Source organism: Heterodontus francisci, chromosome 24 (assembly GCF_036365525.1).
Source record: "Heterodontus francisci isolate sHetFra1 chromosome 24, sHetFra1.hap1, whole genome shotgun sequence".
Taxonomy (NCBI): domain Eukaryota; kingdom Metazoa; phylum Chordata; class Chondrichthyes; order Heterodontiformes; family Heterodontidae; genus Heterodontus; species Heterodontus francisci.
In genome coordinates, this window is record NC_090394.1 from 28,227,707 (window position 1) to 28,371,885 (window position 144,179).

At 43.8% G+C, this 144,179-nt stretch overlaps 2 protein-coding genes across 3 annotated transcripts in view; both read left to right on the forward strand.

The window, feature by feature from the left end:
• Positions 1-1,227: 1,227 nt before the first annotated feature.
• On the forward strand, positions 1,228-84,809 carry LOC137383269 (cytochrome P450 3A21-like). Of its 2 annotated transcripts, XM_068055809.1 has the most exons (13): positions 1,228-1,398; positions 9,243-9,336; positions 21,497-21,549; positions 22,069-22,168; positions 33,019-33,132; positions 38,285-38,373; positions 59,435-59,583; positions 64,504-64,631; positions 69,994-70,087; positions 70,807-70,967; positions 74,331-74,557; positions 83,858-84,020; positions 84,203-84,809. In XM_068055809.1, the coding sequence occupies exons 1-13, from the start codon at positions 1,301-1,303 to the stop codon at positions 84,296-84,298; spliced, it is 1,566 nt and encodes a 521-aa protein (XP_067911910.1). In that variant the 5' UTR covers positions 1,228-1,300; the 3' UTR covers positions 84,299-84,809. The 2 variants fall into 2 exon arrangements, with proteins under 2 accessions (XP_067911910.1, XP_067911911.1); XM_068055810.1 differs by lacking the exons at positions 1,228-1,398; positions 9,243-9,336 and adding an exon at positions 19,292-19,417.
• Positions 84,810-104,938: 20,129 nt separating this feature from the next.
• LOC137383270 (cytochrome P450 3A21-like) overlaps positions 104,939-144,179 on the forward strand; it is a 59,862-nt gene continuing 20,621 nt past the window's right edge. The window contains exons 1-8 of the mRNA XM_068055812.1: positions 104,939-104,958; positions 112,564-112,657; positions 117,488-117,540; positions 118,060-118,159; positions 127,500-127,613; positions 132,762-132,850; positions 137,622-137,770; positions 143,022-143,149. Coding sequence (XP_067911913.1) covers positions 104,954-104,958; positions 112,564-112,657; positions 117,488-117,540; positions 118,060-118,159; positions 127,500-127,613; positions 132,762-132,850; positions 137,622-137,770; positions 143,022-143,149 — 732 coding nt within the window. The 5' untranslated portion in view covers positions 104,939-104,953. The remainder of the gene's footprint in view (positions 104,959-112,563; positions 112,658-117,487; positions 117,541-118,059; positions 118,160-127,499; positions 127,614-132,761; positions 132,851-137,621; positions 137,771-143,021; positions 143,150-144,179) is intronic.

The following is a 144,179-nucleotide window of genomic DNA, read 5'->3' on the forward strand; positions in this document are numbered from 1 at the left end:
ATAACAGCTAAGATTATTACAGTATGTCCTATTAGTAATGACATTGCTGTTAAATGTTTGAAACCCAATTGAGGTATTTGCTTAGTGTTTAATGCAGCCCTTTCTGCACAATATCTGGGCTAACAATTGCAGTGAGGGAATGCTGCCCAGTCGGAGGTGCCGTCTTTCAAATGAAACATTAAACTGAAGCCATGTCTGCTTTTCAGATGAACACAATGGATCCTTTGGTGTTATTCAAAGAATAGCAAGGAGTTTTCCTGATCAATATTTATCCCTCAACCAACATCACTACAAAACAGATGATTTGGTCATTATCACATTGCTGTTTGTGTGACTTTGCTGTGTACAAACGAGCTGCTGCGTTTTCCTACATTTCAAATGTGACTCCACTTCTAAAATACTTCTTTGCCTGGAAAGTGCTTTGGGATGTCCTGTGGTCATGATAAGGTGCTTTATAAATGTAAGCTTTATCTTTTACTTCATTGTTAAAGCAGTTATGCAATCAGAAGAAACTGGTGATGCAATGAATTATGCATGACTCACGTGAAAAGTGCCCATTTCCTGTTGAAATAAGTTGCTTTAGTTTAGACCCAGCCCAGGGGTGGGAACAATATCTTGAGGACAAATTCTTGATTCGAGTGTATGAGGCGGTTGCACCTTGTCCACTATTTGAAGGGGCTGCTCCTCAATTTCTGGCTGCAATTCAGTCTCGCACATTCCTGATCTTTGGCTATTTGGTGTGGGGTTCTGGGAGGGGTGGGTATGTCAGAGGACCTGCTCGTGGGCCTGACCAAGGTGGCCATCCACAGTCCATGTTGGACATGGCCAGTGGGGAGTGGGCACTCTGTCTGCCTGACTCTCTTCCACAGTCTTGTAGGAACACATCGTGTCCATCAATACGGTTGAGGCCTTCCATGGCCGCTGGGCACCACAGGCACTGAACAGTGCAGTTAACATCGGGAATAGTATTATTATTTAAATTTATTATGTTTCTTTTCTCTTGTGTAATTTGAGTTTTATTACTTGTGCATTTCTAAAAATGGGAAACTTTTGTTTTTTTTAATTTGATAAAAGTGGGGCACAAATAGGTAGATTAAAAGGACCTTGTTCACACACAATGTTTCAATACCTTATTACAAAACGCAGATACCAGATACCAGCCAGTCACTCATTTCCTCTCAAGGTTTTATGTAAGAAGTAAACATCCCGCTCTCTCCCTCCCTGCTTTGTGACTGACACTCCCTTTAAATACACCAAAGGCCCAGGTTAGGCTCCCAGTCGCTCTCTGACTTCTCTCAGGATGACTGTCCTTTTCCCAGAGAGTCTGGGGCTGATCCGGGGCGCTCTGTCCGACCAGACCTGGATCCTTCTCCTCACTTTCCTGCTCCTGCTGTCTTGGTAAGTGTCTGATTGATTTCTTTAATCGCTGTCCTGTTTCCAACCATGTGAGAAATAGTCACAAAGTTTAACTGCATTCACTGTTTGAATGAGGAAGGTTGACAGCATTTGTCACTAGTTTCTGTTTGTTTCTTAGTGTGTGTGTGTGTGGGGTGGGGGCTCCTCAGTCTCCCCCCTCCCCCAATGCCCACAGAGTGGGTGTGGGCTGAGCCGCGGACGGTGCTGGAGAATCGGTGCTGATTCCGGGGCATTTCCCCCTCCTCCTGCTCACTGCCCGCGGCTCACAGCACATCAGCCTTTTGGGGCTGGACCTCCGAGTTAATGCAAGTGATGCCAGGGTGGAGGTGGCATGGAAGCTGATCCCAGTGGGATTTTATGGTGGCACGGGGAGAGGCTGATTTTAATGGGATTTTGCGGGACAGACAGTGTTTGAGGTGGGCGGGGTCTTCAATGATATCAGTGAGTGTCTGTCCCGGAAATCCATGGAAATCTGCAGCGCCGGGAGAAGCAATTTCACCCCCTTTATTATTTTTATTGGAGGGGAAGCTGATCCTGGTGGGATTTTATTTTGGGGGAGGAGGATATCGATTTACATGGGATTTAAATGTAGGTGGGAATTGGTCGCGTTTTACTTGTTTTTCCAGTTTCCACTTTCGGACAAAATGAACCTCAGGACTGGTGAGATTGAAATCCTGCTGCTTTATTGCTATTTGCACCAAGCTGGGAAATCTTGTTATCTCAAGTCTGCTCTGTATAAAAGGGATATATTTCACTTCTGTACAAACAGGGGCAATCACAATAAGAAACACTTCTACTCTGCAGGGATTTATAATACAAGACACTGTGTAAAGTGTGGAAGGACTTCTCTTAACTGGGTTGAAAATTACATAATACACTCCCACACCCCTGCCAAGTTAGTTAATGTTCTGATGAAAGACCTAAAACGTTAACTCTGTTTCTCTCTCCATAGATGCTGCCAGATCTGTGTATTTCCAGCACTTTCTGTTTTAATTTTAGTTTAAAAACTCCCCAATAGCACTAACAAATCACCCTGCAAGGAATTCGTCCCAGATTTGTTCAGGTGCAATCCTTCTGACCTTTACAGGTCCCATCTTCTCCAGAACTGCTCCCAGTGTGCCAGGAATCTAAAGCATTCCCTCCTGAAACATCTTTCCAGCCACACATTCATCTGCTCGATCCTCTTATTTCCATACTCACTGTGCATAATATCGGGAGTAATTTGGACATTATTATTTTTGAGGAGCTGCTTGCTAGTTTCTTTCCCAGCTCCCTAAAATCTGACTGCAGGACCACATCCCTCTTCCTACCTATGTCGTTGGTACCAATGTGGACCACGGCCGCTGGCTGTTCACCGTCCCCCCTCAGGGTGCTCTGCAGCAGTTCAGTGACATCTTTGGCTCTGGCACCAGGGAGGCAACACATTGTCGCCCAACTCATGTTTGTGCCCATAGAAACACCTGCCTATTCCCCTAACTATTGAATCACTGACCATAATTGCTCTTCCAGTCTTCTTTGTGCTCCCCTGTGTAGCTGAGCCAGCCATGGTGCCATGTACTTGACTCTCGCTGCACTCCCCAGATGAACCATCACTTTTCTCAGTATTCAGAACTGAATCCTAGCTGGAGAGTGAGACACAATCAGGGCATTCCTGTACTTCCTGCCTGTTTCTTCATGGCTACCTGGCGATCACCTGTTCCCTCTCTCCCTGCATACTCTCAAGCTCCAGGGTGAGCACATCTATAAAAGTGCTATCCACAAAGCTCTCAACCTAATGGATGTGCCACAGTGCTACCAGCTGTTGCTGAAGTTCCAAAACCCGAAGCTCAAGCTGCTGCAACTGACGACACTTCCTGCGCATATGATTATCCAGGACTCAGGAAGTGTCCTGGAGCTCCCACATAGCACAGTATGTGCACTCCAGAGGTCAAAGCAGTCCTGCCATTCACCTATCTATTAAATAATAAACTTTGCTATGACTAATAATCATTGCTACTACTTATAAACCTTGCTAATACCTGAGTTTCAGGACAGAAAAGAGAGAAAGAAAGTTTAAAAGTAGAAAAAATCCTCACTAACCAATCACTTACCTGCTTCCTAATAATGTCACACTTGATTATCTTTAGAATGCTGTCAGTCAGCTCTGAACCCACACACTATCCGTCACTCCAGTTCTGCTCGCTCACTGGCCTGTTCTTTTCTAATCCACCACTCTAGCTGTAAACTTAATGCAATACTTATACCAGTTAAACTACTGCCTCCATCTAGAAGAAAAAACAACTTAAAACTCACTAAGGACACACCTGCCTTCTCAGCTAATTAATGCTTCCAGCCCCTGCTCTCTCGTCTTGCTGCTGGTCTCCGGCTCCCTTTCTCAGATCGCTCCTGTTTTTGTAGAAGATGACAGCAGCACCTCCTCCCTCACTGTACCGAATTCCCCACAATTACCAAATTCCCAGCTCACTCTCTGTCTCGAGCTGCACTCCGTCACCAGCTACTACCTTTGTGCCTGCTTGGTAAAGGAGTTGAAGCTTGCGATCGGAACGACTTCCCGGAGAATTGTCATTGGTCCAATTGCCACTTTAATCGCTCACTGGTGCTCATTAAGGTGGCTGAATGGAATTTTGGAGGATAGTGCCTGACCTAACGACCTCTCCTAACAGCGACCAGCTGATTGGGAATAAACAAATCATTGCAGTGGATTTAGAACGGTACCTAAAGGCTTTAATTACCTTTTACTGTTCACTCTCTGCTGGAGGATTGAAGAGGACTTTTGAAACACCGAGAAACTTTCTGTTTGTCAAGACTTTACCAACACTCTATCAACATTTATTCCAGAAATTCTCTGAGGCCTTCACCTCAAAGTAGAGTGAGTGCTGTGTTAGTCTACCTTATTGGGCACCTCATAGGAGTCACCAATAGAAATGTCATTGATATCTTGCTAGGGGTCCTCATTGATCTGCAGGATGAATGTGAGGAAGAGATGAGGCCAGGCAGAGCAGCATGAGCTGCTGCAGGGGAGAGGGACAGGAGAGTGAGGTGGGCTCCTCTCCCCACCCCCCCACCTTAATGTCTTGTTGCTTCAAAGTGTGGCACAGACAAGGATTATGACTTATCCTTTCACATTTTCTTGATCTAAACTAACTTCCTCTTCATAATAAGGCAGCAGATCACTACTAACTGAATGATGTTGTTTGCCTCAAATATTACTGCATGCATAGAAAACTGACCAATGAAGAATCAGCAAACAATTACCAATATGCTCCACCTAGCAATACCTGATATTTTCTTGCATGTTTGCAATTACTGTTGTGCTTTGCCAATAAGCAGAGCAGAGTGCTGAAAATAAAGTTTCTAACATAACAAACACAAAAAAACCTTGAACACATACCCTTAAAATTCTGGAAACTACCCCAATAAATCTTGCCCCTCGTGCCTGGAGCTTCAGTGTTACAGAATTCCTATAGCTTACATTTTTGGACTTCGTGCATGCTGAGGCCCCAGGACACATGCTGTAAGACTGAGCATTATTCCTTTTTATGAGTGTGTCTCCTCCGTATTGTGGAGACTAAATGCCAATTGGATAATTTGCTTTGCCAAATCATTCCATCTACTAGTGTGATCTGAACCTCCCTTTTGCCTCATCACCTTACCTCCCTTCTTTCCTCCCCACCCCCAGCCCCCATTCTATGGGATTTCTGCTTTTAGTCTTCTGTACCGTTCCAACCAGTCTCTATGCAATTCAGGAACAGTATCTCTTTTGGGCACTCTGCAGCCTTTCGTCTGAGCATTAAATCAGTTAGTACCAGGACTCTATTCCATATGATTATGATACTCGGTTCACTTTTGTTCATGTCATTGTACTTTGAGTTGCTGCCATCCAGTTTCATATCAGTCATGTACTGCTGGTAGTGATTTGTAGTTTGTTATCCATATTGCATAATCTTATGTTTGTATTGGCTCGGAATTTGCAACAACAGTGATATCGATTACGAATGCAGTAAGTTAGACTGTTGTGCTGCCCTATTCTCCAGTGGCAAATTTATGTCACAATTTTCTGGAGAGGTAATTAGAATATGCCGCAGAGAGTCCAAAGCAGAGCAGCCAGTGATGAATCGATAGGTCCAAGGTGCTGGGCTTTGAGTATATAAATAGTCATTTAGAGGAACTGATATTTGATAAGGAACTACATAAAAGACTTGTTAGCAAAATGCAAGCTCATCAGATTAAAGGTGCAGAAGCTGCATTGATATAAAATTGGCTGAGGGACAGAAAGCAGAGGGTAGTGGTGAACAGTTGTTTTGCAGACAAGAGGGAAGTATACAGCTGTTCCCCAGACGTCAATATTAGGCACGATGGTATAGCTTTTTCATGTAAGGACAATTTCATAATTTCCAATGGAAACATGCCAACTCTCGCCAAGTGACTGTGAGAGTTGTGATTTCTGGTTAAAATATGCCTCTCTCGTGATCTTGTGGGAGGGCTCCAAAATTTTGGGATTTTGCTGTACATCATTGCTGAAAAATCAGGTGAGGCTGGCAGCAGAGATGGGAAGCTGATGCCAGCTGCGTACGAGAGGCTGCACCTGTGGGTAAGATGGAGGCTGAGGAAAGAGAGAGAGCGAGCACATGGACCGACAGCCACTGCCAGCGGTGTGAGAGACCTCAATGGTGGCAGAAGCTCTCTCAGTCAGTGGAGTAGTTGGTGCTCCAAGGCAATGCCATATCTCTCTTGATATTGTCTTCCCCCAGGTTTGCTCTCCTCCTCTTCTGCAGAGTGCCTCATTCGATGATGTGGTTAGATGATGGGTGCTGTCAGCTTTCTGGTAACTTGCCCAAGTGTCCATTCTTCATGTGTCTGCTACATGTTGAGTGTGTCTGGTTACTTGGCATTGCAGTTTATCTATCTGAACGTGGACTTAATTATCAACCGATATATTCTCCGATTTCTGGAGGTGTTCGTGGATAGTAAGCAGGAATATCGTTTTTTTTTTGTCGGTCTCCCTATCCCAGGGATTCGGAGGCCAGTTTTAGTGTTCCAGCTGTTGCCTGACTAAGACGATGTATAGATCTGAGCTTGGGAATGTCTCAGCACTTCATCATGCAAGGCATTTACAACAATGACTATTCGAATTTATATGGGGCCTTTAATGTTAGGAAAAGGTAGAAGAAATGAAGAAGTAGATCATAAGCTATTGTATAGGTTAGGAGAGAGAGAGCCAACTGTTCAGTCGAAAAGATGAGTCAATACCAGGTTGTTAAGGTGAAGGAGTGGAAGGGTTTATGGAGAGAGCTCCAGAAAATAGAACAATCACATTATCAATGATTCATCCAGGTTGTTTGAATCAATGTAGAGGCAATGATATATTGGCACCAGTGGTGGGGAGGTGGGCTGGTGGTGAGTGGTCCAGCGAGGTGGAGGGGAGGTCCAGGTTGTTGAAAAGGCTGGAGTGTTGTGACCAATTTGGGGCACACACTTTAGGAAGGATGTCAAGAGAGTGGAAAGGAGATTTACTAGAATGGTGCCAGGAATGGAAGACTTCAGTTATGTGGAGACTTGAGAAGCTGGGGTTGTTCTCCGAGCAGAGAGGTTTTTGATGGGGATTTGATAGAGATTAAAAATCATGAAAGTTTTTGATAGAGAAAGTCAGGAGAAACTGTTTCCAGTGTCAGAAGGGTCGCTAACCAGAGGGCACAGATTTAAGGTGATTGGCAGAAGAACGGGAGGCAACATGAGGAAACTTTTTTTTTTACACAGCAAGTCGTTATGATCTGGAATGCACTGTCTGAAAGGATGGTGGAAGCAGATTCAATAATAAGTTTTGAAAAGGAATGAGATAATAATTGAAAAAGTAAACTTCGTGAGGCAATGTGGAAAGAACACTGGAGTGGGACTAATTGAATAACTCTTTCAAAAAGCACAATAAACCAAATGGCCTCCTGGTGTGCTGTATCATTCTATCATTCTATGTATTGTCTCTGGTGAAACGTGGCCAGTTGTTGTTATTGACTTTGTTACTCGTATTAAAAGCTAATTTTCAATTCTCTGTATATTGTCATTGTTTAATTGCAATTCCAAGAAGTGCCAAAAACATTCCAAAAAGCGAATGCAGCTAATTTCCTAATTGCATCTGATGTGTTTCCTTTATCTTCTCCACCTGTATAATTTAATTCTTGCTGACATTATTTCGCTTTTTTTATGTGGGATGATTAATTCTAAAATTTTACAGCAACAAACATAGACTTGTGTTTATTCAGCATCCTTATGGAGCCTCCCAGAAGCTGCTTGTAGCAATTTGCATTTGATGTGGAAAAAGTGTGTGAGATGATCTTCAGAGTGCCTTAGTGTGCGCTAAGTACAGATAATGATAAGAAACCATCTTGAACAAACACATAAATCACAGCTGCCAGCTGTCCAGGGTAGGTGAGGATTTGATAATTAGTTCTTCAAGTTTTATGACGAGGGTCCCTGGAGCATTGCAAAAAGTCCCAGCAAATTGTGACTTCGCGTAAATCACTCATATCACTGCCTGGAATTCCTTTACCACAATAAAAGCCTGCACAGTAGGTCATTACCATGGGGAAAGTTTTTAGCAACTTCAGGTTTCATGTATAAACACACACCTGGGCTTTGCTGAGTGAATTCACTGAGCAAATCACGGAGTTGCTGAGCCACACAGATGCTTGGTCTTTGCTGAGATACAGTTGAGATTGAAAGTGCGACAAATGAACTCAGAATCTGGGCAGGGTTCCTGTTCCTAATCTCTCCCTGGCAACCTTTGCTGTGGACAAGATCAGACTCACATGATGGGAGTGGTGGGGGGGTGGGGTGGGGGGGTGATGGTGGGGGTGATGCCTGCCCGGAATGGAATAATCTGCCAACACTCACTGTCTAGGCCCACACACACAGGTCAGTGAATGACTTCATGGAGCTCAATCTCACTAAGTAGTCTATGGTTTCAAGGAGAGTGAGGTAAAACACTCACCCCTTGGAGAACTGGGAAGCTCAGTGAGTAAGTAACATGGTAGGAAGAGATGAAACACCGGGCACTTGGTTTATGAACAACACAGAATATCCATGTGGATCTACAGCCTGATCATCTCTTTTAATGTAGAGGGGACTCTGTATCTGTCTATTTGGCTCGCACTTGTTCTCTTCATAAAAATTCCAGTAGATCAAAGGAGGTGTTAGCTCTACTGTACTTGGATCCTAATTAGTGTGCTGTCTAACCTCATATAATTCGCTAAAGAATCTAGCTTGTTATTGGTTGAATGGACAATTTAACTGCCCTAGTTCATATGGCCACAATTTGTATTGGATGGGGGGGAGGTGGGAGAGCGGGAAGCCAGTACCTGGATACACCTCCTATAGTTGGATTGGGTTTCAGACTGCCACAATATATTCTTGAAATTGCATTGTAATTAATGCTGCCCTTGGAGAGGCCAGCAACCATCAGCTTTAGTAATGTTCACTATCTAGTTCCACTGTACAAGGGTTTTGAGTTTAATGTCATGCTGCTGCCACCAAATTTACAATCTCCATGGGTTCCAATATGATTCTATAACAGACTTGAATGTTGCTGGCTGAAGCAGTGAATAAAGCAATGCACAATCCTGTCCTGAAGTCTCGAAATCCTGAACCTTGTTTTAAGCTTTCAATATTCACATTTAAGTTCAGATATCTGTTAAACAAGAGATTAGTGTTTGAATGAGAGATTATATTGGTAGGGATTTGTGTCTAGGAGGGTATATTTGATGTGGCTCATACTAACCAATTTTATGTTTTGTTGTTGATAAGGATTGTAATCAGTTCAATTCAATTTGCAGGTACAGTGTTTCACCATATGGGTTATTTAAACGGATTGGAGTTCCAGGGCCAAGGCCACTGCCGTTCATTGGAACATATCTACATTACAGAAAGGTATGTTTTATTTCCCTCTCTTAACCATGTCAATAACTCCAGTTAGAACGTCACCTGTTATGAAACTATTCTACCATAGTAGTGCTTCTTCCTTTAACTGAGAGCTGAGAGAGACGTCTTCAAAGCTCCTGCTTACAGTTTTCTATGTTTGGGTGAGAGGAGACTCGGGACAGAGCAGGGATGGCGCTGACAGAGCGACTGGGCTGGATTTTATTTTAGTAATGATGTTCCTGGCAATGGGTCGTAAGGCCTTTTATGGGCCCCCAGCTGAGTCGAACAGCGGGCAGGCAATTAACTGCCCGCTGTCGGAGATGCCATCCCCGTTTTAAGGTACAGGATCCCGCCCAAGAGCTGCCCGCCAATCAGAGGGCTGACAACTCTGCAGTGCCATTGGGAGCCGTGGCCACTTCTGGTTCTGCAGGAGGCCTGAAACAGCAGTCATGGAGGAGGTGCCAGAAGACAGGTGAGTGGGGTCCCGCTCGGCGGGGCCACTCAGGCCGGTCCCAGTAAGGTGGGTGGGTGGGAGTTCATTACAGAGGCTGGTATGGTGGACTTTCGGCAGTGGAGGATGCCTGAACTCACTAGGAGGCTGCCAGCTCTTACCTGGCAATGTCTGCATGTGGCGGTGGGCCCCTCTGACGTTGGCTAAATGCCAGTGGAGGCAGGAGACTGCTCTTAATTGGCCACTTGAGTGCCTAAAGTGGCCTCTCAGTGAACGTCCCGCCGCCATGGTGCCCGCCATGGACAAAATTGCATGGGGGCATGAGAACGTCAGACAGGCTGCCGGTGCCTCCCCAAACCATTTTGTGTGCCCTTTGCCTCTCAGCCCATCTCCAAAGGTCAGATAAGATCCAGCCCACTGTCCGTCTTCATGCTCCAGTTTACTGCTTCATTTAATGAACCAATTAAAATCTGGACATGCTCTGCTGAAGGAAAATCTCACTGAATGTCTGTCAAGTCTGATTTGAACTCATGCCCCTGTGATTGGCAATGCTAGTGTTTTCTCACTGGACTGACTGCAAGAGTACAAAAGAATTCATTTAGTGGCTTGGCTAATGAATACATCGATTTTGCAAAAAAATCCCAGTTAATAAAGCAAATATATTCATTGCCATTAATTTGCGTATCAGATGGAAGAAAATGGGTGAAAAATTAATGTGCCCCATATTTTCGTCACAACTCATGACCTTGATCTGAATGGGCACAGGCAGGTGGCCAATTTTGGTGCAGCAACCTCAGCGTCATAATGGCACAGAAAGAGGCCCTTCAGACCATCGGGTCCATGCCAGCTCTCTCTACAGCAATCCAATCAGTCCCATTCCCTGACTCTATCCCCGTAGCCCTTTATTTCTCTCAAGTGTCCATCAAATTTCCTTTTGAAATCATTCATTGTCCCCACTTCCACCACCCTCGTAGGCAGCAAATTCCATGTACTTATCACTCACTGCAAGAAATGCTCTTCCTCACACTCCTCCTCCTTCATTTCTTTCCCAAAATCTTAAATCTGTGCCCACTCATTCTTGGTCCTTGCACCATCAGCGAATGGGAACAGCTTTTCTTTGTCTACCTATCCAAGCCTGCCATAATCTTGTCCACCTCTATCAAATCTCCCCTCAATCTCATTTGCTCCAAGGAGAACAACCCCAGCTTCTCCAAACTAACCTTGTAACTAAAATCCACCATCTCTGGAACCATTCTATTAAATCTCCTCTGCACTCTCTCAAGGGCCCTCACATCTTTGCTAAAGTGTGGTGACCAGAACCGGATGCAATACTCTAGTTGGGTCCGAACCAGAGTTTTATAAAGGTTCAGTCTAACCTCCCTGTTTTTGTACTCAGTATCTCTATTTCTGAAGCCCAAGATCCCATAGGCTTTGCTAACTACTCTCTCAATATGTATTGCCATCTTCAAAGATCAATGCAGATGAACCCCCAGGTCCCTCTGTTCATGTACACTCTTGAGAATTGTACCATTAAGTCAATATTGCCTCTTTCTATCCCTTCTGCCAAAATGAATCACCTTACATTTCTCTACATTAAATCCCATCTGCCACATGTCTGCCCATTCTGCTAGTCTATCTATGTCCTGTTTCAGTTAATTGGTGTCATCCTCACTGTTTGCCACACCTCCAAGTTTGGTAACAGCTGCAAATTTTGAAATTTTACTCTGTATTCCTTATTTAAGTCATTTATGTATATATAAAAAAAACAGTGGTCCTAGCATTGAACCTTGGGGAACACCATCCTCCAGTGTGGTTCTTTGTCAAAGGCATTCTTAAAATCCATATCGACAACATCTATTGCTTTCCCGTCATCAACCTTCTCTGTTACTTCATCAAAAGCAATTAGATTAGTCAAGCACGATCTGCCATTTATAATTCCATGCTGGTTATCCTGAATTCACTCAAAGCTCCCCAAGTGTCTGTTGATTTTTTTTGCCCTGATTATTGTTTCTAAAGCCTGACCCATCAGATGTTAAACTGATGTCGGAATGTCCTTACACCCTTTCTTGAACAAGGGTGACACATTTGCCACCTTCCAATCCTCTGGTACCTCCCCCGTATCTAGGGAAGATTGGAAGATTATGGCAAGTCCTTCTGCTTTCTCCACTCCCACCTCCTTTAGCAACCTGGGGTGCAAACCACTGGACCAGGTAACTCTAAGCATAGTCAGCCTGTCCAGTATATCCGACCTATCAATTTTTATCTCATCCAATACCTCTACTATCTTTGCTTCTGCTGATGTTTTGTCAGCATCCTCTTCCTTTGTAAACATTGATCACCTGCATAATTGCAGTGTCTAACTAAGAAGATCCTATGCTGCTGTCATTTTAAGACTGCAAGCAGCCTTTGCATCAGCAGGGGGCCAAGCAGTGTTGTTCAGAAAGCGCATGGTGCAATTAGCCTGCTCTTCTTAAAGGCGGGCTGTCCCTCTTAAAGAGCAACTGTACTAAAGAATACTGCTGCAATTTAAATGATGGCAAATTGAACACCAGGGCAGAGAGAGGGTTCCAGGGTGGAAGATGTAGAGGTGGGCAGGAGGAGTGTCATCATGGTTCCATCGGGTGCCAGGAGGCCCTGCAGGACCACTGAGAAAGGAGTGGGAGCAAGTGGATAGGGAGGTCAATTGCCAGAGTCTGGACCCAAGGACCTGGCAGCAGCGCCACAAGAAGTCCAGTGACCTCAAGTGGGTGGTCATGGTCATTGACTGCGTCTTTACATGACATCACCTACCCACCACACCAACCTGTCACACTGCTCAATGCACCACACACCCATCACTCACCCAGCACCTGTGCCTGGCATTCAGGACACATACCTCACATCCAGATATTCCACCTTACCCTCACACTTAGCAATGCTGCCAGTGTCATACCCACCTCTTGCTGTCTCCACATACCTCCAGCTATTCAGCTGTGGCAGGAATATCACCCAAACACTGTGCAAAACAATCACTAATGTTCAGCCCTCTTCTTTCAGGACAAGGTGGCACACAATAGAAGGGATGGAGCAGAACCAATGGGGCAGAAGGACACCTGTATCTCCTGAAGCCTACAGAGGCGATGATTGTCTGTCTGTATCATGGGGCTGGCTGCAGCGGGGCCAGTGGCATCTAGTGTCACTGAGACCTTTGAGGATGATAGTTTCTTCCAGCTTTATGCCCCTTCTTAATTCCCAGCACACTCTCATCCTGCTATCTGGCACGATGAGCATCCATGGACCATGTGTGACCATGGACCTCTTGCTTTCCACCCCACCCCCCTTCCCTCACCCCAACCATCATATGGGGTAGATGGGAGTGTGGAATTTGAGACACAATCAGATCAGTCATGATCTTATTGAATGGCGGAGCAGGCTAGAGGGGCCGAATGGCCTACTTCTTCTGGATGGTTCATTTGCCAGCTCTGCCTGCCCTGTGAAGATGCAGAAGCACTCCCCAGCAACTCCTGGAACTCAACACAAGTCCTCCAGAAACGCTCCAGAGTTCTTCCAGACACTTTGCAGTAGAAAAAGGTTATCAAAAATGACCTTGACTGCAATTTTGGTGCCTGGCTCGTTAAGGAACACCTGTGTAGGACCTGTAATATCACTTGTTCCTTTGATGTGTGAACTATTATAAAATTCACAGGAATATAAATAATATCCAAAGAATACATGGGTTTTTATTGTAATTTGAACTACACACACAGTTACTCTAGGAGCACACCTACACATGTCTTATCTGTCGGGCTACACCCACAACTGTCTGGTCATGTGTGATGCAACATCACTTCCTCCAGTGACTCTCCACTTGCGGCAAGAGGACAGCAGAAACCCAGACAATATTTTTTCAAGATTCAGCATCCATCTCCAGCCAAAATCAAATCATCAGTTCCACCAATATGAAGTTCAAGTCCTCAGACAGGAATTAGGTGAGCCTATTGACAATTTTGTTACTAGATTGAAAAATGCAGCCAGAAAAAGAAAGGCTGATAGATCAGCTCATTTGGGGTTCTACATATCCTGAAGTACAGAAAGTGCTAATTGGAAAGGACAAGCTCACAATCACACAGGCTGTAGACACTGTCAGAGCAGAAAGATGAAAACACTGCCTAACCAAACAGCTAGCCTTCAGTGAAGCCAAGAGAAAGGCAACAGGATTGATGCAATGAAACAACAATGAAAGAATGCACACCAAACAGAGAGGAAGACATGCAGGAGCTGTGGATGTGGAAACTACATCCCAGAATATTGAAGGAGGTGGCTATAGAGATAGTGGATACATCGGTGGTTATCTTTCAAAATTCTATAGATTCTGGAAGGGTTCCTGCAGACTGGAAAGTAGCAAATGTAACCACCACTATTTAAGAAGGAAGTGAGAGAGAAAACAGGGAACTACAGTTCTGTTAGTATGATGTCAGTAGTCGGGAAAATGTTAGAATCTATTATAAAGGATGTGACAACTGGACACTTGGAAAATAATGTAATTGAGCAGAGTCAACATGGAATTATGAAAGGGAAAACATATTTGACAAACTTGTTGGAGTTTTTTGAGGCTGTTCGATAACGAAGAGCCAGTGGATGTGGTGTATTTAGATTTTCAGAAGGCTTTTAATAAAATCCCACACAGGTGGTTAGTAAGCAAAATTAGAGCACATGTGATTGTGTGAAATATACTGCTATGGATTGAGAATTGGTTAACAAACAGAAAATAAAGAGTAGGAATAAGCGGGTCATTCTCTGGATGGCAGGCAGTTACTAGTGGGGTAGCACAAGGATCAGTGCCTGGGCCACAGCTGTTCGCAATCTAGAGAACAATTTGGATGTGGAGACCAAATGTAATTTTACAAATTTGCTGATGACACAAAACTAGATCAGAAGGTAGGTTGTGCGGAGGATGCAAGGAGGCTTCAAAGGGATTTGGACAGGCTAAGTGAATGGGCAAGAACATGAAGTGAATAAGTGTGAAGTGTTCCACTTTGGTAGAAAAAAACAGGCAGAGTATTTCTTAAATGGTGAGAGGGTGGGAAGTGTTAATGCCCAAAGAGTCACTAAAAGCTAGTATGCAGGTGCAGCAAGCAATTAGGAAGGCAAATGTTATGTTAGCTTTCATTGCAAAGGAATTTGACTGCAGCCTTGGTGAGACTGCACCTGGAGTAATGTGTACAGTTTTGGTCTCCTTATCTAAGGAAGGATATACTTGCCACAGATGAAGTGCAGCAGAGGTTCACCAGACTAATCCTTGGGATGGCAGTATTGTCTTATGAGGAGAGATTGCAGAAACTAGGCCGGTATTCTCTCGAGTTTTGAAGAATGAGAGGTGATCTCATTGAAACGTATAAAATTCTTACAGTGTGTGACAGGGTAGATGTGGATCGGATGTTTCCTCTGACTGGTGAGTCGAGAACCAGGGGACACTCTCTCATAAATAAGTGGTAGGCCATTTAACACTGAGATGAAGAGGTATTTCTTTACTCAGAGGGTGGTGAATCTTTGGAATTCTCTACCCCAGAGGGCAGTGGAAGCTCAATCATTGAGCATGTTCAAGACAGAAATCGGTAGATTTCTGGATACTAATGACATCAAGGGATATGGGATAGTGGGGAAAAAACTGGCATGGAGTTAGATGATCAGCCATGATCTAATTGAATGGCGGAGCAGTCTCAATTGGCCAAATGGCCTTCTCCTCCTATTTCCTATGTTCCTTTCTTCTTTTCTAGCAGGTCTTTTTGAAAGGCCTCTAGTGGGGTAGATGTGATTACTAGCTCTCTAACCAATTCCGACAATTCAATATCTGCAAAGTTGCATTCTTGAACTTTGTCTCGGCACCTTGCAACAAACTGGCCAATGGACTCATCTTGTCTTTGCTGATAGGCCATAAGCTCAAGCCAATGTACTCGGAAATTGACTCTTACCTTGAGTTGATCTTCCAGGAATGTCCATAGCTTGCTCGGGTCCTTCTGATCCTCAGTGGACAATCCTGATGTATTGCTCTGTTGCCGGCACTCGTTGTCGGGCTACTGGCGCCGGGCCGAAAAGGCTGGGGGGATCCTTGCCTCAGCCTTTGCCTGTCCCGGAGCAATCCTCCTGTCTTTTTACATCAAAGTTTCACAAGCCGGGGTCCCCATCCCTTTACGTTTAGAGAGATACAGCACTGAAACAGGCCCTTCGGCCCAACGAGTCTGTGCCGACCATCAACCACCCATTTATACTAATCCTACACTAATCCCATATTCCTACCACATCCCCACCTGTCCCTATATTTCCCTACCACCTACCTATACTAGGGGCAATTTATAATGGCCAATTAACCTATCAACCTGCAAGTCTTTGGCATGTGGGAGGAAACCGGAGCACCCAGAAGAAACCCACGCAGACACAGGGAGAACTTGGAAACTCCACACAGGCAGTACCCAGAATTGAACCCGGGTCGCTGGAGCTGTGAGGCTGCGGTGCTAACCACTGCGCCACTGTGCCGATGGGGATCCTGCTTCCATGATTCTTAGATTGGCCGGCAGCTCAGCAGTATCAGCAGCACCACCAGAAGCATTGGCCGGTACTACAGAGGCCGTGGACCCAAGCCCAGCACTGGAACCCCGGATCAGAGGTAGATGAGGCTGGTTCGCCAGGGCCTGGAAAGTGGGGATGAGGAGGTGATCATGCAGTCTATGGGGAGGGGTTTGAAGTGGTCCCCGGTGGGGGTCATCGATCGGCCACAGATTACTCACGGAGGAGGGAGCACCCCCCCCCCCCCCCACCAAGCCCGCAGGGAGGCCATAAGGTCATAAGAACTAGGAGTCGGCAATTCAGCCCCTGCTCCGCCAATCAGTACGATCATGGCTGATCTCATCTCAGCCTCAATGCCACTTTCCAGCCCATTCTCCATGACCCTGCAACCCTTTACGAATTAAAAATCTCTCAATCTCCTCCTTAAATTTACTTAATGTCCCGGCATCCACCGCACTCTGGGGTAGTGAATTCCACAGACTCACGACCCTTTGAGAGAAGTAATTTCTTGTTTTACAAGTTGTCCCCACATGGCAGAGGCACCCCACCACTGCTGGTAAGATCCCAGCAGCGGTGGGAAGAGGCCCTTACTTGATTGGTAATAAGCCACGTAAGGGCCTTAATTGGCGTCTGGGCAGCATGGCCAGCGTCAGCCTATCCTGCCCCTGGTAACATCGCTTGGCGACAGGAAGGCGACGGGCACTCTGCCTTCCCCACCACCCGTTGTGATTCTCCATGCCCCCCACCTCCAGCCCACTATGCTCGATGCCTTCCAATCCGTAATTAGATGTTTGAATGCCATTTTTTTAATCATGCTTCTCTACACAGGTTTTAGTCTCACCAGGCACAATTTCTTTACAGGCTCTCTGCTTTACAGGTCTTCTGTTTCATAGGCACAGCTTTCTGGTTTCTTTTTTAGACAGTACATTTTTGCAGGCCAGCCCCTTTAAGAGTGAGAGGCTGCTTTTTTGTTTACACAGGCTCATTGTTTTAAAACTGAGAGCAGTTTTATTTTCTCTGTGCAGATTGGTGTAGCTTACTGTACTGGCAGCTGCCACAACCAGCCTTTTACTTTGGGTGGAGACCTCCATTGGTACTGTTGAGCTCATCGCGCTCTATTGGCTTCAGCCACGCCCACAAAGCTGTAACCCTGGGAAAAAGTGAAGTAGTAATGGCTGCAGCTATATTTTTTTAATGAATTTTTCAACCCACCGACAGATTAGCTGAAAACTCTGATCCCCTGGCGATTTGCCGTAGCTACTCAGAGTTTCAGCACCTTCTGACGTCCTGTGTGCAGCATTTCAGCAGCTCCTGGGGTCCTGTCCGCAGGCCCAGTTTGCAGCACTGTTGTGGGGTCTTCTGCCAACTGCTCTTCTCCTGAATCTTCAGCCACGCCAGGTAAGCAATCGGCTGTGTTTTGTTCTCTCTTGGTGTTTTTCCGGAAGTTCCAAAACGCTGTTGCCGCACTGTAGTTCTTCAGAAACAAAAACAAACTTTGCCACCATGTAATATTTGGTGTTCTTGAGCAAAATCTCAACGCGGCCATCATGTAACATTACTCATTCCTCTGGTGCATGAACTATCATGTGCTACTACAGGAGCACACCTACACACTCTGTTGGGCTACACCCACAACTCTCTGGTTATGTGTGACACGACATCACTTCCTCAGGTGACTCTTCACCTACAGCCTCTTAAATTGATCCCACAGCAGGGCCCATGTTGCAGTCTCAAGCCTGATCTTTGCAGATTGCTGGATGAATACATTGCCAGGACTAGTGTTGTCTAAATTCAGGATTTTGGCATCGCATCAGTTTGTGCAGCTGTGTGACGTCAGGATAGCGCTGCCTCACAGGCTTCCAGTGCTAGCTGGGGATGCCCACGTTGGTGCCATTTTGAGCAACGTGCACCAGAAACTGCTGCGTGCACCCAGAAAACATTGCTGGGCTTCTGTAATGCCACTGGAACTGAATTTCACACCCATTGTTTTCTCATTGTCCTAAAGCTGTTCAGGAGTTTTTATTTTTAAAAGATTGCTTGTTTTTTTCACATGGTGACAAGAATACATTTTAACTTCCTTTCTCTACAGCCCAAATGTATTAGCAGGTGACCTACTTACAGGCTTCTGAGAGTTTCTTTATCTGGTTGCTAGGAGATGTATGAGAGAGGCCTCAGGTGAGTTAGAGTAACTAACACCCATTCCTGTTCTCTTCCTCTCTAGTCAGTATCTCACCTAGTGACCAGACTGGGATTAACAATACTGTGGAGACGGGGAAAAGATTCTAATGTTGCCTCTTCTTGAAATAGTGCTTTGCTACAATGATTTAGTCTATTACATAGAATATTAAATGAAATTTTGGCATGGCCTATAATTCTGCACTGGGGGATTACAAATCTGCTAAACCAGTGCAAAAGGTCAGGGAATTTTAATCGTAAGTAAGTTACACCCAAAATCGGTTGTGTTTGTGTGTTTTCTATGATATTGTATGCTGGTTCAAGATTCCATTTGTCAGGATCAGGCCACAAAATTGGCCAGAACCCCAGGTCAAAATTGCAGATTCTGTCAATTTGGGTTTGGGAAGCTTTTCAAATTGTTGTCCATTTTCTTAGGTGTTCGGGCACTAGTCGGCAGTTGGCATGTTTCAAAAATATTTATATAAAAAAAATTTAATTTACCAAGAAACTGATTAGTGTATGCCAATGAAACTATTAAATGATTCAGTATCATTTTTAAGTAATTTTCAGTGATGTTTTTAATTGGTTTCTCACCGACTGGGCGCCTTATTAAAAATATTTATTTTTTATTTATTTTATTTTTATTTTTATTTAGAGATATAGCACTGAAACAGGCCCTTCGGCCCACCGAGTCTGTGCCGACCAACTACCACCCATTTATACTAACCCTACAGTAATCCCATATTCCCTATCACCTCCCGACACTAAGGGCAATTTACAACGGCCAATTTACCTATCACCTGCAAATCTTTGGATGTGGGAGGAAACCGGAGCACCCGGCGAAAACCCACGCAGACACAGGGACACAGGGAGAACTTGCCGATAAACCCATCTTCAGCTGCATTAATAAAACGGCACCAGGTTACCACTTTACATCAATACTTTTTAATAGAAAGAAAAATGAAGAAACTATGGTGTCGGTTCATGAAGATTTTATATTTGTAATTGTGCAAATAAATTTAGCGGAAACGTGAACTGTAATCTAACCAGCGCAATTTTGAGAGAATTTTCCTGATTTACTGCCAAAGCTGAAACTCTACCCGATGTTTATTAATTGAAAGTAAAACGGGCAGTGTGGATCTTGATATAAGAGGACTGTCTGCTGAACACTGCAGGCTAAATGGCTTCTCTGTGGAAGGGAATGGAGAGAAATGGTTCTTTGGTACTTCTAGCAGGCAGCTGAGATCCAGCCACCCAATGCCCAGTTAACCACAGTTGATGAATCACCAGCTAGACCAGGGTGAAGGGAAGGAGCAGAAGGTTTAGCACGTGTCTGCCCCACCTCATGCCACCTGCTGCTACAATCCTCATCCATACCTTCCGCACCTCCTGACCTGTCTATTCCAATGATCTCCTGGCTGCCTCCCAACTTCCACCATCCATAAATTGAAGCTCATCCAAAATTCAACTATGACTTGTGTCCAAATTCCTACTACGTCCAGTTAACCCATCACCCTGTGGCTCCCAACCCTTGAAAGCCTGAACTTTAAAACTCATATCCTTGTGTTTAAGTTCCTCCAAGGCCTCACCCTTCCCTATCTGTGAAATCTATCAACACTCTGAGAGCTCTGTGTTCCTCGATCCTTGGACTCCTTTGCACCATTACTTTCACCTCACCATTGGCAGAAGTGTCGCCAGCCATTTAGGCTCTGAGCTCTAGAAATACCCCTAAACCTCTCAGCTTAGACCTTTAAGACCCCCTTAATGCCTCTCTCTGGACCAAGTTTTTGATCCGAATGTCTCTTTCAGCTTATTGCCAACTTTCTCTGTCTGATTTATGCTGCTAATGGATGTCGGCATTGAACGATGTTAATGGAGTGGCCTTAAAGAAAGATCTTGCATTTACATAGCGCCTTTCACAAGCTCAGGATATCGCAAAACACTTTACGGCCATTGAAGCACTTTTGAAGTGTAATCACTGTTGATTGTAGGAAATGTGGCAGCCAATTTGCAAACGGCAAACAGCAATATAATAATGACCAGAGAATCTGTTTTAGTGATGTTGGTTTGAGGGATAAATCTTGTCCAGGACAGCAGGGAGAGCCCTCCTGCTTTTTGAGATAATGCTGTGGGATATTTTACCTCCACCTGAGAGGGTAGACGGGGCCTCGATGCAGCGTCTCATCCATTTACTCAGTCAGGCCACACCTCCCTCCGAACACCTGTAATGATATATGGGATGGGGGTCCTGCATCTCCATGTCCTTATCTCACCTGCTGGCTGGGCGAGCAGGGCTCTTTCGAAGATGGACAAGGATGCATACCTGTGATCTTGTCCACATCGTGTGTGTGGGGGATGAGGATCGGGAAGGTAGCAGGGTGGCACAGGTAGTGTAGTGGGAGAAGTTGTGGGTTTACAGTGCCCTCCATTCTCTGCTGGTTGAGTTGTTTCCATTTGCTACTGCAGAATCCAGTGGGAGAATTGTACATCTAACAGCAGCTGCCCTCCTCCAGCGTGTGGGATGCACTACCACAAGGAGTGGTTGAGGCGAATCACATTAATGTATTTAAGGGGAAGTGAGATAAACACACAAAGGAGAAAGGAGCAGAAAGTCCTGCTGATAGGATGGGAGGAGGCTCGTGTGGAGCATAAACACTGGCATTGACCAGTTGGCCAAATGGCCTGTTTCCATCTTTGAAAATGTTTTCAAACTGTCTCCTGTGATTGGTTCTTTTGAGATCACATGATTGCACACATGTAAGAGGTGGTTCATCTTGAAATATGATTGTTGGGGCAGGGGAAGGGAACCAAACTTCCTTTTTTAAAGCAATAAAACAGGTTAAGTATTTATGACCCTTGTTCCGTACCTTCACAAAAATACAAGCTAATATCTTCTTCCCCCAACCACCCACCCTCCCACACCCAGATTAAGTAATTATTGATCCACTTTTTGTATTATGTGAACATCTTTGCTGATGATTTTGTTTTCTTCCTGGTCAGGGTATGTTTCAGTTTGATACAGAATGCTACAAGAAGTATGGAAAGATGTGGGGGTGAGTTCATTTCATCAGCCATAATGTATATGAAGATATGGACTTTTATCCTTTTCAAAATTGCATTTTACTCCAGTAATGTAAAATGTAGTCCAAGAAGTGCTGTACAGGTCATAATCACAGTTTAAAGGCACAGATCATTCCAAGTAGTCTTGGTACTGATGCATTCAATTCTAGCATTTCAAAGGATGTTGTATTTACATTGATGTACACGGTTGGCAGGAGTACCTTCACTTTTATCATTGCACTGAAGACTGTTTCCCATTGATCTGGTTGTGGTGTAACTGCAGCCTGGATTAAATACTGCAATTTGAGACATTGGCCGTTATTATAGTAAGGATATATCTGCAAATGGTCATGTGATGTCATTATAGTGATGGAGACCTGGCTGTCAAGAGCTCCCAAAGTTGCTGCAGTAAGTCTGGATTAGTGGGGTTTGCCCAGGCCACTCCCCCAGTCAGACAATACACTTTTCCAATGCCCAGATTCACTTTGTCACACTTCTGCCTTTTTCTTTAGGATTTATGATGGGCGGCAGCCCGTTCTCTATCTCATGGATCCTGACTTGATTAAAACCATCTTCATAAAAGAGTTTTACACAGCTTTTACCAACAGACAGGTAAGTACTGGCCTGCACTGAGGGATATTTGCTCTTTATTGCTTTTTCTCACGACTACAATAAGCCCTTGTTTTCTTTATCCATTTAGACTTAGTTTGGTGGTTCAGCTAGAATGTAACTTGGTTCCCATGTCTTCCCCATCGATGATCCGATCTCATGACACGCAGGGCAAAGGTCAAGCTTATCAAACAAAAAACTGCATTCCTCCAACCTCAGTCATAACATGTAATTGTCTTGAATTCGGACATAATTTTCACACCCTGATTTGTGTTGTACAGGAGAGGGAGTTATTAACAATAAACAAAAAAGGTACAATATCCTGCATGGTATATGAATAATCTTGATCACTGGTGTTTTTAGGGAGCCCTGGGGCTAGACCTTTCCTCTTTCGGGGAGGAAAACAGAGTGAAATGCCCATTCATAATTTACAACCCACTGGGTGTTGTGGGAACATTTGGGTTTGAAAAGTATAATTTCATTCATGGAAATGAAAATATAGCACCAGTCGGAAGTGATAAATCCGATGATGTGAAACAACCGGATGCATATGAAAATTCAACGGTTGATTTATTTTTATTGTGGAGATTGGTGGGATGTGTGCAACTCATGAGATATAGCATACTTACAATCCATGGTTTATATTTGTACTTTGTCTATGGTGCATACAATGGCAATAATCTATTGGAATGGAATACTTCAGTTTGTTTGTGAATATGTAAACTCTCATCTGTTCTTTGCAAGCAAAGGTAACCCAATAAACTACAAGTCCTAGCAAGAGTTGAACATGTGTGTGTGTTGTACAACTGCCTCCTCCTGGTATCCCAAAGAAAGCATGGATTTTTTTTATTGAAGGGAAAAGCCGGATTTAAAGTATTTTGTGGAAGGTGGGATTATTTGATGTGAAGTTGTGCCCTAGAATCCTTGGTGTCAAAGAACAAAGAACAGTACGGCACAGGAACAGGCCATTCGGCCCTCCAAGCCTGTGCCGATCTTGATACCGGTCTAAACTCAAACCTTCTGCACTTCCGGGGACCGTATCCCTCTATTCCCATCCTATTCATGTATTTGTCAAGATGTCTTTTAAATGTCGCTATCGTACCTGCTTCCACCACCTCCCCCGGCAGCAAGTTTCAGGCACTCACCACCCTCTGTGTAAAGAACTTGCTTCGCACATCCCCTCTAAACTTTGTCCCTCGCACCTTGAACCTAGTAACTGACTCTTCCACCCTGGGAAAAAGCTTCTGACTATCCACTCTGTCCATGCCGCTCATAACTTTGTGAACCTCTATCAGGTCGATCCTCCACCTCCGTCGTTCCAGTGAAAACAATCCGAGTTTATCCAACCTCTCCTCATAGCTAATGCCCTCCAGACCAGGCAACATCCTGGTAAACCTCTTCTGTACCCTCTCCAAAGCCTCCATGTCCTTCTGGTAGTGTGGCGACCAGAATTGCGCGCAATATTCCAAGTGTGGCCTAACTAAGGTTCTGTACAGCTGCAGCATGACTTGCCAATTTTTATACTCTATGCCCCGACTGATGAAGGCAAGCATGCCATATGCCTTCTTGACTACCTTATCCACCTGCGTTGCCCCTTCAGTGACCTGTGGACCTGTACGCCCAGATCTCTCTGCCTGTCAATGCTCCTAAAGGTTCTGCCATTTACTGTATACTTCCCACCTGTATTAGATCTTCCAAAATGCATTACCTCACATTTGTCCGGATTAAACTCCATCTGCCATTTCTTCACCCAAGTCTCCAACCTATCGATATCCTGCTGTATCCTCTGACAATCCTCATCATTATCCGCAACTCCACCAACCTTTGTGTCGTCCGCAAATTTACTGATCAGACCAGCTACATTTTCCTCCAAATCATTTATATCTAATACAAATAGTAAAGGTCCCAGCACTGATCCCCGCGGAACACCACTAGTCACAGCCCTGCATTCAGAAAAGCACCCTTCTACTTCTACCCTCTGTCTTCTATGACTGAGCCAGTTCTGTATCCATCGTGCCAGCTCACCTCTGATCCCGTGTGACTTCACCTTTTGTACCAGTATGCCATGAGGGACCTTGTCAAAGGCTTTACTGAAGTCCATACAGACAACATCCACTGTCCTTCCTTTATCAATCATTTTCGTCACTTCCTCAAACAACTCAATCAAGTTAGTGAGACACGACCTCCCCTTTGCAAAACCATGCTGCCTCTCACTCATAAGTCCATGTGTTTCCAAATGGGAGTAAATCCTGTCCCGAAGAATCCTCTCTAATAATTTCCCTACCGCTGACGTAAGGCTTACCGGCCTAAAATTTCCTGGATTATCCTTGCTACCCTTCTTAAACAAAGGAACAACATTGGCTATTCTCCAGTCCTCTGGGACCTCACCTGTAGCCAATGAGAATACAAAGCGGCAGAGTGGCGCAGTGGTTAGCACTGCAGCCTCACAGCTCCAGCGACCCGGGTTCAATTCTGGGTACTGCCTGTGTGGAGTTTCCAAGTTCTCCCTGTGTCTGCGTGGGTTTCCTCCGGGTGCTCCGGTTTCCTCCCACATGCCAAAGAGTTGCAGGTTGATAGGTAAATTGGCCATTATAAATTACCCCTAGGATAGGTAGGTGGTATGGAAATATAGGGACTGGTGGGGATGTGGTAGGAATATGGAATTAGTATAGGATTAGTATAAATGGGTGGTTGATGGTCGGCACAGGCTCGGTGGGCCGAAGGGCCTGTTTCAGTGCTGTATCTCTAAAAAAAAAAGATTTCTGTCATGGCCCCAGAAATTTCTTCCCTTGACTCCCTCAGTATTGTGGGGTAGATCCCATCAGGCCCTGGGGACCTATCTACCTTAATGCTTTGCAAGACACCCAACACCTCCTCCTTTTTGATAACAACATGACCTAGACTATCTACACTCCCTTCCCTAGACTCATCATCCACCAAGTCCTTCTCTTTGGTGAATACTGATGCAAAGTACTCATTTAGTACCTCGCCCATTTCCTCTGGCTCCACACATAAATTCCCTCCTCTGTCCTTGAGTGGGCCAACCGTTTCCCTGGTTACCCTCTTGCTCTTTATGTACGTATAAAAAGCCTTGGGAATCTCCTTAATCCCGTTTGCCAATGACTTTTCATGACCCATTTTAGCCCTCCTGACTCCTTGCTTAAGTTCCTTCCTACTTTCTTTGTATTCTTCAAGGGCTTCGTCTGTTCCCAGCCTTCTAGCCCTTACGAATGCTTCCTTTTTCTTCTTGACTGGGCTCACAATATCCCTCGTTATCCAAGGTTCCCGAAACTTACCAAACATATCCTTCTTCCTCACAGGAACATGCCGGTCCTGGATTCTAATCAACTGATGTTTGAAAGACTCCCATATGTCAGATGTTGATTTACCCTCAAACAGCCACCCCTAATCTAAATTCTTCAGTTCCTGCCTAATATTGTTATAATTAGACTTCCCCCAATTTAGCACCTTCAACTGAGGAGTACTCTTATCCTTATCCACAAGTACCTTAAAACTTATGGAATTATGGTCACTGTTCCCGAAATGCTCCCCTACTGAGACTTTGACCACTTGGCCGGCCTCATTCCCCAATACCAGGTTCAGTACGGCCCCTTCCCCAGTTGGACTATCTACATATTGTTTCAAGAAGCTCTCCTGGATGCTCCTTACAAATTCTGCCCCATCCAAACCCCTAGCACTAAGTGAGTCCCAGTCAATATAGGGGAAGTTAAAATCACCCACCACTACAACCCTGTTACCTTTACATCTTTCCAAAATCTGTCTACATTTCTGCCCCTCTACCTCCCGCTGGCTATTGGGAGGCCTGTAGTAAACCCCCAACATCGTAGCTGCACCCTTCCTATTCCTGAGCTCTACCCATATTGCCTCGCTGCACGACCCCTCTGAGGTGTCCTCCCACAGTACAGCTGTGATATTCTCCTTAACCAGTAATGCAACTCCCCCACCCCTTTTACATCCCCCTCTATCCTGCCTGAAGCATCTAAATCCCGGAACATTTAGCTACCAATCCTGTCCTTCCTCAACCATGTCTCTGTAATAGCAACAACATCATAGTTCCAAGTACTAATCCAAGCTCTAAGTTCATCGGCCTTACCTGTTATACTTCTCGTATTGAAACAAATGCACTTCAGACCACCAGTCCCGCTGTGCTCTGCAACATCTCCCTGCCTGCTCTTCCTCTTAGTCTTACTGGCCTTATTTCCCAGTTCCCCCTCAGTTATTTCACTTGCTGTCCTACTGTTCTGGTTTCCACCTCCCTGCCACACTAGTTTAAACCCTCCCGAGTGACGCTAGCAAACCTCGCAGCCAGGATATTTGTGCCCCTCCAGTTTAAATGCAACCCGTCCTTCTTGTACAGGTCCCACCTGTCCCTGAAGAGATCCCAATGATCCAGGTATCTGAAACCCTCCCTCCTACACCAGCTGTTCAGCCATGTGTTTAGCTGCTTCCTATTTCTAGCCTCACTGGCACGTGGCACAGGGAGTAATCCCGAGATTACAACCCTGGACATCCTGTCTTCAACTTTCTACCTAACTCTCTAAACTCCCCCTGCAGGACCTCGTCACTCTTCCTGCATGTGTCATTGGTACCGATGTGTACCACAACCTCTGGCTGTTCACTCTCTCCCTTCAGAATGCCCCCTGTCCGTTCAGAGACATCCTTGACCCTGGCACCAGGGAGGCAACATACCATCCTGGAGTCTCTTTCACGTCCACAGAAGCGCCTATTTGTGCCCCTGACTATAGAGTTCCCTATAACTATTGCTCTTCTGTGCTTTGCCCCTCCCTGCTGAACAACAATGCCAGCCGTGGTGCCACTGCTCTGTCTGCTGCTGTTTTCCCCTGATAGGCCATCCCCCCCAACAGTATCCAAAACGGTATACTTGTTAGAAAGAGGGATGGCCACAGGGGATTCCTGCACTGACTGCCTGCCCCTTCTAGCAGTCACCCATATATCAGCCTGCACCTTGGGTGTAATCACTTCTCTAAAACTCCTGTCTTTGTCAAAGGGGAATAATTCACACTGTGAGGAGCAGCTGTCGAATGATCATATTTCTGGCTATTTGTTAAGTTGGCTGTTTTAGAGGAGCAAGAAACGTTCACTTTGATATAGCTAACCAGAGCAAAGTAATTATTAAACCCACATGTTTTATACATTATATGAAATGCTGTAACCAAAGGTATTGAGCTGAAATTTATGCTCCCACGGCCAAAATCGGAGGTGGGCGGAAAAATGGCAGCCCGCCTGTCTGGGCCGCATGTCACGCAGCTGCCGTGATATTAAGTGCAGCGGCTCATTAGCATGCCTGTGTCATGCTGCCGCCCACCCCAGTGACGTGGAGGGGTGAACTTGACGCTGCCGTAAACTGTGTCATCTGACAGATCAGCAGGTACTGGTGCTATATTTAAACAGCAGCCAGCCCTGCACTCATTCGTATTCTCTATTTAAACATCACTGCTGGAGCTGAGCACAGAAGAATCTATTCAAGTGCTTCTTCAAACCAAGACCCCTGCAAGGCAGACAGGATGGCAGAGGAGCGAGGCAGGGTGACCCCATGGTTCAGCAATGCCTCCCAGCTCACTCTTTTCCAGCTGTACAGGCAAGGCGGGAGGTCCTTTTCCCCAGCAATGTTAAGAAGAGGCCCTCCCGCCTGACCAAGCAAGTCTGGATGGGGACAGCAGAGGAGGTTAATAGACGTGGAGCCATCCGCTTGGACTGGGTGCAGTGCCGCAAGAGGGTGAATGATCTCTTGCGCTGCACAAAGCTAAGTGACACTTTGTTGCATGTCTCCGCTTAACCTGGGTGTCCCCACGCAGAATGGCACATGTGTGCCACTGCCATGCCAAAGACAGGGAGGTCAGGCAGGGAGGAATGATGGTACATGAATGGTTGCATGTGTGAAAGAACTCTTCCTTTGCAACTCAGAGCCTGGCACCTACATGACAGGTTCAGTCAGTAGTACAGACCAAGCTACGCCCACCTTTGGGTGTAGCACCCCTGTTGTGACATGTCATGTTGTTGTTTGGCAATGCTCAATATCTGCCTCCTTCTTCCTCCAGCTTAAGAGGGCACACAATGAGTGAGAGGCCTCCAGGATTGGTGGAGGGGTGCCTGGCATGTGTCTGCTTATACAGGCTGAGGAGGAGGCCCTGGAACTAGCAGCCATGCATGTAGAATGTGTCGTTGCAGAATTGGAGCTCGTGGTCCTGGTGAACAGATAGCCATTTGATAAACACAGGTGATCACCGCAAGTGCTTTATGCAAGTCTGTGCCCGCTTTCCAGGCAGCTACTGAGAGCACTGCACATGCGCCCAAACAGCTGACTGAGGCTGAGACAGCCGAGGCCCCTGACAGTTGATGGGCTGTGAGTGTTATTTGTGTGACTAGCTAAGTCCTCCAACTGGGTGTAATTTATCCAAACTGGTACCTGTCCTGCATCAATTTGCCTCCAATTTTCCTTCGTTTGTTCTAACATCCACGGACCATATGTACTTCAAACACTTTCATTATTTGAAATGTCGTGGACCTCCTTTACCTTTTCTATGGTATCATTAATAGTATGAGCATGACCTTCCCGTACTCTCACCAGTCCTGTCACTGTTTTTGTCAGATCCTGTCCTACTTTAGCTACACCACTTTTGTGCCTTTTGTTCCTTTTTCAAAATATCCTTTACTAGCTGACTGAGAGTTCTAACCTTCTGGTCCACATTTTCCAAATCGATAGTATTGACGATTGAAGTTCCCGTATTAAGGACTATGGCTGCGTCATTCACTAAGCTGCGTTTATGTCTCTTTCCCTTTATTATTTTCTCATTACCAAATTCCTGTCTCAGCAATTGTTGCAGTAATACCTTGTACAACTCTCGGGTCTTCTCAGGGCACCAGTCAGGCAGCTGGATATCTGAGATATTCAATATTACCGGTACCAACTCAAGCTTTATATTATCATATACAATTTTATTACTTTTTATTATTGCAAGTCCATTTTCTGGTCCTGTAGTCAAGGCCGGGCAAGGGAGACCAGTCACTTGTGGCTGTTGGGTCGTAACCTTACTCGTTGGTAATTCGGATGTGGTGTTAACCGTGGTGACTGGTGCTTGTTGTCCGTTTAATAAATTTTGAGCGCTGGTTTGATTGCTGGCTCCTTCCCTTGTACACCCCCCAATGATTTTGACACAAAATGTCTCTGGAGGGCCTTTGCTGTCAAAATGTGACACACCTGGTAGATTAAATTGTCCACTAAAGTAAAAGCAAAATACTGCAGATGCTGAAAATCCAAAACAAAAACAAGAAATGCTGGAAATACTCAGCAGCTTAAATTGTCTGCCAGGCATATAGTAGTTCTTTGCAGGATATTATATAAAGGGGCTGACTTTAAGTCAAATCCATCAGTAAGGTTCCTGCAATACCCAACAAGGCCCAAAAATGATCTCAGAACCTTAGTATCTTGTGGTAGGGGGAGTTGGAAGTTTGAGGATTGTCTGTACTCGCATCTGCTCTGTCTCATGCTTTCCCTGTGTTATCACTATTCTCAAATAATAAACCTTTTCTTTCAATATCTGTGTCTTTTCCGGGTTAACTTTCAAAGGAGTTGAAGGAGCTCCTCCAGTAGGTCAATTGTCACATTGATAAAGATGCTGTGATATTTGATGTCTGCAATTAAGTTTTTAAATTCTTAAAGCTGCTGGATCTCTTGCTGTGGCATCAGTTCTCCTGTGGCCTTGGAACCTGCCGTGACCTGTTTAAAAAAAAAACATAAAGAATCCATTGTGGCTCTGCCCCTGAGCCCAATGGGTTAATTTGTCCAATTCTATCTGTCAATTTAGAAATTTAAGGTTTAATAATGTCCATTATATATGGTGGGGGTTCAGGGTTGATGGCAGGGTCGTGGCGGGGGGGAAAGTGGAGATTAAGTTTTTAAAATGAAAAGTGTGCACTTAATTGGTATTCATTTAGGAACAATTGATTTGCACAGCAAATCGATGAAACACACCAAACTTAAACCCACAGTGGGAGGATGACACAGTTCAATGTGTACACCTGACCTCACTACACAGTCAGTGACTCACTCTGGAAATTTACGGCACAGAGGGAGGCCATTTGGCCCATCGTGTCTGTGCCGGCCAAAAAAGAGTTATCCAGCCTAATCCCACTTACTAGCTCTTGGTCTGTAACCTTGTAGGTTACAACACTTCAAATGAATATCCAAGTATTTTTTAAATGTGATGAGGGTTTCTGTCTCTACCACTCTTTTCAGGTAGTGAGTTCCAGATCCCCTACCACGGTCTGGGTGAAAACATTTCTCTTCAACTCCTCTCTATTCCTTCTGCCAATTTCTTTAAATCTATTTCCCCCAGTTATTCACCTCTCTGCTAAAGGAAATAGGTCATTGCTGTATACTTTATCTAGGTCCCTCAATTGTAAAGCCTCAATTAAATCTCGCCTCAGCCTCCTCTGTTCCAAAGAAAACAACTCCAGACTATCCAATCTTTCCTCCTAGCTAAAAGTCTATGGTCCTGACAACATTCTCGTACATTTCCTCCATACCCTCTCTAGTGTGATCACATCCTTCCTGTAATGTCCAATGGCAGCAAGGCACAAAGGGGTAGAAATTAGTTTAGGAAGATGGGAATATAGGAACACTCAGGGATGTGGTCACAGGGGACTTAGAAAATCATGACATGATAAAGAGACAACACAGATTTATGAAAGGGAAATTGTGTTAGTTTTTTGAAGATATAACTAGTAAGATGATAACGGGGAACCAGTCAGTGGATGTAGTGTATTTGGATTTTCAAAACCATTCGATATGTTGCTGTACAATAAATTATCACCCAAAATTAGGACTCATGCCATTGGGGGTAATATGTAAGCATGGATTGAGGATCTGTTAATGGACAGAAAATGACAAATAAGAATAAACAGGGCAGTTTCAGGTTGGCAGGCTGTAACTAATGGAATACCACAAGTATCAGTACTTGGGCCTCGGCTATTTACAATCTATATTAATGATATAGATGAAGAGATTGAGTGTAATGTATCCAAGCTGGTTAATGATACAAAGTTAGGTAGGCGGGAAAGTAAGCAGTGAGGAACATACAAAGAGGCTGCAGTGGGATATAGACAGGTTAGGTGATTAGACAAGAACATGGCAGATGGAATACAATGTGATGAAGTGTGAGGCTATCCAATGTGGTAGGAAAAGTAAAAAAATCAGGATATTTTTTGAATGGTGAAGAGATTGGGAAATGTTTGCATTCAGAGGGACCTGGGTTGTCTTGTACATGAAACACAGAAAGTTAACATGCAGGTACAGCAAGGAAAGCAAATATTACGTTTACTTGCATTACAAAGGGATTAGAGAATAATAATAAAGAAGTCTCAGTCTCATTGTACATGGCATTGGCGAGGCCACACCTGGAGTACTGTGTGCAGTTTTGTTCTCCTTCCCAAAGGAGGGAGTGCAACAAAAGTTCACTAGACAGGTTCCTGGGAAGAGGGTATTGCCTACTGAGGAGAGACCAGGCCTGTATTCCCTGGAGTTTAGAAGAATGAGAGGTGATCTAATTGAAACATAAAAAATTCTTAAGTGGCTGAGAAAATGTTTCCCCTGTCTGGGGAATCTAGAACACGGGGTCACCGTCTCGGAATAAGGGGTCGACCCATTCAGGCCTGAGATGAGGAGAAATTTCTTCATTTAAAGGGTTGGGAATCTTTGGAATTCTCTGCCCCAGAGTGCTGTGGATGTTTTGTTGTTGAATATCTTCAAGACAGAGATGGATAGATTTTTGGGAATTAAGGGATAGAGGGATCGTGCAGGAAGGTGGAATTGAGGTAGAAGATCACTCATGGTCTTGTTGAATGGTGGAACACACTCGAAAGACCAAATGAGCTTCTCCAGCTCCTATTTCTTATGTTCTTGAGCCTGCTCCACCATTCAATCACATCATGGCTCATCTGTATCTCAAATCAATTTATCTGCCTTGGCTCCATGATTCCTTGATACCTTCACTTAAATATTAGTCTCAATCTTGTAATTGTCCCAGCTTCCACAGTATTTTAGGGGAGAGAATTCCAGATTTCTGCTCGACTCCTTTTAGGATCTGAAATAGACTGTGTAATTAGAGGCCAGATACTTGTCCCAAGCTGGGTCTCAGGCTACATTGGAATAATTCCGCCAAGCTGCTGATGCTGGTTTGCCGAATACCGACATGGGTCGCCTGCGATTCCAGCAGTGATTCTTGGGTAGTTTGGAGGGGGGAAGCGGGTGAACAGGGGGAAGGTGGGCAGGCAGTGTTGCTGTGGAGCCAGAAGGTGCACTTCTGCTCCCCCTGGCTCTACATTAATGTAAGTTGCAACAAAGAAAAGGACCTGTTGTTGCCAATCTCTGGACAGTCCAGTTCAGGGTGTCTGCTTCGTCCACATATGGAACCAAAGAACTGAGGTCTAGTAGACGTGAATCAGTACTGGCAACTTTCCAGAATTAGTCCAAAATGAGCATTAGGCCACTGCTAATTTATGCACCGCCTGTTTCAAGTGACCACCAAGGAGGCCTGAGGATCGCCTTGTCCAATATGACATTGGACGCATTTCAGGGGCCCTTGGGGTGTGGGGAACAACACTGAGATCTTGCCACATGTAGCCCTTGTCCTGTGCTCCAAAAAAGGCACAGTGGGATCCAATTGTTCTCTCTCCCCCAAACATACTATCCCTCCCCATGGAGCCTGACTGCACTGTGCATTTTTAACAGAAATCAGTTTATGAATTAATATGTCATTGAACCTGATATGCAATTTATAACTAGATGAGAAATCTTCCTACTTTTTCTGTAGAACATTGGTATAGATGGGCCACTGGAGGAATCTATTCTGATTGTGGAAGATGACCATTGGAAGAGAATCCGAAATGTGCTTTCACCAAACTTCACCAGTGGGAGACTGAAAGAGGTAAAGACCCCCAAACCCACTCCCCAATAGATCAAATCCTTTTTCTGTGTTTGTACTTGTGATGTGTAAGATTAGATATTTAGACAAGTGAGTTGCAAAATCATTCAATAATAATTGACTTCTTATGATGTTGAAGGAGTAGCTGCTGATACACTCGGAGGAACGATAATATAAGAGGTTAAAATACAAAGTGATTAAAATGTTGACATACAACCTGTTCACATCGACAAGGGACCAAGGTGATCAGACTCTGTGTTACCGTCACATGAGCATGTCCAGTATCACTTTGAGAACATTCTGATAATTTCGGCTTTACATTTTACTTGCATACATTAAAAAGACACCTTACTCCTAACTAAGATTGTTCCCTTGAAAGGCCTCCCATTAATCATAGTCTTTGTCTTAGTCTAACAGTCATCTGTTCGCCTAACTCATCAAAGATAACACAGTACCTGACTCTGCTAGCCTCTATAAAACCATTCTATAAAACATATGGTAATATAAATGCCTCCTTACTTAGAATGCTGCAAAGGCAGGCTTGACTGGACACAGTTTCAATTTTTACCTGGCTAATTGTTAAGTTTTTATATATCTATATTTTCATAGTAAGTCTTTTTATAAAATGGAAACCTTCCTCTTGCATGCAGTGTGAATTGGTGGTGAGGTTCAGCTGGGGCAGCTAGTTATTAGATTAAAAGGAAAATACTGCAGATATTGCAAATCTGAAATAAAAACAAAGTGCTGGAAATACTCAGCAGGCCTGGCAGCATCTGTGGAGAGAGAAGCAGAGTTAACGTTTCATGTCAGTGACCTGTCATCAAAACTGGCAAAGGATAGAAAAATAATAGCTTTTAAGCAAATAAAGCGGGGGTGGGGGAAAAGAGAACAAAAGGAAAGGTGTTGGTCGGACAGAGTGTCACAGAGAATAACTGACAAGAAGGTCATGGGGCAAAGGCAAAGAGTGTGCGAATGGTGTGGTGAAAGACAAAGCATTAGTGCAGAGAGGGGTTAAATGGCAGAATAATGAACAGCCCGAGGCAAAAGCACAAACATGAAAAAACAGTGGGCAGGCACATGATAAAAAAAATTGAATAATGAAACAAAATAAAATTAAAATAAAAAAATTAAAAAGGGCCTGCTGTGAAATGATTGAACTCAATGTTCAGTTGGTCGGCTGTAGCTTGCCTATTCGGTAAATGAAGTGTTATTCCTCGAGCTTGCTTAGTTACTGGATTATTGACACAGATTGCCATCAGTCTCAGCTGATCCTATGGTCTGATTACTATTACCGAGACTTGCATTTGTATCGTCCAGTAAAGATGTTTTAGAGAGGGAAAAATTCAAAACAATCAGCTGCCAATCCTTGATGGGAGATGTACCTGAAAAATTGATCAAAAAGATGGTCTTCAAGAAAGCATTTAATGACAGAAACTTCCAGAGTGGAGGATTGAGGTTGATTAAAACTCTTTCCCAATGGATGAGTGAAGGGAAGGAGAGATATAAGGACAGAGTGACCCATTGGCGGGGATGTAAGGTAGGCTGAGGTTGCAAAGTAATGTAGGGTGAGACCATGGAGGGATTTGAAGGCGTGGATAAGATTTTAGGTTCATATGTTGGTTATGTGGCCAGTGTAGATCATCAAGACTGGGTGATGGGTGTGGGATATGCATGGCTGAGTTTTGAAGGAGTGTGCAGATGGACTCGCAGATGAAGTGCATGAGTTCTTCACACTTAGACTGGGAAAGGGGTGTGAGTAAGCAGTTTCTGTTTGGAGATGAAGGAGCCATAGATTGCTTCTGCCTGCCAAGGTAATCCTGAAGTGATGGGAAAACTTTGGCTGAAGAGTCTGAAATAGAGTATAAAATGTTTCACTGCTCCAGAATCATTCTGGAGAACAAAGATAACTCCTGGATTTTATCTGCAATGTCAACCTCCTCCTTAAACCCCTTCCCCTGCCTCTCCACCCTCATCTCCAAGTCTGAGGAGGTCATGGCATTCTTTGTCACTAAGATTCAGACCATCCATTCAACTGCCTCTGCTTTATCTCCACCTCACCCCTCTCCATATACTACACTCAGCCCAGACTGTTTCTAGTTTCCCTCTGTTCTCCCCTCATATCCTCTCCAAGTTCATCTCCTACATGAGACCCACTTCCTTCTCCCTCGACCCATTTCCCACCACTTGCTGACCACCCAACTTCCTCTCCTACCCCCCATGCTCATTGAGATTGTAATTCACTCCTTTTTGAGTAATGCTTTTATCCCCACTCCCCATTTCAAAACTGCTATCATCATGCACTATCCCCTTGCAAACTATCACTCCATGCCCAACATCCCAAGTCCTCCATTATGTATTTTTCTCCCAACTATATTACTCTTTTATCTGCAACTTGATGTTTGCGTCTCCTCAATCAGGTGTAGTCCCCACCTCTCCTCTGTTGTCCAACTGAGTGGTACTACACTCGTGCGGTTCCATTCTTAACCAATCCAATGATAAGCAGAGCACTTGCAGCAATGGCTTGTCTGCTCATCAAATGCAACATTACCTCTGGAGTCCTCTGAACATGAACCATTGAAAAGAATTTTACAAACACCGCCCCCACCCCCCGCCCCTCCCCCCAAACAACCGACGCGGGGGTCGTGGTGGGGAGGGCGGAAATTGTCTCTGGGAGAAGGCTGCCACGTACCCCGATACTGAGAGGGCCCAGCCCGATATTAATGGTGGCAGCGAGGCCTCCTGGCGGCCCACTGCCCACTCCCACTGCTCAGCAACAGGACCGCCATTAATATATTGAAATAAATTTAAATTACAAATTAATTGCTTTTACATTCCCGTCATCAGTCCTGATGACATATTCGTGCTGCTGGTCAGCACTCCCATGTCTTTGGATCCCCGTCCAGGAACCGAGGTGGAACACTGGTGGGGAGGGGGGAGAAGGTAATTGTCTCAGTGCGGGAAGAGGGGAGTGGGGTCAAAGTAATATCATTGGTGTAGGGGATGGTGGGAAGAGTTATAGTTTAAAGCCTTAAAAAATGGTGCAGCGCCTGCGCACAGGCAGCTGATGCCATTGTTGGCGATGGACAGCCTGCTCCCTTCATGTTAGCGGCAGGATCCGTCCTCCCCGGATATTTAAATGAGCCGCCGCACTGAATATCACAGCGGCTCCGTGATGTGCGGCTCGCACGGGCGGGCCGACGTTGTTTTCACATCCCGCCGATTTCAGCAGCGGTAGTATAAATCTCAGCCCATCATCTTCAGAACCCTGCCGCGCTCTGTAAACTTCAGCTCATCCAGAATTCCGCCACCCATATACTGCATCACATACCACTCCTCTTCCCATCTCTCCCAATGCCTTCAATGCAGATTTTTGCCCTGCATTTTTGCCCTTGTGCTTAAATCTCCCGCGGCCTCATTCCTCCCCATCTCTGAAAAGTCCTTACCCCGACCCCTACCAAACTCTCTGTTTCTCTGACTCTGGCCTTTTGCGCCCCTTCCCCATTTCATCCCCCTCACCTCACCATTGGCGGCCATGTTTTCAGCTGCCTTGGCTCCACACTGGAATTCACTGCCTTAGCTTCACTGCCTCTCCACATCCCCCTCCTCCTTTTAAATCCCATCTGTTTGACTGAGCCTTTGGCCGCCCCTCCAAATATTTCCTCCTTTGGTTTGGCATCCATTTATTTTTGATTCCACCTTGGGACTTTTCCTACATTTAAAGACACAATATAAATGCAAGTTATTTGCTCTTTTTTTTCTTGTAGATCTACTGAAAGAAGGCTTAAAAAAAACTCAATATGTCCATTCATCCACATTCCTTTAGCCATCGTGCTCTCACAAATGATTTGTATCCTGTGACTATCAGCATGTTGACCTCTATTCTGCAACACAAGGTTATGCAGGTGTAAAATATCTAATAATCTGACTGATTTTGACATAATTGATGTCAGATTAAGTTGATACAGGGTGTGGCTTCCATTTTCCTTTCCTGCTTTAAAAAAAAATGTTTTCTATTGATGAGGAGAGCAGGTTCTGTGAGTTAACAACAACAATTTGCATCTATATAGCATCTTTAACTATGAAAAATGTCCCAAGGTGCTTCAAAGTAGCATTAGATAAAATTTGACACTGATCCTGATGACATAATATTAGGACAGGTGACCAAAAGCTTGGTCACAATAGGTTGTAAGGAGCCTTTTGAAGGAGGAGAGAGGAAGGTGGAGAGGTTTAGGGAAGGAATTCCAGCGCTTGGTTTGCGTGCTCACCAATGATGAGGCAACGAAAATCAAGGATGAACTAGAGGCCAGAATTGAAGAACGCAGAGATGTCAGAGGGTTGTAACACCGGAGGAGGTTGCAGAGTTAGACAGGGGAGAGGTCATGGATGGATTTGAACAGGAGGATGAAAATTTTAAATTTGAGACATGAGATTGTGAGCTCATGCAGGTTGCGAGTGCAGTGATGATGTATTCTAACCTGTGTAGCAGCTGAGATAAAGTGATTCCCATTTTGTGCCCTGGTCGCCTGCTCTCCATATTATTATAGGTCTGGTCTGCCTGCTTCTGATTTCAGAGTGAAGTCGGCCATTTTCTAAGGGAGAAGACCAAGAATTCATTGAGGTGGCTGATATGGATACAAACCTCAGTACAAGCAAGAGTTTTAAGAAAGAGTTCACTAAATTTCAGTGATTCCAGATCATTTGTGTCTCGAGTTGTCATTTCCCCCAGGATTACCCTGGAGTCTCCAGGAATTTGGGATAAATCTCCAGGAGCAGTGAGCAACCCAAGAGAAAAAATCAGAGGGGCTTTTTTTTTAAGGAATTCTTTGAGCACTTTGTTTACTCGTTGTAAATATTGGACATGGGATAATATGCTGATTGGCGGTCAAAAATCATCCAATCTGGGAATGAAGGGTCTGTTCATTTTCTTATTGGATAGGAAGGTGGTGTATCAAGAGATGGACATGACAAGTGACCAATGGCCAGAGTGTGGCTGAGGCGATTGTGGGGGTGCGGGGGGCAGGAGGTGCGAGGGGGTCAGGGGTGTTGGAGACAGGTGGTCATGTAATAAAATCTCCAGTAATACAGATGACCATATTTGGATCCAGTCCAGCTTTGTGTCCATCCCTTACTTTAGTTGCCCTTTTTTCCTCCCCAGATGTGTTCAATAATCAAACACTATGCAGAAAATCTTGTGAAAGTTGCAGAAAAGAAAGCAAAGCTGAATGAACCGGCCAACATGACGAAGTGAGTAATTTGTGTGTCTGATTACAGATCTGCAATCCTCCACAACAAACCTTTCCGAGCCCATCAAATCATTTTCACTTTGCTCCAAGGATCTGCTAATTTACACTGTTCTAGGAGTGAAATTAACAAGACATTCACTGACTCTTCCGTGAACTGATTGATTGTTCTGTGTTAACCAGTTTTACCTGCGAATCAGCTGGTTGTGATGGGACATAATAACTTCTCATTGCAGCTCATAAAAATACAGCTTCCATACTGGAGAACCTCATGTACACTTATATTTTATCCTCATAAGGAATTTAAATCCTTCTATTTATCCCGCTTCTTCAGGTGATGCATGGAGATTGATCAAACGTGGGAGTGAGTGGCTGGGAGGAGGGAAGCAGTGTGGCCTGGAGCGAGTGTCTTGGGGGGATCGAGCAGCCGGAGAGCAGGGTGGTGCAAGCGGGCAAAAATCGGGCAGGGGAGTGAGGGGGAGCAGCTGGTAGGGAAGAGAAAGTGAATTGCGGAGGTGGTGGGGGTGGGGGGGCGGTGCGAAGATCGGCCAGCGGGGCGGGAGCTAGTAGCTGCGTTCGAGTGAAATCAGTCCTGGTCAGTCATACAAACTAATCACAATAACTAATTGGCAGCACATTTTATACTCTGCCTGATTTTCTTTTCCATCGATCGGGGTGCCAATTCGAACGGAAGTTCAATCATAAAATTCCTTTTGTATTTAATAGGATTACTGGAATATTAAATGAATCTGAGGATTACAGTTAGTATCCTATAACTACATAGAATATTACTGGGCTTCCACCGAACCTCTTGTAAGGTTAGTTTCCTGGAAAGATCTAGCCATAAGCATTTCCTCTGATAAATTGAGCAGCACCATCGTTAATCCTGGCAGCTGCCTGAACTTCACAGAAATGGATGTTCCAGTTGAAGAGCCTGCATTTGTGCATGTGCAAGTACTGTGCCACCTAGTGGTTGCATTGTCAGCAAATGCAGACTAAAACCACAAATGTATGCGTAGTTGGGAAACTGCTGTTGCCACTGTCAGCACCTGTCAGCTGTGAAACTGACTTGCGACCTTTTTCAAAGCCTTTCCGGAAGAAGAAGACAGTGGGAAATTTCTCATCTCCAGTCACAGACCCCTGGCGAGGATGAGGAACGGCCAGTACAGTTTACTCTGTGGGCCAGATGGAAACCTTTGGCGGGCTGGAACCTGGCTGGCAGTCCGAATGTTGGACAACCCTGGTGTAGAGGCAAAGGCAAAAGAAGAAGAGCTCAGTCTCATGCTGAGCTCCAAATTCATTGCTGTGGGGCGTAAAGGGCTAAAGCTGAGGCTTTTGCTGAGGACAGAATCATTCAGAGACAGAGGGGAAGGTCAGAGGGTATTGTGGATACACAGCAAGAGGTAAAATGAGAAGAAGAGATGGGGTCAGATGGAAGTGAAGGGGAAGGAAGACCTGGAGGGGTATTGGTACCCATGAGTTGGAGCCTGTGATCCTTTGCACCTGAAAGGAAGAAATAAGTTTTTGTTACTTTGTCTGATGAGATAAAGGATGAAATGAAACTGGACTGGAACAGTTTTGAGATAAAGTGAGTCAGTGCAGCTGAAAACAGAGGTCACGACTGTGCATGTGGCAGTGCACGGCGTTGAGTGTGGATCTCAGAACATAGTGAGAACAGCAGTTTGAGGAATTCTGAATGTCTAGGAGATAATCCTGGGTGGATCCAAAACATGAAGGATGGAATTTTAGTTGGAAACCATGTGGAATAAGCCCGAGCCGGAGACAGTAGCTGCAGAAGGAGTTGTGGTTGTGAAAGCGAGTTTTAGTAGTTACCTGATCAAATATGAGAAGGGAAATAGCAATGAAGGTGAACAAAGTGAAAGAAACAAATGGAAATCCCGTCAGAGAGAAGAGCAGAACTTCTTCAAGGTGGGCATTCCTGGAAGAGAAGTGGCAGTGAATTAAACACTAATCCAAGAGCAAAATACTGTAGATTCTGGAAATCAAAACAAAAGCAGAAAATGCTGGAAATACTCAGCAGGTCAGGCAGCATCTGTGCAGAGACAAACAGAGTTAATGTTTCAGGTCAATGGCCTTTCGTCAGAACTGGGAGAAGTTAGAGATGTAATAAATTTTAAGCAGGTGAAATGGGGGAGGGTGGGAAAAAGAACAAAAGGAAAAGTCTGTGATAGAGTGGAAGATAGAAGAGATTAAATCCTCGGGCCCTCGACTGTGTCCATTCCATTTCCTACATTACTGCTGTCACTCCTTCCCTTCCCTCCCAGAACCATGATCAGGTTCCCCTTGACCTTGCCTTCCTCCCACCAGCCTCTGTATTCAATGGATCATCCTCCGCCATTTTGCCACCTCCCGCGTGATGCCATCACCAAACACATCTTCCCCTCCCCTTTCAGCATTTCAAAGGGATTGTTCCCTCTGATACCCAGGTCCACTCCTCAGTTACCCCCAATACCCTCTCCCCTTCCCACGGCACCTGTCCATGCAAGCACAGAAGATGCAACATCTGCCCTTTTACCTCCTCACCTCTCACCATCCAAGGCTCCAAATACTCCTTCCAGTTGAACAGTGATTTACGTGTACTTTTTTTCCATTTAGGATACTGTTTTCGCTGCTTACCGTGCAATTGGCTGTACACTGGGGAGTTCAAGTGCAGATTGGTTAACCGCTTTGCGGATCGTCTCCCGATCTATGAGTCGTCTGTCATTATCAATGTCCACCTTGCTCTCATGCTGACCTCACTGTCTTTGGCTTACTGCAATGTTCCAATGAAGCTCAATGGAAGCTTCAGGAACAGCACCTTTATCAGCACGTTAACTCTGTTTCTCTCTCCACAGATGCTCCCAGACCTGCTGAGTATTTCCAGCCTTTACTGTCTTTATTTCAGAGGACAGGGTTTTATATGATCTCCCCTCCTTTAAGACTCATCAGTTGATTCTCACTGTCTGGGCCTTGTTGCCGGCCTTTTTGCAGTCCGTGTATTCTGATTTCAATCCAAATAATGTCAGCATATATAAAAAGGATATTGTAGTATGAAGGTTTGAAAGGGTTCATGTCTGGGACACCTCCCCCTATGATGATGTAAGAGATCCCATGAGAGAGAGACTTGAAGAAGAAGCAGCAGCATGGCATCAGTGGAGTTAGACACACTTACGTAAATGTGTATATAGTTCTTTCATATGTAATAAGCTAGTTATTGTTAAAACTTACCAAAAACTCCGTCATTTCTCCTGGCTAGACCAAACATACAATATGGTGAACAGCAGTGGTTCTTACCATGCAAAACCTAGAAAATTTGAAAAGCTACTTTGAAGAAGTTTGGAAAGTCAGACCTGGAAAAAGTGCCACCGAAACTGCAGAACTCGCGAAAAAGCTGTGAGGAGCTGCAGAGCTGCTCTATGGACAAAGTGCAGGCATGGGGAGAGTCAGGGAGTCGGTTTGCAGAGGCATTCAGGCTGCACAACAGAGGCATGGTAGTCTGTGAAAAAAGAAATTCTGGTGCAGCCATCGCAGGTTTCGAGTCAGAGAACCAAGCAATGGACCAGGATCTAGTGAGCAACCCTTAAATCGGGTAGAAAATTATTTTTAGTGGTGCACGAGGCAGGCAGCACGGGGAAAGCCAAATCGCTAGCAAGGGTGGATCTGAGGTCAGCGCCATTACACGTGGCAATACACGCGAGGCAGCACAAGAGAAAAAAAAAGCGGCTGCAAATACTCGATACTTCAGGGAAAGAGAGTGAGGAGATTATTGAAATAATGCTGCAAAGTTACGTCAAGAGATAAATACCGAGTCTAGCAGAGAGATTTCCCAGGGAAAGACAGTGACCGCAGCGGGAGTCAGTGCGAGGCTGAGCAGCATGGGAGAACTTCCAACACTGGAAGGAAAATTTAAAACAGCAAGTAAACTACCTGGAAAGTAAACTACTTAGAAAAGTCATGGACCTTAAATTTACACTACCTCAGAAGTTTGGATACATGGAAGGACCAAATCAAACTCAAAACAGGTCACTTTGGAGAAAAATATTTTTGAGGTACAAAATTGCTTCAAAATTAGACTGCAAGTCTGAAGCAGAACAAGTCAACACCTTACTTTATTCCATAGGAGGAATAGCAGATGATATTGCAAGACAACGTATTAATCAGGTAAATTTGAAGAAGTCTGAAAAGCTTTTGATAATTATTCCAATCTGAGGAGCAAAATGATTCTACTTTTGTTATTTGTTCATGGGATGTGGGCATCGCTGGCTTGGCCAGCATTTATTGCCTACCCCTCATTGCCCTTGAGAAGGTGGTGGTAAGCTGCCTTCTTGAACTGCTGCAGTCCTTGGGGTATAGGTACACCAACAGTGCTGTTAGGAAGGGAATTCCAGGATTTTAGCCCAGCAACAGTGAAGGTGTTAATCTGAGTTCTTTTTGCCTTCAGTCTGGTTCAGTAAATATACCGAGTCGGATGTGTCGGTAAAATCAATTACTTTATTTGCGCAGTCGCCAGCGGACTTACTCTGAGAACAGCGGCACTGACTCCACCAGAGTCTGTCGGGTCCCCCCTCCCAGAGTAAGTGAAGTTTGTGATACAGGTACTACTGTTTATACATTAAGATTCATGCTACACCTCCTTGTTTAACCAATCAGTGCGGTACAATTCGACTTCACCCACGTGGTGACATGCAGTACATCTGTTACTGAGGTTACAATACACTCCATTCTCAATACATACTTGTTACTAATAAAATATCGTTTTGTACCAGCAAGATTAAAAGAAAACAGACATTAAGACAATTAGCAAAGGAAGAAGAGTTAGAAACAAGATACTGATTTTGGTTCCCACAATTGTCATAAGTCCTGGGATCCTGTAATCTCTATCAAGTCACATTATGAAGTAACATCAAGCAGCAACAGTATACAGTGATAGTGTGGCCTTTCATTCCTTATCATCACTCACACAGGGATGGCCAGCATGTCTCACAGGAATCCATTTGTTCCAAACCACAAGGAGTTACACAATCAAGTCATGAATGAACAAATGTCCTTGCAATTACCAGTGCCTGTAAGTTTATACGATCTCACACTCTCAGCCTTTACTTTTAACTATTTCATTGCAGTTTCTCAAGCTTTAAATCATTTCATCAGAGCTCAGCAAAGTGACTACTCCTAACTTGGCTATATTTCCCATCTAGCATAGTGCCATGCCTTTCTGCTCACTTCCACATTCCCCCTTTTATCATTCTATGATAACCTTCTCTCTACTGATCAACTTATTATATGATTATATATATATATATATATATATATATATTCACTAGGATTATATGGATCTATTTATTCAAATGATACTTAAACAGTATAATATAAAAGCAAATATAAAAAACTCAGCAACTGCTGAATCAGAAGGGTAGGCTGAGCCACCCTCTAACAAGGGGGCGTGTATTAGCCTGGTCGGTAGGTTTTTCATTCTAGCCTTTCCCTAGGATTGTCATGTCTGGGTGATGAGAAGAGTGCTGTTGAAGTACAATGTCTCGCTCTCTCGCTGTACCAGCTGCAAGGCCAAGTTGCCTCTGCAGCCCTGAAGTTATGAAGTCATTTCTGATAAGCTGTCCCTCCCTACAGCACTGAAGCTAGCTTGTTAGCAATACATGACTGATTAATTGTTTCATCTTAAATGTTCCCATGTAATTCTGTTCTTAAAAATTCTAAAATCTAAATTCTGTTCTCGCAGTCCCCCCTTCGATTCTTCAAAACATTTTTAAAAGTCAATCCCTTGATCCCACCTAGGTGCCTTTAATGGTCTCTATTTGTCTAGAAACAGCCTTCAACACCCAGAGGGGTCGCACTCAATACGTTGCCTGCTTGTGCCATAAGAGGGGCCTGCGGGAACTCTGTAAAGGCATAAGTTTTGCAGGGGCTTCAACTACTTTCTTACAACATAAAAGGTGATACACTTGTACAATTACAATTTCATTTGCAAAGCAAAAGCATAAGCAGTGTAATATTGAAGAAAGCACAATTTAAACATCACTATTACATAATCAATCAATTGTGCGAACATAATACAGTCGCAATTTCATTCTTAGAGTATACTGATCTTTCACTAATTCATTTTAACAATATATGAATAGGTTATACATTTACCCTTGTGTGGCATAACTAATTGCCTATCCATTTATAGAGTAAGTTCGAATACAGATTGCTTTTTCGGGTAGCTGTCCAACCTGTGTTCATACATCCTCTTACATCGCCTAATTAATTTCTAAAGTTGCCAATTTAAGTAGGTCACATATAACACCATGATACCCAAAACCACTATCAGGACATGGGAGATAATTCTAAACCAGGGGTGTATCTGCACGTCTGACCCCCAGTTCCATAAGTCCTCCTGCCATCCTGCCAGGTAGAATCATTTATCTCATCAATCTCATCTTGTTGCATCTTCGACTGTTGTTCCAAATTGTATTACACTACAGCAATGACTTCTAGCTGCTGTCTCTCTTTACCCAAGCGTGTGGGCAATGGCTGAATAGTCAAATCCTCCTTAATACTTTCTGTCACAGTTATTGTTTCTGTCTTTTGCTTATGTATCTGTACCAACTCCATCTTCCCTACTCGGGTTGGTATTTGTGGGTTGAACCAAAATGTACTGTTGCTCACCGGACAAGTCCGTTTATGTCCATACTGGTACTCCTTCACTGTGGTGGTTAAGCAATATTTCCCCTTTCCCATATAGGCCACATGGGTTAGCTCTGACAATGCTTTCCTAGTCTCCATGGTGTAATTTACAGTGGCATTAAACCCACATTTTGATTCTGCCGTTTTATATTTAGGATGAGGATGTATGACCACCTGGTTTTCCAGACTACACTCAGACAATGGACAATATTGTTCTAATTACCTCTTTTCCAATTTCCATAACATAGGGTAAAATATCATTGTATTTTTGGTAATCTTTTCCCCTTATCATTCCTGTATTTTCTACTTTGTATAATTGCATCCCTAGCTTATCTCTCAGAATTACAGGTATTCCCAACACTACTCCAATACTCATAGATCCTGTATTTACACATTCCTGATCTTTCCATACTTTAAGTTTTCTGATTTGGCACCTGGTAATTTTATCATTTGTGTGACTAGCTAAATTCTCCGACTGGGTGTAATTTATCCAAACTGGTACCTGTCCTGCACCAATTTGCCTCCAATTTTCCTTCGTTTGTTCTAACATCCATGGACCATATGTACTACAAACACTTTCATTATTTGAAATGTCACTGTTCATTAATATATGTTACTGGTTATTCAAATAATATTTCTAGATAGACAAATTGTCTCCCTTGCCTTTGCTCTGGTTTTCATCCTCCTTCGCTGCACATAGCGCCTGTATGAACGGCAAGCTAGCATGCCCCATATTATGGCCAGTATTAACTGTATTTTACTATGGAGGCACCGGTATTGAATCTGGTAGCAACGTCATTAACTATCCCACTCTTTGTTCTATAAAGCTGATCCTGGCCTCTAAATCTGGTGGCACCCATGGCATCAGCAGCCTGCTGCATTACAATCTTACTTAATACACTATTATATTTCTTGCCTGTTCCGTACAATATCCCGGCATTTGAGATATTGACCAGGACAGGCACAATCTCATGTTTAACATTATCATACAACGCTTCCCTTGGGCTCGATGTACCCACACACATCCATGTTCCTTTCAACTTTCCTTATGATCTGTTGCCCAATGGGAGGGGCACAAACAATTCTAAAGACACAGCTCTCAGTTACCCCTTCCCCTTTCTGTCTGGTCACGCAGTTAGCATGGTCATCTGTGGAACACCGTACACACTTCCCATCCAACATGTTGTGCAATGCCCCGCAGTTCATATAGTCCATATCAATACTCCTTTCATTAATCCGTTGTGCATCCATTACCGGGTCTTTGTTCTTCCTCTCCGGATATTAGTATCAGGCCCCACAGCCACTGCAGTCCGGTTCTTTCCCATTTGCCACTAGTGTTTATATCTGTAATTTAAACACACTGCCCTGGTGGTCACCAGGTGTTAGTACTTGTCCATGTTGTGAGTATCCCCCGATGAGGGATACATGTCTACCTGTGGGGACCGAACATGTCCTGGGGAATTCAGGAGTTAATTTATATTCTTATCATCTCTACTCTTTTGAAATTATCTATATGGTCCCGTTGTACTCAGGTTTCGTTCCCCACAATCCTTGCCTAGTTAGTAACCCATCTAATAATAGTCCAAATGCCTATTAATACTACCATTATTCCCTTGATTATATTTTTTTTAGTTGGTACCATGTATTTCTATCGGCCCTTCCCTTTACCATTACTTTGCCTTCCACAACAGGCACCTTTGTCTGTTCCTCTATCATGTTTCTATAGAACCTCCTGCCTCACCTTATGCAGAGCTCCTTCACAAATCTTTAACTCTTTCTCTTGCGGGTCCTATTTCCTCACTACCTGCTACGACATACCTTGGCAGTCTCATCACCCTTCCTGTCACCGTATTCATCAAGTCTTTCCTACTTTAGCTACACCACTCAGTCCTTTTTGTTCCTTTTTCAAAATATCCTTTACTAGCTAAGTGTTCTAACATTCTGGTCCACATTTTCCAAATCTATAGTATTGACAATTGAAGTTCCCGTATTAAGGACTATGGCTGCGTTATTCACTAAGCTATGTTTATGTCTCTTTCCCTTTATTATTCCCTCATTACCAAATTCCTGTCTCAGCAATTGTTATAGTAACCTTGTACAACTCTCGGTTCTTAGGGCACCAGCCAGGTAGCTGGATATCTGACATATTCAATATAACCGGTACCAACTCAAGTTTTATGTTATCATATACAATTTTATTAGTTTTTATTATCGCAAGTTCATTTTCTGTAGTCAAGGCTGGGCAAGGGAGACCAGTCACTTGTGGCTGTTGGGTCGTAACCTTACTTGTTAGTAATTAAAATGTGGGGGTAATCGGGGTGATTGGAGCTTGTTGTCCGTTTGATAAATTTTGAATGCTGGTTTGATTGTTGGCTCCTTCCCTTGTACAATGCTGGTTTGATTGTTGGCTCCTTCCCTTGTACACCCCCCCAATGATTTTGACACAAAAGGTCCCTTGAGGGCCTTTGCTGTCAAAAGCTGACACACCTGGTAGATTAAATTGTCTACTAAAATAAAAGCAAAATACTGCAGATGCTGAAAATTGTCTCATTGATAAAGATGCTGTGATATTTGATGTCTGCAATTAAGGTCTTAAATTCTCAAAGCTGCTGGATCTTTTGCCGTGGCATCAATTCTCACATGGCCTGCCGTCACCTGCTTAAAAACAACCCACAAAGAATCCACTGTGGCTCTGCCCCTGAGCCCAGTGGGTTAATTTGTCCAATTCTATCTGTCAATTTAGAAATTTAAAATTTAACAATGTCCAATATGTATAAATTTTACTCTCAGCAATGCAAAATTGTGTGGTGGATTAAATGGAAAAACAGCAGCTGCAGCGGGGGTTTTTTTTTCAAGGGGCGGAGCAAAATCGTCTCAGCTGCGTCACTTTACAAAACCTTTTCCTTCTCTGATCGGAAAAAAACCACACTCCATTTTAATCTATTTTTTTTCAATCCTTTTGGTATCCTTAGGGTTGCTCGCCTTTGAAGTTGAAAATGCCACAAATGCTTCCGCTGCTTTCAAAATAACAAATCACATCTGCACACTTGCACTGGTATCCCACTGTCATGCCACATATTCTGAACTCTCAGGTGATGTTATCAAAAGATCAAATATCAGCGGTGATGAAAAGTGGGGGGGTGGGGGGGTGGTTGCCGGTGGTGTCTATCTGAGATCTTTGCTTACCTCCCCCTGCAGGGTCCTGATGTCTCAGGTTATGGCCAGACTTTCAAATGTAGCTCTCTTTAAAAACTCATATCTCCAAGAGAAAACTATCAATTGCCAGTCTTATCTACACTTTCCTGACTTTCACTGGAAAATTCGAGGCTTCTTGGAAACTATCTGTTTATTTCACTATTTGTTTATCCCCAGAATTCCTTTATTAGCGCTTGCATCAGCCAGATCTGATTGCCAATTCCCATTAATTATAATTCTCTCTCATTTTGAGCCCTGGAGAACCTTTACAATTAATATTAATAATTCCTTAAAACAGAAATCAAACATTTCCATTTGATTCCAGACATTAGTGTATATTGTTTATGTTTTATTTTACCTTCGATGACATTTTAATTCCTAAAATAACTTGCCAAATTAAACTGGATTTTTGACATCTCAGATTATTCCAAATTCAAATAACAGTAAATTTCCCTTTGAATGCTTTAAATAACCACTCATATCAATTTAATTTAGTTTATCGATTCCAATTTCTTATGCCCAGACTTGGTTGTACTTTTTGTACGTTAAAGACAGAAGTGCTTGCAACTATCTCTCCTTCTCAAGCACTTTGTCTCATTGATAAGGATGGTTGCAGCAGGGTTAATTTCTTGCTTGTCTCCAAGGGGGCGGAGCAAAGCATTCTCCGCTGCGTCGCTTTACGTAACCTTTTTTTTAATGGAAAAGAACTAAACTCCTTTTTAAATGTTTTTTTTTATCCTTAGGATTTTCAAACAACAAAATCTTTAGTAACATTATCAACTTCAAAGGAAACCATCTCCATCAGGAAAGACAGCATTTTAGATTAAACTCCAATTGTTTCCAAACTTATTTTTTTGGCATCTTTTATAAGAGGTTTCTAATCCAAGGTTTATTATTTTTTTTTTAACAAAGATGATTCCAAATTCCAATTCACTGCAATAATATTTAAAATCAAAACTGCCAATGTTATATGAGTGAGTCCTCTGTCCGGAACCGAAGACTCCTCCAAAACATGAAATAATGAACTTGAAAGTTCATTGTGGCAACAAATGAAATTTCCAGTTCTTCAACTTAAACAGGTCAATTAACCTTAATAGTATTAATTCAATTCAGACTTATTAACTTATACTACTTATTAACTACACACAGAACAGAATAGCACGTGCTTATTTTAAAAGATCGGTAAATTACGTCATTTTCTTGTTCTTCAGGCGCCTTTTCAAATGACTGTAATAAAACCAAAAACTAAAGTAAAAGTTATTTAACATTCTTAACACAAAATAGTCAACACCTGCTTCTTAAACAAACTTTAAACAGACAGAATCTTTCCTATATCTCCTTTGTTTATCCTTCTCTCCCTTAGACCAATATCCAATTCCTAACATTTGCCACTTAAAACAGTCAGTAAAACATGTCTTTAATTTAAACTCCAAAAAAAAACTAGAACAGATTTTAAACTGGAACGCCAATTAAAGCAGGAGTGGTACACTTCAAATTGGATTTCTGCCAAACATCTTCAGACCTTCAAGGCTGAAGCTTATCTCTTACAAAATTGTTCCTTGCCTTTTCACAGTTGCAAAACCAGCTTTTTAAAAAAAAATTTTAACTTAAAATATAATTCAATTTTATATCCCATGCACAACACTAAATCGAAATGAACACACTCAACAATCACTTTTCACACTCATTCAATTCTAAACAACTTCGAAAATTGATTTCTGTAATGGGTTATGAATTCAAAATACCAAATCTCTTTCAAAATTCCCTTGTCCCGATGTCAAGGAACACACACAGGTTCAACTAATTCACAACCAAAACATGACTCAAGGTTCCCACAAAATATACACTTGTAAAAATAGAAAAAGTAACAGACTCATTCTCTCATCATTAAGGCCAGACAACAAAGAGTTAACGACAGTCAGTTTTACAGAACACAAGTTGTACAGAACAAAGACACAGTAACTTGTTTTTACTCTAAAACATACCTATCTTTAAAACACATATTTACCGTGGCGCTTCTGCGTCTTTCTCAAGGGGGCAAACGGACGTGGGTCGCCTTTCTCCAGAGGACATGATTTACTTGTCCCCGGGGGCAACCCTTCCTCCTTACAAGCCGTCAAGCCCATTCTTCCTCTACTTTCTCAAACCCTAGTTCTTTTCTATGAAGCAAGCAGCATTAAAACGAAAGAAAACAAACGACACAAGAAAACGAATAGACACAGTAACACAAACAAAGGACGAACCACACACAAGGAGACGAACATGGGACAGGGAATTTTTAGAGTCTTTTGGTTTCCCCCTTCACTAATCGGTATTCCTAATTTGAGGGCGATTTCGTGCCAACTTGATAGGAGGATTCTATTTTTTTTCTCCTGACAATATTGTATCCATAATCCAATTAATTCTTTGGCCCTATTGCCTTTATTTTGTTTCCAGATTTTTTCTTGGGTTTTTTTTTTAGTCACTTCCAAATCTTTTGTCCCCCCTAAGGGCCATTGGTCTATTAATTTCTTATTTAAGGCTGCCGATAATTGTCTGAAGTCTTTCCCTTTATCCGGATATTTATCACACAGTACTTGTAATGGGCAGGATCACTTGTATTATCTGAACAGTTTCCCATATTCACAACTATTATCACAAACTATAATTACAACTATTATTACAAACTATTATTACTTACAAATTATCTAAACAGTTACTCACAATAAAAAATAAAACCTTAATCTCAGTCGTTCTCAAACAACCTCGCATAACCTTCAGTCGCGACCTACTTTAACCTTCAATCATAGTCAATACGACCTACTTTAATTCTACCTCAGTCCCCATCAGCCGTCCTCTAAAGAAACAGACTGAACCTGAGTGTCAGCCGTTCTAAAACGACACTGACTTTAATCACCCTTCAGTCGTAGTCAATACAACCTACTTTAACCTTAACCTCAGTCGTACCTACTTCGACTGACCCTTATCTTTTCTAATCCGCCAGACTGATTATTGATCTCGTCCAGACGATCTTACCTGACCATAAGCGAGTGATCAAACTTTTATCGGACTACGAGACAGGGGAAAACCGGCGTGGTCACACATCAACTACTCACTTCGGGGGCCCATTTCCTCTCTCTCCGTCCTCTACTAGTCTGATTCTGATTTCGCTGATGATCGGCGGTCGTCTGTTGAGATCCCACTTCTGACACCAAAATGTTAATCTGAGTTCTTTTTGCCTTCAGTCTGGTTCAGTAAATATACCGAGTCGGATGTGTCGGTAAAATCAATTACTTTATTTGCGCAGTCGCCAGCGGACTTACTCTGAGAACAGCGGCACTGACTCCACCAGAGTCTGTCGGGTCCCCCCCCAGAGTAAGTGAAGTTTGTGATACAGGTACTACTGTTTATACATTAAGATTCATGCTACACCTCCTTGTTTAACCAATCAGTGCGGTACAATTCGACTTCACCCACGTGGTGACATGCAGTACATCTGTTACTGAGGTTACAATACACTCCATTCTCAATACATACTTGTTACTAATAAAATATCGTTTTGTACCAGCAAGATTAAAAGAAAACAGACATTAAGACAATTAGCAAAGGAAGAAGAGTTAGAAACAAGATACTGATTTTGATTCCCACAATTGTCATAAGTCCTGGGATCCTGTAATCTCTATCAAGTCACATCATGAAGTAACACCAAGCAGCAACAGTATACAGTGATAGTGTGGCCTTTCATTCCTTATCATCACTCACACAGGGATGGCCAGCATGTCTCACAGGAATCCATTTGTTCCAAACCACAAGGAGTTACACAATCAAGTCATGAATGAACAAATATCCTTGCAATTACCAGTGCCTGTAAGTTTATACGATCTCACACTCTCAGCCTTTACTTTTAACTATTTCATTGCAGTTTCTCAAGCTTTAAATCATTTCATCAGAGCTCAGCAAAGTGACTACTCCTAACTTGGCTATATTTCCCATCTAGCATAGTGCCATGCCTTTCTGCTCACTTCCACAAAGGAACAGCGATATCATTCCAATTCAGGATGGTGTATGGCTTAGAGGGGAACTTGCAGGTGGTAGTGGTCCCATGCATCTGCTGTACTTGTCCTTTGAGGTGGTAGAGGTCGTGGTTTTGGAAGGTGCTGTTGAAGGTGCCGTTGAAGGTGACTTGGTAAGTTGCAGCAGTGCATCTTGTAGATGGTACACATTGGGGCAACTGTGTCAGTGCTGGTGGGAGTGGATATTGAATGTTGTGGATGGGGTGCTAATCAAGCAAGTTGCTTTGCCCTGGTTGGGGTCGAGCTTATTGAGTGTTGCTGGAGCTGCACCCATCCAGGTAAGTGGAGAGTATTCCATCATATTCCTGACTTGTGCCTTGTAGATGGTGATCAGGCACTGGGGAGATAGGAGGTGAGTTACTTGCTGCAGAATTCCCAGCCTCTCACCTGTTCTTGCAGCCACAGTATTTATATGGCTGGTCCAGTTCAGTTTCTGGTCAATGGTAATCCTCAGGATATTGATAGTGGGGGATTCATTGATATTAATACCATTGAACATCAAGGGGAGATGGAGGTAAGGTCATTGATGAAGCAGCTGAAGATAGTTGGGCCTCGGACGCTACCCTGAGGAACTACTGCAGTAATATCCTGGGACTTCAACAGAATTCAACAGAAGTGTCCAGAAACCAGGTTAACCGGTAGTTGCTTTTATTAATGACCTTTTCAGGCTGATTGAAGGATGTGAATATGGAGATCTAAAATCCGAATTAATCCGAGACTGCATTGTAGTAGGTATTGCTGATGAATCCCTATCAGATTTATTGCAGTCTAAGGCAGACCTCACCCTAGACAAAGCAATACAGCTGATGTGACAAGCAGAGGTCCGTAAACAGAACAGAGCAATCCTGAGAGGTGAAGCAAAAGTTTGATTCCAGAAACCTCCAATGACCAAACAATTCCTTAAGCACAGGACTGTAAATGAAGTGCCAGAAAAGGAGATGCAGTTGGGAGAGAAAGTGCAAGACGCCATGAAACCCTGCCAGTGTGTGGAGCCTAAAAGACCCACAGGCACGAACAGTGTCCTGTAAACAAAGCAGAATGCTTTCACTGCAAGAAAGTTGGCCATTTTGGGAAGAAGTGCCAAAGTAAAACCTCTATTTTTACAGGTTCTAAAAGAAATGTCTTCACACATAGAGCTATTAATGAAGTTGAACAATCTCCATCAGAAGAGAAATCAGAAAAGTTCCCTGGTGAGATCAATAACCCTAATCATGCATTCTGACTGCAGATATATATGTCAATGGACATATCACCAACTTTAAACTAGACACTGGAGCTAGTGTAACAGTTTTATCAAACAACAACCCGTGGTTATCAACGCAGTGCCTGCAACCAACGGAAACTCAGTTACATGTTCAAGGAGGGGTTGAACTGAAAGTCAAGGGAAAGCTACAGGCAACACTCCAGTACAAGGGAAAGCAGATATTGGAAACACTGTATGGGTTATAGGATCAAGAATTTTACTTTTAAGTAGAAAAGTTTGAATAGATCTTAATCTTAATCTGAATCTTAATCTTATCAGGAAAATGGAAGAAGTGAAGCAGCAAGATTAATTCGAAATTATGTTCTGGTCTAGGAAGTCTTAAAATCGAATATAGTATTACTTTGTGAAAAGATGCTAAACCTGTTTGGCTTTTCATGCCTAGGAAGATACCACACCCTCTACTGAAGAAAGTCCCATATCAGTTAGAAGAGATGACCAGGATGGGAGTCATTGCTCCTGTCACTGAACCTACAGAGTGTTGTTCGGGAATGGTTCCAGTTCCTAAACCTAACGGTAATCTTCGCATTTGTGTAAACTTAACTTAATAAGGCTGTCGTAAGAGAAATTCATCTGATATCCTCAGTAGACGAAAGCTTGGCAAAGTTATCCAAAAGTACCATGTTCACAAAGCTGGATGCGCATAGTGGCTTTTGGCAGGTCCCGTTGGACGAGAAGTCAAGGTTACTGACAACCTTCACTACTCCATTCGGAAGATTTTGTTTTAATCGTTTACCATTCAGTATAATATCAGCACCTGAAATATTCCAAAGAACTACGTCGAGCATTCTACAGGACCTTAAAGGAGTAATATGCAATATGAATGATATCTTAGTTCATGGGAAATCCATCGAAGAACATGACCTGAGGGTTCGAGCAGTTTTGAATTGGCTACAAGAAGAAGACCTGACACTTAATGAAAAGTGTAAATTCTCAAAAATGTTTATTCATTTCCGAGGGCACATTGTTAGTAGCAAGGGCATAATGACAGACCCACATAAGATAACAGCCATGAGTGAATTCCTAATTCCGACTTCTGTCCAAGATCTTCAACAATTCCTTGGAATGGTTAATCAGTTGGCAAAATTTCTGCCCAATCTAGTACGTTACTGAACCCTTGAGACAACTACTAAGGAAAGCTCAAACATCAAAGATGTCAACCAGTCATTTGGATGAATCAGATGTTGAACCTGAAATTCAGAAAGCACCTGATACTATAAACCTTAATGAAGGCCGTCCAAGTCAACAAACAAGAGTTCAGAGAAAGACAACTGATCTTCCGAGTCTGACAACACTATCAGGGAGAGTTGTGAAGTCTCCTGACAGATTGTATCTGTGATGTCAGAAAATTGGAAGGAGATGGGGTAGTGTGTAAAAAATAAAAATGAAGGTATAAAAAAAATGAAGAAAGACTTGGGGGGGTGCGGTTGTGGGTTGCAGTGCTGTTGGTATAAAGATTTGAAAGGGTTTATGTCTGGGACAGTGCGAGTAACATCTCTCACTATGATGATGTAAAAGATCACATGAGAGAGAGACTTGAAGAAGCAGCAGCATGGCATCAGTGGAGTGAGACATAATGCTGTAAACCTGTATATAGTTCTCTAATATGTAATAAACTAGTTATGGTTAAAACTTAGTGAAGACTCAATAATCTCTCCTAGCTAGACCAACAACAACAGATGTAAGCTGCGAAATTGGGCTCCATAGTAACTGAAGGTATAAAAAGGCATGAGCCACATTGTTGACTACTTCCAGCACAGCATCCCATTCTGGGCAGGGTGCTGGTGTGGCCATACTATGTGTGTGCTGGTAGTGTGAGGAGAGCTCTGATAGTGACTTCAATCAGCCGTTCCAGTTGATTTGACGCAAGTTCCTGAAACTTGGAGGACACAGGTTCACTGAACACCTGTGCTACTCCCAGGTGAACATGCATTCAGCTGCATGAGGAAGTTCCCACCAGCGCAATTTAAAGGACGAGCCATCTAACTTGCAGGTGAGGTGCTTTTGACTAACTTCTGCTTGCCTGAGTTTGTGGAGGTACTGTGGCTTGTTTTTGGAGGTCTGTTGATGAGCTTGTACATCCATTCAGGGAGGGCATTTGCTCACATGTCGTCTGCAAGAGGAATGGAGGCTGTCATTTCAGTGCCTCTGGGTCTGAAACAGGACCAACAAAAGGAGCAGAGGCTGCAGAGAGGGGAAGCTCTGTGAAGAGGGACGAGGAGGACTCTCCACAGAGGGCCCTACTCACTAAGGGTTTCGGGGATAACTTCTCACATCTCCATCTGAACTAGGAGCAATGTCGAAGATGACTCAGGTTCACCAAGGAGAAGGTTACCAATGGCTGAAGTCTGAGTCTGTGTGGCAGCAAGCATGGATCTCATGACCTCTGTCTGAGTTTCCACTGTAGCACTGAGATATTTGGACGGCTTCCACCTGTGCTGCAATGGAAGCCGAGACAGTGACGACCAGTCGGGAGTGAGTTGCCCTGGGACTACACAACATTGACTCTGGACCCCATGAAGTCTCATGGCATCAGGTCAAACATGGGCAAGGAAACATTCTGCTGGTTACCACCTACCACCCCCTGCACCCCCACCCTCCTTGGCTGATGAATCAGTGCTTCTCCATGTTGAGCACCAATTGGAAGAAGCACTGAGGGTAGCAAGGGCACAAAATGTACTCTGGGTGGGGGACTTCAATGTCCATCACCAAGAGTGGCTGGGTAGCACCACTACTGACCGAGCTGGCTGAGTCCTAACGGTCATAGCTGCTAGACTGAGTCTGCAGCAGGCGGTGAGGGAACCAACAAGAGGGATAAACCTACTTGACCTCATCCTCAGAAATCTACCTGTCACAGATGCATCTGTCTATGACAGTACTGGTAGGAGTGGCCACCGCACAATCCTTGAGAAGAGGAAGTCCGGTCTTCACATCGAGGGTCCCCACTGTCGTGTTGTGTGGCATTACCACTGTGCTAAATGGGATAGATTTCAAACAGATCTAGCAATTCAAAACTAGTCATCTATGAGGTGCTGTGGGCCATTAGCAGCAGCAGAATTGTATTCGACCACAATCTGTAACCTCATGGCCCGGCATATCCCCCACTCTACCATTGCCATCAAGCCAGGGGATCGACCCTGGTTCAATGAAGAGTACAGGAGGGCATGCCAGGAGCAGCACAAGGCATACCTCAAAATGAGGCATCAGCCTGCTGAAGCTACAACCGAGGACGACTTGTGTGCCAAACAGCAGAAACAACATGCAATAGACAGGGCTAGGCGATTTCACATCCAACAAATCAGATCTAAGCTCTGTAATCCTGCCACATCCAGTCTTGACTGGTTGTGGACAATTAAACAACTGACATGAAGAGGAGGCTGCACAAATATCCCCATCCTCAATGATGGGGGAGCCCAGCACATCAGTGCAAAAGACAAGGCTAAATCATTTGTATCCATCTTTAGTCAGAAGTGCTGACTGGATGATCCATCTCAGCCTCCTCCTGAGGTCACCAGTATCAAAGATGCCAATCTTCAGCCAATCCGATTCATTCCACATGATATCAAGAAACAGCTGAAGGCACAGGATACTACAAAGGCTATGGGCCCTGACAAAATTTCAGCAATAGCACTGAAGACGTGTGCTCCAGAACTAGCTGCGCTCCTAGCCAAGCTGTTCCAGTACAGCTACAATACTGGCCTCTACCTGGCAACGTGGAGAATTGCCCAGGTATGTCCTGTGCACAAAAAGTAGGACAAGTCCAACCTGGTCAATTACTGCCCTATCAGCCTACTGTTGATCATGAGCAAAGTGATAGAAAGTGTCATCGACAGTGCTATCAAGCGCCACTTACTCAGCAATAAACAGTTCACTGATGCTCAGTTTGGTTTCCGCAGGGCCACTCAGCTCCTAACCTCACTACAGTCTTGGTTCAAACATGAACAAAAGAGCTGAACTCCAGAGGTGAGGTGAGAGTGACTACCTTTGACATCAAGGCAGCATTTGACCAAGTATGGCATCAAGGAGCCCTAGCAAAACTGAAGTCAATGGGAATCAGGGGGAAAATTCTCTGCTGATTGGAGTCGTACAAAGTGCAAAGGACAGTGGTTGTGGTTGTTGGAGGTCAATCATCTCAGTCCCTGGACATTACTGCAGGAATTCATCAGGGTAGTGTCCTAGGCCCAACCATCTTCAGCTGCTTCATCTTTGACCTTCCCTCCATCATAAGGTCAGAATTGGGGATGTTCCCTGTTTGCACAATGTTCCGCACCATTCGCAACTCCTCAGATACTGAAGCAGCCCATGTCCATATGCAGCAAGATCTGAGCAACATCCAGGCTTGGGCTGATAAGTGGCAAGTAACATTCGCGCCACACAAGTGCCAGGCAATGACTATCTCAAACAAAAGAGAATCTAACCGTCACCCCTCGGTTTTCAATGGCATTACCATCTCTGAATTCCTTACTATCAACATCCTGGGTGTTACCATTGACCAGAACTGAACTGGACCAACCACATAAATGCTGTGGCTATAAGGGCAGGGAAGAGGCTTGGAATTCCGCGGTGAGTAACTCACCTCCTATTTCCCCAATGCCTGTCCACTATCTACAAGGCACAAGTCAAGAGTGTGATGGAATAGTCTCCACTTGCCTGGATGGATGCAGCTCCAACAACACTCAAGAATCTCGAAGCCATCCAAGACAAAGCAGCCTGCTTGATTGGCATCCCATCCATCATCCTCATTATTCACACCCTCCACCACCAATGCACAGTGGCAGCAGTGTGTACCATATATGAGATGCACTACAGCAACTCACCAATGCTCCTTCGACAGTACCTTCCAAACCCAGGACCTCTACCACCTAAAAGGACAAAGGCAGCCGATGCATGGGAACACCACTGCCTGCAAGTTCCCCTCCAAGTCACACACCATCCTGACCTGGAACTATATCACCGTTCCTTCACCATCGCTGGGTCAAAATCCTAGAACTCCCTTTCCTGACACCACTGTCGGTGTACCTACCCCATATGGACTGCAGCGGTTCAAGAAGGTGGCTCAGCGCCACATTCTCAAGGACAATTAGGGATGGGCAATAAATTCTGGCCTAGCCAATGACGCTCACATCCCACGAACAAATGTGGAAAAAAACAGCCAGCAACGTGGGTCACACTGGGCTGCAAGCTGAAATTATTATTCCGATGAGAAGTTGGGATGCTGCCTGCCTCAACTGCAAAGGATACAGGCAGATCGTGAATTGCGACTCCGTGCCTGAAACAAGTGTGAACAAATTTTTAACCAACAGAGTCATTGGAGAAGGTACAAAAACAAAACGATTTACAAGGATGATAGTAGAACTGAGATTTTATACTTATCGGGAAACATCTGGGCTCTTTTTTTAGAAAAGAGAAGGTAACCTAATAGAGGTCTTTCACATTATGAAGGGATTTGATAGGGTAAACATGGAGGCGATGTTTCCACTTGCAGGGGAGAGCAAAGGTAAGGGCTGTAAATATGATAATCACCAATAAATCCAATGGGAAACTCGGGAGAATCGTCAGAGTGCTAAGAATGTGGAATTTGCTACCGCAAAGAGTAGTTGAGGAGACTGGAATGGATACATTCAAGGGAAAGCTAGATAAATACGAGAGGGAGAAAAGAATAGAAGAATATGCTGATAGGGTTAGATGAAGATGAGTAGGAGGTGGTTCATATGCAGCAAAAGCACAGGTATACACCAGCTGGGCTGAATGGCCTGTTTCTGTGCTGTACATTCTATGTTATAGTTTAACTCTGCCTCAGCTGTCAATTTGCAAAAAATGTCTTTCTTTCTTTCAGTTGTTCACCAGTTGTAACAAATACATTTCTCTTCCGCCAGTATGTTCGGAACATACAGCGTGGATGTAGTTACCAGCACTGCATTCAGTGTGGATATCGATGCCATCAACAACCCCGATGATCTGTTTCTCAGCAATGTCAAGAGAATGCTACAATTCAGCATATTTGATCCTCTACTAATCATTTCTTGTAAGTGATTCAAATGTTTATTTTGTTTTAGTTGAGCCAGGGTCGTGATATTGTTTTCCCTTTGGTTAAGGAGATATCCTATTGGTTGTTCTGTTCACTCAGGTCCCAGGTGCCCTGTTTCCCTCACTGCCGTGTTAGCAGCTCACACTTCCAGCAACTTTATGGGCAAATTTATTTGAGCTAAAGGTGGAGGGGAAAGTCTAATGGCAGACCCTGCTACATCTAAATCTGCTTCAATGAGTTTTATCCATGTGAACACATCACTCTATAATTTCACAGTTTGACTGCCAGGGTGGCTTTTCTCCAATTTGTTCAAACTGGTTTCTGAGAATTTTTGAGGCCCGCAGACGTTCAGGATCAGTCTCAGTGGATAGAATGCTTGACCTGAATCAGAAGACTGTGGTTTCAAGTTCCACTCCAGAGACTTGAGCACATAATCCAGGCTGATAGTTGAGTGCAGAACTCAGGGAGCAATGCACTATTGTAGCTTTCCTGCTGCTTTCATGATTTAATTTAATCAATCAAACCACTATGGGTACAGATATATGTTGGTTATAAGCATAGCAGATTTATTAAATAGTTTACATCCAGTACCAGGAAGTAATACTTCACAACGACAATAGTCACAGTCTGTTCCACAGAACCTCTGCGGTAGCCCTCCAAGTAGCTGTGGTACGGTCTCTCTTTTGCTGTGTTCTGTTGACTGAAGAATCTCTTTTTTTTTTTTGTGGGTTTTTCGTGCTGCTTCTCATGTTCACCAGCTGTTCTTTTATACCTTTTTTCTCCTTTGAGCCTGCATGGCAACTGACTATCACCTGGGCTATCTCACTCATTCTGTTTAATCATTTTTAAAAACCTTTTAACATTAAACATTTTAACATTAAATTCTATACTTGATCTTCTGGTATCACTTTGTTCCATCTTCTTGCAACATAGTTATTCCTTATCTTGGAGCTTCATACAAACAGTTGTTACATGAGTTACAGCAATGTCTTTTACTCTAGTGGACAACAGATCTCAGAAACGTTAAACCTTCTGTTTTAATTATAACTTAGATAATGAAAGACGGAACAATTAATTGTTAGTTTCAAACATACCTTTACATTCTTTTCATATTTGCTCAATTTTTTTTTCTCACTGCCAGCTTGTTACTGAACATAACCTTGGCTCTGATTTTTTTTTGCTTTTAACATCAAGATGGCTTCAATTCATCATCATGCTTTGCTACCACCAAACAGTTGTGGTAGTGTAGGGCATGGTATTAATCAGGAGATTAGAGAAGCATGTGGCATGAGTAATACAGTAATCATGGGTGACTGCAATCTGCATATAGACTGGGTAAACCTAATGAGCACTGATGCTGCGGAGGACAGGTTTCTGGAGTGTTAGGGATGGTTTTCTAAAGCAGTATGTTGAGGAACTGACTAGAGAACAGGCCATTTTAGATATAGTATTATGTAATGAGAAAGGGATAATTCATAATCTTGTTGTAAAAGAATCTTTAGGGATGAGTGACCATACTATGAAAGAATTTTACATTATGTTTAAAAGTGAGGTAGTTCAACCTGAGTCAGGTTGTTAAATTTGAACACAGGAAATTATGACGGTATGAGGGGCAAATTGGCTGAGGTAGATTGGGAAAATACATTAAAAGGTATGGCAGCACATAGGGAATGGATAGTCTTTAAAGAAATACTACACAGTCTACAGCAACTATACATTCCTTCAACGCATAAAACCCCAAAAGTAAAACCATGGATAACAAAGGAAGTTAAGGATTGTCTAAAATTAAACAAAAAGGCCTATACAGTTGCCAGAAATAGTAGTAAACCTGAGGATTGGGAGGATTTTAGTATAGAGTAAAGGAGGACAAAGAAACTGATGAAGAAAGGGAGAATAGAATATGAATTTAAGGTAGCAAAAATATAAACATGGACTAAAAGCTTCTTTAGGTATATTAAAAGGAAATGTTTGGCGAAGACAAATGTGGGTCCATTACAGGCAGTGTCAGGAGAATTTTATAGTGGCAAATAGAGAAATGGAAGAGAAGCTAAACGATTAGTTTGCATCTGTCTTCACTGAGGAAGGTTCAAGAAATTTCCCAGAATTAGAGATCCAAGGGATTGGGGGAATGAGGAATTGAAGTAAATTAGTATTAGAATGAAGGTTGTGTTGGAGAAATTAATGGGGCTGAAGGTTGATAAGGCCCCAGGACTTGATATTCTGCATCCCAGAGTGTTGAAAGAGGTGGCTATGGAGATAGTGGATACATTGGTGATCATCTTCCAAAGTCATACAGATTCTGGAGCTGTTCCTACATATTGGAAGGTTACAAGTGTCACCCCACTATTTAAGAAGGGAGGGAGAGAGAAAACAGGGAATTACAGAACTGTTAGCCTGACATCAGTCATTGGGAAAATGCTAGAATCTATTCTAAAGGATGTGATAAATGGACACTTGGATAATAATGATCTGATTGGGCATAGTCAACATGGATTTATGAATGGAAAATCTTGTTTAACAAATCTTTTGGAGTTTTTTGAAGATGTTACTAACAGAATTAATAAAGGAGAGTTGGTGGATATAGTAAACTTGGATTTTCAGACGGCTTTTGATAAAGTCCCCATGGGAGGTTGGTTGGCAGAATTAAAGCACATGGGATAGGAGGTAATAAACTGGCATGGATTAAGGATTGGTTAACAGGCAGGAAGCAGAGGGTAGGAATAAATGCGTCATTCGCGCGTTGGCAGGCTGCGACTAGCTGGGTACCGCAGGGAACAGTGCTTGGGCCCCAGCTGTTCACATTGGATGTGGGGACCATATGTAGTATTTCCAATTTCACGTATGGCACAAAACTAAGTGGGAATGTGTGTTGTGAGGAAGATGAAAAGCTGCTTCAAGGGGATTTGGACAGACTTCGTGAGTGGGCAAGAACGTGGCAGATGGAATTTAATGTGGAAAATGTGAGGTTATCCACTTTGGTAGGAGGAACAGATGTGTAGAGTATTTCTTCAATGATAGGAGATTAGAAAGTGTAGATGTACAAAGGGACCTGGGTGCCCTTGCCAATAAGTCACTGAAAGCTAACATGCAGGAGCAGCAAGCAATTAGGAAGGCTAATGGTATGTTAGCCTTTATTGCAAGAGGCTTTGAGTGCAGAAGTAGTGAAGACTTGCTTCAATCGTGTAAAACTTTGGTTATTCTACACTTGGAGCACAGTGTGCAGTTTTGGTCTACTTACCATAGGAAGGATATTATTGCCATAGAGGGAGTGCAACAAAGGTTCACCAGACTTGTCCCTGGAATGGCAGGACTGTCCTATGAAGAGAGATTGGGGAAACTGGGCCTGTATTCTATAAAGCTTCGAAGAATGAGAGGTGATCTCATTGAAACCTACAAAATACTTAAAGGAATAGACAGGGTAGATGCAGGGAAGACGTTCCCCCTGGTTGGGAAGTCTAGAACCAGAGGACATCATTTCAAAATAAGGGGGAAACCACTTCAGACAGAGATGAGGAGAAATTTCTTTACTCAGAGGGTTGTGAATCTTTGGATTTCTCTACCCCAGAGAGCAGTGGAAGCTCAGTCATTGAGTATGTTTAAAGCAGAGATTGACCAATTTCTAAATACCAATGACATAAGGGGATATGAGGATAGTGTGGGAAAAAGGCATTGACATGGATGATCAGCCATGATCATATTGAATGGCGGGGCGGGCTCGATGGGCTGAATGGCCTACTCCTGTTCCTATGTTTGTATGTTTTCGGCCTCGAACCATGTTTAACTGAGCTTTCACATTATTATCGTTACTTTAACAATATTTTAAAGCATTGTTACCTATCATAATCACTTCTAATTAAGCTTACACATTTTAAGACATTACACCAAACAGTAGCTTACACTATCAGGGTTACTGTCTTTTGGATGAAATGTTAAACCAAGGCCCCATTTGTCCTCTCAGGTGGGTGTAAAAGATCCCATGTTACTATTTTGAAGAACAGTGGAGTTCTCCAAGTTTCTTGGCCGATATTAATTCCTCAACCAGCATCACTGAAACAGTTTTTATTATCAAATTGTTGTATGTGGGGTCTTGCTGTGTGCGGATTGGCTGCTGTTTTCCTACATCATAACAGTGATTCCATTTCAGAAATATTTCATTGTCTGTCAAATGCTTTGGGATGTCCTAAGTTTGTGGAAGCTGGCTTCACAAATGTGTCTCACTTTTGTTCTTATTTTCTCCCTCTCGTTTTGTCTGTTTTCTTCCTTTTTCTCTCTTCCTCTCCTTGTCAGAAACTGTGTGCAGTTTTGGTGTCCTTATTTAAGGAAGAATGTGAATGTGCTGGAGGCAGTTCAGAGGAGGTTTACTGGATTAATACCTGGAATGAATGAGTTGTCTTATGAGGAAAGGTTGGACAGACTGGGCTTGTATTCACTGGAGTTTAGAAGAGTTAGGGGAGATTTGATTGAAGTATATAGGATCCTGAACGGTCTTGACAAGGTGGATGTGGAAAGGATATTTCCTTTTGTGGGTGAGCCCAGAACTAGGGGACACAGTTTTAAAATTAGGGGTTGCCCTTTTAGGACAGAGATGAAGACAAATTATTTCTCCGAGAGGGTTGTGTGACTTTGGAACTCTCTGCTCCAGAAGGTGGTGGAGGCTGACGATTGAATATTTTTAAGGCGGAGGTAGATAGATTCTTGTTAGGCAAGGGATTCACAGGTGTCGAGGGGAAGGTGGAATTCGAGACACAATCAAATCAGCCATGATCTTCTTGAATGGCGGTGCAGGCTCGAGGGGCCGAATGGCCTAATTCTGCGCCTAATTTTGTTTGTATGTTGTCCCTCTTTCTAAAATCTGTATGTACTGGGCTACTGCCGTTGTTCATCTGTATGATTTTTGATTTTTCTCCTTTATTCCAGTTATTTGTCCTGCCCTTATTCCAATCTTGGCAAAATTTGGTTTCACCTTCGTCCCTCGAGATGTGAGTGAATTTTTCATGAACATTTTGTCGAGTTTGAAGGCAAAGAGACAAAAAGGAGTGCACACTGTGAGTGTTAAACTAACCATTGAAATATTTCGGGTTCCTGCACTTGTTCTGCCTCTTTTCCTACCTCAACAATGACCATCCTTCTCTTCCTTCTTTTCATAACTAGAAAGGAAGTGGCTATAACAATATTGGTCTAATTAGAAGAGGTGGGTACTTGGGGAATATTGTGTTCTATTGCAGTTGCTGAAGTTTACCAGCCAGGCGTGCAGTTTAAGTGTTCAAACTGGTTGCAGATAGTTCTACAGTCACGCCTGGGATTGTTGCTGGGGTTCTCCTATCACCCGCTGTAAAGTGGAAATGGCAGATACCATGGCTGCTTTTGCCCTTTCTCTTGGGCTTCTGCTGAGGTTACAGCAGGAGATCAGAAGAACTCTATGGAAATTCTACCCCATGGTGCTTTAGGCTGTGTATTTTCTTCAGAACTAGGAGCCCAGTAGTTAGATAAACACCTGGATGACCTGTGAATAGAAGATGTAATTAAAAAGGGGGAGGGGAAGGGACCAGAAGAGGTCATAGACTCATAGAGTTATACAGCACAGAAACAGGCCCTTTGGCCCAATGTGTCTGTGCCAGCCATCAAGCACCTAACTATTCTACTGCCATTTTACAACACTTGGCCCGTAGCCTTGTATGCTACACTGTTTCAAGTGCTCATCTAAATACTTCTTAAATGTTGTGAGGGTTCCTGCCTCTACCACCTCTTCAGGCAGTGTGTTCCAGATTGCAACCACCCTCTGAGCGAAAAAAAATTTCCTCAAATCCTCTCTAAACCTCCTGCACCTTGCCTTAAGTCTATGCCCCCTGGTTATTGAACCCCCCAACTAAGGGAAAATGTTTCTTCCTTTCTAACCTATCAATGCCCCTCATAATTTTGTATACCTCAATCATGTTCCCTCTCAGCCTCCTCTGCTCTAAGGCAAACAAACCTAGCCTTTCCAGTCTCTCTTCATAACTGAAATGCTCCAGCCCAGGCAACAACCCGGTGAATCTCCTCTGCACCCTCTCTAGGGCAATCACATCCTTCCTATAGTGTGGTGCCCAGAACTGTACACAGTACTCCAGCTGTGGCCTAACTAGCATTTTATACAGCTCCATCATAACCTCCCTGCTGTTATATTCCATGCCTCGGCTAATAAAGGCAAGTATCCCATATGCCTTCCTAACCACCTTGTCTACTTGTGCTGCTGCCTTCAGTGATCTATGGACAAGTACACCAAGGTCCCTCTCTCCCTCTGTACTTCCACATACCATCCATTGTATATTTCCTTGCCTTGTTAGTCCTCCCAAAATGCATTACCTCACACTTCTCAGGATTAAATTCCATTTGCCACTGCTCCGCCCATCTTACCAGCCCATCTATATTGTCCTGTAATCTAAGGCTTTCCTCCTCACTATTTACAACACCACCAATTTTCATGTCATCTGCGAGCTTACTGATCATACCTCCTATATTCACATCTAAATCATTAATGTACTCTACAAACAGTAAGGGTCCCAGCACCGATCCCTGCGGTACACCACTGGTCACAGGCTTCCACTCGCAGAAACAACCCTGGACCATCACCCTCTGCCTCCTGCCACTAAGCCAATTTTGGACCCAATTTGCCAAATTGCCCTGGATCCCATGGGCTCTTACTTTCTTAACCAATTTCCCATGGGGAACCTAATCAAAGGCCTTACTGAAGTCCATGTAAACTACATCAACTGCTTTACCCTCATCTACACATCTAGTCACCGCCTCGAAAAGTTCAATCAAGTTAGTTAGACACGCTCTCCCCCTGACAAAGCCATGCTGACTATCCCTGATTAATCCCTGTCTCTCCAAGTGGAGATTAATCCTGTCCTTCAGAATTTTTTCCAATAGTTTCCCTACCACTGATGTTAGACTCACCGGCCTGTAATTACCTGGTTTATCCTTGCTACCCTTCTTGAATAATGGTACCACATTTGCTGTCTTCCAGTCCTCTGGTACCTCTCCTGTGGCCAGACAGGATTTGAAAATTTGTGTCAGAGCCCCTGCTATCTCCTCCCTTGCCTCACATAACAGCCTGGGATTTATCTCATCTGGGCCTGGGGATTTATCCACTTTCAAACCCGCTAAAACAGCGAATACTTCCTTCCTTTCAATACTAATATGTTCAAGAATAACACAATTCCCCTCCCTGATCTCAATACCTACATCGTCCTCCATGATGAACACAGATGAAAAGTAATCATTTAAAATCTCACCTATGTCCTCTGGCTCTACACACAGATTGCTACTTTGGTCCCTAATGGGCCCTACTCTTTCCCTGGTTATCCTCTTGCCCTTAATATAGTTATAGAACACCTTAGGATTTTCCTTTATCTTGCCCGCCAGTGTTTTTCCATGTCCCCTCTTCGCTCTCCTAATTACTTTTTTGAGTACCCCCCCCTACCCTTTCTGTACTGCTCTAGGGTCTCTGCAGTTTTCAGTGCTCTGAATCTGCCATAAGCCTCCTTTTTTTTCCTGATCCAATCCTCCATATCCCTTGACATCCAGGGTTCCCTCAACTTGTTGGTCCTCCCCTTCACCTTAACTGGTACATGTTGACTTTGAACTCTCACTATCTCCTCTTTGAATGACTACCACTGGTCCGATGTAGACTTTCCTACAAGTAGCTGCTCCCAATCCACTTTGGCCAGATCCTGTTTTATCATATTGAAATCGGCCTTCCCCCAATTCATTACCTTTATTTCTGGTCCATCTTTGTCCTTTTCCATAACTACCTTCAATCATGGTGTGATTGAAAGCAGTCTGATCTTTTCTCTTGGTTGGTGTCAATGTTGATTAGAAATCTTTTATATTTAAGAAGGGCTCTAACTATTCTATCTCTTCCTAATTTGTTTTATGAGTGACAGCTACGGTGCCCTGGTGCTTCACCACCTCTTTGGACTTTGCTCCATTAAATTTGCTCCAGAGCTAAACTGGAATTTATTTAGTTGATGGATAATATTGACTACAATGAGGCAAATATATTGTTGCAGGTAAATTGTATTAGAGCAGTGTTGTCCAACATACAGCCTGCAGGTCAGGATCTGGCCCGCCAAGTGTTTCCATTCGGTCCGTGGAAGCATTTCAGAGATGAGAAATTTTCCATTGCCTTCTTCTTCCAGATCAGCTTTTTCAAAGAAATTGTGCTGTCAGTTTCACAGCTGACACATGCTGACATCGGAAACAGTGGTTTCTGAAATTCAGACAGATTTAGGGTTTTCCGGCAGGCTTTTAAAAAAAGTCAGAACCCACCGGAAAGCCCCAAATCTGTCCAATTTCAGAAACTATTGTTCACGATGTCAGCACCGTGAAACTGACAGCGGATGTTTTAAAAAACTGACCAACCACAAAGCGGCTGTGCTGAGCGCTCCCGCTGCATGTACTATCAGAGAGAGAGAGCTGGGGGGGTGCAGAGAGAGAGAAAGGAGGATGGAGAGAGAGAGAGGGGATAGAGAGAGAGAGAGAGAGAGAAAAAGGGGGATAGAGAGCAAGGGGGATAGAGAGAGCGGGAGGTATATGTATATAGAGAGAGAAGGGGACAGATGGAGGGAGAAAGAGGGGGGACAGAGAGAGAGAGAGAGAGAGAGAGAGAGGGGTGGTCAGACAGAGAGAAAGAGAGGGGGCAGAGAGTGAACAGGGGGGACAGAGAGAGAGAAAACAACACAGAAAAGGGGAAAATAACACAGAGAGGGGGGAACACAGGGAGAGAGAGTCAGAGAGAGAGGGAAAGAGACAGAGCGAGGGGGAGAGAGAGTGATCAAGATCACTCCTGACAGATGGACATCTATTGTGCATCACTACAAGTGTGTGGGCAGACATCGACTACTTGTGGAAGCAAAGAATGCCAGGTATCTCACTAAATCAGTGTCCAACATAATGATGAGAAAGTAAGTCAATAAATTAATCTTCTCATTTAAAGTGTCTTCATAAAAATGCACATTTGTTGTTGTTTTGATAAATAGTAAGATAAATCTTTAATGTCCTTATCCTTCCGAAACTGTCTCACCAGCCTCCAATGTAAGACAAAAATTTTAATGTAGCTCCCCACGCGAAAAGGTTGGACACCCCTGGATTAGAGGATGTTGTCCGACACTGGGGCTGCCTTTACAGCAGAGTTGTAGCTAATTAAAATTTAGGAGAAGTGCCTGTCAATGATTGTGCAGGAGAAACGCTGGAGTTTCTTTTTCAAATTGAACAAATTGCAGGAAAAGTAAATGTAGTTAAATTGATTGAAGACCAAGAGTCTGAATTGATTCCAACCTGCCCAATATGGAGTAAATGTCTCTTTGACGTGTTTAACAAACACTGGCGAGGGTTTGGAGAGCTTCACTCGGATAAATCAGGGATGAGAGGTTTAAGCCATGAGGAGAGGTAAAAGAAAGTGGTGTCTGTTCACTGGAATAGAGACAGTTCAGAGGAGATCAGGTTCAAAATTTTGTCAAGGTAAAGATGAAAAAAAGTTTCAACTGGTTGGGGAGTTGGTCACTAGAGGGCATAAATTTAAAACCATGGAAAGGAGAGGTTTGGCAAAATTGTTTTTATGCAGAGGATTGTTAGGATGTAGAATGTCTGACCAGAAACAGAATCCATTACTGCTTCAAAAAGGGAAGTGGATGAATATTTTTCAAGAATTTTGGAAAGTATTGGGAATGGACAAAGTGGACAGCTCTGAGAGTCAATGTAACTGTGATGAGCTGAGTGATTTTCTGTGAAAAGCTATAGCCTTGGAATTCCATGACTCCTGCTCTGCCACCAGCAGATTGGAGTAGTGGGGATTCCCACTGGTCACCCAAGGCCATCAGTGTTGATCCTGTTCCAATTGTACAGGATGGAGTAATTTAAAGAGATGCTGTGAGTGACCTTGCCTGACTGCAGGATATAAAATTGGAGCTGACCCCTGCTGCTCCAGTCAGGGGAGCAGGGAAACCTTGAAGGCCAAACTTCAAACTTGTTAGATTTTTGTCTTCTCCCCACAGGGATAGAATGATGATCCCTCTGGGATTGATTCCCTTTCTCTCAGGCAGTCTTGGGGGCCCTTCACTAGGCCCATAATCAGCTGACATGAGTTCCATTGGGCTTCGGGGAAATGTAATGGACAGAATACCCAGTGTAGATCAGGAAGTCCCTCCCACACACCCTGGAGGAGTCTTTGGGTATATATGGGTGAGTGGAAGGCTTGACTGCTCTTCTCTGACTAGAATTCAGGGTGGATTCTGATTCCCGTCCCTCTGGAGGCAATATGTTCTACTTCCTACTTTCCAGCCCTCTGGAATTTCAGGATTGATGACTTTAATCCTGTTTCTGTGCCATCATAGCTGAGTTCTCACATTGTTTTTTTTTAACTCTCAGGATCGAGTGGATTTTCTGCAGTTGATGGTTGATTCTCAAATAACTGATACCAGCTCCGGGAAGCAGAATGGTGACGGCAAGTCAACGGACAAAGGTACCATCAGTGGAAAGCTTCTCATTCCCTTCATCCTTGTTTCTTTCTGCTCCTGAAGTTATTGCTCCCTGTTCAGTTATTTTTGTTCCTTTTTTATCACTATGGTCTACCCATACCCAACCTGGCTGGCAGTTCAGGCATGTGACCTGCTCCTAGCCCCTTAAACCCCAGTGAGGGATTATTTGAGAACAGTCTGGGGAAGCATAACTTTGCTGGGATTTGTTACCTCTCTCGCCCGACTGGGAATTGTCTGGTTTCTGGTCGGTGTTTCCACACTGTCATGGGTCTGAGTTTGGAAACTTGAGGTCATGAGGGAAATTGCAGGCACACATTAATCATTGTTACACCCTTGTGTGACTGGGCAGTGGAGTTTCAGTGTGCACTACCTGCACATTAATCCTGTCAATGCTGACTATCCTGCAAAGGCATAAAAGTGGTGACATACCCAAGGATTAGAAAGTAGATTTCAACTGCCAATTGTCTTGTGTCCTCTCAATAAACTCCAGCTCGTAATCTATTCCACCTACGGTGCAGTGTATTTATTCAATGATTTGAGTATTTAATTTAATGTTCCAAGCACAGTTATTGGAAACAGTGCTATTAAGTAGTTGGTAATAAAAGTTTTTAGAGATACCTGCATTGAAAACCCAACATTTTAAGCCTCTGTGTTGCAAGATGAGGTTTGTGGTACAAATTCTAATTTTTCCAATTCTCTGCAGCTCTGACTGACACAGAGATTCTGGCGCAGGCCATGACCTTTATCTTTGCCGGGTATGAGACCACCAGCAATACATTGTCATTTGTCGCATACAATCTGGCTACGCACCCGGACGTACAGAAGAAACTGCAGCAGGAAATAGATGAGGCTTTTCCCAACAATGTGAGTCCATGAGAAAGAATGCAAAATAACTTGCATTTCTATAGTGCCTTTCATGATCTCAGGACATCCTAAAGCCCTTTACAGCTAATTTTTGCAGTATAGTCACTGGTGTAATGTAAAATGTGGCAGCCAGTTTGCACCCAGCAATGTGACAATGACCAGATAAGTATTGGCCCGAGAATTCTGCTCTGGGATTTTTTACATCCACCTGAGAAGGGCCTCGGTTTAATGTCCCATCTGAAAGACAACATTTCTGACAGTTCAGCACTCCTTCAGTACTGCATTGGAGTGTCTGCCTGGATTATTGTGCTCATGGCTGGAATTTTACAGCCCCCGCCCCCCACCCTCGGGAGTGGGCTTGAGATGGGGGAGGGAGGCGTAAAATCAATTGGAAGGCAGGGGGCACTGTCCAATCGCCAGCCACCCATGCTGCCATTTTACCAGCAGTGGGGGAGGTTGAAAATGTCCCGCCGGCCCCAGGCCTGTTGGCCAATTACTTGTCACTTAAAGTCCTCCTCCTGCTGCGGCTTGTATTTTACCACACAATATCACGCGGAGGACACCCACCCCACTCCCCATTGCCCCAGCAGCACAAGCTACCCACGCTGGAGCACCTCCCCCCACCCTCCTCTTGACCCCCAGCCTCCTTATCAGGACCAAGCCGATTATCCCCGGGAAGGCCCAAACCCCACTCCCCTTTATGGAGGCCGACGTCCACGTTCCTATTCTGGCTGGGACTAAAGAGCTGCTGACCCTCTGGTCGGCAGCTCCTAGAGGTGGGACTTCTTGCCTCAGAGGCGGAAGTCCTGCCTGAGGCCATTTAAGGCCTGGGCCACGCAGAATCGCTGCCTGGCTTCCAGGCCCGGTGGAGGCAGGCTCGCCCCCAACGTTTATGAACGGAGTTCATTTCCTATGGTGTTCAATCACCAGCAGCTGCTCTACTTTCCTGTGGCCTTCAAATGTCCACAAGGTGGTGAGTTTAATCTGCTTTGAAGTCAAATCCTTTCCAGGTCTTTGATGAACAACTGTTCAGTAAAATCTTTGTGGGGAGGGAGAGAACAGCCAGGAGAACTCTCTATTGTTTCCATCCTGATGATGATGATGATGATGATGAGCTCACATGAAGTGAATGACCTCATTTACATTGCATTCCGTTCTGGACTCCACTGTCCAACATCCCCGGATAATGTGAGAGTCATAGATTCAGAGTCATTACAGGAGAGAAGGAGGCCAATCTGCCCATCGAGTCCATGCCAGCATTCTGCAGAACAATCCAATCGGTCCCATTCCCCCACTCTATCTCCATAGCCCTGTTAGTCTATTTCCCTCAAGTGCCCATCAAATTTTCTTCTGAAATTATTCATTGTCTCTGCTTCCACCAACCTCGTAGACAGTGGGTTCCAGGTTATTACCACCTGCTGCATAAAAAACTTCTGTCTCACATCCATCCCCCCTGCATCTCTTGCCCAAAACCTTAAATCTGTGTCCCATAGATCTTGTACATCAGCTAATGGGAACAGCTTTTCTTTGTCTACCCTATCCAAACTGGTCATAACCCAGTACACCTCTCTCAAATCTCTCCTCAATTTATTTATTTTTATTTTTTATTTTTATTTAGAGATACAGCACTGAAACAGGCCCTTTAGCCCACCGAGTCTGCGCCGACCATCAACCACCCATTTATACTAATCCTACACTAATTCCATATTCCTACCACATCCCCACCTGTCCCTATATTTCCCTATCACCTACCTATCCTAGGGGCAATTTATAATGGCCAATTTACCTATCAACCTGCAAGTCTTTGGCATGTGGGAGGAAACCGGAGCACCCGGAGGAAACCCACGCAGACACAGGGAGAACTTGCAAACTCCACACAGGCAGTACCCAGAATTGAACCCAGGTCGCTGGAGCTGTGAGGCTGCAGTGCTAACCACTGCGCCACTGTGCCGCCCTAACTTTGCTTCAAGGAAAACAAGCCCAGCTTCTCCAACCTAACGTTGTAGCTAAAATCCCCCATCCCTGGAACTATTCTGGTAAATCTGTTCTACACCTTCTCAAGGGCCCTCACATCCTTCTAAACTGTGGTGACCAGAACTTGATGCAATACATTAGTTGGGCCGAAACAGAGCTTTATAAAGGTTTAGCAAAACCTCCCTGCTTTTTTATACTAATATCTCTATTAATGAAGCCCAAGATCCCATCTTCATTTCCTTCTGCATTCCCATCCCCCCAGCGATTCTTTATTGAGTTATTTTGTTCTTTTCTCCACACCCCCACTCACCTATTTAGATCTTCTTTCATCATTATTTACCCGTAACAGACGGCAAGTAGACAATCTGCTCTCTGGCTTTCTGCGTTACTCTGAAATAGCCAATTGTGAGCTATGGGAGAGTGGCCATTCCTGTTGGAAACCTAGTAGTTTCTTCCATATATTTCTCTCCCTGCATCCCAGACTGTCAGTTTCTGTCACCCATTCCAATTATTGTATTAATCCTGTGTCTTAAAAGTACAATGTAGTTGTCGTTTTAACTACAACTTCGTTTGCCGTCTGGTTCTAACTTACTCCATCCCATCCTCTTGAATAATCTGACGTTCCTGACCCATGATTCCTTAGTGTCCACCTCTTTGGGTAATATTACATCACTGATGGCAATCTGTGAGAAGAGGTAAGTATGGAGAAGCCTGGATTTTATTAGCATGCATACTGTATATTAATCAGCTAGTCTCGGTTCTTGGTGTTTTGTCTGAAATGAATTGAATGTGATTGAGTAACACGCTGGCATCAACATTTCCAACCCAAATAGATGCAGCTGAAGTCCATTTACAGATGTGCTGAGCCTCCTAATCTACACAGTGCCCACAATGTTAAGCTCTGCTCTCTGCCTTTTATTGATTGTCATTATGAATATAAAGCACTTTGTGGTCTTTGCTCTGTTTTGTTCTCATGACGTATTACACAATCTTTACATCACAGAAACAGGCCATTGAGCCCAAATGGTCCATTCCAGTGTTAATGCTCTGCCTGAGTCTCCTCCCATCCTTCATCAAATCTCATTAACATATCTATCTGTGCTATCTGTCTCAACCACTCCTTGTGGTAGCGAGTTCCACATTCTAACCAGTCTCTGTCAAGAAATTTCTCCTGAATTCTCTTTTAGATTTATTAGTGACTATTTTATATTTATGGTCTCCAGTTCTGGTCTTCCCCACAAGTGGAATTATCTTCTCTACCAATACACAATAACAGAGAATGTTTGTTTCTCCTGCCCTGTGACAAAATATTTTAACTTTCTGGATTGCCTCCCACCCACATTTTCACTAATGTCCTGTTCAGTTGTTAAAGTGTTTTTCTGTGTGAAGGCTCCTCCCACATATGATGGGGTGATGCAGTTGGAGTATATGGAAATGGTGATATCTGAAACCCTGCGACTGTACCCTCCTGTACCCCGTATTGACAGAGTGTGCAAGAAAGATGTCCAGCTCAATGGGATATCCGTTCCAAAAGGGACTGTAGTCGTGGTGCCCACCTACGTCCTGCACCATGATCCAGCATACTGGCCAGAACCTGAGGAGTTCAGACCTGAAAGGTAGGTAGTAATGACTTTTGCCGATGTCAAAGCGTCACTAGCACTGGACAGAACAATGTTCTCTTTGAATAGCAACATACACACCTACTTTGCAGCAAGTATAATGATCAGGAGCAGATACCAGCGATGTTTCACGATTGAATTCCACTGACATTGGGCTATCAAACCCTCCCAGGGATGTACAGCACGGTTTAGATATACAGTAAAGCTCCCTGTACACTGTCCTGTCAAACCCTCTCAGGGCAGGTACAGCATAGGGTTAGATACAGATTAAAGCAGCCTCAAAATATAGCAGTGTTCTCACCACTGACTGAGGCCAACTAACTCAGCACTGAACAAACATCAAATTTTGGACTTTACTGTTTAGTGTGTTAACGAACTTAACCATCAATAAACTTTTGTTATTTTTTAACTGAACCTGCACCATTAGTTTTCTTAATTATCAGCACGTGTAAAAGCACTTTGGGGATGTTGGAATTTGTATTGGAAGGACTGCCTAACATTACAGAACTGACCTACGACCGAGAAAGAGCCAGTTGAGATATCTTCAGATATCATCATCTTGTAATGTTAGTATTAATACAAACCATGGCTAAATCTGACTAACCTCTTCCATGTCTAGAAGCCCAGATATATGTTGTAATAAAACCTCCAAAAGGAATCTGGCAAAGGTGCGTGCAAGAGCTTGTTGGCTCACCTGAAAACATTATCAATAAAAAGTTTATTTTACCCCCAGGACCCTCTGCTCCTGCACTCCCTTTAGAATTGTATCCTTTATTCCTACCAAAATGTATTACATTTCTCTGCATTAAATTTTGTCTGCCACATGTTCCCTCATTCCACCAGCCTGCCTATCTCCTCTTGAAGTCCATCACTGACTCCTCACAGTTTTCAGTACTTCCAAATTTTGTGTCATCTGCAAATTTTGAAATTGTGCCCTGCACTCCCAAGTCCACGACATTAATATAAATCAAGAAAAGCTGTGGTCCTAGTTCTGACCCCCAGAAATCACCACTGTGTGCCTTGTTCCAGTCCATTAAACAACCATTCATCACTACTCTTTGTTTCCTTAAACTCAGCCAACTTGTTACCATGCCGCAACCAAGGATAGGCACCGACATGTTGCACCATGGACATTTGACAAAATTTTTGACTCAGCCACGGACATGGGGGCAATTAATCTGGATATAAAGTGTACAGACAGTCTAATGCCGTCAAAACACAGTCCGACTGAAAACACGTTTCTCCCTATAAATAAAGTAGCTAAGCAGACAAACATCAATGGATAGCAGCACAACTGTATTAGCTAGCTAGCACGGATAATAGTATGCAATGCCAATGCGAATTACTTTTGTTGGCAGAATAGAGCTGACTACACCATGTCACAGGGTGGTAGATGGGCCTTATTGGACGACCTCTATGGATTTAGAGGTGTCAGGAGTGCAAATTCATCCAATAAACCATGAAAAATAAGGAGAGGATTGTTATTGTGGTTATTGAGGTGAGGCAGTAGGAAAATCAGCAATAAGAAGATGGCCTATTTCTCACACTGCTGTTGTCAGAAGACAATTTAGCCCATGGTCAATGTTTGTGCAACTTTGCCACCTGTTTGTAATACGTGTTGAAGACAGGGCATCTAAAAAAGGGTAGTGAATGCCAAACCAGGAGAATTTTATAGGATGGATCAGAATGTACTTCAGAAGAGTAATGTAAAACAGAAAGCAGAGTGGGGCAGGAAGGAACAGAGAACTTAATGGGAGGTAGCCTAAACTAAGACTAGTTTATTCACCTTGACAAAACTCTGTCCTGGATTCGAAGATACAGAAACAACAGAATCTCTCATGGACGAAATGTCATTTGCTCACCAAAGCTAGTGGCAAAATTAGATAAATACAATTACAAATACAGTTCCTCCAATATAGCGATTCTCTTAAATTCGCTTGTGTCTATATCTCAGTTCATCACTATCGATTCCATTTCACCTCTGACAGGATAATTATTAACACAAAGCTTTTCTGCAAAATGTTGAGTGGCTGTTACTGCATGTATTATTCAAGTACAAAATGTTTAGTCACTAGCTGTAAGATTGTACTCCAGACTAACCAATTTATGTCCCGTTGCCTGTCAGCAAGGGTGCACTTGTAAGGTAGTGTAATTATATGATACAGACAACTTTCAAATGACATTGGCCACTCAGGTTATCTGCCCTCAAACTGGATAGTAAATGCAGTAACATTGCAGATACTGATCTTTGACATACTTGTAAAACTTGTCCTTTAATCCAATTCACAACAACAAAAATCAGTTAATGACTGTTTTTAACATGGTCATTGAAACATAATAAATTTCTACTATGTCTTCCCGGACAGTTTTTAAAACTGCAAAAACAGAATGGATTTCGTGAAGGAATCACAGACCGTTCATCATAGATTAAGGTTTATTAAAGCTATCTGTTACATTGTATTTACTAACTATGGTATATGGGTCAGCAGTATCCTGTTTTCACCAATATCACCTTACTTTTGTATTCTTGGGGAACATTTTGGTGCTCACTTTTGGAGATTCCTTGAATTTACATGCCTGTTTTCCTCTGTTCTGGGACAATGTGATTCCAAATGGATAGCAGCAAAATTGTGACATTTATTTAAAAATGAAAGTCCAATAACTTTCAACATGTCACTGAACTTGTGTCCCAAGTGATAGTAATGCGTGCCAGAGCATCAAAATCCAGATATTCCTTAATTGATGTTTGCCATTTTAAAATGTGTTTACATAACACAAGCCTTTAAACGTATTTTAAAATAACATAGCTGCTAAGTTATTTTAAAATACAAGGTTAAAGGCTTGGAGCAGCAGTGTCCAACTTTTTTGTGTGGGGAGTCACATTTTTGTCTTACATAGAGGGTGGCGAAACAATTTCGGAAAGATGAAGGCATTAATCATTTATCTTACTGTTAATCAAGACAACAACAAATGTGCATTTTTGTGAAGAAGCTTTAAATGAGAAGATTAAATTATTGACTTACTTTCTCGTCACTATGTTGGACAATGATTTAGTGAGATACCTGGCAGTTTTTTGCTTGCAAAACTAGTCAGTGTTTTCCTGCATACTATGTAGTGATGCAGAGTTTTCCAGATAGATGTCTTGATTGCTTTCTGTCCCTCCTTGCTCTGTCTGTCTGTCTCTCTTTCTCTCCACCCCTCTCTGTGTCCCCCCTCTCTGTGTCACCGCTCTCTGTATTCCTACCTCTGTATTGTCCCCCAAATGTTGTCCTCCCCATGTTGTCCCCTATTGTGTTCCTCCCTCCCCTCTCTGTATTGCTTATCCCAGTATCGTCCCCCCTCTTTGTGTTTCTTCCCTCCATGTCTTCCCCTCTCTTTGTGTTGTCCCCCCTCCATGTCATTCCCCCTCTCTGTGTCATCTATTTATTATGTTTCAATGACCATGCTCTCTGTCCTCTCCCTCTGTCCCCCCAGCTCTCCTGTCCACTCTGTCTCCAGCCCACTCTCTGTCTCTCCAGCCCACTCTCTCTCGCTCCCACCCACTCTCTCCCCCCCCCCACTCACTCACTCACTCTCTCTCTCTCATCCCCAGACTCTCTCTCCTTCACTCTCCCTCTGCCACTCTCTCTCCCCCACTCTATCTCTGTAACCCCCGCCCCCACTCTCTCATTCTCTCTCCCCTTCACCTTCTCTCAGACTATTGCTGAGAGCGGGAACAGCGCTTTTGAACATCGGACAGATTTGTGGTTTTCCGGCGGACTGAAAAAAAAAAAATCGGAACAAATACCATGAATTTGTTTGAAGGTCAGAAGTGCTGTTCTAGTTCAGAACCTGTAAGCTGTTAAACTGATACTTGCAATTTTTTTTAAAAGCCGGTCTGAAGAAGCCAATGGGGAATTTCTCATCTATGAAATTACCAGTCAAGGACCCCAAAATTGTTTACTACCGACACTGGTGCCTGTGTACGGACACGCCACCGACCCCTGGCTGCAACTGTCCCTTTTATTCCATGGGCTGACAAGCCTGTTGTGTGGCATTTTGTCAAATGCCTTTTGGAAGTCCATATTCACCACATCCACCACATTACCCTCATCAAACCTCTCTGTTCACTCACCAAAAAACTCAATCAAGTTCGTTAAACACGATTTGCCTTTAACAAGTCAGTGCTGGCTTTCCTTAATTAATCCACATTTGTCCAAGTCACTGTTAATTTTGTTCCAGATTGTCATTTCTAAAAGCTTTCCCAACAATGAGGTTAAACTGACTGCTTGTAGTTGCTCGGTTTATCCTTGCATCCTTTTTTGAACAATGGTATAACATTTGCAATTCTCCAGTTCTCTGGAACCACCCCTGTATTTAAGGATGGCCAAGTAGCAGTTGTTAGGTATCTGAAAAGAGAAAGGCACAAGGTAATGTTTGCGCTGAGGGAAAGTGTGGAAAACAAGAGGTGCATGGTTATACCATCTGCAGCTTGTAAATCAGAAGAGATTGTGGGATGAGGGGGTGTGGGATGTGAGAAAGTGGATTCAGTAAGAATGTATTGCCATCTGCAATAGTTTCAGCCCCACTGCTGGCCATGGCCTCAGCAATGCCACTCCAAAGATTGCTAGCACTGTTTCCTCCAGCGGGGTAAAGACATGTTGTTCCCTGCCGGTTAGGTGCTGCTGTCTCCGGTTATGTGCCTGTGAGAGAGGGCAATAGGTCAGTGAATGCAGCGCAATGTGTTTGGGTGATGTACCTGTCATGGTTGAATAACTGACAGTATGTGCAAGCTGTGAGATGTGGATGTGAGGCTTGCAGCAGTGTCAGTGTGTGAGAATGAGGTGAAGCTATGAATGTGTGGTATGAGTGGTAGTTGATAGAGATTGTTTCTGGCTGAGTGAAGGGTGGGTGTTGAATGGAGCAGTGTCTGACGCTAGTGGTCCAGTAGTAAGGATGTGGCATCTAAAGATGCATTCACTAACCGTGACCATTCAAGTGAGGTCACTGAACTTCTTGCAACCCTGCATCCAGGTCCTGGGGGCTAGTCTCCGAGCATTGACTTCAATGCTCGATCTGCTCCCATTGCCTTCTTAATGCTTGTCTGGAGGGCCTCCTGGTCCCCTGTGGGTAAAGGACCTCCCTCCTCCTGTCCATCTCCTGCACCAACAAGACAAGTAGGTTGAGCCAGATTTCTGATTGGTCTCCTTGACAAGACACACCCAGCAGTTTGTGAGGAATGTGTAATTTGATCCTGCCTACTGTAGAGCAATTGAAGGTCTCTGCATTGTGTAACATAGGAAGATAGAAAAATTTAGGGCACAGAAGGAGGCCATTCAGCCCATTGTGTCTGTGCCAGGTGAAAAACAGCTATCCAGCCTAATTCCACTTTCCAGCTCTTGGTCCATAGCCCTGTAGGTTACAGCACTTCAAGTGCATATCCAAGTATTTTTTTAAATGCAATGATAATTTCTACCTCTACCAACCTATCAGGCAGTGAGTTCCAGACCCTTACTGGTTGAACCTCTGTGTGAAAAGGTTATTCCTCAATTCCCCTCTAATCCTTCGACTAATCACTTTAAATCTATGCCCCTGGTTATTGGCCACTCTGCTAAAGGAAATAGGTCCTTCCTATCTACTCTATTTAGGTCCCTCTTAATTTTTTACACCTCAAATAAATCTTTCTTCAGCCTCCTCTGTTCTCACAAAAACAACCCCAGCCTATCCAATCTTTCTTCATTGCTAAAGTTCTCCAGCCCTGGCAACATTCATATAAATCTACTCTGTATCCTCTCTAGTGCGATCACATCCTTCCTGTAATGTGCTGACCAGAACTGTACTTAGCTGTGGCCTAACTTGTGTTTTATACAATTTTACCATAACATCCTGGCTCTTATGTTCTATGCCTCAGGATCACAAGTGTTAACATTTGGACAAGGTAAAGCACAATAACGTGTTTGATATCATTAAATTTATTGCGATATTTGTGTTGGGTCGGGTCCGGTGCGAAAAAAAATTAAAGGACACGGTCCCGGATCGGGTTCGGGTTGGCTGTTGTTGGGTCGGGCCCAGGTCGGGTTTCAATTTTATACCCGAGTAGGCTATTAAAATAAAAGACTTTGTACTCTACTTAGTGGGCTAGTTACTTCTTTGGACTTTTATGCTTTTTTTCCCCTTCTGGAAGTGATAAAAATTCATTCATTCATAATGACTGGGGCAAGATCAATGTTACAACTTTAAGGCAGAAACATTAATTAAAATTCAACAACCAGGTGAGTGGAATTCCAGTCCAGCACATGAGGCATGACCTTCCTACAGGGTGTGCCTTTGTCATTTCCAGAGCCTAGGTCGATGCCGGGTGCTCCGTCTGGTTTCAGTCTTACTTGACTTTTCTGTCGCAGTTTGATTCAACGATACAACTGAGTGGCTTGCTAGGCCATTTCAGAGGGTAGTTAAGAGTCAATCAGATTGCTGTGGGTCTAATGTCACATGTAGGCTAGACTGGTGTCACTCAACTGTATTTATTTTCTCCTCGGATTAAAGCAGTGTACCTTTACCACTCTGTTTAAAAACAGGGTGTGCCTTTAAAAACTAAGAGGCACAGTGTTCCAGCTGCACTTGTTACCTAGCCAACTGCAGGAGCGTGAGGAGGTGACATGGTATAATGTTTCAATTTAACTATATGCAAAAAACAGTTAAAACCAGTTTTTGAGAGACACCAGTGAACAAACAAAGAACAAAGAACAGTACAGCACAGGAACAGGCCATTCGACCCTCCAAGCCTGCGCCGATCTTGATGCCTGCCTAAACTAACACCTTCTGCACTTCCGGGGCCCATATCCCTCTATTCCCTTCCTATTCATGTATTTGTCAAGATGTCTCTTAAACGTCGCTATCGTATCTGCTTCCACCACCTCCCCTGGCAGCAACTTCCAGGCACTCACCACCCTCTGTGTAAAAGACTAGCCTCGCACATCCCCTCTAAACTTTGCCCCTCGCACCTTAACCCTATGCCCCCTAGTAACTGACTCTTCCACCCTGGGAAAAAGCTTCTGACTATCCACTCTGTCCATGCCGCTCATAACTTTGTAAACCTCTATCATGTCGCCCCTCCACCTCCATCGTTCCAGTGAAAGCAATCCGAGTTTTTCCAATCTCTCCTCATAGCTAATGCCCTCCAGACCAGGCAACATCCTGTAAGCATGCTTACTGAAGGAAAGAGCTGTCTAATTCTCTCAGCAGAGATTCTGCAATGAGCTACAGGCCATGTTAATTGCTTAAAGAGGGAAAAAACCCTTTGAAGAGACCATTTGTATTGCTGGAGGTAGCAAAATTCCTTTTCTTTACTTCCAATCTAAGAGTCTTTGTTTCAAGATTGTCTCTGTCTTGACTGACTGTGATTGCTGGAATTTGCAGTAAAGTTTCTACTGAGAGACTGTCGGTTTCAAAATCGGAGTGGACCCATTGCTATACTCATTGTTTAAAGAACTGTTTGAGGCCTGCTGCAGCCAAAGTACTTTGAGTGTCCATCTAATGAAGGAATGCTTCATTAAATCCAAGCGACTGACGACCTTTAAAATTCAAGTCGACCTATTGCTGTGCTCATCGTCGAAAGAACTGCGTGATGCCTGCTACAGCTGAATGCCTATCTACTTAGAGACTGCATCATCAAATCTGCATGGAGATTTTGAGTGGCATTTGATTATTTTTACATTTGGATACCTCACCTATCAGGAACGTAACCCACAAAGACTAACAACCAGTTATTTAATAAAAGCAAAACACTGCAAATGTTGAAAATCTGAAATAAAAACAAGAAATGCTAGAAATACTCAGCAGGTCTGGCAGCATCTGTGGAGAGAGAAGCAGAGTTAATGTTTCAGGTCAGTGAGTTCTGATGAAGGACGACTGACCTGAAATGTTAACTCTGCTTCTCTCTCCACAGATGCTGCCAGACCTGTTGAGTATTTCCAGCATTTCTTGTTTTAACCCAGTTATTTATTTATTCTCAATAAACAGCTAATTTTGAAAACATAATTTTTCAAAAAAGAAACCAGTTAACTGTTGATTTTTGATATGTGTATGAATGGGGAGTTAGGTTAAAGTAAGAAGTTATAAGGTTCTTAATAGCGTTTAACATTTAATTTTAAATAAATAGTTAATTTGTTGTTGTCTAACGATACCTGGTTTGCTCTATTTTATTCTGGAGATTACTAGAGGTTCAATTTGGCTGTTTTCTGGTTGGGTGGCAAAACGTTAATAATATGCTGCAATCTGTGGAATGATGCGACTGAATTGACAGTGCATCATTTCTGCTTCGTTCGTAACACTGGGTAGGACGGCAGATTTCCCTCCATATAGGACACTAGTGAACCAGATGGGTTTTTATGACAAAATGGTAGTTTCATGATCATCATTAATGAGGCTAGATTTTTATTCCAGATTTATTAATTAATTGAATTAAAATTCCCCAGCTGCCATGGTGGGATTTAAACACCTGTGTAATTGAGCCTTAGTGCAGGCTCTGGATTACTGGTCCAGTAACATCACCACTGTGCGACCTGTTTAGGATCTGACTGAGCAGATGAATTGTGATGGCCAAATAGCCTTTCGCATCCCTAACTATCTTGTGATCCTGTAAAAACAAATCTCTGATGACCAAAGCATAGATTTGAATTCCTGCAATCTTTCTTCTCGATCCTCTTTTCCGAGCGTTCCATACAATCTTGATTTCACATTAAACTGAATGATGGGAAATTGATACTGTGAACCAGATAGAGACAGAGATATATTTTGATTGTAAATTAACATGAACAGTCATCCTGGAAATCATTGCAATTGTCAAAGGTGAGGATCTCAATTTGGGCTTGTTATCCGAACTCCTCAGCTCCCTGTTTGCAACAACAATCAGGCTGTTGCCAATTTCTGAGGGCCCAGCACTGTTTAGGTAGTCGGCTCATTTCAAATACAAATGTGGGGTCCTATGACATGCGTGGCAACCGAGTTACCATTTTGAAATAGATCTCCACACAGTTGGATGTCAGGTGAGGACAGGATCAACCTTGGCTGTGCTGCTGCTGTTCACAGTTGATTAGTCTACCAACACTCCACAGTCTGGGATCACAGTTCTCAGGATTGGCACCCAATGAGTGTGCAACAGCAACTCAAGAAACATCAGTAAGTGAAGGAGTTACTGGGACAAATCTATAGTTGCAGTTTCAAACTGTGGTATTCTCCAACCATCTCTTTGATAAATGCAAACTATAAGCAAATTTGACTGATCTATTTCACTTGTTTTGCCTTTGCCAATATCACTAGGTTCAGTAAAGCGAATAGGGAGTCTCAGGATCCTTATATCTTCCTGCCATTTGGGGTGGGCCCTCGGAACTGCATTGGAATGCGATTTGCCCAACTTACAATGAAGATGGCTCTGGCTTCAGTCTTGCAACGCATGACCTTTGTGCCGTGCAAGGAGACAGCGGTGAGAATTCTAGAATATAGAAATTATCTGAAGGTGTGAATGAATATTGTGAGGTTGCTTTTATTTTTTTGTTTTTTGAAGTGAATACTGATGACAGGGAATAATGAGATGGAACAGGACCATCTATCACTGTAGTCAAACCTTCTTTTGACTTCCTATCACCATTACTCTTTCTATTCTAGATCACATTAGAACTGGAAATTACAGGAGTGTTGCATTCTAAAGAACCCATAATCCTGAAATTCATGCCACGAGTGAATGCTGATTCAAAGGAATAAAGCACTCGCACCATGTGGAGCTGTGAAAATGTGTAGGAGAATGTACATCTCAAACTCAAGATAATTAGAATCTTGCACTGCTAATGAAATGAAAATACGTTGAAACTTACACACTCAATAAAAATATATAGGATGGGAGAAAACAATAAGGATACACTGATAAGCATCTATAACCTATCCCCAATTGTTAAGACTGAATGTTGGGAGAGTCACTGTTGTTCAACAGAGATACTATAAGAGTGATTATTCAATAGGAAAATATCTGTCAACTATTACTGTCTGATCAATAGAATGTTGCAAAAATGTATTTTAACCTTGGATATTGAAAGGAATTATTGATTGTAAAACTATTTGACTATGGACAGTCAGTCATTCCAATATACTCATTGTTTTCTATAGGAAATTTATCTGTAAAAAAATTTCTTAAATTAGTCACATATATTTTCACTGCTTTTTAAGCAACATTGCATGTCTAACAAACTTCAAATAAATTTAAAGTCGTTGAGTACAATATCATGTTTCGGCTACATTGTATTGAAAGAACGTTGCAGGATTTTTCTTGGAATATCATTATGAAATGGCTCTGTGGCTCACTGGAAAACACTCTTGAAATAGAGAGAGTGTTTCTGAATTTGGATCAACACGCTGGAATCCAAATAGAATGAGATCACAAATTTGAAAAAAGCAAAGCACTGCAAATGTTGGAAACTTGAAGCAAATGGGAAAAAGTCCAAACACACAGCAGGTCAGCCAGCATCAGTGGAGAGAACAGACATTCGGGCTTGTGTCCATCTTCAACACTGAAATTCAAGGGATGAAAAGTATATCAAACAAATCGGAAACAAGGAGGGGAGGAGGTACAAGAGCCCCTCATAACTCTGTAAAGAAATTCTTCCGAAATTCTTACATTCATGCCTCTTTCTTCTGGACTCACCCACAAGGTGAAACACTTTCGGTACATCAATCCTATTAAACTCCTTCATAATTTGCAAGACATCTATGAGGTCTCCTCTTTTCCAGAGAAAAGATCCTGCCTGCTCAATCTTTCCTGATAGGTGCATCCTTTTAATTTTGGTAACATCCTTGTAAATCTTTTCTGCATTTTTCCAGTGCTTCAATATCCTGTTCATAATAAGGAGACCAGAACTTCACACAGTGCTCCAAGTCTGGTCTAAAATGACATTACGTCCCTGCTTTTGTTTTCTATTCCTCCAGACAAAGCTCATTACCTTTGTTTGCACTATTTTGGGCATTGCCAAGTTGAGCTTGTACTTTTAGCTATTTATGCATCTATTCCCAGCTCACTACGCTTCCCTCCGTCATTAGTTTATTACCTTCGAAGGAATTCATGGCCTCCTTATTCCCCTCCCAAAATGAACCACCTCACACTTTACTATAATGAATTTAATTTCCTATTTATCCACCCACACTGCAAGCCTGTTTATGTCTTCCTGTACTTTTGGAGCATGGACCGTATTATTAGCAATCCCTCCCAATTTGGTTTCATCTGCACATTTTGACACCACACCTGCACTTTCTGGGTCCATGCTTTGGAATCCAAATTAAAAGAATATAAGAGCATCTATCCATGCCCTTTAGGCAGAATGAACAACAACAAATTGCATTTATATAATGCACATAACCTATAAAACATCTCAAGGGGCTTCACAGGAGCATAATCAGACAAAAAATAGATGATGAACCAAAGAAGGAAACATGAGGTGACCAAATGCTTGGTCAAAGATGTAGGTTTTAAGCAGCCTCTGAAAGGAGAAGGTTAAGACAGAGAAGTTTGGGGAGGGAATTGAAGAGCTTAGGGGCCCAGGCAGCTAAAGGCCCGGCCGCCAATGGTGGAGCGAACCAGGTTGGGAATGTACACAAGGCCAGAATTGGATGAACGCAGTGATCTTGAAGGGTAAAATAAAAGCAAACTACTGCAGATGCTGGAAATCTGAAATAAAAACAAAAAGTGCTGAAAATACTCAGCGAGTCTGGCAGCATCTGTGGAGAGAGAAGCAGAACATTTCAGGTCAGTTACCCTTCATCAGATCTTGAAGGGTTGTAGGCCTAGAGGATGTTAGATATAGAGAGAGGATAGGTCATGGCGCGATGTGAAAACAAGAATGAGAATTATAAAATTGAGGTGTTGACAGAGCTGGGCACAGTGTGGGTCAGCAAGCACAGGGGTGATGGATGATCAGATTTTGGTGTGAGTTTGGATATGGGTAGTAGAGCAGAGTTTTGGATGTGTTTATAGAAGATGGAGGATGGAAGGCCAGCCAGAAGAGCATTTGAATAGTGAAGTCTAGATGTAGCCAAAGTATGGAGTAGGGGGTTTCAGATGGTCTGAGACAGGCTGGAGACAGGCGATATTAAAATGGTGCAAGAAGGCAGTCTTTGTGATGCAGATGACATGGGATAGGAAGTTCAGTTCATAGGAGCAGGAGTAGGCCATTTAGCCCCTCAAGCCTGTTCTGCCATTCAATGAGATTGTGGCTGATCTGCAACCTAACTACATATACCCACCTTTGCCCCATATCCCTTAATACTTTTGGTTAACAAAAGTCTATCAATCTCAATTTGAAAGTTAACAATTGATCCAGCATCAGTTGCCATTTGTGGAAGAATATCCCAAACTTCTACCACCCTTTGCATGTGGAATTTTTGCCTAATTTCACTCCTGAAAAGTCTGGCTGTAATTTTAGACTATGCCCCCTAGTCCTAGACTCCCCAAAGCTTAGCTAGTTCCTTAACAACAGATATTCGGTTAACTGATCTATAATTCCTCGGTTTCCCTCTTGGACCTTTCTTGAATAGCGGAGTGACCTGCAAATATCCAATCTAAAGGAACAGTTCTCAAATCAAAAGAACTTCAGATGAATATAGTCAGGGCATCTGCAATGTCCTCACTTACTTCCTTTAAAACCATGGGATGGAAACCATCTAGTCCTGGAGATTTGTCACTCTTCTTTGCAATTATTTTCTTCACTACTGTTATTTTGCTTATGTTAATTCTGTTCAGTCTCAAACCCAATTCAATATTAGTTTCTTTGGGAGTCTGACATGCTTACCTCTACCTCTACTGTAAATACTGATGCAAAGTTATTATCCAGCATGTCTGCCATTTGCTAATTTTCATAAACAATTGAAAATATCACCATTATAGGTGTGTACAATAGGCTTGATTAAGTAGAATTTGGAAATAGTGTATTATGCCTTTTAGAGTTAAAGATTGAATAAATGGTTAGTTTTCAGACCTCACTGAAGTTCCCCTTTAAGATGGTAGAGTGAAACATTTCAAGGTCTCTGTTAGAATAGAATTGTTGTTACCAAGGACTTGGAAGATAAACACATACATTGAAATATCCTGTGTGACCTCAGTAAGAGGTAGCAATAATACTTAATTGGTTTATGGGGTTGTTGTTCAGACAGGTTGGCTCCGGAGGTTGCTGTGGGTACCATGGAAAGGGTAATTAACAATAAATGGAATGTACTCACAGAAAGAAGAGGTCAGATAAACACAATTATGAACATTTTGACCAGGTAAAAGCTCGCAAACTGCAAATTCCAGTAAAACATTAACGATATAGATTTTAAAAGGAACACAAAAAAGTCACATTTAATGCAAAAGTCATATGACACCTTAGAAATAGTATAAAATGCAAGGTTATGAGGCAAACACTTAGAAGTGTTGTACCCTCAAGAATGTTTCTCAACTACAGGGCATTTAAGGTATAAGTTTACTCTAAATTTTGGTGGATATTCTGAGATAAGTTTGCTGTAACATTAGCAAATTCTATGTTAGAAATAAGAATATGTGTTACATCTCTCAGTAATATTTGATATTGTGATATACTTATCCACTTAAGAAGTTTATTGCTGTAAGAGGTTCCATTCCCATACCCCCTTACTACATTTCTTGGACTTCAGGAATTACAAAAACAAAATTTCACATGACACAGGGTCTGGCTTAACAATGAATTGTTGTTTTATTGAATCCAATAATATCCCTGATACAGACACCTCGATGGTTAGTTGAAACAGGAATAGAACAAAATTGTCCTCAATACAAAGCCTCCTGCAGTAACTTAAAATTGACACCTCAGTTCCCAGCTGAACCCTTCAGCGATTTGACCACTGTTCCCAGTTACCCAAAACAAAGTCACTACGACTTGGTTCAAACTTACAAATTTCAGGCAAAAACATTACGCTTTGTCCCAAAACCCTCAGACCAGTATCACTACGAACTGGCTGAACACAAATATGGGCAAAAACACAAAGCAGCTCGACGGAGTCTTCCTGATTTCTGCAACTGTCAGAGAAGGGGTGTGAAAGAGAGAGAGAGGGACAGAGATAAAGAGAGGGACAAAGAGAGAGAGAGGGATAGGGAGAATGAGAGGGACAGGCAGAGAAAGAGAAGTGGAGGGACAGAGAGAGAGAGAAAGAGAAAGACAGACAGAGAGAGACAGGGAGAGAGAGAGGGAGAGAGAGTTGATGGGGGTGAGAGATGGTCACAAAGAGGTGATACGGATTGACACAGGGAGGGAGAGATTGAATGAGAGGGGAGAGAATGAGATCAAGATCACACCTGACAGATGGGCATCTATCCGGATTCTCCACATCGCTACATCAAGTGTGCAGGCAGACATTGAAAACTTGTGCAAGCAAAAACAATGCCAGGTACTCACTAAATAGGCAGAAATGTGTTTGAAATTGCACTGTGTTTTGATGGCATTAGGTTGGCGATACATTTTGTACACAAATCAATTGCCCCCATGTCCGTGGCCGAGGCAATAATTTTGTCAAATGTCCATAGTGCAACATGTTGCTGCTATTCCCTGTTCAGGACATGTCAAAGTACTTTACAGCCAATGAAGTACTGTTGAAGTGCAGTCACAGTTGTAATGTCGGTAACATGACAACTAATTTGCACACAGCAAACTCCATGTTCTGGTCTTGTGCACCACAGCATGGCGCTAACAAACAGGAAGGCCCCTGTATTTTGCTGAATGTCCAGTGCAGAGGAGCAGGCATACATAAGGACATAAGAAACAGGAGGAGAAGTGGGCTGATCTGATTCTGGCCTTGTCTCCGCTTTCCTGTCTTCCCCACGCCCCCCCCCCCCACCCTTGACTCCCTTGTAATAAGGGGTCCGTCTGGCTCAGCCTTGAATGTATTCAATGATCCGGCCTCCGCTGCTGTCTGGGAAACAGAATTCTGGGGATTAGCGACCCTCTGAGAGATTGAAATTCCTCTTCGTCTCCGGCTTAAAAGGGAGACACCTTATATTGAAACTGACCCCACTTTCCAAGATCATGGGCTGCTTTGCCCCTCCTCCCCTGGCCACCGAATGCACCACCAACCCTTGAATACTGCTACCGCCTGACCCAATCCCCCATCTTTCCTCACTTACCAAGGACCACCACGGAAACAAGGACCAAGGCGCTATCAGGGGTGCCTGGGCCTCAACATACAGTCAGAGGAATGTAACCCGTCAGGTAATTAACTTAAAGTGTATGTGGATTTAGAAATCACAGAGAAATAGCCAGTGAGAATTAGCTAACAATGAAAGCAGATATTTACCAAACTAATGCCCCTACTTGCACCCCCTCCAGCCCAAAAATGGGCATGCCCAAATTTGTAAACCATTACAGGGTGGCACAGTGGCGCAGTGGTTAGCACCACAACCTCACAACTCCAGTGACCCGGGTTCAGTTCTGGGTACTGCCTGTGCGGAGTTTGCAAGTTCTCCCTGTGATCGCGTGGGTTTCTGCTGGGTGCTCCAGTTTCCTCCCACAGCCAAAGACTTACAGGTTGATAGGTAAATTGGCCATTGTCAAATTGCCCCTAGTGTAGGTAGGTGGGTGGTAGGAGAATGGTGAACATCTGGTAGGGAATATGAGTTTAAGGTAAGATTAGCATAAATGGGTGGTTGTTGGTCAGCACAGACTTGATGGGCTGAAGGGCCTGTTTCAGTGCTGTATCTCTAAATAATAAATTACTTGAACAGTACATTCATCCAGCATGCGGTTCAGATACTAAGGTCACAGAATTAAAACAGAAAGGCACTGATTAGCAGGTCTTGGCAATGATGGCTTCTGCTTACTATTGAAACAGCCACAAATTACAACCAATAAGGACTACTTGTCTTGTTTTGGTCTGTTGAGAAAAGTTGTTATCGATGGGCACAGAGCTGGGTTTGGACACTATGTCTCGAGGGGGTTGGGGGGGGTGGGTGGCTCTTTCCACGAAACGGATAACGATAAGATGCGTCCATTTGCAAGAAGAAAGCTCAAAAATGAATTCAAGATGTCTTTACATTTTTTATTAAATAAAAGTATAAGCTCTGTGGGAAGCAGTCCAATTTAAAGAGTTCAGACTCAAATTTTCTTTTGGATTTTCATCTAGATGTATACATTGTTATGGCCAGGTGAGAAGGGGGTCTCAGGCTCCCCTTTAACCCCTTCTCTGATTTGACCACAACAGGGTTTATCTTTTTTTAACACAGTGATTGAGTTTACCAACTCAGTGAGTGCTTGCTCCTGTTCCTCGAATATCATTGCCAAAGAACCAATCAGATAGGTTTTCTTGAGTTTCAACAAGCAAGATGTAAGTTTATTATCCTTCACACTCTAAACTGGTTAAAATTACAAAAATACGCTCTGCATTCATGCACACATTCACATGAGGGTCTCACACACACACAAATAGATTACAAAGAGAAGGAAAATAGCTTTGGTGGTTGGAGTAGAGTCTGGAATAAATGAAATTTAAATACAGTTTATCAGCCCCAGAGTCCTTAGTTGAAACTGTAGCCCTGAAGTCCTCGCTGGGCCACGTGCACGGTTCGAGCTTACTTCTCAGGCTCCGGAAGGCAGAAGAGGGGATGTTGACTCTAGTCCCCTAGGTGCTGGCTGTGGCAGTCTGACTGGAGAGAGAGAGAGCTGCTCTGTGGATGTCTTCTCAGTTACTCTTCTCTGCTTTTTGAGTGACAAAGCTTAGTTTATCCAGTGCTGCACAAGCAATCACATGACATTCCCAAACTATTTTTGTTTTAATGAGGTCCTTCTGGTAGTTTCTCTGATATTCAAGACTTTACCCCTCAAGCTGTCCAGTCACACTTGATGAGAGTTGGCTCTTTCAAAGTCAGTGGGTGTCAATTGCTGTTGATGATCATGTTAATAAAGCCACTTCAGGTAAATTAATCAGAGAGCATCCCATTGTTCTGGCTAGGTTGAATCAGTCATGTTGTCTCCAGTCTAATCCTTTGGTGTTTCAAGTGTAAATTTCAGTGGCCATCTTGGTTGCCAAGTTACTCTTTTTAAAAGAAGTTATTTGTAAGAATATCCAGCAAATGTCCAAGGTACCATCTGATGAAATTAATATTTCCCATTTGGCAGATAGGGTTTTCATGACAACATGCACTGCCTCATTTGTCCCACTTCACCAGTGTGACATCTTTCTGAACTGAAAGAGATTCCACTTCCTCACCATCCATCTGGTTTCCAACCATTATGCAGGTCTGTGCCCAAATCCCTGGCAGCAGTCATGATGTATTTATCCTATGCCAGTCCTCTTTGCCACCTTTGTTCCAAAGGCCTAGTCGACCCAACCTCTCCTCATACGTCAATCCTGCCATCCCAGGAATCAGCCTAGTAAATCTTCTTTGCACTCCCTCCATGGCAAAAACTGCTTTCCTCAGATAAGGAGACCAAAACTGCAGATAATACTCCAGATGTGGTCTCACCAAGGCCCTGTATAACTGCAGTAGGACATCCTTGCTCCTGCACTCAAATCCTCTTGCAATGAAGGCCAACATACCATTCGCCTTCCTTATTGCTTGCCGCACCTGATTGCTTGCTTTCAGCGACTGGAGTACGAGGACACCCAGGTCTCGTTGCACCTTCCCCTTTCCCAATCTATCACCATTCAGATAAAAAGCTGCCTTTCTATTTTTACAGCCAAAGTGGATATCCTCACATTTATCCATGTTATACTGCATCTGCCATGTATTTGCCCATTCACTCAACCTGTCCAAATCACACTGGAGCCTCTTTGCATCCTCCTCGCAGTTCACATTCCCCCCCAGCTTTATGTCGTCTGCAAACTTGGAAATGTTACATTTAGTTCCCTCACCCAAGTCATTAATATATATTGTGACTAGCTGGGGCCCAAGCGCTGATCCCTGTGGTACACCACTTGTCACTGCCTGCCACCCAGAAAAAGACTTGTTCATTCCGACTCTCTGTTTCCTGTCTGTCAACCAATTCTCAGTCCATGCCAGTATATTACCCCCAATCCCATGTGCTTTAATTTTGCACACTATGTGGGACCTTATTGAAAGCCTTCTGAAAGTCCAAATACACCACATCCACTGGTTCTCCTTTATCTATTCCACTAGTTAAATCCTCAAAAAATTTCAGTAGATTTGTCAAGCATGATTTCCCTTTCGTAAATCCATGTTGATTTTGTCTGATCCCTGTCATTGTTTTCCAAGTGTTCTGCTATTACATCTTTTATAATGGACTCTAGCATTTTCCCCACTACTGACGTCAGGCTAACCGGTCTGTAATTCCCTGTTCTCTTTATTTCCTTTTTTAAATAATGGGGTTACATTAGCTACCCTCCAATCCGTTGGAACTGTTCCAGAGTCTATAGAATTTTGAAAAATGACCAGCAATGCATCTATTATTTCTAGGGCCACTTCCTTAAGTACAGTGGGATGTAGATTATGAGGGCCTGGGGATTTATCGGCCTTCAATCCCATCAATTTCCCTAATACCATTTCCTGACTAATATTGATTTCATACAGTTCCTCCTTCTCACTAGACCCTATGTTCCCCAACATTTCTGGGAGGTAATTTGTGTCCTCCTTTGTGAAGACAGAACCAAAGTATGCATTTAATTGGTCTGCCATTTCTTTGTTCCACAGTATAAATTCCCTCATTTCTGACTGTAAGGGACCCACATTTGTTTCCATTAATCTTTTTCTCATCACATATCGATAGAAGCTTTTACAGTCAGTTTTTATGCACTCTGCAAGCTTACTCTCATAATTTATTTTCCCCTTCTTAATCAATCCCTTTGACCTCCTTTGCTGAATCCTAAACTGCTCCCAATCCTCAGGTTTGCTGCTTGTTCTGGCCATTTTATACTTCTCTTCCTTGGATCTAATACTATCCCTAATTTGTTTTGTAAGCCACGGTTGAGCCACACTTCCTGTTTTATTTTAGCGCCAGACAGGAATGAACAATTGTTGGAATTCATCCATGCGCTCTTTAAATGCTAGCCATTGCCTACCCACAATCAACGCTTTCAGTAACGTTCCCCAATCTATCATAGCCAACTCACGCCTCATACCTTCACAGTTTCCTTTATTTAGATTCAGGACCCAAGTCTCAGAATCAACTCTCCCACTTTCCATCTTAATGAAGAACTCTATCATGTTATGGTCGCTCTTCCCCAAGGGACCCCACACAAGAAGATTGTTAAATTATCCTGTCTCATTACACAATACCCAGTCTAGGATGGCCTGTTCCCTAGTTGGTTCCTCAATGTATTGATCCAATAAACCATCAAACTCTAGGAATTCCTCCTCTGCAGTATTATTGCTAGTTTAATTTAATCTATATGTAGATTAAATTCACCCATAATTACAGTTGCACCCTTATTGCATGAGTCTCTAATTTCCTGTTTAATGCCATGCTCTACATCAACACTGCTGTTTGGGGGTCTTTATACAACCCCCACCAATGTTTTCTGTCCCTTGATGTTTCTTTACTCCACCCATATAGATTCCACATCAGGATTCTCTGAACTAATATCCCTCCTCACTATTGCATTGATTTCCTCTTTTACTAACAACACTACTCCACCTCTTTTCCCTTTTTGCCTGTCCTTCCTAAATATTGAATACCCTTGGATTTCAGTTCCCATCCTTGGTCACCCTGCAGACATGTTTCCGTAATCGCAACTATATTGTATCCATTTATATCTATTTGCGTGGTTAATTCACCTACCTTATTATGAATACTCCGCGCATTGAGCCAAAATGCCTTTAGGTTTGTCTTTTTAATATTCTTAGTCATCTTAGCATCATTTTGCACAATAGCCCTATTTGTTACTTGCCCTTGAGTTCTATGCCTTCCACTTTTGCCTTTTTGTTTGCTGTCTTTCGTTTCTATCCTTGTTTCCTCCTCCTCGGTCTCCCCGCTCAGGTTCCCACCCCCCTGCCATTCTAGTTGAAATCCTCCCCAACAACACTAGCAAACACCCCTATGAGGACATCGGTTCGGGTCCTGCCTGGGTGTAACCTGTCTGGCTTGTACAGGTCCCACCTTCCCGAGAACCGGTCCCAATGTGCCAGGAATCTAAATCCCTCCCTCCTGCACCATTTCTCCAGCCACGCATTCATCTGGTCTTTTCTCCTAGTCCTATACTCACTAACACGCAGCACAGGAAGTAATCCTGAGATTACTACCTTTGAGGTCCTGCTTTTTAATTTAGCTCCTAACTCCTTAAATTCATCTTCCAGGACCTCAACCCTTTTTCCACCGATGTCGTTGGTACCGACAGGTACCACGACCACTGGCTGTTCACCCTTCCCCTTCAGACTGTCCTGCAGCCGCTCCAAGACATCCTTGACCCGAGCACCAGGGAGGCAACATATCATCCTGGAGTCTCATTTGCGGCCACAGGAACGCCTGTCTGTTCCTCTTACAGTTGAATCTCCTATCACTATGACTCTCCCAGTCTTTTTCCGCCCCTGCTGTGCAGCAGAGCCATCTGTGGTGTCACGAACTTGGCTTTTGCTGCTTTCCCTTGGGAGGCCACCCCCCAACAGTATTCAAAGTGATATATCTGTTTGAGAGGGGGAGGATTCCTTCACTACCTGCCTGCGCCTATTACTCCGCCTGGTGGTCACCCATCCCTTTTCTGCCTTGCAGCCATTACCTGCTAAACGTGCTATCCACGATGTCCTTAGCATCGCGAATGCTCCAGTGAATCCACCCGCAACTCCAGCTCCGTAATGCGGGTAGCCAGTAGCTGCAGATGGATACACGTCCTGCACACATGGTCGTCAGGGACACTGGAAGCGTCCCTGATTTCCCACATAGCACAGGAGGAGCATATCATGGGTGCGAGCTCTCCTGCCATGACTTCGCTTTAGATTACATGGTTATTCCATTTAATTTTAAAATACTAATTATGCTAGGGGCCTTGTTCCATGCCAAACACTACCCACTACAATCTAAAGTCCTTAATAAATTACATTAATTTAAAAAAACACACTTTAGTATACTAACCTTATCACTTAAATGGTAGGTTTAGAAAAAGAACTTTCCCCTGATTTTTTTTCAGAAGAATGCGAGGGTATCTCATAGAAACCTATAAAATTCTAACAGGACTAGACAGGCTAGATGCAGGAAGGATGTTCCCGATGGCTGGAGAGTCCAGAACTAGGGGTCACAGTCTCAGGATACGGGGTATGCCATGGTGGTGAACCTATGGAATTCTCTACTGCCGAAGGCAGTGGAGGCCAAGTCACTAAATATATTCAAGAAGGAGATAGATATATTATGTCAAAGGGATCAAGGGATATGGGGAGAAAGTGGGAACAGAGTACTGAATTAGACTATCAGCCACTATCATTTTTGAATGGCGGAGCAGGCCTGAAGGGCCGAATGACCTACTCCTGCTACTATTTTCTATGTTTCTATGTTTCATTCCCCTCACAACTTAGATTCCCTCCTAGTTTTGTGTCATCCGCAAATTTGGTAATATTACAATTGGTCCCCATATCCAAATCATTTATATAGATTGTAAACAGCTGTGGCACAAACACTGATCCTTGCAGTATCCCACTAGTAACAGCCTACCATCCTGAGAATGACCCATTTATTCCTACTTTCTGCTTTCTGTCTGTTAACCAGTTCTCAATCCATTGTGATATATTACCCCAAACCCATGTGCTCTAATTTCGTTTACTAACCTCCTGTGTGGGACCTTATCAAAAGCCTTCTGAAAATCCAATTACTGGACTTGAATCCACAACTAGCTGGGTGGTTTTCCCAGGGTTGAAATAGGCATTTGTGCAACTTGCTGACAAATGTTGTTTGATCCAGTCTACCACCTGTTTGCATGATTTAGTCCATTCCCACTTGGTGGTCTCTTTTGTCAGACCGCATAGGGGAGCAGATAGTGTAGTGAGGTCAGGAATAAAATGACTCCAGTATGTGACCAGTCCTAGCAGACTCTGGACTACTTACACCTATGTAGAATCTGCAGCATTTGCAATGGCTTCAACTTTCCATGGATCTGCTGACACTCCTTCACCACTGAACACATGACCGAAGAATTCAATTCTGCTTTCATTAAACAAGCACTTGTCTTTGTTCAAGGTGAGGTTACATTCTCTGAGACGTTGTCGGCATGTATGTAGGTGTGTTTCGAGTTCACTTTTGGTGCGGCCATAGATGAAAATGTCATCACTGATGTTCAGCGTGCCTTCAAGTCCTTGAAGTGCAAATTGAATCAAGTGCTGAAATACCTCAGCTGCTGAGCTGACTCCAAAGTTGAAACTCTTGTATCAGAAAAGCCCGATGTGAGTGGAAAATACAGTACATTACGGCCAGGTAATGAGGGGGTCTCAGGCTCTCCTCTTACCCCTTCCTCTTATTTGACGGCAACAGGGTTTTTTCCTTTCAAACAGTGATTGTGCCTACCACCCCCATGAGTGTTTTACCTTTTTCTTTTCCTGTGATTACGAAAGAACCAATTGGACAGGTTTTCTTGAGTTTAAACAAGAAAGAGGTAAGTTTGGTATACTTAACACTCTAACCGATTTAAAAATACTAAAAATATGCTGCACATTTACATGAGAATCACACACACACACACACACACAAATAAATTACAGGAGGGAAAACAGATTTGGTGGTTTGATTAAAGTCCAAAATAAATGGAACTTAAATACAGTCTGTAAAGTGGTTGATCCAGTAGTCCTCGGCTGAAGCTGAATTCTTGAAGTTCTTGGTTGATCAAGTGTATTTTGACTGGCTTGCTTTGCTCAGGGTTTTCCTGAAGGCAGAACCTGTAGTTGGCTCTCTTCCCGGTTGCTGGCTGTACCAGTCTGTAGGCTTGGAGGGTCCCCCAGTCGTAGACAGTTTTCAAATTTGATGTTTTTTGGGGAGAGAGAGATAGCAAGAGAGACAGGGGAGCAGCAGCCTTCTATGCTGCCGTACATTCAGTTACTGCCTGTCTGCTTGTTTCTGTGATAAAACCTCCAGTTTCTTCGGAGATGAATGGACAGTCACATGGTTCTCTCACGCCCCTTTGCTTTTAATGAGGTCCAAAGTCTAAAATCCAAAGCTTCTCTTCAGTGGGGTTGACAGTGTTTAGCCCTGGTGGGACATCTCCATTTATCAATGCCTCTAGATGGTTTGGAATGTCCCGCTAATGAGGGTGATCTGGCTAACCTACTCCGTTAGCCAAAGCATTGTTCTGGCTGGGTTTCTTGTTCGACTTCCTGTCTCCATTTCAATCACCTGGTATTTCAGATGGTTGCTGCTAGTTCTTTTAAAAAGTTACTGTAGAGTTTTTTTAATTAAAAGTCTAATGCAAGTTTCTAACTGATGAAATTAATATTTCCCCTTTGGCATATAGGATTTTCCTGACAAGTAAGATATTTTGATTCTTCTGCAAGCTCGATTTGATGGTAGCCTGCATTGAGGTCAAATTTAACGAATGCTTAGCACCGTTCACTTTCTCTATGATGTCATCAATTGTTGGTCACAAGTGTCTTTCTCATTGTATGGCTTGTTTTGATGTTTGCATATCAATGCAGATTCTAATCTGGTTCTCACTCTTGAGTTTCTTGACAACTTGTGTGGGTGAGACCCAAGGGATAGTCTCATCCCCAACTTTCACAATAATGTCGAGGTCAAGTTGTCATTGAGGTTCCTTCTCTGTCTGTTTCCTAACATGAAATGTTATTCATCGCGTTGATGCACAACTGGGGGCACATTAGGGTCGACATGCAGCTTGCATGTAACAACTTTCAGCTTTCCGATACCAGTGAAGAAATCAGCATACAATTTGAGAATGTTTTTGTTATGCGTAGGAATCGCGTATGTGACTGCAATCATGTGCAGATCTGTTGCTGTGCGGAAAGAGATAAGCATGTTGTATTCTCCAGATATGACACAGAATAGAGTATTCGTTCTCGTGTCTTTGAATGAGACTGGCATTTCAAAAGTTTTGAGAATTTTCAGCGGTTTGTCACAGTCGTAAGGGAAAATCTTTGCATTCCCTGGTTTGCAGAGAATGGGGAAATCCTGAAGTTTGTTGAATGTTTTGTGACTCATGACATTGACAGATGCTCCTGTGTCTATGAGAACATCTACGTCTGAGCAGCCAATGGTCACTGTCACATGTGGCTTTCTGCTGTGTCTGAGAGAGAGCTCAAAAGTACATTCAGGTTCATCTGCCTGTACATTAGCTACATTCTTTCGCTTTTTTCCTGTGTTACGCATATGTGGCGCCCTTCTCTTGGTATTAGTCTTAGTAGTTGATTTTACTGATGAGCGACAAACATGAGCAAAGTGGTTTGGTTTTCCACAGGCTTTACACTGTTTACCAGTAGCAGGACACTCTGTCGAGTGTGGGTAAGCACTGCCACAGTGGAAACATTCTTTGGATTCGTTGCAACTCTGTTTATGAGCTGGCTGTTGTTGCTTTGTGGGTGGTTTCCTGGCATGTGAGCAATGAACAGTGTTCACAGGAGTTGAACTTGCAGTGTAGACTCAACTTCAGTAGCTCTGGATTTTGAGAGTGATGGTGATCTTGCTAACTCCAGCAGCTCTGACAGCTTTCTTTCTTTCTCAAGAGCTTTTTCGTGTATTTGGCTGGAGAGACAGGCTTCGATTATCGGTGCTTTGATTTCCTGTTTGATATGTTCAACATCACTGAAGTCACATTTGACTGCTAGTTGCCTCAATCACATGCAATAGTGGTCAATTGTCTCATTTGTTTCCTGCTTAATATGCCAGAAGACAATAGTTTGATGTATTGTAATAATCGTTTGGTAGTACAGAACTTGAGTATTGCTGATAATAGAGACATGTTTTCGAAGCTTTTCATCTTGTACTCATCAGGACAATCCGCAAGAATACCAATATAAGGGAAAACAACAACTTTATACTGTATGAGAAGAGAGTGCTGATTGGTTGCCAAGTTAACTCTCACAGGCATAGGTGTAGCCATGGAGAATGCACCAGTTTACGGTGACTGACAGTTAACTGCCAAGCTTTGTTTGAAATTTAAACCAGGCAGTTTGACTCTGATTGATCAAGGCGTTGCCCTGAGGACTGAACCAGCGAATGGCTGTCAGTTATTTTGTTTAGCTGAAACAGGCACAATGTTTGCACATATTCTTTCTGTCTGCAAAGAACAGGGCCCTGTGTATTAATATTTGCAGCTTCCAGAAAGCACAAATGTGCCACACTGTGAGCCCTACTGACAATTTTAAATTGGTCATCAGTGTAATCCTTAGCACACTGAGGATTATTTAGCAAATGTTGTCCAATTGCGGAATCGCATCTAATGTTGTCACTGTGTTTTGAGTTTTGCAAGCACAGGTTAGTTATTGTATTTTTCTTTGATGTATCGCAGGTTGTCAACGTATGTTTTGCTGAGTCAGTCATTTTGCTCAGGTGTCAGAGTCTCAATGATCTGAGATTATAATTGCTTTGGTTGGATGGTTATTTTGGAGAGATCAGTTTGTGTGTATATACTGTACATGCTCCCTGTGTGTTACTCCAACACAGTCTCCGGCTTAAAATGCTGTCTGTAAAAGTAGACAAAAACTTTCCAAAAGATTTCATACCTGAAAGCAATGTTTTCTGTTTTTCACCATCCGTTTTCTGTTTACTGTGTCGCCATTGTGAGTTCTCAGCACTGGAGCAAGATTCAGCCGACTTTAGTACAAAATATGAGGCAAAGACTGAGACAACCTGATGTTGAACATAATGGAGTCTTGCTTAATTCTGTTTTTACTTTCACTTTCAGCTCCTTCTGCTGGCTCATGTGTGCATGGTCGCCTCAAGTGAACAATATGCACAATGCAATTGTCAAAACACGATGCCATCCACGTTGGACATGGCCAATGGGGAACTCTGTCCACCTGCCTCTCTTCCATAGTATTGTCCGGGCCCAGGTAACCCTGGAGAAGGAACACGCAGTGTCCACTTGTACGTTTGAGGCCTTCTGTGGCCACTGGGCACCACAGGCACTGGACAGTGCAGTCAACACTGGGAATAATATTATTTGTTTCCAATGTTTCCTTTCTTTTATATAATTTAGGTTTTATTAGTTGTGCATTTCTTAAAGGGGAAAACTTTTTTTAATTTGATGAAACTGGGGCACAAACGAGCAAATTAAAAGGACCTTGTTCACACACAATGTTTCAATACCTCATTACAAAACGCAGATACCAGATACCAGCCAGTCACTCATTTCCTCTCAAGGTTTTATGTAAGAAGTGAACATCCCGCCCTCTCTCTCCCTGCTTTGTGACTGACACTCCCTTTAAATACACCCAAGGCCCAGGTTAGGCTCCCAGTCGCTCTCTGACTTCTCTCAGGATGACTGTCCTTTTCCCAGAGAGTCTGGGGCTGATCCGGGGCGCTCTGTCCGACCAGACCTGGATCCTTCTCCTCACTTTCCTGCTCCTGCTCGCTTGGTAAGTGTCTGAATGATTTCTTTAATCGCTGTCCTGTTTCCAACCACGTGAGAAATAGTCACAAAGTTTAACTGCATTCACTGTTTGAATGAGGAAGGTTGACAGCATTTGTCACTAGTTTCTGTTTGTTTCTTAGTGTGTGTGTGTGTGTGTGTGGGGGCTCCGCAGTCTCCCTCCTCCCCCAATGCCCACAGAGTGGGTGTGGGCTGAGCCGCGGACGGTGCTGGAGAATCGGTGCTGATTCCGGGGCATTTCCCCCTCCTCCTGCTCACTGCCCGCGGCTCACAGCACATCAGCCTTTTGGGGCTGGACCTCCGAGTTAATGCAAGTGATGCCAGGGTGGAGGTGGCATGGAAGCTGATCCCAGTGGGATTTTATTGGTGTGGGGGTGGGGGGGGCGGGTGGCACGGGGAGAGGCTGATTTTAATGGGATTTTGCGGGACAGACAGTGTTTGGGGTGGGCGGGGTCTTCAATGATATCAGTGAGTGTCTGTCCCGAAAATCCATGGAAATCTGCAGTGCCGGGAGAAGCAATTTCACCCCCTTTATTATTTTTATTGGAGGGCAAGCTGATCCTGGTAGGATTTTATTTTGGGGGAGGAGGATATCGATTTACATGGGATTTAAATATAGGTGGGAATTGGTCGCATTTTACCTGTTTTTCCAGTTTCCACTTTAGGACAAAATGAACCTCAGGACTGGTGAGATTGAAATCCTGCTGCTTTATTGCTATTTACACCAAGCTGGGAAATCTTGTAATCTCAAGTCTGCTCTGTATAAAAGGGATATATTTCACTTCTGTACAAACAGGGGCGATCACAATAAGAAACACTTCTACTCTGCAGTGATTTATAATACAAGACACTGTGTAAAGTGTGTCAGGACTGTTCTCTTATCTGGGTTCAAAATTACATAATACACTCCCACACCCCTGCCAAGTTAGTTAATGTTCTGATGAAAGACCTCAACCATTAACTCTGTTTCTCTCTCCATAGATGCTGCCAGATCTGTGTATTTCCAGCACTTTCTGTTTTAATTTTAGTTTAAAAACTCCCCAATAGCACTAACAAATCACCCTGCAAGGAATTCGTCCCAGATTTGTTCAGGTGCAATCCTTCTGACCTTTACAGGTCCCATCTTCTCCAGAACTGCTCCCAGTGTCCCAGGAATATAAAGCACTCCATCCTGAACCTTCTTTCCAGCCACACATTCATCTGCTCTATCCTCTTATTTCGATACTCACTGTGCATGGTATCGGGAGTAATTTGGACATTATTACTTTTGAGGAGCTGCTTGCTAGTTTCTTTCCAAGCTCCCTAAAATCTGACTGCAGGACCACATCCCTCTTCCTACCTATGTCGTTGGTACCAATGTGGACCACGGCCGCTGGCTGTTCACCATTCCCCCCTCAGGGTGCTCTGCAGCAGTTCAGTGACATCCTTGGCTCTGGCACCAGGGAGGCAACACATTGTCGCCCAACTCATGTTTGTGCCCACAGAAACACCTGCCTATTCCCCTAACTATTGAATCACTGACCATAATTGCTCTTCCAGTCTTCTTTGTGCTCCCCTGTGTAGCTGAGCCAGCCATGGTGCCATGTACTTGACTCTCGCTGCACTCCCCAGATGAACCATCACTTTTCTCAGTATTCAGAACTGAATCCTGGCTGGAGAGTGAGACACAATCAGGGGACTCCTGTACTACCTGCCTGTTTCTTCATGGCTGCCTGGTGATCACCTGTTCCCTCTCTCCCTGCATACTTTTAAGCTCCAGGGTGAGGACATCTATACAAGTGCTATCCACAAAGCTCTCAACCTCATGGATGTGCCACAGTGCTACCAGCTGTTGCTGAAGTTCTAAAACCCGAAGCTCAAGCTGCTGCAATTGACGACACTTCCTGCACATATGATTATCCAGGACTCAGGAAGTGTCCTGGACTTCCCATATAGCGCAGGATGTGCACTCCAGAGGTCAAAGCAGCCCTGCCATTCACCTATCTATTAAATAATAAACTTTGCTATGACTAATAATCATTGCTACTACTTATAAACCTTGCTAATACCTGAGTTTCAGGACAGAAAAGAGAGAAAGAAAGATTAAAAGTAGAAAAAAAATCCTCATTCGCCAATCAATTACCTGCTTCCTAATAATGTCACACTTGATTATCTTTAGAATGCTGTCAGTCAGCTCTGAACCCACACACTATCCGTCACTCCAGTTCTGCTCGCTCACTGGCCTGTTCTTTTCTAATCCACCACTCTAGCTGTAAACTTAATGCAATACTTATACCAGTTAAACTACTGCCTCCATCTAGAAGAAAAAACAACTTAAAACTCACGAAGGACACACCTGCCTTCTCAGCTAGTTAATGCTTCCAGCCCCTGCTCTCTCGTCTTGCTGCTGGTCTCCGGCTCCCTTTCTCAGATCGCTCCTGTTTTTGTAGAAGATGACAGCAGCACCTCCTCCCTCACTGTACCGAATTTCCCACAATTACCAAATTCCCAGCTCACTCTCTATCTCGAGCTGCACTCCGTCACCAGCTTCTACCTTTGTGCCTGCTTGGTAAAGGAGTTGAAGCTTGCGATCGGAACGACTTCCCGGAGAATTGTCATTGGTCCAATTGCCACTTTAATTGCTCACTGGTGCTCATTAAGGTGGCTGAATGGAATTTTGGAGGATAGTGCCTGACCTAATGACCTCTCCTAACAGCGACCAGCTGAATGGGAATAAACAAATCATTGCAGTGGATTTAGAACGGTACCTAAAGGCTTTAATTACCTTTTACTGTTCACTCTCTGTTGGAGGATTGAAGAGAACTTTTGAAACACCGAGAAACTTTCTGTTTGTCAAGACTTTACCAACACTCTATCAACATTTATTCCAGAAATTCTCTGAGGCCTTCACCTCAAAGTAGAGTGAGTGCTGTGCTAGTCTACCTTATTGGGCACCTCATAGGAGTCACCAATAGAAATGTCATCAATATCTTGCTAGGGGTCCTCATTGATCTGCAGGATGAATGTGAGGAAGAGATGAGGCCAGGCAGAGCAGCATGAGCTGCTGCAGGGGAGAGGGACAGGAGAGTGAGGTGGGCTCCTCTCCCCACCCCCCACCTTAATGTCTTGTTGCTTCAAAGTGTGGCACAGACAAGGATTATGACTTATCCTTTCACATTTGCTTGATCTAAAGTAACTTCCTCTTCATAATAAGGCAGCAGATCACTGCTAACTGAATGATGTTGTTTGCCTCAAATATTACTGCATGCATAGAAAACTGACCAATGAAGAATCAGCAATCAATTACCAATATGCTCTACCTAGCAATACCTGATATGATTAGATTAGATTAGATATACAGCACTGAAACAGGCCCTTCGGCCCACCGAGTCTGTGCCGAACATCAACCACCCATTTATACTAATCCTACACTAATCCCATATTCCTACCAATCATCCCCACCTGTCCCTATATTTCCCTACCACCTACCTATACTAGTGACAATTTATATTGGCCAATTTACCTATTAACCTGCAAGTCTTTTGGCTTGTGGGAGGAAACCGGAGCACCCGGAGAAAACCCACGCAGACACAGGGAGAACTTGCAAACTCCACACAGGCAGTACCCGGAATCGAACCCGGGTCCCTAGAGCTGTGAGGCTGTGGTGCTAACCACTGCGCCACTATGCCGCCCATATTTTCTTGCATATTTGCAATTGCTGTTGTGCTTTGCCAATAAGCAGAGCAGGGTGCTGAAAATAAAGTTTCTAACATAACAAACACAAAAAAACCTTGAACACATACCCTTAAAATTCTGGAAACCACCCCAATAAATCTTGCCCCTCGTGCCTGGAGCTTCAGTGTTACAGAATTCCTATAGCTTACATTTTTGGACTTCGTGCATGCTGAGGCCCCAGGACACATGCTGTCAGACTGAGCATTATTCCTTTTTACGAGTGTGTCTCCTCCGTATTGTGGAGACTAAATGCCAATTGGATAATTTGCTTTGCCAAATCATTCCTTCTGCTAGTGTGATCTGAACCTCCCTTTTGCCTCATCACCTGAACCTCCCTTCTTTCCTCCCCACCCCCAGCCCCCATTCTATGGGATTTCTGCTTTTAGCCTTCTGTACCGTTCTAACCAGTCTCTATGCAATTCAGGAACAGTATCTCTTTTGGGCACTCTGCAGCCTTTCGTCTGAGCATTAAATCAGTTAGTACCAGGACTCTATTCCATATGATTATGATACTCGGTTCACTTTTGTTCATGTCATTGTACTTTGAGTTGCTGCCATCCAGTTTTATATCAGTCATGTACTGCTGGTAGTGATTTGTAGTTTGTTATCCATATTGCATAATCTTATGTTTGTATTGGCTCGGAATTTGCAACAACAGTGATATCGATTACGAATGCAGTAAGTTAGACTGTTGTGCTGCCCTATTCTCCAGTGGCAAATTTATGTCACAATTTTCTGGAGAGGTAATTAGAATATGCCGCAGAGAGTCCAAAGCAGAGCAGCCAGTGATGAATCGATAGGTCCAAGGTGCTGGGCTTTGAGTATATAAATAGTCATTTAGAGGAACTGATATTTGATAAGGAACTATACAAAAGGCTTGTTAGCAAAATGGAAGCTCATCAGATTAAAGGTACAGAAGCTGCATTGATATAAAATTGGCTGAGGGACAGAAAGCAGAGGGTAGTGGTGAACAGTTGTTTTGCAGACAAGAGGGAAGTATACAGCTGTTCCCCAGATGTCAATATTAGGCACGATGATATAGCTTTTTCATATAAGGACAATTTCATAGTTTCCAATGGAAACATGCCAACTCTCGCCAAGTGACTGTGAGAGTTGTGATTTCTGGTTAAAATATGCCTCTCTCGTGATCTTGTGGGAAGGCTCCAAAATGTTGGGATTTTGCTGTACATCATTGCTGAAAAATCAGGTGAGGCTGGCAGCAGAGATGGGAAGCTGATGCCAGCTGCGTACGAGAGGCTGCACCTGTGGGTAAGATGGAGGCTGAGGAAAGAGAGAGAGCGAGCACATGGACCGACAGCCACTGCCAGCGGTGTGAGAGACCTCAATGGTGGCAGAAGCTCTCTCAGTCAGTGGAGTAGTTGGTGCTCCAAGGCAATGCCATATCTCTCTTGATATTGTCTTCCCCCAGGTTTGCTCTCCTCCTCTTCTGCAGAGTGCCTCATTCTATGATGTGGTTAGATGATGGGTGCTGTCAGCTTTCTGTTAACTTGCCCAAGTGTCCATTCTTCATGTGTCTGCTACATATTGAGTGTGTCTGGTTACTTGGCATTGCAGTTTATCTATCTGAACGTGGACTTAATTATCAACCGATATATTCTCCGATTTCTGGAGGTGTTCGTGGATAGTAAGCAGGAATATCGGTTTTTTTTTGTCGGTCTCCCTATCCCAGGGATTCGGAGGCCAGTTTTAGTGTTCTTGCTGTTGCCTGACTAAGACGATGTATAGATCTGAGCTTGGGAATGTCTCAGCACTTCATCATGCAAGGCATTTACAACAATGACTATTCGAATTTATATGGGGCCTTTAATGTTAGGAAAAGGTAGAAGAAATGAAGAAGTAGATCATAAGCTATTGTATAGGTTAGGAGAGAGAGAGCCAAATGTTCAGTCGAAAAGATGAGTCAATACCAGGTTGTTAAGGTGAAGGAGTGAAAGGGTTTATGGAGAGAGCTCCAGAAAATAGAACATTCACATTATCAATGATTCATCCAGGTTGTCTGAATAAGTGTAGAGGCAATGATATATTGGCATCAGTGGTGGGGAGGTGGGCTGGTGGTGAGTGGTCCAGCGAGGTGGAGGGGAGGTCCAGGCTGTTGAAAAGGCTGGAGTGTTGTGACCAATTTGGGGCACACACTTTAGGAAGGATGTCAAGAGAGTGGAAAGGAGATTTACTAGAATGGTACCAGGAATGGAAGACTTCAGTTATGTGGAGACTTGAGAAGCTGGGTTTGTTCTCCGAGCAGAGAGGTTTAAGATGGGGATTTGATAGAGATTAAAAATCATGAAAGTTTTTGATAGAGAAAGTCAGGAGAAACTGTTTCCAGTGTCAGAAGGGTCGCTAACCAGAGGGCACAGATTTAAGGTGATTGGCAGAAGAACGGGAGGCAACATGAGGAAACTTTTTTTTTTACACAGCAGATCGTTATGATCTGGAATGCACTGTCTGAAAGGATGGTGGAAGCAGATTCAATAATAAGTTTTGAAAAGGAATGAGATAATAATTGAAAAAGTAAACTTTGTGAGGCAATGTGGAAAGAACACTGGAGTGGGACTAATTTTTCTTTAATTCATTCACGGGATGTGGGCGTCGCTGGCCAGGCGAGCATTTATTGCCCATCCCTAATTGCCCTTGAGAAGGTGGTGGTGAGCTGCCTTCTTGAACCGCTGCAGTCCATGTGGGGTAGGTACACCCACAGTGCTGTTAGGAAGGGAGTTCCAGGATTTTGACCCAGGGACAGTGAAGGAACGGCGATATAGTTCCAAGTCAGGGTGGTGTGTGACTTGGAGGGGAACTTGCAGGTGGTGGTGTTCCCATGTATTTGCTGCCCTTGTCCTTCTAGTTGGTAGAGGTCGCGGGTTTGGAAGGTGCTGTCGAAGGAGCCTTGGTGCATTGCTGCAGTGCATCTTGTAGATGGTACACACTGCTGCCACTGTGCGTCGGTGGTGGAGGGAGTGAATGTTTGTAGATGGGGTGTCAATCAAACAGGCCGCTTTGTCCTGGATGGTGTCGAGCTTCTTGAGTGTTGTTGGAGCTGCACCCATCCAGGCAAGAGAAGAGTATTCCATCACACTCCTGACTTGTGCCTTGTAGATTGTGGACAGGCTTTGGGGAGTCAGGAGGTGAGTTACTCGCCTCAGGATTCCCAGCCTCTGACCTGCTCTTGTAGCCATGGTATTTATGTGGCTACTCTAGTTCAGTTTCTGGTCAATGGTAGCCCCTCGGATGTTGATAGTGGGGGATTCAGCGATGGTAATGCCGTTGAAAGTCAAGGGGAGATAGTTAGATTCTCTTTTGTTGGAGATGGTCATTGCCTGGCACTTGTGTGGCGCAAATGTTACTTGCCACTTATCAGCCCAAGCCTGGATATTGTCCAGGTCTTGCTGCTTTTCTACACAGACTGCTTCAGTATCTGAGGAGTTGCGAACGGTGCTGAACATTGTGCAATCATCCGCGAACATCCCCACTTCTGACCTTATGATTGAAGGAAGGTCATCGATGAAGCAGCTGAAGATGGTTGGGCCTAGGACACTACCCTGAGGAACTCCTGCAGTGATGTCCTGGAGCTCATATGATTGACCTCCAACAACCACAACCATCTTCCTTTGCGCTAGGTATGACTCCAGCCAGCGGAGGGTTTTCCCCCTGATTCCCATTGATCTCAGTTTTGCTAGGGCTCCTTGATGCCATACTCGGTCAAATGCTGCCTTGATGTCAAGGGCAGTCACTCTCACGTCACCTCTTGAGCTCAGCTCTTTTGTCCATTTTTGAACCAAGGCTGTAATGAGGTCAGGAGCTGAGTGGCCCTGGCAGAACCCAAACTGAGCATCACTGAGCAGGTTGTTGCTCAGCAAGTGCTGCTTGATGGCACTGTTGATGACACCTTCCATCACTTTACTGATGATTGAGAGTAGGCTAATGGGGCGGTCGTTGGCCCGGTTGGATTTATCCTGCATTTTGTGTACAGGACATACCTGAGCAGTTTTCCACATTGCAGGGTAGATGCCAGTGTTGTAGCTGTACTGGAACAGCTTGGCTAGGGGCGCGGCAGGTTCTGGAGCACAGGTCTTCAGTACTATTGCCGGAATATTGTCAGGGCCCATAGCCTTTGCAGTATCCAGTGCCTTCAGTCGTTTCTTGATATCACGTGGAGTGAATCGAATTGGCTGAAGTTTGGCATCTGAGATGCCGGGGACTTCAGGAGGAGGCCAAGATGGATAGTCAACTCGGCACTTCTGGCTGAAGATTGTTGCAAATGCTTCAGCCTTATCTTTCGCAGTGATGTGCTGGGCTCCCCCATCATTGATGATGGGGATATATGTGGAGCCACCTCCTCCAGTTAGTTGTTTAATTGTACACCACCATTCATGACTGGATGTGGCAGGATTGCAGAGCTTAGATCTGATCTGTTGGTTATGGGATCGCTTAGCTCTGTCTATTGCATGCTGCTTACGCAGTTTGGCATGCAAGTAGTCCTGGGTTGTAGCTTCACCAGGTTGACACCTCATTTTGAGGTATGCCTGGTGCTGCTCCTGGCATGCCCTCCTGCACTCTTCATTGAACCAGGGTTGGTCTCCTGGCTTGATGGTAATGGTAGAGTGGGGGATATGCCGGGCCATGAGGTTACAGATTGTGGTTGAGTACAATTCTGCTGCTGCTGATGGCCCACAGCGCCTCATGGATGCCCAGTTTTGCATTGCTAGATCCGTTCGAAATCTATCCCATTCAGTACGGTGATAGTGCCACACAACATGATGGACGGTATCCTCAATGTGAAGGCGGGATTTCGTCTCCACAAGGACTGTGCAGTGGCCAGTCCTACCAATACTGTCATAGACAGATGCATCCGCGGCAGGCAGATTGGTGAGGACGAGGTCGAGTATGTTCTTCCCTCGTGTTGGTTCCCTCACCACCTGCCGCAGACCCAGTCTAGCAGCCATGTCCTTCAGGACTCGGCCAGTAGTGGTGCTACCGAGCCACTCATGGTGATGGACATTGAAGTCCCCCACCCAGAGTACATTTTGTGCCCTTGCCCTCAGTGCTTCCTCCAAGTGGTGTTCAACATGGAGGAGTACTGAGTCATCAGCTGAGGGAGGGCGGTAGGTGGTAATATTTAACCTGATGCCATGAGACTTCATGAGGTCCGCAGTCGATGTTGAGGACTCCCAGGGCAACTTCCTCCCTACTGTATACCACTGTGCCACCACCTCTGGTGGGTCTGTCTTGCCGGTGGGACAGGACATACCCGGGGATGGTGATGGCAGTGTCTGGGACATTGTCTGTTAGGTATGATTCCCTGAGTATGACTTTGTCAGGCTGTTGCTTGACTAGTCTGTGGGACAGCTCTCCCAACTTTGGCACAAGCCCCCAGATGTTAGTAAGGAGGACTTTGCAGGTCGACAAGTCTGGGTTTGCTGTTGTCATTTCCGGTGCCTAGGTCGATGCCGGGTGGTCCGTTCGGTATCATTCCTTTTTATAGACTTCGTAGCGGTTAGGTACAACTGAGTGGCTTGCTGGGTCATTTCAGAGGGCATGTAAGAGTTAACCACATTGCTGTGGGTCTGGAGTCACATGTAGGCCAGACCAGGTAAGGACAGCAGATTTCCTTCCCTTAAGGACAGTAGTGAACCAGATGGGTTTTTACAACAATCGACAATGGTTTCATGGCCATCATTAGACTAGTTTTTAATTCCAGATTTTTATCAAGTTCAAATTCCACCTTCTGCTGTGGTGGGATTCGAACCCATGTCCCCAGAGGAATACCCTGGGTCTCTGGGTTACTAGTCTAGTGATAATACCACTACGCCACCGCCTACCCTTGAGTAGCTCTTTCAAAAAGCACAATAAACCAAATGGCCTCCTGGTGTGCTGTATCATTCTATCATTCTATGTATTGTCTCTGGTGAAACGTGGCCAGTTGTTGTTGTTATTGACTTTGTTACTCGTATTAAAAGCTAATTTTCAATTCTCTGTATATTGTCAATGTTTAATTGCAATTCTAAAAAGTGCCAAAAACATTCCAAAAAGCGAATGCAGCTAACATCACTTCCTAATTGCATCTGATGTGTTTCCTTTATCTTCTCCACCTGTATAATTTAATTCTTGCTGACATTATTTAATATTTTTTATGTGGGATGATTAATTCTAAAATTTTATAGCAACAAACATAGACTTGTGTTTATTCAGCATCCTTATGGAGCCTCCCAGAAGCTGCTTGTAGCAATTTGCATTTGATGTGGAAAAAGTGTGTGAGATGATCTTCAGAGTGCCTTAGTGTGCGCTAAGTACAGATAATGATAAGAAACCATCTTAAACAAACACATAAATCACAGCTGCCAGCTGTCCAGGGTAGGTGAGGATTTGATAATTAGTTCTTCAAGTTTTATGACGAGGGTCCCTGGAGCATTGCAAAAAGTCCCAGCAAATTGTGACTTCGCGTAAATCACTCATATCACTGCCTGGAATTCCTTTGCCACAATAAAAGCCTGTACAGAAGGTCATTACCATGGGGAAAGTTTTTAGCAACTTCAGGTTTCATGTATAAACACACACCTGGGCTTTGCTGAGTGAATTCACTGAGCAAATCAGGGAGTTGCTGAGCCACACAGATGCTTGGTCTTTGCTGAGATACAGTTGAGATTGAAAGTGCTACAAATGAACTCAGAATCTGGGCAGGGTTCCTGTTCCTAATCTCTCCCTGGCAACCTTTGCTGTGGACAAGATCAGACTCACATCATGGGAGTGGCGGGGGGAGGCGGCCGGGGCGGGGGGGGGGGCTGGTGGTGGTGGGGGTGATGCCTGCCCGGAATGGAATAATCTGCCAACACTCACTGTCTAGGCCCACACACACAGGTCAGTGAATGACTTCATGGAGCTCAATCTCACTAAGTAGTCTATGGTTTCAAGGAGAGTGAGGTAAAACACTCACCCCTTGGAGAACTGGGAAGGTCAGTGAGTAAGTAACATGGTAGGAAGAGATGAAACACCGGGCACTTAGTTTTATGAACAACACAGAATATCCATGTGGATCTACAGCCTGATCATCTCTTTTAATGTAGAGGGGACTCTGTATCTGTCTATTTGGCTCGCACTTGTTCTCTTCATAAAAATTCCAGTAGATCAAAGGAGGTGTTAGCTCTACTGTACTTGGATCCTAATTAGTGTGCTGTCTAACCTCATATAATTCGCTAAAGAATCTAGCTTGTTATTGGTTGAATGGACAGTTTAACTGCCCTAGTTCAGATGGCCACAATTTGTATTGGATGATGGGGGAGGTGGGAGAGCGGGAAGCCAGTACCTGGATACACCTCCTATAGTTGGATTGGGTTTCAGACTGCCACAATATATTCTTGAAATTGCATTGTAATTAATGTTGCCCTTGGAGAGGCCAGCAACCATCAGCTTTAGTAATGTTCACTATCTAGTTCCACTGCACAAGGGTTTTGAGTTTAATGTCATGCTGCTGCCACCAAATTTACAATCTCCATGGGTTCCAATATGATTCTATAACAGACTTGAATGTTGCTGGGTTTCTGCTGAAGCAGTGAATAAAGCAATGCACAATCCTGTCCTGAAGTCTCGAAATGCTGAACCTGGTTTTAAGCTTTCAATATTCACATTTAAGTTCAGATATCTGTTAAACAAGAGATTAGTGTTTGAATGAGAGATTATATTGGTAGGGATTTGTGTCTAGGAGGGTATATTTGATGTGGCTCATACTAACCAATTTTAGGTTTTGTTGTTGATAAGGATTGTAATCAGTTCAATTCAATTTGCAGGTACAGTGTTTCACCATATGGGTTATTTAAACGGATTGGAGTTCCAGGGCCAAGGCCACTGCCATTCATTGGAACATTTCTACATTACAGAAAGGTATGTTTTATTTGCCTCTCTTGACCATGTTAATAACTCCAGTTAGAACGTGACCTGTTATGAAACTATTCTACCATAGTAGTGCTTCTTCCTTTAACTGAGAACTGAGAGAGACGTCTTCAAAGCTCCTGCTTATAGTTTTCTATGTTTGGGTGAGAGGAGACTCGGGACAGAGCAGGGATGGCGCTGACAAGCTGACTGGGCTGGATTTTATTTTAGTAGTGATGTTCCTGGCAATGGGCCGCAAGGCCCTTTATGGGCCCCCAGCTGAGTCGAACAACGGGCAGGGAATTAACTGCCCGCTGTTGGAGATGCCAACCCCTTTTTAAGGTACAAGATCCCGCCCAAGAGCTGCCCGCCAATCAGAGGGCTGGCAACTCTGCAGTGCCATTGGGAGCCGTGGCCACTTCTGGTTCTGCAGGAGGCCTGAAACAGACGTCCTGGAGGAGGTGCCAGAAGACAGGTGAGTAGGGTCCGGCTCGGCGGGGCCACTCAGGCAGGTCCCAGTAAGGTGGGTGGGTGGGAGTTCATTACAGAGGCTGGTATGGTGGGCTTTCGGCAGTGGAGGATGCCTGAACTCACTAGGAGGCTGCCAACTCTTACCTGGCAATGTCTGCACGCGGCGGTGGGCCCCTCCGACGTTGGCTAAATGCCAGTGGAGGCAGGAGACTGCTCTTAATTGGCCACTTGAGTGCCTAAAGTGGCCTCTCATTGAACGTCCCGCCGCCATGTGCCCGCCATGGACAAAATTGCATGGGGGCATGAGAACGTCAGACAGGCTGCCGGTGCCTCCCCAAACCATTTTATGTGCCCTTTACCTCTCAGCCCATCTCCAAAGGTCAGATAAGATCCAGCCCACTGTCCGTCTTCATGCTCCAGTTTACTGCTTCATTTAATGAACCAACTAAAATCTGGACATGCTCTGCTGAAGGAAAATCTCACTGAATGTCTGTCAAGTCTGATTTGAACTCATGCCCCTGTGATTGGCAATGCTAGTGTTTCCTCACTGGACTGACTGCAAGAGTACAAAAGAATTCATTTAGTGGCTTGGCTAATGAATACATCGATTTTACAAAAAAATCCCAGTTAATAAAGCAAATATATTCATTGCCATTAATTTGCGTATCAGATGGAAGAAAATGGGTGAGAAATTCATGTTCCCCATATTTTCGTCACAACTCATGACCTTGAGCTGAATGGGCACAGGCAGGTGGCCAATTTTGGTGCAGCAACCTCAGCATCATAATGGCACAGAAAGAGGCCCTTCAGACCATCGGGTCCATGCCAGCTCCCTCTACAGCAATCCAATCAGTCCCATTCCCTGACTCTATCCCCGTAGCCCTTTATTTCTCTCAAGTGTCCATCAAATTTCCTTTTGAAATCATTCATTGTCCCCACTTCCACCACCCTCGTAGGCAGCAAATTCCATGTACTTATCACTCACTGCAAGAAATGCTCTTCCTCACACTCCTCCTTCATTTCTTTCCCAAAATCTTAAATCTGTGCCCACTCATCCTTGGTCCTTGCACCATCAGCGAATGGGAACAGCTTTCTTTGTCTACCTATCCAAGCCTGCCATAATCTTGTACACCTCTATCAAATCTCCCCTCAATCTCCTTTGCTCCAAGGAGAACCATCCCAGCTTAGATTTAGATTTAGAGATACAGCACTGAAACAGGCCCTTCGGCCCACTGAGTCAGTGCCGACCATTAACCACCCATTTATACTAATCCTGCACTAATCCCATATTCCTACCACATCCACACCTGTCCCTATATTCCCCTACCACCTACCTATACTAGGGGCAATTTATAATGGCCAATTTACCTATCAACCTGCAAGTCCTTTGGCTGTGGGAGGAAACCGGAGCACCCGGAGCAAACTCACGCAGACACAGGGAGAACTTGCAAACTTCACACAGGCAGTACCCAGAATTGAACCCAGGTCGCTGGAGCTGTGAGGCTGCGGTGCTAACCACTGCGCCACTGTGCTGCTTCTCCAAACTAACCTTGTAACTAAAATCCACCATCTCTGAACCATTCTATTAAATCGCCTTTGCACTCTCTCAAGGGCCCTCACATCTTTGCTAAAGTGTGGTGACCAGAACCGGATGCAATACTCTAGTTGGGTCCTAACCAGAGTTTTATAAAGGTTCAGTCTAACCTCCCTGTTTTTGTACTCAGTATCTCTATTTCTGAAGCCCAAGTCCCATAGGCTTTGCTAACTACTCTCTCAATATGTATTGCCATCTTCAAAGGTCAATGCAGATGAACCCCCAGGTCATCTGTCCGTGTACAATCTTGAGAATTGTACCATTAAGTCAATATTGCCTCTCTCTATCCCTTCTGCCAAAATGAATCACCTTACATTTCTCTACATTAATTCCCATCTGCCACATGTCTGCCCATTCTGCTAGTTTATCTATGTCCTGTTTCAGTTAATTGGTGTCATCCTCACTGTTTGCCACACCTCCAAGTTTGGTAACAGCTGCAAATTTTGAAATTTTACTCTGTATTCCTTATTTAAGTCATTTATGTATATATATAAAAAAAACAGTGGTCCTAGCATTGAACCTTGGGGAACACCATCCTCCAGTGTGAAAAACAACGATTTACCATGACTCTGTTTTCTGTCCTTCAGCCAATTTCTTTTATCCAAGCTGACATTGACCCTCCTATTCCATGAGCCTAATTTTGTTAACCAGCCTTTTGTGTGGTTCTTTGTCAAAGGCATTCTTAAAATCCATATCGACAACATCTATTGCTTTCCCGTCATCAACCTTCTCTGTTACTTCATCAAAAGCAATTAGATTAGTCAAGCACGATCTGCCATTTATAATTCCATGCTGGTTATCCTGAATTCACTCAAAGCTCCCCAAGTGCCTGTTGATTTTTTTTGCCCTGATTATTGTTTCTAAAGCCTGACCCATCAGATGTTAAGCTGATCGGCCTGTAGTTACTCGGAATGTCCTTACACCCTTTCTTGAACAAGGGTGACACATTTGCCACCTTCCAATCCTCTGGCACCTCCCCCGTATCTAGGGAAGATTGGAAGATTATGGCAAGTCCTTCTGCTTTCTCCACTCCCACCTCCTTTAGCAACCTGGGGTGCAAACCACTGGACCAGGTAACTCTAAGCATAGTCAGCCTGTCCAGTATATCCGACCTATCAATTTTTATCTCATCCAATACCTCTACTATCTTTGCTTCTGCTAATGTTTTGTCAGCATCCTCTTCCTTTGTAAACATTGATCACCTGCATAATTGCAGTGTCTAACTAAGAAGATCCTATGCTGCTGTCATTTTAAGACTGCCAACAGCCTTTGCATCAGCAGGGGGCCAAGCAGTGTTGTTCAGAAAGCGCATGGTACAGTTAGCCTGCTCTTCTTAAAGGCGGGCTGTCCCTCTTAAAGAGCAACTATACTAAAGAATACTGCTGCAATTTAAATGATGGCAAATTGAACACCAGGGCAGAGAGAGGGTTCCAGGGTGGAAGATGTAGAGGTGGGCAGGAGGAGTGTCATCATGGTTCCATCGGGTGCCAGGAGGCCCTGCAGGACCACTGAGAAAGGAGTGGGAGCAAGTGGATAGGGAGGTCAATTGCCAGAGTCTGGACCCAAGGACCTGGCAGCAGCGCCACAAGAAGTCCAGTGACCTCAAGTGGGTGGTCATGGTCATTGAATGCGTCTTTACATGACATCACCTACCCACCACACCAACCTGTCACACTGCTCAATGCACCACACACCCATCACTCACCCAGCACCTGTGCCTGGCATTCAGGACACATACCTCACATCCAGATATTCCACCTTACCCTCACACTTAGCAATGCTGCCAGTGTCATACCCAACTCTTGCTGTCTCCACATACCTCCAGCTATTCAGCTGTGGCAGGAATATCACCCAAACACCATACAAAACAATCACTAATGTTCAGCCCTCTTCTTTCAGGACAAGGTGGCACACAATAGAAGGGATGGAGCAGAACCAATAGGTCAGAAGGCCTCCTGTATCTCCTGAAGCCTACAGAGGCGATGATTTTCTGTTTGCATCATGGGGCAGGCTGCAGCGGGGCCAATGGCATCTAGTGTCACTGAGACCTTTGAGGATGATAGTTTGTTCCTGCTTTATGCCCCTTCTTAATTCCCAGCACACTCTCATCCTGCTATCTGGCACGATGAGCATCCATGGACCATGTGTGACCATGGACCTCTTGCTTTCCACCCCACCCCCCTTCCCTCACCCCAACCATCATATGGGGTAGATGGGAGTGTGGAATTCGAGACACAAACAGATCAGTCATGATCTTATTGAATGGCGGAGCAGGCTAGAGGGGCCGAATGGCCTATTTCTGCTCCGAATTTGTATGTTTGTTTCCACTTCTGATTTCCTGCTTTCAGACCCTCAAGAATTGCCACTTGCCCAGCCCCAGCACACCCAGGAAAGTCCTGCTGATAGGATGGGAGGAGGCTCGTGCGGAGCATAAACACTGGCATTGACCAGTTGGCCCAAATGGCCTGTTTCCATCATTGAAAGTGTTTTCAAACTGTCTCCTGTGATTGGTTCTTTTGAGGTCACATGAATGTACACATGTAAGATATGGTTTATCTTGAAATATGATTGTTGGGGCAGGGGAAGGGAACCAAACTTCCTTTTTTAAAGCAGTAAAACAGGTTAAGTATTTAAGACCCTTGTTCCTTATTTTCACAACAATACAAGCTAATATCTTCTTCCCCCATCCACTCCCACACTCAGATTAAGTAATTATTGTTCCACTTTTTGTATTATGTGAACATCTTTGCTGATGATTTTGTTTCCTTCCTGGTCAGGGTATGTTTGGGTTTGATACAGAATGCTACAAGAAGTATGGAAAGATGTGGGGGTGAGTTCATTTCATCAGCCATAATGTATATGAAGATATGGACTTTTATCCTTTTCAAAAATGATTTTTACTCCAGTAATGTAAAATGTAGTCCAAGAAGTGCTGTACAGGTCATAAACATAGTCCAAAGGCACAGATCATTCCAAGTAGTCTTGGTACTGATGCATTCAATTCTAGCACTTCAAAGGATGTTGTATTTACATTGATGTACACTGTTGGCAGGAGTACCTTCACTTTTATCATTGCACTGAAGACTGCTTCCCATTGATCTGGTTGTGGTGTAACTGCAGCCTGGATTAAATACTGCAATTTGAGACATTGGCCGTTATTATAGTAAGGATATATCTACAAATGGTCATGTGATGTCATTATAGTGATGGAGACCTGGCTGTCAAGAGCTCCCAAAGTTGTTGCAGTAAGTCTGAATTAGTGGGGTTTGCCCAGGCCACTCCCCCAGTCAGACAATACACTTTTCCAATGCCCAGATTCACTTTGTCACACTTCTGCCTTTTCCTTTAGGATTTATGATGGGCGGCAGCCCGTTCTCCATATCATGGATACTGACCTGATTAAAACCATCTTCATAAAAGAGTTTTACACAGCTTTTACCAACAGACGGGTAAGTACTGGCCTGCACTGAGGGATATTTTCTCTTTATTGCTTTTTCTCACGACTACAATAAGCCCTTGTTTTATTTATCCATTTAGACTTAGTTTGGTGGTTCAGCTAGAATGTAACTTGGTTCCCATGTCTTCCCCATTGATGATCCGATCTCATGACATGCAGGGCAAAGGTTAAGCTTATCAAACAAAAAAACTGCATTCCTCCAACCTCAGTCATAACATGTAATTGTCTTGAATTCGGACATCATTTTCACACCCTGATTTGTGTTGTACAGGAGAGGGAGTTATTAACAATAAACAAAAAAAGGTACAATATCCTGCATGGTCTGTGAATAATCTTGATCACTGGTGTTTTTAGGGAGCCCTGGGGCTAGAGTTTCCTCTTTCAGGGAGGAAAACAGAGTAAAATGCCCATTCATAATTTACAACCCACTGGGTGTTGTGGGAACATTTGGGTTTGAAATGTATAATTTCATTCATGGAAATGAAAATATAGCACTAGTAGGAAGTGATAAATCCGATGATGTGAAACAACTGGATGCATATGAAAATTCAACGGTTGATTTATTTTTATTGTGGAGATTAGATTAGATTAGATTAGAGATACAGCACTGAAACAGGCCCTTTGGCCCACCGAGTCTGTGCCGACCATCAACCACCCATTTTATACTAATCCTACACTAATCCCATATTCCCAACAAACATCCCCACCTGTCCCTATATTTCCCTACCACCTACCTATACTAGTGACAATTTATAATGGCCAATTTACCTATCAACCTGCAAGTCTTTTGGCTTGTGGGAGGAAACCGGAGCACCCGGAGAAAACCCACGCAGACACAGGGAGAACTTGCAAACTCCACACAGGCAGTACCCGGAATCGAACCCGGGTCCCTGGAGCTGTGAGGCTGCGGTGCTAACCACTGCGCCACTGTGCCGCCCCAAGATTGGTGGGATGTGTGCAACTCATGAGATATAGCATACTTACAATCCATGATTTATATTTGTACTTTGTCTATGGTGCATACAATAGCAATAATATATTGGAATGGAATACTTCAGTTTGTTTGTGAATATCTAAACTCTCATCTGTTCTTTGCAAGCAAAGGTAACCCAATAAACTACAAGTCCTAGCAAGAGTCGAACATGTGTGTGTGTTGTACAACTGCCTCCTCCTGGTATCCCAAAGAAAGCATAGACAACATCCACTGCCCTTCCTTCATCAATCATCATCGTCACTTCCTCAAAAAACTCAATCAAGTTAGTGAGACACGACCTCCCCTTCACAAAACCATGCTGCCTCTCGCTAGTAAGTCCATTTGTTTCCAAATGGGGGTAAATCCTGCCCTGAAGAATCCTCTCTAATAATTTCCCTACCACTGACGTAAGGCTCACCAGCCTATAATTTCCTGGATTATCCTTGCTACTCTTCTTAAACAAAGGAACAACATTGGCTATTCTCCAGTCCTCTGGGACCTCACCTGTAGCCAATGAGGATACAAAGATTTCTGTCAAGGCCCCAGCAATTTCTTCCCTTGACTCCCTCAGTATTGTGGGGTAGATCCCATCGGGCCCTGGGGACCTATCTACCTTAATGTTTTGCAAGACGCCCAACACCTCCTCCTTTTTGATAATGAGATGACTGAGACTATCTGCACTCCTTTCCCTAGACTCATCATCCACCAAGTCCTTCTCTTTGGTGAATACTGATGCAAAGTACTCATTTAGTACCTTGCCCATTTCCTCTGGCTCCACACATAGATTCCCTCCTCTGTCCTTGAGAGGGCCAACCTTTCCCTGGTTACCCCCTTGCTCTTTATATACATATAAAAAGCCTTGGGATTCTCCTTAATCCTGTTTGCCAATGACTTTTCATGACCCCTTTTAGCCTACCTGACTCCTTGCTTAAGTTCCTTCCTACTTTCTTTATACTCTTCAAGGGCTTCGTCTGTTCCCAGCCTTCTAGCCCTTACAAATGCTTCCTTTTTCTTTTTGACTAGGCTCACAATGTCCCACGTTATCCAAGGTTCCCGAAACTTGCCAAACTTATCCTTCTTCCTCACAGGAACATGCCGCTCCTGGCTTCTAATCAACTGACGTTTGAAAGACTCCCATATGTCAGATGTTGATTTACCCTCAAACAGCCGCCCTCAATCTAAATTCTTCAGTTCCTGCCTAATATTGTTATAATTAGTCTTCCCCCATTTTAGCACCTTCAACCGAGGAGTACTCTTATCCTTATCCACAAGTACCTTAAAACTTATGGAATTATGGTCACTATTCCCAAAATGCTCCCCTACTGAAACTTCGATCACTTAGCCGGGTTCATTCCCCAATACCAGGTCCAGCACGGCCCCTTCCCTAGTTGGACTATCTACATATTGTTTCAAGAAGCTCTCCTGGATGCTCCTTACAAATTCTGCCCCATCCAAACCCCTAGCACTAAGTGAGTCCCAGTCAATGTCGGGGAAGTTAAAATCACCCACCACTACAACCCTGTTACCTTTACATCTTTCCAAAATCTGTCTACATATCTGCTCCTCTACGTCCCGCTGGCTGTTGGGAGGCCTGTAGTAAACCCCCAACATCGTGGCTGCACCCTTCCTATTCCTGAGCTCCACCCATATTGCCTCGCTGCACGACCCCTCCAAGGTGTCCTCCCACAGTACAGCTGTGGTATTCTCCTTAACCAGTAATGCAACTCCCCCACCCCTTTTACATCCCCCTCTATCACACCTGAAGCATCTAACTAGTGGGAAATATATAGAGGAGCAATTTTGCAGGGAAGTTACAGAAACCTGTAAGAATTATAGAATAGTTATAATGGGTGAATTTATCCTTAAATAAACTAGGATAGTAATCGTGAGGGGCAAGAGTTTCGAGAGTGTGTTCCTGAAGATTTTCCACATCAATATGTTACAGTCCAATGAGGAAGCAGACATTGTTAGATTGGTTCTGGGGAATGCGGTGGGTCAAGTGGAATCAATTGTCAGTCGGGGAATATTTAGGGGACAGTTTGTCCCTTTCTCCCTACTTGAATAATGGTGAAAAACTTTTTATCTTTCAATCCTCTTATATCATTTTCAAATCAAATATGCATTGGACACCATAACCAATGCATCCCCTTGTACAACTTCTCTCTGTCCCAGAATACACCCGGAACTCCAGAAACCTGGGCCGGAATTTTACGTTAGGTGAGAGGCACCACCCACCGGCCAAAAAGTCATTGATGAGCCCGCCTCCACTGAGCTTGGGAAAGAGACATCGAAGTGGATGATCAGCCATGATCGTATTGAATGGCGGGCAGGCTCGATGGGCTGAATGGCCTTCTCCATTGTGTCTCTGGTTCTGGGTGCATGGATGGGGTGCTTCCTTTTGGCTGTGAACAATGGGAGATTAAAAGTAAAGATATACAGAGACAGCAAGCAAGCAGACACAGCAAAGGCTTTTTGTCATTCATTTTTGGGGATGTAGGCATAGCTGCCCAGGCTGGCATTTATTGCCCATTCCTAATTACCCATGAGATGTGGTGGTGAGCTGCCTTCTTGAACCGCGAGCCTACGCGTCATATCTGGGGACCCCCCTCAGGTTGATTCCAACGTGGACACTGGCGCCTCAGCCACTCCGCCGGTGAGTCACGCTCCAGCAGCCAGGACGTATGAGGAGAATTCTGCACTGACACAGGAGGCCCCCAGCCAGCCTGGGCCCTCTGGGCCTCAGGTATCCAGAGAAAGACCACCGTAGTCATCCAAGCCAAAGGGCGTCCTGATCAGCCTGTCTCAGGTCAAGCTGCTAACGCAGAAGTGGCACCGAGAAGGAGCAGCTGCGAACGTCTCAAAAAGACACCATGACACAAATGGATCTGCACAGGTGACACTCCAATATATAATTTACACTCACTAAATGTGCATCACTAACATGTATCGTTTTTACTGTGTGAATGACATGTGCCAGCATGTACCGATTGTGTGTCCTCCCATTACATCATTGGCCTGACAGAATTGCCAATGTATGGAATAACATTATTGCCATGCCCATATTCGTCATGAGCCTCTCCACGGATGCAGTCACATTGACAGTGGCTCAGTCAGCTGCTGCCAGTAATGGTGGAGACAAAGATGTTGCAGATGCGGACGGCTGCACGACGGCTGTGTGGCTTGCAAGAGCACATGGTGGACTTCATGGTCTGGAGAAGCATTGATCAATAAGGTGTTGCCGTGCATCCCTTGCTCGCTGATCGACCTGCATGTGCTGCCTGGATGCTGTCCGTCCACCCATGCGCATTTCCTGCTGCAAGCCCTCTGCATCCTCATTGTCCACGGAGGAATCCTGCAAGGCCTCCCTGGTATTTAGTGCAAAGTTGTGCAAAGCACAGCAAACTGCAACAATGCTAGCTACCCTTTCTGGTTCATACTGCAGGGCACCACCCGATCTGTCCAGGCAGTGCAAGTGCATTTTCAGCATGCCGATCGCCTGCTCAGTGGTGGCCCTTGTCACATCATGGCTGGCGTTGTATCTCTCCTCTGCATTACTGGTGGGGTTTCTCACTGGCGTCAGGAGCCATGTCTCCAAAGAGTAGCCCTTGTCCCCAAGAATCCACCCTTTGATCTGAGCCAGTTCAGTGAACGGTAGTGGCACCTGGAACTGGCGCAGGATGAAGGTGTCATGGCAGCTGCCTGGAAAGCGGGCACAGACTTGCATAAAGCACTTGCGGTGATCACCTACTAACTGCACGTTGAGTGAGTGGAAGCCCTTTCGGTTGAGGTATGCAGCTGGTCACCCGTCGGGAGTCTTGATGGTCACATGGGTGCAGTCTATGACTCTTTGCACCTGTGGGAATCCTGCGATGGAGCCAAATCCGACTCTTGGCATCCGTCCTGAAGTGAACATAGTCACCAGCCCTCCGGTACAGGGCATCGGTGACCTCCCAGAAAAAGCGGTGTACTGCTGACTGTGAAACCCCACATAGGTGGGTCCCTGAAATGACACTGAGGCACAGGAGTTAAGAGCCTCTGTCACTTTGAGGGCCACAGGCGTAGGATATTCACCAAAGCCCATTGGTTACAGGTCATCGTTCAGCAGGGCATAGAGGTGTGTCATTGCCTCACGCGACATCTGCAGTCGACTCTGACACTGGCACTCAGGCATCTGCAGGGACGTCATGCGGGACCTGTAGATGCGTGGTTTTCTGTAGTGCCGAGTTTGCCTTGCGGGAAGCTGCTGCTCACAACTGGGGGCTTCCATATGGGCTGCGCTTGCCTCTTGGTTCTGCCTCTGGCGGATATGACTTCTCACAGAACGTGGATCAATGAAGACAGGGTGGACCATCTCCATCTCAAAGTTGCAGTTAAAGCCGGTTCCTTCAGTACTTCAAAAGCACCTAACAGGGCAAAAAATGATGTTGATTGGTACTTCAGGTGCGTTCATGTAACAACTATATGGCATGGCATTGCCTGCCTTAGCTTTCACTAAGAGTGGGGCAGCATGACCACATTCAGATTGTTGCAGTTGCATGGATTGGCCCAGCAGCGACATTACCTTTTAACCACCTACCATTTGTGGCCCCCCTACCCCACACACAGGGTTCCTGGAGTGCCATTGTTCCTTCACTCCAACAAACATTCAAGGGTGCAGAGTGGCCCCCTTTACAGAGGAAGGTTATGCAGTGCCTCCATACATGCATGCAGAGTTGTGCTCCCTTTAATACCCTCCTCCATCCACCTCTGTACACGCATGCAGAGTTGTGCCCCATTGAATGCCTTCTCCCACCCACTTCCGTACATGAATGCAGAGTTCAGACCCCTCTTGCAATACTCACCTTCACAGACTCCGAGCACTGCAACCTCTGTTCCACTGGCTTTTATCAGTCAGGACCAGGAAGGTGCATGAGAGACGCCTGTTCAGCTCCATATTCTAAACTCTTTTTAACTCGCAGCAGGGATGCATAATGTGGCATGGTAAGTATCTCTCTATGTTTTTAAATGGCAATCCCATTGCCAAGCAGCAGAGGGGACCGCCTCGAGGCCTCGCCACCGCCGGCAATATCAGGCCGGGCCTTCCCGGCATCAGGGTGTGTGGCAGCCTTCTCCCGGAAGCACTTTCCGGCCCCCTTCCGCCAGGACCCCCGATGTCGGGGCGGGGTCTGTAAAATTCAGCCTATTCTGTGCAGCCAATGTCCAAGGAAGTGGTGACGAGTGTACTATATTGGTAAGTATGCTGTTAATATTAAATGGGATAGTAGACCTTGGGTCAAAGTAACAGGAGTTTATTTACTGGGGTCTTGTCTCTAAGCATCTACATTAACACTGAGCAACACGAGATTCAGACTCGTGATATCACATCCTGTGATGATGCTTAAGGTATATATAATCTACCCAGCAACAGTTTATGTACATTATAGTACAATGAGGTGGAGCTTGCATGTGAGTTGGGGGAGGGGGTTCAGGGTTGATGGCAGGGTGGTGGCGGGGGGGAAAGTGGAGATTACGTTTTTAAAATGTAAACTATGCACTTAATTGGTATTCATTTAGGAACAAGTTATTGAAACTGGAACACACCAAACTTAAACCCACAGTGGGAGGATGACACAGTTCAATGTGTACACCTGACCTCACTACACAGCCAGTTATCCAGCCTAATCCCACTTACTAGCTCTTGGTCTGTAACCTTGTAGGTTACAGCACTTCAAACGAATATCCAAGTATTTTTTAAATGTGATGAGGGTTTCTGTCTCTACCACTCTTTTCAGGTAGTGAGTTCCAGATCCCCCACCATGGTCTGGGTGAAAACATTTCTCTTCAACTCCCCTCTATTCCTTCTGCCAATTACTTTAAATCTATTTCCCCCAGTTATTAACCTCTCTGCTAAAGGAAATAGGTCATTGCTGGAGACTTTATCTAGGCCCCTCAATTGTAAAGCCTCAATTAAATCTCGCCTCAGCCTCCTCTGTTCCAAAGAAAACAACTCCAGATTATCCAATCTTTCCACCTAGCTAAAAGTCTATGGTCCTGACAACATTCTCGTACATTTCCTCCATACCCTCTCTAGTGTGATCACATCCTTCCTGTAATGTCCAATGGCAGCAAGGCACAAAGGGGTAGAAATTAGTTTAGGAAGATGGGAATATAGGAACACTCAGGGACTGGTCATAGGGGACTTAGAAAATCATGAAATGATAAAGAGACAACACAGATTTATGAAAGGGAAATCGTGTGTGACAAGTCTGTTAGTTTTTTGAAGATATAACTAATAAAATGGATAACGGGGAATCAGTGGATGTAGTGTATTTGGATTTTCAAAAGCATTCAATATGTTGCTGTACAATAAATTATCACCCAAAATTAGGACTCATGCCATTGGGGGTAATATGTAAGCATGGATTGAGGATCTGTTAATGGACAGAAAATGACAAATAAGAATAAACAGGGCAGTTTCAGGTTGGCAGGCTGTAACTAATGGAGTACCACAAGTATCAGTACTTGGGCCTCAGCTATTTACAATCTATATTAATGATATAGATGAAGAGATTGAGTGTAATGTATCCAAGCTGGATGATGATCCAAAGTTAGGTCGGTGGGAAAGTAAGCAGTGAGGAACACACAAAGAGGCTGCAGTGGATATAGACAGGTTAGGTGATTAGACAAGAACATGGCAGATGGAATACAATGTGATGAAGTGTGAGGCTATCCAATGTGGTAGGAAAAGTAAAAAAAAATCAGGATATTTTTTTGAATGGTGAAGAGATTGGGAAATGTTTACATTCCGAGGGACCTGGGTGGTCTTATACATGAAACATAGAAAGTTAACATGTAGGTACAGCAAGGAAGGCAAATGTTACGTTAATTTTCCTTACAAAGGGATTAGAGAATAATAATGAAGAAGTCTCAGTGCCATTGTACATGGCATTGGCGAGGCCACACCTGGAGTACTAACTGCAGTTTTGATCTCCTTCCCTAAGGAGGGACATATTTAGACTGGAGGGAGTGCAACAAAAGTTCACTAGACTGGTTCCTGGTTCCTATTGCCCACTGAGGAGAGACCAGGCCTGTATTCCCTGGAGTTTAGAAGAATGAGAGGTGATCTAATTGAAACATAAAAAATCCTTAAGTGGCTGAGAAAATGTTTCCCTGTCTGGGGAATCTAGAACACGGGGTCACCGTCTCGGAATAAGGGGTCGACCCATTCAGGCCTGAGATGAGGAGAAATCTCTTCATTTAAAGGGTTGGGAATCTTTGGAATTCTCTGTCCCAGAGTGCTGTGGATGTTTTGTTGTTGAATATCTTCAAGACAGAGATCAATAGATTTTTGGGAATTAAGGAACATAGGGATCGTGCAGGAAGGTGGAATTGAGGTAGAAGATCACTCATGATCTTGTTGAATGGTGGAACACACTTGAAAGACCAAATGAGCTTCTCCAGCTCCTATTTTTTATGTTCTTGAGCCTGCTCCACCATTCAATCACATCATGGCTCATCTGTATCTCAAATCAATTTATCCATGATTCCTTGATACCTTTACTTAAATATTAGTCTCAGTCTTGTAATTGTCCCAGCTTCCACAGTATTTTAGAGGAGAGAATTCCAGATTTCTGCTCGGCTCGTTTTAGGATCTGAAATAGACAGTGTAATTAGAGGCCAGATACTTGTCCCAAGCCGGGTCCCAGGCTACATTGGAATAATTGCGCCGAGCTGCTGATGCTGGTTTGTCGAATACCAACATGGGTCACCTGCAATTCCAGCAGTGACTCTTGGGTAGTTTGGAGGGAGGAAGCGGGTGAACGGGTGAAAGTGGGCAGGCAGTGTTGCTGTGGAGCCAGAAGGTGCGCTCCTGCTCCCTCTGGATCTACATTAACGTAAGTTGCAACAAAGAAAAATTCCTTTCGTTGCCAGTCTCTGGACAGTCCAGTTCAGGGTCTCTGCTTCGTCCACATACGGAACCAAAGAACTGAGGTCTCGTATACGTGAATCAGTACTGGCGAATTTCCAGAATTAGTCCAAAATGAGCATTAGGCCACTGCTAATTTATGCACTGCCTGTTTTAAGTGACCACCAAGGAGGCTTGAGTATTGCCTTGTCCAATATGGTGTTGGACGCATTTCAGGGGCCCTTGGGGTGTGGGAAACAACACTGAGATCTTTCCACATGAAGCCCTTGTCCTGTGCTCCAAAAAAGGCACAGTGGGATCCAATTGTTCTCCCTCCCCCAAACATCCTATCCCTCCCCATGGAGCCTGACTACACTGTGCATTTTTAACAGAAATCAGTTTATGAATTAATATGTCATTGAACCTGATATGCAATTTATAACTAGATGAGAAATCTTCCTACTTTTTCTGCAGAACATGGGTATGGATGGGCCACTGGAGGAATCTGTTCTGATCGTGGAAAATGACCATTGGAAGAGAATCCGAAGTGTGCTTTCACCAAACTTCACCAGTGGGAGACTGAAAGAGGTAAAGACCCCCAAACCCACTTCCCAATAGATCAAATCCTTTTTCTGTGTTTGTACTTGTGATGCGTAAGATTAGATATTTAGACAAGTGAGTTGCAAAATCATTCAATAATAATTGACTTCTTATGATGTTGAAGGAGCAGCTGTTGATCTACTCGGAGGAACGATAATATAAGAGGTTAAAATACAAAGTGATTAAAATGTTGACATACAACCTGTTCACATCGACAAGGGACCAAGGTGATCAGACTCTGTGTTACCTTCACATGAGCATGTCCAGTATCACTTTGAGAACATTCTGATAATCTCGGCTTTACATTTTACTTGTATACATTAAAAAGACACCTTACTCCTAACTAAGATTGTTCCCTTGAAAGGCTTCCCATTAATCATAGTCTTTGTCTTAGCCTAACAGTCATCTGTTCGCCTAACTCATCAAAGATAACACAGTACCTGACTCTGCTGGCCTCTATAAAACCATTCTATAAAACATATGGTAATATAAATGCCTCCTTACTTAGAATGCTGCAAAGGCAGGCTTGACTGGACACAGTTTCAATTTTTACCTGGCTAATTATTAAGTTTTTATATATATATATATATATTTTCATAGCAAGTCGTTTTATAAAATTGAAGCCTTCCTCTTGCATACATTGTGAATTGGTGGTGAGGTTCAGCTGGGGCAGCTAGTTATTAGATTAAAAGCAAAATACTGCAGATATTGCAAATCTGAAATAAAAACAAAGTGCTGGAAATACTCAGCAGGTCTGGCCGCATCTGTGGAGAGAGAAGCAGAGTTAACGTTTCATGTCAGTGACCTGTCATCAAAACTGACAAAGGATAGAAATGTAATAGCTTTTAAGCAAATAAAGCGGGGGTGGGGGAAAAGAGAACAAAAGGAAAGGTGTTGGTCGGACAGAGTGTCACAGAGAATAACTGACAAGAAGGTCATGGGGCAAAGGCAAAGAGTGTGCGAATGATGTGGTGAAAGACAAAGCATTAGTTCAGAGAGGGGTTAAATGACAGAATAATGAACAGCCCGAGACAAACATGGGCAGGCACATGATAAAAAAAATTGAGGAATGAAACAAACTAAAATAAAATAAAAATAAAAAAATTTAAAAGGGCCTGCTGTGAAATGATTGAACTCAATGTTCAGTTGGTCGGCTGTAGCTTGCCTATTCGGTAAATGAAGTGTTATTCCTCGAGCTTGCTTAGTTACTGGATTATTGACACAGATTGCCATCAGTCTCAGCTGATCCTATGGTCTGATTACTATTACCGAGACTTGCATTTGTATCGTCTAGTAAAGATGTTTTAGAGAGGGAAAAATTCAAAACAATCAGCTGCCAATCCTTGATGGGAGATGTACCTGAAAAATTGATCAAAAAGATGGTCTTCAAGAAAGCATTTAATGACAGAAACTTCCAGAGTGGAGGATTGAGGTTGATTAAAACTCTTTCCCAATGGATGAGTGAAGGGAAGGAGAGATATAAGGACAGAGTGACCCATTGGCGGGGATGTAAGGTAGGCTGAGGTTGCAAAGTAATGTAGGGTGAGACCATGGAGGGATTTGAAGGCATGGATAAGATTTTAAGTTCATATGTTGGTTATGTGGCCAGTGTAGATCATCAAGACTGGGTGATGGGTGTGGGATATGCATGGCTGAGTTTTGAAGGAGTGTGCAGATGGACTCGCAGATGAAGTGCATGAGTTCTTCACACTTAGACTGGGAAAGGGGTGTGAGTAAGCAGTTTCTGTTTGGAGATGAAGGAGCCATAGACTGCTTCTGCCTGCCAAAGTAATCCTGAAGTGATGGGAAAACTTTGGCTGAAGAGCATGAAATAGAGTAGAATGTAAAATGTTTCACTGCTCCAGAATCATTCTGGAGAACAAAGATAACTCCTGGATTTTATCTGCAATGTCAACCTCCTCCTTAAACCCCTTCCCCTGCCTCTCCACCCTCATCTCCAAGTCTGAGGAGGTCGGGGCATTCTTTGTCACTAAGATTCAGACCATCCATTCAACTGCCTCTGCTTTATCTCCCCACCCGCCCCTCTCCAGATACTAACCCTGAGCCCAGACTGTTTTCTAGTTTCCTTCTGATCTCCCCTCATGTCCTCTCCAAGTTCATCTCCTACATGAGACCCACTTCCTGCTCCCTCGACCCATTTCCCACCACTTGCTGACCACCCAACTTCCTCTCCTACCCCCCATGCTCATTGAGATTGTAATTCACTCCTTTTTGAGTAATGCTTTTATCCCCACTCCCCATTTCAAAACTGCTGTCATCATGCACTATCCCCTTGCAAACTATCACTCTATGCCCAACATCCCAAGTCCTCCATTATGTATTTTTCTGCCAACTATATTACTCTTTTATCTGCAACTTGATGTTTGCATCTCCTCAATCAGGTGTAGTCCCCACCTCTCCCCTGTTGTCCAACTGAGTGGTGCAACACTCATGCGGTTCCATTCTTAACCAATCCAATGGTAGCCAGAGCACTTGCAGCAATGGCTTGTCTGCTCATCAAATGCAACATTACCTCTGGAGTCCTCTGAACATGAACCATTGAAAAGAATTTTACAAACACCCCCCACCCCGCCACTGACGCGGGGGTCATGGTGGGGAGGGCGGAAAATGCCTCTGCGAGAAGGCTGCCACGTACCCAGATATGAGAGGGCCCGGCCCGATATTGCTGGCGGCATCGAGGCCTCCTGGCGGCCCACTGCCCACCCCCACTGCTCAGCAACAGGACCGCCATTAATATATTGAAATAAATTTAAATTACAAATTAATTGCTTTTACATTCCCGCCATCAGTCCTGATGACATATTCGTGCTGCTGGTCAGCACTCCCACGTCTTTGGATCCCCGTCCAGGAACCGAGGTGGAACACTGGTGGGGAGGGGGGAGAAGGTAATTGTCTCAGTGTGGGAAGAGGGGAGTGGTGTCAAAGTAATATCATTGGTGTACGGGATGGTGGGAAGGGTTATAGTTTAAAGCCTTAAAAATGGTGCAGCGCCTGCGCGCAGGCAGCTGATGCCATTGTTGGCGATGGACAGCTGCTCCCTTCATGTTAGCGGCAGGATCCGTCCTCCCCGGATATTTAAATGAGCTGCCGCACTGAATATCACAGCGGCTCCGTGATGTGCGGCTCGCACGGGCGGGCGGACGTTGTTTTCACATCCTGCCGATTTCAGCAGCGGTAGTATAAATCTCAGTCCATCATCTTCAGAACCCTGCCGCGCTCTGTAAACTTCAGCTCATCCAGAATTCCGCCACCCATATACTGCATCACGTACCACTCCTCTTCCCATCTCTCCCAATGCCTTCAATGCAGATTTTTGCCCTGCATTTTTGCCCTTGTGCTTAAATCTCCTGGCGGCCTCATTCCTCCCCATCTCTGAAAAGTCCTTACCCCGACCCCTACCAAACTCTCTGTTTCTCTGACTCTGGCCTTTTGCGCACCTTCCCATTTCATCCCCCTCACCTCACCGTTGGCGGCCATGTTTTCAGCTGCCTTGGCTCCACACTGGAATTCACTGCCTTAGCTTCACTGCCTCTCCACATCCCCCTCCTCCTTTTAAATCCCACCTGTTTGACTGAGCCTTTGGCTGCCCCTCCAAATATTTCCTCCTTTGGTTTGGCATCCATTTATTTTTGATTCGACCTTGGGACTTTTCCTACATTTAAAGACACAATATAAATGCAAGTTATTTGCTCTTTTTTTTCTTGTAGATCTACTGAAAGAAGGCTTAAAAAACTCAATATGTCCATTCATCCATGTTCCTTTAGCCATCGTGCTCTCACAAATGATTTGTATCCTGTGACTATCAGCATGTTGACCTCTATTCTGCAACACAAGGTTATGCAGGTGTAAAATATCTAATAATGTGACTGATTTTGAGATAATTGATGTTAGATTAAGTTGATACAGGGCGTGGCTTCCATTTTCCTTTCCTGCTTTAAAAAAAAATGTTTTCTCTTGATGAGGAGAGCAGGTTCTGTGAGTTAACAGCAACAATTTGCATCTAAATACATCTTTAACTATGAAAAATGTCCCAAGGTGCTTCAAAGTAGCATTAGATAAAATTTGACACTGACCCTTACGACATGATATTAGGACAGGTGACCAAAAGCTTGGTCACAATAGGTTGTCAGGAGCCTTTTGAAGGAGGAGAGAGTGAGGTGGAGAGGTTTAGGGAAGGAATTCCAGCACTTGGTTTGCGTGCTCACCAATGATGAGGCAACGAAAATCAAGGATGAACTAGAGGCTAGAATTGAAGAACGCAGAGATGTCAGAGGGTTGTAACACCGGAGGAGGTTGCGGAGTTAGACAGGGGAGAGGTCATGGATAGATTTGAACAGGAGGATGAAAATTTTAAATTTGAGACATGAGATTGTGAGCTCATGCAGTTTGTGAGTGCAGTGATGATGTATTGTAACCTGTGTAGCAGCTGAGATAATCAGCTGTGGTCAGATTCCCACTTAATGCCTTGGTTGCCTGCTCTCCATATTGTTATAGGTCTGGTCTGCCTGCTTCTGATTTCAGAGTGAAGTCGGCCATTTTCTAAGGGAGAAGATCTACTCCTGACCAAGAATTCATTGAGGTGGCCGATATGGATACAAACCTCAGTACAAGCAAGAGTTTTAAGAAGGAGTTCACTAAATTTCAGTGATTCCAGGTCATTTGTGTCTCGAGTTGCCATTTCCCCCAGGTTTACCATGGAATCTCCAGGAATTTGAGACAAATCTCCAGGAGCAGTGAGCAACCCAAGAGAAAAATCAGAGGGGCTTTTTTTTTAAGGAATTCTTTGAGCACTTTGTTTACTCGTTGTAAATATTGGACATGAGCTAATATGCTGATTGGCGGTCAAAAATCATCCAATCTGGGAATGAAGGTTCTGTTCATTTTCTTATTGGATAGGAAGGTGGTGTATCAAGAGATGGACATGACAAGTGACCAATTGCCAGAGTGTGGCTGAGGTGGTTGTGGGGGTACGGGGGGCAGGAGGTGCGAGGGGGTCAGGGGTGTTGGAGACAGGTGGTCATGCAATGAAATCTCCAGTAATGCAGATGACCATATTTGGGTCCAGTCCAGCTTTGTGTACATCCCTTACTTTAGTTGCCCTTTTTTCCTCCCCAGATGTGTTCAATAATCAATCACTATGCAGAAAATCTTGTGAAAGTTGCAGAAAAGAAAGCAAAGCTGAATGAACCGGCCAACATGACAAAGTGAGTAATTTGTGTGTCTGATTACAGATCTGCAATCCTCCACAACAAACCTTTCCGAGCCCATCAAATCATTTTCACTTTGCTCCAACGATCTGCTAATTTACACTGTTCTCGGAGTGAAATTAACGAGACATTCACTGACTCTTCCGTGAACTGACTGATTGTTCTGTGTTAACCAGTTTTACTGCTTATCAGCTGGTTGTGATGGGACATAATAACTTCTCATTGCAGCTCATAAACAGACAGCTTCCATACTGGAGAACCTCATGTACACTTATATTTTATCCTCGTAAGGAATTTAAATCCTTCTATTTATCCCGCTTCTTCAGGGGTGGGGGAAGAGCAGCCAGCAGGGCGGGAGCTATTAGCTGCGTTCGAGTGAAAACAGTCCTGGTCAGTCATACAAACTACTCACAATAACTAATTGGCAGCACATTTTATACTCTGCCTGATTTTCTTTTCCATCGATCGGGGTGCCAATTCGAACGGAAGTTCAATCATAAAATTCCTTTTGTATTTAATAGGTTTACTGTAATATTAAATGAATCTGAGGATTACAGTTAGTATCCTATAACTACATAGAATATTACTGGGCTTCCATCGAACCTCTTGTAAGGTTAGTTTGCTGGAACAATCTAGCCATAAGCATTTCCTCTGATAAATTGAGCAGCACCATCGTTAATCCTGGCAGCTGCCTGAACTTCACAGAAATGGATGTTCCAGTTGAAGAGCCTGCATTTGTGCATGTGCAAGTACTGTGCCACCCAGTGGTTGCATTGTCAGCAAATGCAGACTAAAACCCCAAATGTATGCGTAGTTGAAAACTGCTGTTGCCACTGTCAGCACCTGTCAGCTGTGAAACTGACTTGCGACCTTTTTCAAAGCCTTTCTGGAAGAAGAAGACAGTGGGAAATTTCTCTTCTCCAGTCACAGACCCCTGGCGAGGATGAGGAACGGCCAGTACAGTTTACTCTGCGGGCCAGATGGAAACCTTTGGCGGGCTGGAACCTGGCTGGAAGGCCGAATGTTGGACAACCCTGGTGTCGAGGCAAAGGTAACAGAAGAAGAGCTCAGTCTCGTGCCGAGCTCCAAATTCATTGCTGTGGGGCATAAAGGGCTAAAGCTCAGGATTTTGCTGAGGACAGAATCGTTCAGAGACAGAGGGGAAGGTCAGAGGGTATTGTGGATACACAGCAAGAGGTAAAATGAGAAGAGATGGGGTCAGATGGAAGTGAAGGGGAAGGAAGACCTGGATTGGTATCCATGAGTTGGAGCCTGTGATCCTTTGCACCTGAAAGGAAGAAAAAAGTTTTTGTTACTTTGTCTGATGAGATAAAGGATGAAATGAAACTGTGGACTGGAACAGTTTTGAGATAAAGTGAGTCGGTGCGGCTGAAGAGAGAGGTCACGAGGGTGCATGTGGCAGTGCACGGCGTTGAGTGTGGATCTCAGAACATAGTGAGAACAGCAGTTTGAGGAATTCTGAATGTCTGGGAGATAATCCTGGGTGATCCAAAACATGAAGGATGGAATTTTAGTTGGAAACCACGTGGAATAAGCCCGAGCCGGAGACAGTAGCTGCAGAAGGAGTTGTGGTTGTGAAAGCGAGTTTTAGTAGTTACCTGATCAAATATGAGAAGGGAAACAGCAGTGAAGGTGAAAGACACAAATGGAACTCCCGTTGGAGAGAAGAGCAGAACTTCTTCAAGGTGGGCATTCCTGGAAGAGAAGTGGCAGTGAATTAAACACTAATCCAAGAGCAAAATACTGTAGATGCTGGAAATCGAAACAAAAGCAGAAAATGCTGGAAATACCCAACAGGTCAGGCAGCATCTGTGCAGAGACAAATAGAGTTAATGTCTCAGGTCAATGGCCTTTTGTCAGAACTGGGAAAAGTTAGAGATATAATAAATTTTAAGCAGGTGAAATGGGGGAGGGTGGGAAAAAGAACAAAAGGGAAAGTCTGTGGTAGTGGAAGATCGAAGAGATTAAATCCTCGGGCCCTCGACTGTGTCCATTCCATTTCCCACATTGCTGCTGTCACTCCTTCCCTTCCCTCTCAGAACCATGATCAGGTTCTCCTTGACCTCACCTTCCTCCCACCAGCCTCTGTATTCAATGGATCATCCTCCGCCATTTCGCCACCTCCCGCGTGATGCCATCACCAAACACATCTTCCCCTCCCCTTTCAGCATTTCAAAGGGATTGTTCCCTCTGATACCCAGGTCCACTCCTCAGTTACCCCCAATACCCCCTCCCCTTCCCACATCACCTTTCCATGCAAGCACAGAAGATGCAACATCTGCCCTTTTACCTCCTCACCTCTCACCATCCAAGGCTCCAAATACTCCTTCCAGTTAAACAGTGATTTACGTGTACTTTTTTTCCATTAAGGATACTGTTTTCGCTGCTTACCGTGCAATTGGCTGTACACTGGGGAGTTCAAGTGCAGATTGGTTAACCGCTTTGCGGATCGTCTCCCGATCTATGAGTCGTCTGTCATTATCAATGTCCACCTTGCTCTCACGCTGACCTCACCTGTCTTTGGCTTACTGCAATGTTCCAATGAAGCTCAATGTAAGCTTCAGGAACAGCACCTTTATCAGCACATTAACTCTGTTTCTCTCTCCACAGATGCTCCCAGACCTGCTGAGTATTTCCAGCCTTTTACTGTCTTTATTTCAGAGGACAGGGTTTTATATGATTTCCCCTCCTATAAGACTCATCAGTTGATTCTCACTGTCTGGGCCTTGTTGCCGGCCTTTTTGCAGTTCGTGTATTCTGATTTCAATCCAAATAATGTCAGCATGTATAAAAAGGATATTGTAGTATGAAGGTTTGAAAGGGTTCATGTCTGGGACACCTCCCCCTATGATGATGTAAGAGATCCCATGAGAGAGAGACTTGAAGAAGAAGCAGCAGCATGGCATCAGTGGAGTTAGACACACTTACGTAAATGTGTATATAGTTCTTTCATATGTAATAAGCTAGTTATTGTTAAAACTTACCGAAAACGCAGTCACTTCTCCTGGCTAGACCAAACATACAATATGGTGAACAGCAGTGGTTCTTACCATGCAACACCCAGAAAATTTGAAAAGCTACTTTGAAGAAGTTTGGAAAGTCAGACCTGGAAAAAGTGTCACCGAAACTGCAGAACTCGCGAAAAGGCTGTGAGGAGCTTCAGAGCTGCTCTATGGACAAAGTGCAGGCATGGGGAGAGTCAGGGAGTCGGTTTGCAGAGGCATTCAGGCTGCACAACAGAGGCATGGTAGTCTGTTAAAAATGGAATTCCGGTCCAGCCATCGCAGGTTTCGAGTCAGAGAACCAAGCAATGGACCAGGATCTAGTGAGCAACCCTTAAAACGGGTAGAAAATTATTTTTAGTGGTGCACGAGGCAGGCAGCATGGGGAAAGCCAAATCGCTAGCAAGGGTGGATCTGAGGTCAGCGCCATTACACGTGGCAATACATGCGAGGCAGCACAAGCAAAAGAAAAAGCGGCTGCAAATACTCGATACTTCAGGGAAAGAGAGTGAGGAGATTATTGAAATAATGCTGCAAAGCTATGTCAAGAGATAAATACCGAGTCTAGCAGAGAGATTTCCCAGGGAAAGACAGTGACCGCAGCGGGAGTCAGTGCGAGGCTGAGCAGCATAGGAGAACTTCCAACACTGGAAGGAAAATTTAAAACAGCAAGTAAACTACCTGGAAAGTAAACTACTTAGAAAAGTCATGGACCTTAAATTTACACTACCCCAGAGGTTTGGACACATGGAAGGACCAAATCAAACTCAAAACTGGTCACTTTGGAGAAAAATATTTTTGAGGTACAAAATTGCTTCAAAATTAGACTGCAAGTCTGAAGCAGAACAAGTCAACACATTACTTTATTCCATAGGAGGAATAGCAGATGATATTGCAAGACAACACATTAATCAGGTAAATTTGAAGAAGTCTGAAAAGCTTTTGATAATTATTCCAATCTGAGGAGCAAAATGATTCTACTTTTGTTATTTGTTCATGGGATGTGGGCATCGCTGGCTTGGCCAGCATTTATTGCCTACCCCTCATTGCCCTTGAGAAGGTGGTGGTAAGCTGCCTTCTTGAACTGCTGCAGTCCTTGGGGTATAGGTACACCAACAGTGCTGTTAGGAAGGGACTTCTAGGATTTTAGCCCAGCAACAGTGAAGGAACAGCGATATCATTCCAATTCAGGATGGTGTATGGCTTAGAGGGGAACTTGCAGGTGGTAGTGGTCCCATGCATCTGCTGCCCTTGTCATTTTAGGTGGCAGAGGTCATGGTTTTGGAAGGTGCTGTTGAAGGTGCCGTTGAAGGTGACTTGGTAAGTTGCAGCAGTGCATCTTGTAGATGGTACACACTGGGGCAACTGTGTCAGTGGTGGTGGGAGTGGATATTGAAGGTTGTGGATGGGGTGCTAATCAAGCAAGTTGCTTTGCCCTGGTTGGGGTCGAGCTTATTGAGTGTTGCTGGAGCTGCACCCATCCAGGTAAGTGGAGAGTATTCCATCATATTCCTGACTTGTGCCTTGTGGATGGTGATCAGGCACTGGGGAGATAGGAGGTGAGTTACTTGCTGCAGAATTCCCAGCCTCTCACCTGTTCTTGCAGCCACAGGCTGGATGGCCTGTTTCTCTGTTGTACATTCTATGTTACAATGTCGCACTGCCACAGCTGTAAATTTGCAAAAAAATTCTTTCTTTCTTTCAGTTGTTGACCAATTGTAACAAATACATTTCTCTTCCGCCAGTATCTTCGGAACATACAGCGTGGATGTAGTTACCAGCACTGCATTCAGTGTGGATGTCGATGCCATCAACAACCCCGATGATCTGTTTCTCAGCAATGTCAAGAGAATGCTACAATTCAGCATATTTGATCCTCTACTTATCATTTCTTGTAAGTGACTCAAATGTTTATTTTGTTTTAGTTGAGCCAGGGTTGTGATATTGTTTTCCCTTTGGTTAAGGAGATATCCTATTGGTTGTTCTGTTCACTCGGGTCCCAGGTGCCCTGTTTCCCTCACTGCCGTGTTAGCAGCTCACACTTCCAGCAACTTTATGGGCAAATTTATTTGAGCTAAAGGTGGAGGGGAAAGTCTAACGGCAGACCCTGCTACATCTAAATCTGCTTCAATGAGTTTTATCTATGTGAACCCATCACTCTATAATTTCACAGTTTCACTGCCAGGTGGCTTTTCTCGAGTTTGCTCAAACTGGTTTCTGAGAATTTTTCAGGCCCACAGACGTTCAGGGTCAGTCTCAGTGGATAGAATGCTTGACCTGAATCAGAAGACTGTGGTTTCAAGTTCCACTCCAGAGACTTGAGCACATAATCCAGGCTGATAGTTGAGTGCAGAACTCAGGGAGCAATGCACTATTGTCGCTTTCCTGCTGCTTTCAGGATTTAATTTAATCCAACAAACCACTATGGGTACAGATATATGTTGGTTATAAGCATAGCAGATTTATTAAATAGTTTACATCCAGTACCAGGAAGTAATACTTCACAACGACCGTCTGTTCCACAGAACCTCTGCGGTAGCCCTCCAAGTAGCTGTGGTACGGTCTCTCTTTTGCTGTGTTCTGTTGACTGAAGATTCTCTTTTTTTTTCCTCTGGGTTTTTCGTGCTGCTTCTCATGTTCACCGGCTGTTCTTTTATACCTTTTTTCTCCTTTGAGCCTGCATGGCAACTGACTATCACCTGGGCTATCTCACTCATTCTGTTTAATCATAATTTTTAAAAATCTTTTAACATTAAACATTTTAAAATTAAATTCTATACTTAATCTTCTGGTATCACTTTGTTCCATCTTCTTGCAACATAGTTATTCCTTATTTTGGAGCTTCATACAAGCAGTTGTTACATGAGTTCCAGCAATGTCTTTTACTCAGTGGCGCAGTGGTTAGCACCGCAGCCTCACAGCTCCAGCGACCTGGGTTCAATTCTGGGTACTGCCTGTATGGCGTTTGCAAGTTCTCCCTGTGTCTGCGTTGGTTTACTCCGGGTCCTGCGGTTTCCTCCAACAGCCAAAAGACTTGCAGGTTGGTAGGTAAATTGGCCATTATAAATTGTCCCTAGTATAGGTAGGTGGTAGGGAAATATAGGGACAGGTGGGGATGTGGTAGGAATATGGGATTAGTGTAGGATTAGTATAAATGGGTGGTTGATGGTCGGCACAGACTTGGTGGGCCGAAGGGCCTGTTTCAGTGCTGTATATCTAATCTAATCTGATGGACAACAGATCTCAGAAACGTTAAATCTTCTGTTTTAATTATAACTTAATTAATTGTTCTGCCTTTCATTATCTGTTAGTTTCAAACATACCTTTACATTCTTTTCATATTTGCTCAATTTTTTTTTCTCACTGCCAGCTTGTTACTGAACATAACCTTGGCTCAGATTTTTTTTTTGCTTTTAACATCAAGTTGGCTTCAATTCATCATCATGCTTTGCTACCACCAAACAGTTGTGGTAGTGTGGGGCATGGTATTAATCAGGAGATTAGAGAAGCATGTGGCATGGGTAATACTGTAATCACGGGTGACTGCAATCTGCATATAGACTGGGTGAACCTAATGAGCACTGATGCTGTGGAGGACAGGCTTCTGGAGTGTTAGGGATGGTTTTCTAAAGCAGTATGTTGAGGAACTGACTAGAGAACAGGCCATTTTAGATATAGTATTATGTAATGAGAAAGGGATAGTTCATAATCTTGTTGTAAAAGAATCTTTAGGGATGAGTGACCATAATATGATAGAATTTTACATTATGTTTAAAAGTGAGGTCGTTCAACCTGAAGTCAGGTTGTTAAATTTGAACACAGGAAATTATGAAGGTATGAGGGGCAAATTGCCAGAGGTAGATTGGGAAAATACATTAAAAGGTATGGCAGCACATAGGGAATGGATAGTCTTTAAAGAAATATTACACAGTTCACAGTAACTCTACATTCCTTCAAGGCATAAAACCCCGAAAGTAAAACCATGGATAACAAAGGAAGTTAAGGATTGCATAAAATTAAACAAAAAGGCCTATGAGGTTGCCAGAAATAGTAGTAAACCTGAGTATTGGGAGGATTTTAGAATAGAGAAAAGGAGGACAAAGAAACTGATGAAGAAACGGAGAATAGAATATGAATTTAAGGTAGCAAAAATATAAACATGGACTAAAAGCTTCTTTAGGTATATTAAAAGGAAATGTTTGGTTTAAACAAATGTGGGTCCATTAAAGGTGGTGTCAGGAGAATTTTATAGAGGGAAATAGAGAAATGGCAGAGAAGCTAAACGATTAGTTTGCATCTGTCTTCACTGAGGAAGGTTCAAGAAATCTCCCAGAATTAGGGATCCAAGGGATTGGGGGAATGAGGAATTGAAGGAAATTAGTATTAGAATGAAGGTTGTATTGGAGAAATTAATGGGGCTGAAGTTTGATAAGGCCCCAGGACTTGATATTCTGCATCCCAGAGTGTTGAAAGAGGTGGCTATGGAGATAGTGGAGACATTGGTGATCATCTTCCAAAGTTCTACAGATTCTGGAGCTGTTCCTACATATTGGAAGGTTACGTGTCACCCCACTATTTAAGAAGGGAGGGAGAGAGAAAACAGGGAATTATAGACCTGTTAGCCTTACACCAGACATTGGGAAAATTATAGTATCTATTCTAAAGGATGTGATAAATGGACACTTGGATAATAATGATCTGATTGGGCATAGTCAACATGGATTTATGAATGGAAAATCTTGTTTAACGAATCTTTTGGAGTTTTTTGAGGATGTTACTAACAGAATTAATAAAGGAGAGTTGGTGGATATAGTAAACTTGGATTTTCAGACGGCTTTTGATAAAGTCCCCATGGGAGGTTGGTTGGCAGAATTAAAGCACATGGGATAGGAAGTAATAAACTGGCATGGATTAAGGATTGGTTAACAGGCAGGAAGCAGAGAGTAGGAATAAATGAGTCATTTGCGTGTTGGCAGGCTGCGACTAGCGGGGTACCGCAGGGAACAGTGCTTGGGCCCCTGCTGTTCACATTGGATGTGGGGACCATATGTAGTATTTCCAATTTCGCGTATGGCACAAAACTAAGTGGGAATGTGTGTTGTGAGGAAGATGAAAAGCTGCTTCAAGGGGATTTGGACAGACTTCGTGAGTGGGCAAGAACATGGCAGATGGAATTTAATGTGGAAAATGTGAGGTTATCCACTTTGGTAGGAGGAATAGACGTATAGAGTGTTTCTTCAATGATAGGAGATTAGAAAGTGTAGATGTACAAAGGGACCTGGGTGTCCTTGCCAATAAGTCACTGAAAGCTAACATGCAGGTGCAGCAAGCAATTAGGAAGGCTACTGATATGTTAGCCTTTATTGCAAGAGGCTTTGAGTACAGAAGTAGTGAAGACTTGCTTCAATTGTGTAAAACTTTGGTTATTCTACACTTGGAGCACTGTGTGCAGTTTTGGTCTACTTACCATAGGAAGGATATTATTGCCATTGAGGGAGTGCAAGGAAGGTTCACCAGTTTTGTTCCTGGAATGACAGGATGGTCCTATTAAGAGAGATTGGGGAAACTGGGCCTGTATTCTATAAAGTTTCGAAGAATGAGGGGTGATCTCATTGAAACCTCCAAAACACTTAAAGGAATAGACAGGGTAGATGCAGCGAAGAAGTTTCCCCTGGTTGGGAAGTCTAGAACCAGGGGACACCATTTCAAAATAAGGGGGAAACCACTTCGGACAGAGATGAGGAGAAATTTCTTTACTCAGAGGGTTGTGAATCTTTGGATTTCTCTACCCCAGTGAGCAGTGGAAGCTCAGTCATTGAGTATGTTTAAAGCAGAGATTGACCAATTTCTAAATACCAATGACATAAGTGGATATGAGAATAGTGTGGGGAAAAAAGCATTGACATTGATGATCAGCCATGATCATATTGAATGGCAGGGCGGGCTCGATGGGCTGAATGGCCTATTCCTGTTCCTATGTTTGTATGTTTTCAGCCTCGAACCATGTTTAACTGAGCTTACACATTATTATAGTTACTTTAACAATATTTTAAAGCATTGTTATCTATCATAATGACTTCTAATTAAGCTTATACATTTTAAGACATTACACCAAACAGTAGCTTACACTATCAGGGTTACTGTCTTTTGGATGAAATGTTAAACCAAGGCCCCATTTGCCCTCTCAGGTGGGTGTAAAAGATCCCATGTTACTATTTTGAAGAACAGGGAAGTTCTCCAAGTTTCTTGGCCGTTATTAATTCCTCAACCAGCATCACTGAAACAGTTTTTATTTTCAAATTGTTGTATGTGGGGTCTTGCTGTGTGCGGATTGGCTGCTGTTTTCCGACATCACAACAGTGAGTCCATTTCAGAAATATTTCATTGTCTGTCAAATGCTTTGGGATGTCCTAAGTTCTTGGAAGCTGGCTTTACAAATGAGTCTCACTTTTGTTCTTATTTTCTCCCTCTCACTTTGTCTGTTCTTTTCCTTTTTCTCTCTTTCTCTTTTGTCAGAAACTGTGTGCAGTTTTGGTGTCCTTATTTAAGGAAGAATGTGAATGTGTTGGAGGCAGTTCAGAGGAGGTTTACTAGATTGATACCTGGAATGAATGAGTTGTCTTATGAGGAAAGGTTGGACAGACTGGGCTTGTATTCACTGGAGTTTAGAAGAGTTAGGGGAGATTTGATTGAAGTATATAGGATCCTGAACGGTCTTGACAAGGTGGATGTGGAAAGGATATTTCCTTTTGTGGGTGAGCCCAGAACTAGGGGACACAGTTTTAAAATTAGGGGTTGCTCTTTTAGGACAGAGATGAAGACAAATTATTTCTCCGAAAGGGTTGTGCGACTTTGGAACTCTCTGCCCCAGAAGGTGGTGGAGGCTGGCCATTGAATATTTTTAAGGCGGAGGTAGATAGATTCTTGTTAGGCAAGGGATTCACAGGTGTCGAGGGGAGGGTGGAATTCGAGACACAATCAAATCAGCCATGATCATCTTGAATGGCGGAGCAGGCTCGAGGGGCCGAATGGCCTACTTCTGCGCCTAATTTTGTTTGGATGTTGTCCCCCTTTCTAAATCTGTATGTGCAGGGCTACTGCCATTGTTCATCTGTATGATTTTTGATTTTTCTCCTTTATTCCAGTTATTTGTCCTGCCCTTATTCCAATCTTGGCAAAATTTGGTTTCACCTTCATCCCTCGAGATGTGACTGAATTTTTCATGAACATTTTGTCGAGTTTGAAGGCAAAGAGACAAAAAGGAGTGCACACTGTGAGTGTTAAACTAACCATTGAAATATTTCGGGTTCCTGCACTTGTTCTGCCTCTTTTCCTACCTCAACATTGACCATCCTTCTCTTCCTTCTTTTCATAACTATAAAGGAAGTGGCTATAACAATATTGGTCTAATTAGAAGAGGTGGGTACTTGGGGAATATTGTGTTCTATTGCAGTTGCTGAAGTTTACCAGCCAGGCGTGCAGTTTAAGTGTTCAAACTGGTTGTAGATAGTTCTACAGTCACACCTGGTATTATTGCTGGGGTTCTCATATCACAAGCTGTAAAGTGGAAATGGCAGATGCCATGGCTGCTTTTGCCCTTTCTCTTGGGCTTCTGCTGAGGTTACAGCAGGAGATCAGATGAAGTCTATGGAAATTCTACCCCATGGTGCTTTCGGCTGTGTATTTTCTTCAGAACTAGGAGCCCAGTAGTTAGATAAACACCTGGATGACCTGTGAATAGAAGATATCATTAAAAAGGGGGAGGGGAAGGGAGGAGAAGAGGTCATAGACTCATCGAGTTATACAGCACAGAAACAGGCCCTTCGGCCCAATGTGTCTGTGCCGGCTATCAAGCACCTAACTATTCTCATCCCATTTTACAACACTTGGCCCATAGCCTTGTATGCTGCACCGTTTCAAATGCTCATCTAAATACTTCTTAAATGTTGTGAGGGTTCCTGCTTCTACCACATCTTCAGGCAGTGCGTTCCAGATTGCAACCACCCTCTGAGTGAAAAGGTTTTTCCTCAAACCTCTCTAAACCTCCTGCCCCTTACGTTAAGTCTATGCCTCCTGGTTATTGAACCCTCCACTAAGGGAAAACGTTTCTTCCTATCTAACCTATCAATGCCCCTCATAATTTTGTACACCTCAATCATGTCCCCCCTCAGCCTCCTCTGCTCTAAGGCAAACAAACCTAGCCTTTCCAGTCTCCCTTCATAGCTGCAATGCTCCAGCCCAGGCAACAATCTGGTGAATCTCCTCTGCACCCTCTCTAGGGCAATCACATCAAAGAACAAAGA

Coding starts and splice junctions, on each gene's coding strand:
- LOC137383269 (XM_068055809.1), top strand. CDS start 1,301: ATGACTGTCCTTTTCCCAGAGAGTCTGGGGCTGATCCGGGGCGCTCTG. Junction 33,133..38,284: donor CCAGTGGGAGACTGAAAGAG/GTAAAGACCCCC, acceptor TTTCCTCCCCAG/ATGTGTTCAATAATCAAACA. Junction 70,968..74,330: donor ATGAGGCTTTTCCCAACAAT/GTGAGTCCATGA, acceptor TTCTGTGTGAAG/GCTCCTCCCACATATGATGG.